This window comes from Epinephelus fuscoguttatus, linkage group LG8 (assembly GCF_011397635.1).
Source record: "Epinephelus fuscoguttatus linkage group LG8, E.fuscoguttatus.final_Chr_v1".
Classification (NCBI taxonomy): Eukaryota; Metazoa; Chordata; class Actinopteri; order Perciformes; family Serranidae; genus Epinephelus; species Epinephelus fuscoguttatus.
The window spans coordinates 8262077-8383972 of NC_064759.1; the positions used below are offsets into that span (position 1 = coordinate 8262077).

The 121896-nt window shown below is 40.3% G+C and overlaps 1 long non-coding RNA gene across 1 annotated transcript; it reads left to right on the top strand.

Moving 5' to 3' along the window:
* Window positions 1-21094: 21094 nt before the first annotated feature.
* On the top strand, window positions 21095-120061 carry LOC125893268 (uncharacterized). The gene is made up of 4 exons (XR_007449851.1): window positions 21095-21223; window positions 45058-45146; window positions 45827-45973; window positions 119267-120061. It is a non-coding gene; the product is annotated as an uncharacterized LOC125893268 (long non-coding RNA).
* Window positions 120062-121896: the final 1835 nt, after the last annotated feature.

Below are 121896 nucleotides of genomic sequence, written 5' to 3' on the forward strand. Positions count from 1 at the left end.
TTCCCTGGCAACACTGACGTTTAGTAGTAACTGTAAGATCACAGGAACATTAAAGGCCAGCAGCAAACATTGTGACAGCGACGTTTGAAAGACAGAAGGGCAGGCTGCTCTGCTGTCGATGTGCTTAATGAATACTGGCAAAGTGAAAGTTTCTAGGGTGTTTATTATGGTCTGCTGGAACAATCTTGAAAACAGGGCTAAGATGTCTTTGTGATTAATTCCAAATATCAAGCAAACTTTTTAACCCTGTCTCCAAGAAATTCCATTTGTATATAATTTAATTGCATCATAATTACGTTGTGGTGGCAACGTAATCTGCCTGGATTAAACAATGTTATTAGACAATGTTTCTATGAGCTAATGAATCATTGTGTTCAGTTTACAGACACACAAAGTGCACCTCTGTATGTATGCATGTATCATATGTTTATATGAATATTTCATCTCATTACTTTTGCAATAATTATAACTTTTAACAGTTAACATTATAATTTTACTTTCCTAAACTTTATGCTGTTACTTGTTTTTGCCCACTCACCCACTGCTGTACATATACTGCGTATGTGTATGCTTGTGAGTCTGTGTGTGTGTCAGCATGTGTTTATGTATTACATCATTTGTGGAGATATATGTGGGTGTGTGTATGTGTTGTATATGTGTGTATGTTATGGCACTTGGGCGTGAAAACAATGGCAATGCAAAGTGTTTTACAAATGTTAGCAGCATGCCTTTCTTTTTAGGAAAAGAAAGAAATACACTTGATAAGGTTTAGAGCAGTGGTTCCCAACTGGTGGGTCAAGGTCCAAAAATGGGTCATGGCTGTATTCTGAATGTACCGCAAGTGATTCAAAACCTGTCAAAAAAAAAAAAAAAAAAAACCCACGCACACTCTTTATTTTTAAGTAAAGTAAATTTCCAGCACACAGCTTTTATGAAGAGGTGTTTTTTACTGTAGAGCAGGCGACTAACAGACAGCTACTTGACAGAGACAGCACACTAGTACAACGACATGGCCCAACGCAAGTATGATGCTGAATAAACTGTGTGGACCTCAAACTAATGACTAAGGAGAAATCTGGACCCCATGGCTGGACCAGTTGGGAACCACTGATCTAGAGAACAAAAATATTCTTGATTAAGTTTAGGGGAAAAAATCCTGGTTTTGGTTGAAATAACTACGCATGGGATGTAAGCGATGTAAACTTGTGTACTTGGTGAAGTTACGTAAAGTACCTATGTAAAGTCCCGTGTGAACCAAAAACTTGCGTTGAATTTTGGTTCACACGGGACACAAACAGTGGCCTCCTGGTTGAAAGTCCACGTCGATATAGAAAAGAAAGGTCTGGCTGGGCTGACTCTCACTTTGAGATTGGAGAAAAAAACGCCCCGGCTGCTTGTATTTCTTTAAACCAATCACAATCGTTCTGGGCGGTGCCACAGCAACGGTGCGCTTGCAAAAATATTTCCGGGGGGAAACAGGTTTTGGTGTAACACGCCCACAAAAATATCACCTACAGGACGCGAACCATGGCAGAAAAATGGCTACATCCCCACAAGATCAAACACCACAAAAGTTAGTAAAGGATGTGTTGAAAACGGTTGAAAACTGCCACACAACCGGAGGTGGTAGGGCGGGACTTCAGCGGGTGGCTCGTTCCGCCCAATGAGAGGCTGATCTATGCAGCGAACTTCCGCCCATTCAGACTAACGTCAATGTAACCCATCCACTGCCCCTCCCACAAACCCTACAGAGACTTTCTTACTCTTTAAAATCAATTTTTGTCCACCCCGACACAAGATCTTCATTGACATAGTTTTCATGTTGCAATGACATCATTTTACCACATTTAATGCCCTCCACCACCACCACGAGCTGTTAAGACTTAGTGTAGTGCAGGACTACGACACCAGAACATCCAGTTTGCTCTTGTTTTAGGTTCAGGAAACAAACTGGTTAAATGATAATAAAAGGCAATAATAACAAAAAATGTTGATGTAGTCACTACGAGTGGATATGTGTATTGCAAGACTGCCTATTTTGGCATAAAACAAATGTAATGCCTTGTTAGTTCAGTTAAATATCAACATTTTTGCAATTTGCCAGGTAATTTTACTAGAAATATTTCCCCATTATTTCAATAGAAATGGTAATTTTCTTTACATTTCTTCAAAATCACATTTGCTGTTTGACATTAGTTGCATGTAAACATAATTTCTAGGACAAAGGGCTGAAACGTTTGTATAAAAGTGTACCATGTCCCTGTTTGTGCTGGATGTTGTGACAATTAGAACATCAGTGGTTATTTTATATGACTGAAATTATTTTTACTTTTTGAGCAACTATTGGCTGCAATGTCAAATCCTTTTTTACTTTGACACTGGAAAACAATTAACATACATATCTTGTGATTTCTGCAGGTTGATGCTTATAAATGTTGATAAATTCAGAGGGTTTTTTTCCACACTCAATAAAATTAATTGCAGAAGTTTAACATCCTCACAAATGGACTCTGGAGTTAATCTGTGGAAGTCAGATTTCCCTGAACACCATGCGTGTCCCTGCTGAATCCTCCACCTCGTCCTCCAGCCCGTCTCAGATTCATCCAAAGCTCTGAGCCCCTTCATAACTTTCTGCATACTTTGAAGTTATCTTTGTGCCACTTTGGAGCCAAGAGCCTCGTGGTCACGGATCTCCCCATACAATCCATCTCAAGAACTGATCGGTCCCTGGCACCCTGCTGGCCTCTTCTCACCCAGAAATCTTCGTCCCCAATTCCCCAAGCTTAGGTTTGACGTCCCTTAGCGCCGCTCCAACCAGACCGCTGGATATCAAATATCTCTCTGCCTTTATTTTCTCAACTTGGGGGCATATTTTCCGACTTTAGATTGACCTCTTTGATCCCCCTTTTGTGTTGGAACCAAGATTATAGGAGCGGGGCGATGAAGGGGGAGAGCGGCTGCCAAGTGGCTGACTGACGAGCTGCCTTTCCTGGGCTGCTCAAGCCTGAAACCTTGCCGTGCCATCCCCACTTCGGCCCGAGCCAGTCTATATGACTTATGGAGTTTGGGCCCCTCCACTGCCAATCCCACTTAGAGTGCAGTTTTCTGATAAACAAAAGCACATTCAAGCTTTAGCTTCTCATTTCACACTATGTGCTTTGGCTGGAGGCAATGCTTTCCTGGAGCCCCTGGCCTAGAGTCCAAAGAACGGCTCCAGTTGGCTTTCCTTTTTTAAAAAAAAAAAAAAAAAAAAAAAGGGGGGGGGAAAGACGCCACATGTGGAGGATTAGGCCCCATCTTTCATCCTCCACGCTCTCTGCTCGCCCTCTACTACCAGAGCCATCACTGCTCCCGGTGAGCTGGTGAACCAGCCCCGTGGACACGTGCATGCACGTAAGCTATTCTTTTTCCACCTCCAACACACAACACAAGCTCACCTGACTCTCTCTGTCTCTCCAGCTCTGTCCCACCCTTATCCCCCCCTGCGGCTCTTTTAACCGTGCACAGGGATTGCAAACATGAACACACAATCTCCCTCTTTCCGTCCGCTCTCTCTTTCAGAGCTCGAGTTGGATTTAAACTTTTAGTTTGGTGCGGGGGCGCGCATATCCCTGGCTATTGTAGGAGGGAGTACTCCTGACTTTGACAAAAGCTGTACAGTTGTGATTCTGAATATTCTTACAGTAAAGTTCGCGGGGTAAGCTGAGACAGTGATACAGTTTTAATTCCATAAATTGTCCTCATTGTGTCTTTGTATATTCTCACAAACGCCCGTGCCTCTAAAACCTGGCAACTATAGCATGCAGCAGCACTGTACATATGGTGCTTCAATCGAGAACCTGTGCCATGACTGCAAATTTATTCCATTTTAGACGTGTATAACTTGAATACACTTAACCTGTTAAGTGTGAGCGGCGCGCCAGATGTATCGAAGGATGAGAATAAGGTAAACATGATACTTAATGCACTTTCTATTAGAATAGTCGGGGCTCAGATCTGAAGGCGAGTGGCACCCGTCAAGGCCCTTTGTCTCCAGCTAAGCAGAGATACCAGAGTGGTTATTAGTGATGCGTGTGAAACGCTAGCCGAGGCGCGTGATGACCCCAGGGGCCTTGCCTGTCTCAGGGAACAGATGTGCCACCCACTCGCAACAGTTGTACCCTACCCACAATGGCCTTGTGGGAGACGGTGGGCTCGCTGCGGACTGAAGATGATACCTCACTTAACTAGCTCCCATGTTGGCTGCAGGGAGGGTGCGTCTCTCCGAGAGGAGGGAGAGGGAGAGGAAGGGAGAAACAGGGAGGGGGTGAACAGCACACATATTTACAGGATCAATATTTACCCAAAATTCTTCTCGGGAGCCAACACCTGCTGCATCTTTGTATAAAGTCGAGAAGTTGCTGAAATGAAATCGGCTGATCTCTCTTGAAGATTTCATTAACTTCCCCCCCAATATGAACTTGGAAACTTGATCAAGTTATCACGCCATTAAAGTCATCGGCACTTTTCGCTCCGCTTATTTTTTTTATTTTTTTTTTTATTTTTTTTTTTTACTCAGACAGCTCATTAAAGCAAATACAGCTAATAATGAACATTTTAAAGGCTCATAGTACAGACTAATTTCCTTTATTATTTCTTAATCCTTAATGAAGAGTTCATTTACACCATGCTTATAGAGAAATCATGCATTTCAGTGTGCTGAAAGTTAATTCATTCCCTTGTAATGCAATAGTTAGTTTTAATTGCTTTTTAATGTAGTCGGTTGACTATAATATTGCAGAAAACAAACTTTGTGTTGCATTCATTTCATTTCCATTTTGAATTCACAGACATTATTTCAGAATCTTTAATGGCTCACTGTGATATGCTTCATATTTGCAGGCTCCTCTTCGCAGTTAACCGCCCTCTCTTAACGAGCAGAGCTATGGAAACGCGCTGTATTATGATAATTATGTAAAATTCGGATATATTATACTTTAATAAAAGGATGTTTTAACTCACAGCTTGCTGTCAGATCAAGGCAGAGATATGTGTTGTGAGTGTTGGCACTAACAGGAATGAACTGTGACACCTAAATCAACAACTCGCAGAAGGACTTTGCCCCCAAATTCATTTGTCAATAGATTGAGTCAATATGGGTTGATCTGTGTGCAGCTCCTCAGCCTTCTGTCTACCCGTCAACACACAGAGGACAGTGTCTGGCTAGACGTCTGGCCATTAACTGCATTATCTGTGCGTCTGTTGTGTAAATGCATCAAAAATCGGGTGCGATTTTTTATATTATTTTCCTCTGCCTGTCATGATGAAACCAACGTCCCACTTGTTTGAGTGAATGAAACCCAATACGACGCAAATGGCGTCCAAATTCAGTCTTTATAAGTGAGGTCTCGACTGATTTAATTACTCTAAGTGGTAGGAAGCCCACACGCGCTATCAAATATTAAAGTGGTAATCTGTGAGAGTCTTGTTTTTATTTTCACTCCGTCTCTGGTGTAACATTCGCTGCTGCACTTTAAAAACTTTACCTGTCAGTCAGACACAGTGGGCGGGGCTTTGGTGTCTTTTACCTGTGGATTCTATATTAGGAAGTTTGAGTTTCCTGCAGGTTGTGCTTCATTTATATCAGCTCCATCACAGCCAGTTCCTCCACTTCTGATTACACAATACAAACTGAAGGTGTATCTCTTCTAATGCACCTTAGAGAGTGTGTTTCCTGGTGAACGGCCTGCTGCACACAGGGTTGAGAGACAGACTTCTAGCACCACAGAGACAAAATGTTGATTGCCTAGTGAAGGTACCTTGGTTGTGTGTCACAGTGAACACAGTTAACCATGTTTCCAGACAAGCTAGCGAGGCTTCTTGTCTTTGTCGCAACAGAGGCCACAGTGTGTGAGGAATAGGGCTTGAAATAAAATACTGATAGCAATAGAGTACTTCATTCACTACCTAGAATGTGAATAGAGTGTATTATAGCCATACTTTTTAATGTGTTGGTGGCATCTCAGCACACTGACCTGCCAACTCCGTAAAATGCAGTGCACTCAACAGGCTAACTGTTAGCATCACACGGCTATAATCACCTACCACTCACTAACAGGTTTGACGGCAGAGTTGAGCTGGTTTGGTGTTGACATGAGTTTGTTGGGACAGTTTATCGGCTTGGTGTTGGATGTTAGCTGCTGCTGTTGTGTTAGCGCATGCTAACCATCACACATTGAACTGACTATTCGTCCCATGGAGAGCTCCAGAGACGGCAGCAACAGAAAGTTTGCTGATCTGGCAGGAAGTCAGTCAGTCCGAGATCAGACTCCTGGTGCAAAATGGATCAAATGCAAGTACTGGAGACATTTCTTAACTAGCTCCCGTGTTGGGAGTCTTGTACCTTGAAGGTTTTAAGTATCTGTACCCAGCCCTAGTGGGAAATCAGGTAAAACTTCAGCTCCACTATGGTGTTAATTTTGCTAACAAAAGTATGACAAAAAATGTTCGTCAACGACCATTTTTCCATGACCAAGATGAAGCACTCATGAGGTAAAAATAGCGCTTTGAAAGGCAAACACAATGCACTGTAGCAAGAGAAGATGGAGAGACACCCTGTGGCTAAAGATTAGGTGAAGAAGGTGAAGAGAGTACGACCAACCTGAAGAGAGACTTGGAGGCATGGTAAGTTAGCTAAGTGTAATGGTAAATGATTAGTCCGAATGTTACTGAGCATATAAATTTGCTAACTGTGCAGGTGGCGGTCACCTTGATTCTAATTTCCTGTATTAGCCCCATTTTTAAAATGTCACGACTTTTCCTGGACTAGAACCGGGCTAAAACGCTTTAAGTTGTCATTGACTAAAACTAGTATAAAACTATGGAGATAAAAATGACTAAATGTGATTTAAACAAAAAAGCATTTTTGTCTGAAGACCAGTAGAAGTAGCTGCCAATCCTAACACTGCTAGTTACACTACTCACATCCCCACCCTTCAACATATGCCTTCACCTACAGTCCCTGAGCACCCTTTGGACTCAAAACCATGTCAAGATTGGGTATTATTTCAGCCCAATATCCTTAGGGGTTACATCCATATGGGACACTTCCACTCCTCGTGATTTAGAACCAATACAGGTCAGCGTCAATGAAGGAAGCAGGGTCCCTTTCATGTAGCCAGAGAATGGAGGTCGAGTTGGTAAATGGGCTCCTCACATGGTCCTATTCCCGGAGTTTGGAAGACATTATTAAGACTTGGTGTGTTCACAAGCTTTAATGTGGAAACAGCATGGATGCTACGAAGAAGATGTGTTGTATTTTGCTACTCAGAGCATTTTAACATCATATTGATCAGTTTGAAGCGCCTTTTTGTCCCAGACTTGTTGCTGCACCAGTAGCGTCACATCCCTTAAAACTAAAACACTGCTTTACCTGACTAATGCAATTAAAAATTAACTTTTCTAACCCTCTACTTGGATAGCAAGCAACTAACAGTTACAGCAGAGAACCACATTTCAAATTGCAAAAACTAACACAATTGACATGCAATATGTGAATTTAAAAAGGTTTGTTACCATCAACTGAACATTTACATTTTTTCTCCTTTGAGCGTTAAGGGTTAGATTTGCTCAGAAGCTGTGACGTATACGCACTTGTACAAACAAACTGGACTTAAAAGATTTCACAAACTTAATAATTCCTTGCAATTTGGCAATGCATTTGTTTAAATGTGTCACAGGTTAATACTTAAAGCTGTTTGTGGAATACATGAATCTAATATGAAGCTATTACATGCAGTCCTACTTTCTTCAGATACCTATAATTGCAGTTTTGTTTTTTGTTTTTAGAATTGTCATGTTTAGAGCTAAAACAGGCAATTAAGTACTGTGATCGACTGACAGAAAATTAATGGGCAGCTATTTTGATCATAACCATAATGCCAAAACATTCTCAAGTTCCAGCTTCTAATTTGTGAAGATTTGCTGTTTTTCTTTGTCCAAAATGAACATAAACTGAACATCTTTGACTTTCAGTACGTTGGTCGGACAAAGCAAGTGACCCGAAGACGTCACGTTGCATGTTATGAAATTGTGACACTGAAAAATTATAATTTTTTGACTATTTACCGACCTTTAATAGACATTGTAGACTTCTGCTAAATGAGAGAATATTCAGCAGATTAGTCAGTAATGAAAATCACCATTAGTTGCAGCCCCAGTCTCCCAGTTTATTCATGTTTTCAGTTTAATTCAGGTATTAAAACCTGTTTCAAAGTTTTTGTCTTTGCTCATTTTTCTCAGACACGGTGAAAGAAATGTCCCAGTTGTCTGCGTCCTACCTGCCTGATAATAAAATGTATCTGTGAGGCTCACAGAACTGAAGCCAAAACCAGCTGAAAAGACGATTTACTGAACGTTTTGAACGACAAGCACCCACCAAAACACCGTTCACATTTCAGACAATAAATCATTAGTAACAACCATGGCATCTCTTTCCCTCTCATCCTTTCCGCTCCCCCCCTACCCTCTTAATGCCAATCAGAGCAAGATGGGAAGATTCCCTCCAACTCTTGAGATCCAGCATGTGTTTCTCCCAGAGGGGAAAAATTAATTCCTCCTCCTCCTCGGCATCCTCCTCCTCCCTTTTCTCCGCCAAGGTGCAGCGTGCTCCCTCTCTTTTTCTCTCCCCATCTGAAAGAATACAAGAGAATGAGAACCTCTCCTGAGGGGATCCAGCTTATATACTATTTCATCCGCATTTAAATCCTCTGATAAATGCGAATGTGAATGCCTTAGTGGGGAACTTGCGAAATAAAGAGAGATTATTTTCTGGAGATACTAATATTAGTCTTTTGGCATGGGGTAGAGTGAATACGACACCCGAGCGTGGGGAAGTCTATTGATGGTGATTTAATCTAGTGTAAGCATTGCTCGTTGTCAAAAGAGAGGAATAAAGCGGAGAGGAATATGGGTTGTTTTTTTATTTACATACCTGTGAGAATGATGATCCATTCAAATAGATGACTTATCAGGCCAGAACAGAACCTCCCTCTCCCCACAGGCGATGAAGAGGAAGAAAAATAAGTTAAGTCGTGTATTATTCTGACTGAGAGCTGTTGTTGGCAAGATTTCTATACATCTCTATATACTGCCGAGTGCAACTTTTTAACTACCTTTAGTTGGTGTTTTGTAACATGTATTGTTTGACCCTGTTCTGAGTTTTAAGTTGTTCAGGAACTCCAGTTTTTTGTCTCCTGCTTCTTGATCATCCAGGTATGGAGTGGCACTTTTCCTTCCCACTTTGATGTAAGAAAAAAAACAACAAACGAATCCTTAAGACACCCATAATAATCTACGATTTTATTATGTGCTCATTGTTCCCCAGGACTGACATTTCCAGCAGCCTCTGTGCGCGGAGACGCGAAGGTTTCCGTCACAAATATTCCTTTCAGGATCTGTTAGGCCTTGCTTGTCATCTGGATGAAAAGGAATCGTGGGGATTTTTGTGCTTGCCCTTAATCTCCCTAACTGATGCTGGGAGTGCAAATCAAATCCAATTATAGGCAATGTGGGCCTTCAGCCTCTTTGAGGAAAGATATTGGAGACACTGATGGTTATCTAATGTTTTTTCTCCCCTTCTTCTCTTTCTGCTTTGAAACAAGCAGCACTGAGTGAGGTCATGGGAGCAGATCTGAGAGTGCCTAAGACCCCACTTGAGATGTGTGTTTTTTTAATTTTCCACATCAGGCCATTTCTCTCTGTTTTTATTTAAAGATTATTAGACAACTAGAGGTTCCCACGTAAGAAAAGATGACTAAATATGTTGAATAAAGGGTTCAAGTGCTCTTCTTCTTCTTCACCGGTGAATGAGACGTTATGATTTATAAAATGATAAGTGCAGGTGAAAAAGGCTGATTTCACATTTTATGGTTTGCATGTATTTATTAGTTGACTTTACAACTCCTTGCTTTTGTTCGAGGAAGGGCTTTTGTACAATTTGTAAAAGCAGGTGGCAGAAGCTGACAGAGGTGGAAGATGTATTCAACTGGTGAAATAAAAGTAGCAATACAACACAATAATAAAAATACTCGAAGTGCTGCATTCAAAGCTATACTTAAGAAACAGAATACGCAACAAAATGTGCTCAGAGCATCAGAAGTAAAAGCACTCATTATTTTAAATGGCTCCCGTCAGCAGTGCCGGACAAAGCACATTCAGCGCCCTGGGCAAGCTTCCCCTGGCACCTCCACCCCCTAAAAATTCCAGAATAAGCCAAGAGGCTATTTTTCATCTGTAGTGCCTCGGTCGAGATGTTAACAAGGCTTCCTAAAATATAACAAAGCAAAAAACAAGGAAACAGGTTGAATAGTTTAAAAGTTTTCTTCAATTTTCAAAGGAAAAATGTGTGGATTATTGTTTTCGATGTGTTAATATGTAGGCAGTACTTAAGTGTTGCAGTTTGTCGAGATACTGTCGGGTAGTTTAATTTATAATGATGCATCGTCTTTAATAAGCAGAGCATATGTTTGTATTTAATCTGAAAAGCACCTGTAGCTGTTGATTAAATGTTGTGGACTAAAAACTATAATATTTCCCTCTGACATGCAGTGGAGGACTTTAAAACTGTAAATGTACTCTCCGCCACTGGTTGCAGAGAAGTTGAATAATCTCATTGGATCAGATCGTAGCTGGTTTGAGTCCTTTCATCACAAATCCTTGTTCATGTTCATCAGCCACTTTTTCTGACAGCAGGCCAGTAAGCAAGGCATTTACCCCCACAACTAAGAGACTGTGTTGTGTTACACTGGGCAGCCTCCTGCAGGTGTGAGCATGTGAGGCCGTAAAGCAGGGTGCCATTAAATATCGAACCACCATCCCTTGAAGAATTACGGCCAAAAATAAAAATACAAACTCAGCCAAACTGCAGAAATCTTCGGGGTGCAAAAGGACTGATAGGGCCTGAAATACTGATTTTGGATTCTCTGACACAAACTCCTATCTGTCTTAATCCTAGCTTTGGAGAGCACGGTTAAGAATGTCCCTGTTAAAACTAATCTACGATTACAAAATATCTCAAACTCAATAAACTAAGATTATTCAAATCCCTCGCGGTGTAATCGCACCCAAGTGCCACCATGTAATCTCAACTGAACGTGTTTTGCATTCATCTGCCTCTTTCTCTCCGTCTCTCCCAGACAGCATGTAAATAAACCTTCCCGTGGTGTGGGACGCTGTAAACTTCAGAATTTGCTGCTTATTTTGTTCATTAAAATATTAATCGCAGATTAAGCCCCTTAATACCCTATGGATTGCCATTTTAGAAAACAAATACAATAGTTCCCCCACTCTTTTCTTTGCAGAAACCTCCTGGCATCTCAGGAATCAGCCGCATGTTTCGGTGCTGAAAGAAAGACAGGAAAGGATAGAACTGTAATCCCTATCAATGCACTTTAGAAACCACCTTCTTGCTAAAATGTGTGACTAATGGGCACAAATCTGCGGCTTTAGAAGCTGTCAGCGAGGACTGCCTAGGCCGTTGTTCCACTATTCACCGCATAAACGTAATAAACCCGTCCCGTTTGTTTTTGCCATTGCTTGAGTCTTTTTGTCTCTGCTCAGAGCAAATGTACCTTGAGGTCTTGTGTAGGGTTTCTCTTTTCAAGCTGCAGCTCTTTTTTTTTTCTTTTTTTGCTTTCCTCCTCCCGCCCGGTCTGTGTGCTGCTTCGTGGTGCCGTAATGACATTAAAACACGAACACTTAAAGGGCTTTTGGTGAGAGCCGCATTGTCTGCTGTGAAGGCTTCCAAAAAGAGGCTTTTATTTTGTGGTGGGATTTAATGCCAGTGTGTGTTACCTGATAACATTAAGGCAGAGCAGGGAAGCAGGAATATTCCCTGACTGGCAAAGCTTCAAGAATATTGACCACCAACAGGATTGCAGCTGATGCCGGCCATGTATATTCATGTGCTCAGAACGGCCTGATTATAGCTATTACAGAATTATATCCGGGGAAGCGCAATTCATTAGCCCTGATTTCTCTTTATCTAGCGTCAGAGTGCAAGGCTAGCTTAGCGGAGCAGGGCTGGATGATGTTGCTATATTTTCACAGCCAGATGCAAACGCAAAGTGTAAGAATCCTTCTCAACTTCTGGGTTTCTGGGAGCTTCTTGTCTTCTTCTTGTGCGACACCAGAGCAGATAATGTCTCTGTAGTGGGAGCTTTAGTGTACAAGTTATCAAAGGTGAGGCCTTGCACATCAATACTTGATGAATAAATCCCAAAAAGTTCCTTCCAAGTACATTCAGAGTGATTTTTTTTTTCCGGCAGGTGAGATTTTGTGGATCCAAATCAATTTATGTTGTTGTTTTTGCAATGGCAGTTAAATACACTTTGGGAAATGAGGTGAATGAAACCTATAAAATGAAGTTTGCTTCCAGCTGAATAGTTAATTCAGTGCATCCAGAAAAAAAAGCCAGTCTTTTTTTTTTTCCTCTCTCCTCCCCTTGCTGCCGTATGTGAGGGAGAAATAATGACAGTGTTTCGGCGTTGTTTGATCATCCTTAGCAAATTTGAATGCCAAATTTGTTTTGCAGGTGTTGCTCATGGAATAATTGAGCTGCATAATGTGGATAAGGTGTTGCTACCATACTACACTTAATACGCATTTTAAGCACCAAAACAGCTCCAGCCGGTACGGGAGCCTGAAATCATTACAAGTTTAGTTTTGGAGGGAAAAAAAAAATTGATTTTGCAACGGACACAGTTTGTCTTTACAAGAGACAACATGTCTTTAATGTGCAAAGACGGAGTAAAGTATAAGATATCAGTCATGTCTAAAATTAACTTTACACTGAAGACAACAAACAATGACCTCTCTACATGTTCATAGTAATGTCACATGTTCTTTCATGCACAATAAGACTTATGCAAGGGTGTAGGTTCGGGGGGGCACGTACATTTTAAGCAATAAACACTTAATTTCCTGCATTCTGCTTAACTTTAATGCATATTTTTTTGCCTTTTCAGCATCAATTTATGTTGCAAATGTCTTTAATTTTGCAAATTCTGCTACTGTCATTGGGGGAGACAAATGCATATTTTCTAAACTTTGAGAGGGACATATCCCAACCATCCCACCCAAATCTGCACCTATGTTTTCAACACCTAAAAGCTACCGTTAAACCCCTTTTACATCAAAATAGGCATGTGTATACAGGATTATTTTTTGTGTGAACATCTGTTAACAAGTAGGCAAAGGGGACACCAAGTAGGTCACCTGGTAGAGTGGATACCCCATGTACTGATGCTGTGTGCTTACCGCAGTGGTCAGGGTTTGATTCCAGCTTGTGGTCATTTGCTGCATGTCATCCCTTCTCTCTCTGTATCAAATACAGGCAAAAAGCCCAAAAATATTCTTTAAAAAACAAAAGCATATACTTAAATAAATAGAAGACAGACGGTAGGCAAGTATGCCTTTCTGTTTTTTTATTTGGTGTGTCACATTCAACGTCACAGACAGGCCGTAAAACAGGTTAGTAAACAGTAGAGAGCAGCATGGAGGCCATTTTCTTTTTCAAACTTAGCACTTACTAAATTTTGAACAGCATTCGAGCGCTGCTAAGGCAGAGACGGACAGTATTTTGTAGGGTGCGTCATGAAATCTTGCTGTTAAAGGGACTAAAATTAATGTTTCCACCAGGGTGTTGTATTTCCATAACTGACTATCGGAGCTGGAGCTGATTAACACCTGTGACTACTGCAGAGACATTTGTCCCAGGTGTGAATGCCTATTGGAACTTTCCACATTAAATACCAGAAGCCAGATGCTCCGGGTATTAGGGTTTCTTTGTGCAGTGGGAAAGGGGGTTTAAAGTGGTGAAACATTTCTCAGAGAAACAAAACTTCCTTCATAAAACATCACGTTGCAAAAAGAACACTGTCTGCCATGTAGGGCTCTACAAATACAAGCTGCCACAGGAAAAGGTTCCTGTCTTTAAACTCATCAGAAATGAATGTCGTTACTTTGCCTCATGTCGGTAAATGAAGACAAAATACCTCCCTCATCCACAACAGGAAGCCAGAACACTCAGCTTGGACATATTTGGAGTTCACTTCCTCCTCTGTGACTGGCAGTGTACCTGAACCTATCAGAGCTGGCCTCACGTGACAAACCCCACCCATCTGTGCACACCAGGGAAATAAAACAAACGCTTGGAGGAAAAAATTCCAGCCACTTCCTGAATCAGATCTGGCTTGCAGAGTGAACATAGTTAATATAGACTGCTGAGTGACTTTGCCACAGGTTTATAACGGAGATATGTGTGCTGTATGTACACACCAGAATCAGTCTGCTATGGTGCTTTGGGTGCATTGTGCTCCTCCTCTTGTCTTCCCAGGCAGAAGCTCTGTAAACACACTGAGCCACATGTAAATACACAACGCGCGCACATACACACACACACTCAAGACAATGGCTATTACCAGGCACACCTGGGTTCCCGCCTGCGCCATCCTCCTAATATCTTTTAAATCTTCACATAAGGTATGCCTTCCATAGGGCTTACAATACCATTTGCTCTAATAAATTCTTTTGGCAGCGCTGAGTGCAAGCTGCTTCTCCAAGGCCCCAGGAGAAACATGGAGGGGAGTGGGAAGGGAGAGGCAGCCCAAAATATGAGGATAAATAGTGGGGAATCCTCCAGGACCCCAGCCCTGGTAATCAACATTCTTCCAACTGGAAACATTTTCCAATTCTTCATCTTCATTTAGCTTCCTTACCTAGTAATTCTTAGCAGCGGGCAGCAATAATTTGCACTGACGCCTGAATCGAAAAAGCAGGAAGGGTCCAAATTGAGGGTTTTTTGGAGGGATGAAGGGAACGGAGGAGGAAAAGACACCAGAGGAGGGGAGTGATTGTGATAAGCGAATGAAATTAATGACGGCGAGTGTTTGTGTAGCGAAGACAGGAAGGAAGGAGCACGGTGTCGGGTGCCATGTTAAACACTCCTCACATGGTAAAGTAGCTAATCCAGGCTCCCTCCATCTCAAGCCTCTGTGTGATTACAGCGAACAGTCTCCTCATCGTGAACGCCGCGGAGCAGAGCGGCGGCCCTAGTTACCTCTCCAACAAGAGGCTCATTAAGAGCGTGAGAGAGTCAGAAAGAGAGAAGAAGGGAGGGAGGAAAAAAAGATTTTTAAGTGTTGACTAATAGAGGAGCTCCAAGGTATTTATTTCTTATTGTTTCCCTGCAAAGTCATTATGCCACACTGGAGGTTCTTCTTTCCGCTCCCCGGCAGAAAGCAAGAGAGCGAAGTACTGAGGATACGTGTGTGTGTGTGTGTGTGTGTTGGTGTTTTCTTTCCCTATTTCACCCTCCCTCACTCCTACTCTACTCTAAGAGAGGAGGCGATGGCTTGAGGCGAGCCTGGATCTCCAACACTGAGATGCACTTCTATTGTGGCTCTTTGCTGCTGCAGCATATGAACTGTCACTTGCTACGTTAAATTATAGATCGCCTCTCCTAATTCCCAGCCTGATATTTCTGGCAGAGGGGAGGAACATGCGGACAGGCAGCATCTGTTCGAACCACCAATGAAGGCCAAAAAAAAAAAAAAGGCTTTTTCTCTGCACCCATTCGTCACCCACTCTGACAACGGCCGGTTCACCTGATGTCCTGCAGCCTGCAGAGCAAATTAACTTTATCAAACAGAAAGATAAATTCCTGAAGGGAGAAAATATGATTCATCTTCATTAAAAAAAAAACAATTTAAAGAAACACGTTTTATCTGTTTTTCACCAACTTTGACATCTGATAATTTCTCAACTTTATACCAGCTGCCTGCTCGAGCTCCGGCTCCCCTGCTGAAGATATTTCAAGGTTAAATGGTTTAATAGTAATTATAGTAAAGCAACGTTGGAATATTACACCATCTAAATACAGTTTTATCAGTTCTCAATTGTCTTAACAATAGTTTAATTGTTAGCTCTGCCGCCCACGCAATGCTTGGGCAAAGACAAAACCCACTAATGGCTCAGCAAAGAAGAAGATGAATAAAATTAAAAGACACCTGCACACCTCTTCCCTTCTATTTGAATAGATTTCTTTGTTAATTTTGGAAGCAAGTTCAGCCATTACAAAGAACACCTACTGTCCCCTCAGCTGCGGTTTAAAGCATTTAAGCATTTATCAGCACAATAGCCTATTCAATTACACTGATAACAAATGCAAAGTAGTGCATCTGTTGCTTCTAACTTTTGGAATATCTTATTTCTTGCTTAGAAAAAAAAAAAGAAATAAATAAAACTTGACATTATGAAAGGAATGCTGAAACTTAATCTGAATTCATTTCCTTCAGTATAAGCCTGCTGTCATTAATCAGTCTGTTAATAGTCTGTGTGCAGTTAATTTTTGAGAGGCTCCCACGACTGAAATAATCACTTTGACTTTTAGAGCATCGGAGCCAAAGGTCAAAGGTGTTTCAGGAGGATAAACACTTCGAGGAGCTCAAAGGAGACGTGATGAGTCAGAGAAAACAGCAGAGTAGCAAAGCATGATGGGAAATGGCTGCCCATAGAGCCCATAATACTTTTGACTGGAATTGCTTTGGAAAATATCAACAAAAAAATGTTAATTTGAACATATTCAAAGTGGATTCTGCTAAAAAAAAAAAAAAGTGCAGATGACTGACTTATGTGCCACTGCTTCAATACTTTTGTACCTTTAATGTTAACAGATGCAAGTTGTGTTAAATTCCAGCCACATTTCACCGAAATTTCACACTTAAAAACATGCAATAACTTTGTCAAAATATCAGCTGTTTCCTCACTGTCAGCCCTGAGACAAAGAAAACACTTCCTCATTTTACTTTCATTTGCTTTACGGACCTGATGGGTGGAGTTAACCAAGTGGTCGAGATGAAACTTTAATGATCTTTGTTGTGTAGCTGCAGCAGAGAAACAAGAATGCAGGAGGGGTACAAAAAGAAAAAAATAAATAAATATATGAACATAAAACAGGAGTCAGACAAACGCGTGCAGCCGACAAATTCGAGGCGTGTTGGGTAGAATGGCTATGTGGGAAGACTGGGTGACAGCATGAATAACTTACATGCATGGATTGACTTACAGTTGCTGTTACAGATGGTACAATATTCATTGCTCACTAAAATATACATTATTAAATGTAAAGAGGTGTACTACATTTTTAATGCACAATAAGGGTTAGAAATATCCTTATATATATATATATATATATATATACCTTAAAGACAATGTATTTATTTATGGTGCTGACACAGAGCAGTGCCGATTAAAATGTATTTAAAAGACAGTTTTGCATAAAGAAATTAATTGTGCACTTGTCTTTCTCGTACATTTTGGCACTTAGAATATGCTCTAAGATGTTATCTGTTGTTCTGAAGTGCTGAAAATGTTTTGCACACACTCTCTGACCAGGTCAGGTGTGTGTGGATCGCTGAATTTTAGTGCCATTAGTTTGCAGAGGGCGTCATGTTCGTCTCCCTCCTCTCTGCAAGACAATCTCTGCATCCTCTGGTTTGTTATACGACACCTCCTGGTAGAGACCGAGGCTGCAGCTCGGAGGCATCACGCTCACACTGCACGGTCTGTGTGTGGTGTGTGTGTCGGGTGTGTATTTGTGCATGTGTGAGGGTCCATGTGTGTACATATTTTGGCAGTGTCTGTTTGTATCTTTAAGAGGGAGACACAAGGCGGTGTGTGTTTGAAGAAGCGTGTGTGTGAGTGTGTGTGTGCATACATACATACCCCCACTTAGGAAAGCCAACCACCCTCAGTGTCTCCAATGGCTTAGGGCCCTTTTCTCTCTCCCATGGGGGCCCTTGATTGAAGCCAGAATTCCTCCACGTGTGTGTGTGTGTGTGTGTGTGTGTGTGTGTGAGAGTGTCGGCCTCGCTGGGATTGCATTAGACAAAAGAGATGCACTTGCCAGCAGCTGTGGTGAAGACAGCAGCATCCCCACCCCACCTAAAGCACCCCATTGGTTCCTCCTTCCACTCCCAGCCTCCCTCGGTCCAGTTAGGCAACCGGAGCGGCGATGGCGCCCGCTCAGGAGAAGAAAAGGCCCCTCGGGAGGCTGGAAAGTGAATAAAGGAACGCGCAGAAAGAGAGAATAAGCATTTTTTCATGCTTTTTTGTGTTTAATGCCATTTCCAAAAATAATGTGGGCCTCAGAAAACAGAAGGTAAAGATTTATAAGAAAACACACGCATACACATACATGTCCACACGCAGATACACACAGCACATACACAAAATGCCAGTTTGGGGAGGGTTGTTGTGAATACCTGATTCTTCCCCCTCTTTTTTTTTTTTTCTCCTCATCTCCCTTTAAAAATCTGCAAATCCATTTGCTAAACAGCTGCACCTCTGTAGTGCACAGATAACAACCTGGGCCAGACTGGCTTTGCGGCAGCGAGTGGAGGCAGATAGGCCCAAATCTCTGGCCCTTTTTTCAAAAATGCTAATGACGAAGGAACCACTTCCCTGGCCAAAAAAAAAAAAAAAAAAAAAAGAAGAGAGATGGAGGGAGAGGGAGTGAGGGAGAGAGAAGGCTCTTGTAGATCTGTCAATTGCTATTTTGACAGATATTTGCTTGTAAGTACACACAACACTTGTTCCCCGTGTCTTATCTGGCGCTGTGCAGAACACTGACCTACATTACATCAAGCACAATATGATGCACAAACATGCTCTGTTCAATAGCCTGCTTTTTTTTCTGTTGTTGTTGTTTGTTTTATTTTTTCTCACTCCCCCTCTTCTCTCTTTTTCACCTTAAAAACAGATGGATTCAAATGAAATGGCTGCAAATCCTATGAACAGAAGGTATTCTTTCTCAAATAAAACCTTGTGGCTTAAAGGGAGAATCTTCCGACCATCTCCGGATGTTTGATTGCTCCTCAAAGGCCCGAGCAACTGCACTCAGTGGAGGAGAGTAAATATTGGAAATATTGCCACAGCTGCTCATTCACTCCGTCTCTATCTCTCCCTCTCTGCCTCCCAACACATTCTCGTTGACATACACTCACACGACGCAGGAAAACAATGGCACACAATGCATACTGGATAATTATAATGTGACGCTGCATTGATCCGCATCAGAGGTATTTTATGTTTTTCAGCTCAGCTCCTTCCAGAGAGGTCAGAGGTCGGTCGGAGAGCAGCAGCCCCGGAGCTGGAAGAGCTTTAGTGTCTCACGCAAACGCACTTCAGTAAAATGGATGATTTCCAACATGGAGTTTTAAATTGAGGTGCATTAGTTGACAGATTGGCAATCTAATCACCAGGGGCTGCATTACAGAAACTTCCTAACTATGAAATCCTCTCTTTATTTGTTCGGTAACCATGGAAATGTGAGTTATTACCTGATTTAGAACTTTATAATTAGTATTAGACGAGAATTTAGACTTTGACAAAAACAAAACAACACAAGGTCCAACTTATGTGTTGTTTATGAAGCTCTCAGCCACACCTCCTGGCCTTCCTCGGCAGATGGGGTTGCTTGATTGTCACGGAGAAAGTGGTGATCACACGATGTAGGTGTGGAAATTCTGTCTTTGTGTTGAGACTTTTGAAAGGTTTTAAGTCCTCCACCAGACACGATTTTCTTGAGTATACTAATACCAATATGCCGATGGTTTTCCCCATATAATAGTTAACTATTATTAAGTCTGAGAAGTGGCTGGAAGCAGATCTATTATTTCTCCCTCATTGAGAAATCTGAACCTGGCATCATGCCCCACACAAGTTGATAACTCAGAGCTCTCCAAAAATTTCCACTTACAAAGTCATAAATACAACAGAGGCGCGTTCACACACACTCTTCTTGTTAACATGTAAACCATGACCCCATTTGAACACAGCACCAGACTCAGATAAGAGTGTTGTCCAACAAAATTGGTGACTAGCAGACGTACCAGAATTGTAAGTGTAGTTAGCATTTTTTTTATGTGTTTATGTTGTTTGTTAGCTTGTAGGCTAACTGGCAGTGGCTGACACAATGTTAATGGTTGTGAAATGTACAGTAATAGTTGCTACAATGGGGTTTTTGGTAAACAGTGAAGGATGTTGACGATATGACAAATTAGTATAAAAAATGTATTATTTATTTAAGGAAATAGAATTGCAACCAAATAAGTGATATAGATTCAGTTTGCCTTCAAATATTCAGTAAAAATTAAAATGATCTCTCATTTCTTTAGTTTGTAAACAACAGTAACTCAGAGTGAGATTCAGCACTGTATCAGAGGCATCACTGACCTTACAAGCACACTTCACCTAGAAAGAATAAAATACACTCTTATGGACAAACTTCCATATTTTGGTAAGGTTTGGTCACCTCTCGCGAATTATCTTACTTCTGTGACCTAAAGTCGGCATTGTGAGGGAAGGGTAGGGGTGATGGTTGTTCCTTTTTTTATTTATTTCTTCATTATCATTATTATTATTATTATTATAATGTTATATTTACTTTCATCTTATTGTATGTGTATATGTACACATGTATATTCTGTGCTGATGTATGCATATGTTTTTTGTCTTCTCAGTCATTACTGTTCAGTATATGCTCAGACAAAAAGGGAAAGGAGCATGTTACGATCAAATATGTTTGTGTATTTAGATACAGTACTTGTTCATTTATGTGGTAATATGTTGACATGCTGCTCAACTAAACACATTTAACAGGCGGCTTTTATCTTGTGTTTCTACATTTATGTGCTTTTGCCACGTGCAAGAAATTATTAATATTAGGGGTGAAATGATCCATCGATCTGGATCGATATGTTGATTCAGTGATCAACGATCCAGTATTATCGCTGCAAAGTGTAAACATCGATTTATATGGTATCTTTAGGATGGGTTTTTATTTTGAAAGTCTGTGTCACCATCGGCAGTCAGATGGCAAACAGACAAGAAACAGACCATGATAACATTATTTACTCGAGAATAAATCAGCTGTGTGGAAATATTTTGGATGTGGAGTAAAAAGGGGTCAACAGACAGAGCACGTGCCGTACGTGAACATGACGTCATGAGATACAACAAGACGTAACGTCACCTGCCTGGACCGAGTCTCACTCGGCTAGCTTCTTAACGGCAACATTAGCTGCTCTGTTTCAACAATGTTCGGCTGAAAAAAAAAAACTACATTCAAGCTGAAATTCAACCTTAATGTTCTGTCAGGAGCTGCAGTGACTTTAAACCAACGGTGAGTAAGAAAAAGTATAAATATATATATTTGTTATGTTATAAGTAGAGGAAAATGGCCGCTAGCCGCTAGGCTAATTAATGCAATGTCAGCATGCTAGCTAATCAAGCTAATAACGGGTGACTAGCAATAAACAGTTGACATGTCTGTGAACGTTGACAGTTATTTTTGAGCTGAATTTGGTACTTATGTTAAATGATGTTGTTATTAATCTTTGTTTTAATGCTGCTAAAATGAGTTTGACACCCCTGCTCCTCTGCATTTAGGCAGTTACAGTTACTTGCGTTATTTATGTAACGTTATTGTTTTTATCTGTTATGGCCAAAAGCAAAAAAGAAAGGGATGGCAGCTTCTTCTGTAATCAATTGTGTTGAATGGGCAGATGGTATCATCTCTTACAGATCGCAGGTCCCTAAATCACATTGCATTGAAGACATATGTGACAGACTTTGTAATATATATATATTGGCCATTACCGAATGCCAATCCAATACCATTGTGAAAAAAAAAATACTGCTAACCCAGTATGGATATAAAATGATTGTTTTATTGTTGTATGGCGTGGCTCAGCTTAAACCCTTTGTAAAACATAAGCAAATACACCCAGAGACTGAATTGCATGGAACTTTCTTTTATTACTTAATTTAATAGTCAGTCATAAAAATAAAAAAATTATTAGGAATAAATAACAATTCCTTTTAAAAAAAAAACCTTAAAGTGCTGCCACAATTTAAGAGCAAGCAACACGTGCCACCTTTCAAAACTTGCTTGCCTTGAATACTCGCACATTGCCTTTTTTACTGATAGGACTTCATTATAAAATATTGCAAAATTACTGACATTTTGCTAACAGCCAATGTAACACTTTACCGGAAATCAAGTCATCTTTGCTGCTGTAATGGGCTGTACACATGCTGTGTCTTTAACCACCTGGAAAACGTGATGTCGGGCGCTGGGCGCGACTCTTGTGCCTCTGTGTGCCAACTTTCAAGGGTGCGGACGCAGGTTGCATCTGAGGATGCTAAGTGACCATAACCAAAACCATATCTTAACCCTCTTACCAGAAATCCTGCATGCGGAGCTAATCTTCCACCAGGCACTGTTTCTGAAGTGTGTATTAGGCCAAAAATATTGTCCATGGGTTGGATATAAAGCTCTGGGTAGACATGCACTAAAATTATCAACTTCTTCTTCATTTTTACCACAGACTGATATTTACAGAAGGAGGGAAAGATATCTGTTGGCTGTGATTGGTTGTTCCTTGTCACATGATGTGGTGCACGTTGCTGTGTTCCAAAAGTTTATCTTTATTTATCTCAGGGTGCAGCCGTCGTGCCCTGAAAAACAGATGCTTGGGAATGCATGCATGCATGCTGCGATGGCATCACTCTAGTATTAAAGTGTCCCAGCTGTGCGTCTACATTTAAAACAATGAATTTTAGGGCATAAAAATCACGGCATGTGTATGGCCCCTAAAGCAGTAGTTGACAGTTGTAACTGATTTCTGGGAAAACCAGCATTTTATCCTGGTGTAAAACCTGTGTTAAAGTTTGTAATAAATTACATAGTATTGGATCAGTGCATAGACTCATGTACTCACCAATACCCAATCCAGCATTTAAGGCAGAGGCATTTCTGATACTGGTATCGATCGGAGCACCTTTAGTTACATTTGTACGTTTCATATCTATCAGTGTTTCTAAAGTGACGTAGTTCTAGTTAAATGTACAGGAGCTGACTTTGTCATTGGGAGGTGGAGGGGATGGTAGGTGCTGAGACATGTAGGTGAGATGGTTGCAAAACTGCAGACCAACAAAAGCTGTTTCTAGCTGTGATTGTGGCATCTAAACCAGGTATTTTAAATCAAAGCATGATCTTTTCCTGACCGTAACCCAGGGGTTCTAAAAGTCAACATGACCACACATTAACCACAGCATAGGTTTACTTCTAATAAAACACAATTACAGAAATTAAAGGGAACTCGCAGCATAAATACTCTTGTTGTATTCAAAATAAACAGTTTGCATCTCTGGCTCACCTTTTTTTTATTCCCTTAATGAATGTGACTATTGTCCCTCGTGAGCCGCCATGTTTGACCCATAGAAACCTCAACCTCAGACATTTTTTTCAGTAGATTCTGTTAAAGAGAAATGAAGCATGTGTCGATTAGAAAACAACCAAGTTAACCAAGTAAAGCAACTGAACCAAACCCACTAATTTACTATTTATAAGTTGCACTTATGAGTTGATCAAACTCACTTGGCAGATAAATAACAATGTGACCACACTATCATCCATAACCAGCTATTATTTCCCATCAGTTGAAGTTCTAATTCTCAAAGAGATAATTACAGGTTTCCTTTTCTCTGTAATTGTCAGTTCACTTAATTGTGTTTTGATATATTGTAGAATGTATAGCTTATTCCCACCCCGCCAAACCATCTTGCATACATTAGACTGTTTGTCTGTAGGTTGCTTTCTAGTCGATGTCCGTTGGGATATGACCCTACTTTATGTTGACTGGCAGGTGTGTTTCGAGGCAGCATGGGTGGGAGGTTTGCCCCTGCAAGGCTCAAGAAAGGTGTGTGTGTTTGTGTTTATATGTGTGAGTGTGCATGCAAGTCTGCCAACTTTCTCTATGTTCTATATTAAGTGTGTGTCGATGCTTATAGGGGAAAACAATAAGCATTTTTCACGTGTCAACACTGAAAACTTTAAACATTTTTGAATATGTAAGATGCATAAATAGATTTGCTGATTTTTCTTTTACTGAATATCGAGCCAAACTTTATATGCTTCACTCTTCTTATTGAGTTTTGCTAAGTGATAATGCAGTTGGTTATGCTGGGTTTAGAAGCACAGGCTATATTATCTGGTACTGAATTATCTACCGCAGTAACAAAAAATGGTGTGATAATGTATTTATTGTAAGTATTTTTAAACAGATTGTTCTCGGTTTTTGCACAGTTCTATTTAGTTTTTACCCGTTGGAAGTTTCGCGGAGCTGCGTGTTGAAAATAAAATAGACCCTGTTAGATGACCACAGCTTCAGTGCTCCCTATCATACATTCTCCAAGTGTCTAAAACTCTACTGCTGGAGTGAGCACCATTCTCTCTGATGATGGTGGTGAAGATCATTTACAGCAGTGGTTTCCAACTGGTCCAGCCACAGTATCCAGATTTCTCCTCAGTCATTACTTCAAGGTCCACGCAGTTACATTACATTCAGCATCATAGTTGTGTTCGGCCATGCCGTTGAGCAAGTTTGCTGTCTCTGTCAAGTAGCTGTCTGTTAGTCCCTCACTCTACAGCAGGAAATGCCACTTCAAGATAAAAGCCCTGTGCCGAATATTCACTGTACCTCAAAATAAAGTGTGTTTTTTTTTTTTTACAAACGTCACACATTTGGGAGTCACTTGTGGTCCATTCAGAATGGATCCATGGCCCACCAGTTGGGAAACACTGATTTACAGTGTTTCTCTCTAAAAAAAAATCTCCCAGAGATGTGACTGTGAAGGCCGTAGCATATATGAAACATCTGCCTTTTATATAGTTTATTTATTCAGGGTTTTTTTTGCTTTAATTTGTCCCATGCCTGTAAATATATGCAGCCACTTTTCTCCTCTACTATTATCAATGATAAGATATAGCAGTAGCATAGCAGGTTTTTGGCCACTTGGGTGTAGAACAATACAGTAAGCTAATGTTCACTCTCTTTTAGCTCTGTTTTGGTCTCTACCAACTCCTGGGGGAAGTTTATGGCTCTTGAGCTGCTAAATACTCCACTATCTTTACTAGCTACTCGCTCTCTGTGTCTGTCTGCCATCTGATGTTGGGCAGGTGAGTCTATCAGAGTGTTTCCAATGAAAACCCCTGCTGCTGCAGCTGGGTATTGATCTAAGCTGTGAGACTTCACTAAAACCATAAAGTTGTGAGCTGCATACACCAAAACAATGAGCTGATGCCAAACAGTCAGTAGAGGTGAGGGAAACTGCAAAGTCAGGTGATGACTAAGCTTGCCACTACAAGAGATCCCTTTTTATATATGTTTAAATATTATGCCATTTAACCCATTCTACATTTAGTAATGTTGATTAGAGCAGCTTTAACAAAAACTCGAGCACTAACCTGAGAAAGTATAACGCTCATTCTTTGCTCACAAGGTTTTATGTTCAGTCCAGTCCCCTAAAGAAAATGTTGGCATTGTATATTTATGCAAACCACAGATATGTAACATTTTTACATTTCGTATGTATGATTTCAACATTTCTGAAGTGACATAGTTCAGATTACATGAGCTGCGTTTCTTATTAGGAGGATAAGAGGATGGTGGATGGCTGCAAAGAAGCAGACCACTGTTCGAGTCCAACAAATGACACATGATATTTTTAATTGAGATATGAGGCATGTCCAGCCATGGTTTGTGGTGACAAGCAGGTATTTTAAGCCAAAGTATGATATTTTCCTAACCTTAACCAACTAGTTTTTGTGCCTAAACCCAACAACAAGTTAACCACAGCATTGTCAAAACATAAAATTGTAAATAGAAACGTAAAGAATCATGATGTTTCCACTTATCCGCTTCATATGAAATGTACAAATATGCATGGTTTGCAGAAATGTACAATGCCAACATTTATTCTGGCAATTTAGAATTTTCATTCTTTGCATGAGGCCCTCTCGCCAGACAAAAAGGATTCCGAATATCATTTGTTAAGCATGGAAATTCAGTAAACCTCATCGGTGACTCAACCAAGTTTACTGTCAACCACCTCCAGTAAATGTAGCTTTCAGTAAATGCACCTTCTCACCTGAAACTTCTGCACTGGATGTGAAAAATAACATGCAGAATATACCGTATGATTCACAGTGACACCTCCTATTCTGCCGTGTATGTATATAGGAATCAGCCCTATCACATAGTTCACAAAAGAACATGTAAAAAGCGTGATGCTGGCCTCATTCAGTACAATAGGCCTTAATGCTGCATTTGAGAGAGGCCGTCGCTGCATGCAGCCCAGAGAAAGCAGGCAAGACAGAGTAAACAGTTTGTTCCTGTGAACAGCTCGATGCCAATCAGCGATTAATGAGGCGATGCTGGAACCACCGGCTGAGAGAAGTTAAACTGAGCTGAATTAAGGAGCAATATCATCCCTCATGCAGGTGCTCGCCGAACGAATAACTGCTTTAATTACTGTTATTCAATCATTTGCTTTTTTTCCCGCCGCATCCAAATACCACTCTGGTATTATCCCTTTTTCTTGTCAATTTACAAATGCCTATCACAGACATCCTACCTACATGTTTTGCTCATGGCGCTAAAGCATATGTGACCCCTCAGAGAAGACAAAAAAAAAGAAAAAAACCTCGCCGTCTTGAAGTGCGTATTGTAAAAGAAAGAAAAGCTCAATAGCAAGGTGCAGTTTACAGAGTCCCTCTGTTTGAATGGGTCCTTATCTTGGTTTACATACTCAGGGTGGAGAGGTTTGTGGGTGCCTTTGATGGGAAACATCTGCGTGTGATATGGGGGCTCGTCAGAGATGGGGGAGGAAGAAGTAGGCGTCTTTGCACCTGCTTCGGTACACTGCTCCACAATGCTTATTATTTCTGCTGGAGGTGCCTCACGTTGTTTGTGCCGCCACATACTGTCAACAGGAGGGGTACATACTGTATGCTCAAAATACAACGCTTGTCAACTTTAATGGTATGTGTGAATAGTATGTCAGTGTCAAAGTCAGATCTCAAGGGTTTAATCAGGTTTGAAGTAGTCAGCTCATGCAATCGGCTTTGGACATTAACTTCCAGGTGTTTCATTGAAAAAAGGACGTAATTAATTATATGATATTTTGAAGAAGTTTGTGTGTTTCAGTACATGGTGAAGTTGGCCAACCAGCCGCAGTGATTCTATCTGCCACTAACTATTTTTATGAGCTATTAAATGAAGAATACCAAGAAAACATTTCCTTTTCTGCAGCAGCTGCTGAGTCCAGCTGATCATCACCAAGGTGTGAAGAGTCTACAAGACTGACAGTATACTAACTCATACAGCAGGCTACAGCCAATATCGGCTACTGAACGTCAGTGTGGACACATTTTACTGAAGCTGGTAATTGTCCAAACGTTTACTGAAATACTTTGTCCTTGCATCTTTTTATTTTCCCATCAGAGCTGACACATAGTCATTGTTTTCCTGGATACTACAGCTCCTTACTGAATCCTACAATGATTAATTTTTTTCTGGGCTTAGCTAGTGACATCACATTGCAGATGCAAGTCAGTCTGGAACCTCTGTCATTTCTTTAATTCCAGGGGGCGTTCTCAATAGGGCTGAGTTTCGAGCAAGTCGACCAGTAGCTGTCATTTAGGGCCATTATTTGACTAGTCGTTCGCATGTTTATGATCTTTATTTAATTATAATATTATATATTTTGGGCGGGGCAACACAAAGGTTTGAGTTGAAGGTGTGAGAAAGAATAGTATCAGTAACATTGTTAACACTGTGCTACATTACAGAGAAATACAAAACCGTACTAATGACCCTTCATTAATATAGGCCTGTATTTTATCTACAAGTGCACGTCACACACTGAGCGAGCCGCCTGTTAATGACACTGTGGGCTAATGGGCATGTAGCTACTTCCATGTTTCTGATGATATGTCGTGTTTGTAGTCGACCAATAGAGTGCCGAAGTCACGCCCCTTCCGGTAGAGCTCATGGGACCTTAGATCGGGAAAAAATATGAATGGCAGTGAATGGGGAGAGCAATATAATCTTTTGTTCCCGTTTGAGTTGCGACATGAAATCTAAATATGTTGTTAATGAATTTAAAACATACATTTTAAGGTCAAGAAAGTCATACTTTGTGGTAAAACTGTTGAGATATAAGCTTTTTAATTAGAAAGACTCAAGAGTACACAGGAGGAGGTCGCATACGTGACGTCATAGCTTTCGCTCGCTTCCTGCAGCTTGGCCTCCCCGCTGAAATTCCACTGTTTTATGATTAATCGATTTATGATTGAAGATGTCTGTGTGTTTTGTGCCAGGCTGCAGTCACTCCAAGCTGCTGGAAGCGAGCAAAAGCTATGACGTCACATACGCGACCGCCTCCTGTGTAGTTTTTCTAATTACGTTTTTTCAAAAGCTTATATCTCAACAGTTTTACCACAAAGTATGACTTTCTTGACCTTAAAATTTATGTTTTAAATTCATTAACGACATATTTGGATTTCATGTCGAAACTCAAACGGGAACAAAAGATAATATTTCTCTCCCCATTCACTGCCATTCATATTTTTTCCGATCTAAGGTCCCATGAGCTTCACCGGAAGGGGCGTGACTTCGGCACTCTATGAAGATGAGTTTACATATCACCTTGGGTTCGTCCTTCACCTTCTCAAAATGATCCTGCACTTTGGATTTCCTGCCCGACATGTTATTATCTAGCCTGTGGAATAACCGCAGGTACCAGCCCTGGAAATTAGGGGCTGTAAAAGAAAAGAGCCACAGAAAAATGTGAAAGTACAGCGTGAAGCAATCAGCTGGTATATTAAGAGCTGGTGTATTAAGCTCATGCCAAGTTCTGTCAGAACACACATCCTTCTTCTTAAGAAAAGTTTTAGGTGCAGTTGATTGTTCTTTTAGCGAAAATATACCATCCAGTTCATTGATACTGACACAATAGCTGCTTCAATAGAGGGTTCTACATCAGCTGCAGTCGTTTTGGTTGTTTTCAGAAATACCTCTATAGCAAACCTCTTTACTGTCTTGGTCTCAAATGTTCCCCATATTAGATAAATGTTTGTGATTGGCATGGCATGTCTCAGGCAGCTGGAAACCTGTCCAAAGCAGAGGGGGAACCAGACGCATCTGCCAGAGCAAATAAAACATGAGCGTGCAGATTCATCTGGTTCTCAGAGAAAGGCTAAGCAGCTCTGTAAAGCAGAAGAAACCACCAAATCTGTTTAGCGGTAAATAGATATACGGGGACAGATCCACATCCAGTGAGCAAGGAAAATGTAGGAAAATAATTTAGTCAAGGATCAGCAAATGACCTCTTACATATAGTCAGCTGACCACATGGCTGGTTAAAATACATTATTTAATTAAAGTTAAATATTGAGCAGAAATGTGATTCGTAGTGCACAATAAGTAAGCAGTCTTGATCTGTTAAAACTGATGTTAAACTGCACTAATCAATACTTTGATATTAACTATGTCTACTGTTTGGACAACTTTGGGCAGCTGTTTTCTGTCAGTTTTCTGTCAGCTGACAGTTACGTGGCTGCTGCCACTGGCTGACAGATTGCATTCCTGGCTCTCACCATTACATGCTAAGCCGTGCACTGGCGCCCTGAAATGGAGCGGACTCAGGTGCATAGTCATGCCAATGTACCTGTTTTGCCAGGGTTTTAAAGAGCAGAGCGGAGAAAGGTAAAACAAACTACGATGTTCAGTGATATTGAGAAGACTATTGAGAATAGCCTCAATTGCAGTGTCTATCTATCTTAGCTCATTTTCCATTGTTGTTATTATTCCTTGTTGGTTCTCAGTGCACCGCTCGACAATGCTCAACAACAACTTGACAACTGTGTTAGTGCCGCCCATAGCGCTGCTTGGTTGTTTTTTATTCAACCACGAAACTGCTGTTTCCTGTCATGATGCAAGCCCAACTTGTTCTCATTCTGAAGTCATCAAACACTGCTGCTTTGTCAGCAATTTCAATGTCAGACACAAGAGCGATCTTTTGGGGTAGTATGATGTCATCAGGTGGTGTCACTTTGTAACATGTCCAGACGGAACATTTCACGGTGTTATGATATGCTGCTGGATGGCGTCATATTTGAAACACTGCTAGTAAAGACGTAATATAAGGAGCTGGAAAGTCCTTATAGGGCAGGCAGGAGGGGTGGTGTATGGGTCCACCAAACCCTGGACTTTCACCTACGAGGTTAGTGTTTGCTTCCCGTATGAATGTAGAGCCAAAACATGACGTTTTCTTCTAAACCTAACATCCTCAAACATTAACAGCAGTTGCAGGAGGATACCTAGCAGATAATATGTTAATGTCCTCTGACAAAGAAGCAATATGTGACAATTTAGAGTGGGAACGTGTTGGCAAGAAGAATCAGTCAACTCAAACTCAATGGAGTGGGCGGATTCAAAGGTATGCACCTAGTCAATGTGGATGCACCACTAACTGGTTAAATTTAACAGGCTGGCTTTATAATTCTTCATTGCAAATGCATGACAAATAAAGAAACTGTCAGAGGAGTGATTCATATTTCATATATAGTATGCTCGCTATAACTGAGAATAAACTAGTGTAATTCACAGTGCCACTCAAAGGCTACTGGCAGCTTTTAAGGTGGAATGTTTCTGGCATGAGCTGACGTTGTGAATCAATCAACACTTTAAATGTCAGTGTGACAACACTGACCAAACCATTTTTATTGGCTCTCTTATATCACGTATGCTGCATCGATGACTGGATCTTCAAGCACTTAAAAAAATGTAGGCTATATGAATTTCACTGGATTATGCAAATTGCAAATATTCTTTTTCCTCACTTGGAGAAAAAAAGTGGTGGAGCGTCATTGCAGTGCACTCTGGCAGCACTACACCTATGCTTATCCATCCACCAGGTGGCCAAAAACACGACCAAGAATGAATGCTAATCTTCTTCTGTGTCTGCTGGATGTGTATAAATGCAACTGTTTGCTTACATGTTTGCTATAAAGACTTATTCTTAAGGACAGAGGGATGTCGTATGCTGTAAAGCCCTGTGAGGCAAATTGTGATTTGTGATTATTGGGCTTTATAAATAAAATTGATTGATTGATTGATTGATTATTACTTAATATGTTAATGTATTTACACCTTGTTGTGCTGCCCCCAAGTGGCCAAACATCAACTAATACTGCTTTAAATATGAAGAACAAGGCTTTAACTACAGCCACCAACCAAGTAAATCAAAACACAACAACAAAAAGCTTAATTTTTTCTAAAACTTCTTTTGACTAACGTGGTCAGTAGTTTGAGCTATAAATGCTTTTTGCTCCATAAATGTAAATTTACTAACAGGCTTAGTGTGTCTGTGGTTTCTCACAGCCTATAGCACTGATTTATTAGAGGGATTTGACCTTCCTTAACTGTTGGGTCCATGTTTTAGGTGTGATATACAGCTTTAATGGGTTTCTGTCAGCCAATCAGAAACACGTATTATGGATGGCAATGGTACACATTTACATCTGCAGTAGTTACTACTTAGCATTATAAAAAGAAGGTGAGCAAACTCTATTTTTCTGTATTGTTAAGTTGACCTTTCTCACGTGAATGCTAGTATGCGGCCTGTACTCTCTGGGGAGAGCAGGGGAGGGCCGAGGCAGCCAGAGCACAATGGTGTTGTAGGATTTGAGGGGATTGACACAAAACAAACGAGGTGATTTCCCTCAGAGTCAGAGGAGGGATCTATCTCTGTAGAGCTGCACACTGACAAGTGCCGGTCCCTGGGGACGACAAATAGAGATGTTACCGCTCCACAGGGAAACAGGCGGCTTCCCTCCTTTCATGTTACTAAACATTCGACATAGCGAGCAAAGGAAGGAGGAATCTGAGGAGACGGAAAGGCTTGTTTTATTTTGCGTTTGAACATGTTGTCTGGAAATGAAATTAATAATATAATGTGAGCGTCTTGTAAGAGATAGCAGAGTCATGTTTTGAAGGCGTATTCCACATATGTTGGGGGGAAAAGGTGATTATATATTTTTATTTTTGTTGGATAATAGTTGTGTATTAAATACCATATGATCACTACTAATGTTTACCTTCATTTTTTTAACAGATTTTTTCAGATTTTTAGGGGTGCCCAAAAAAAAAGAAGGACCTCCTTTATTTATGTCCGTGATTTTTTCAGGAAAATCTGCACATTTGTGTTTATTGCTGTGAAAATGTCACGGATTATTACTTTATTAAAGATCCATATTAAAGTTTGTAGGATTTGGAGGGATATTGACAGAAATGGAATATAATATGATAAACATGTTTTCTTTAGTGTATAATCACCTGAAAATAAGAATCATTGTGTTTTTGTTACCTTAGAATGAGACGTTTATATCTACATAGGGAGCAGGTCCTTGTCCATTAAGATTGCCATGTTTTATGGCCATGTTTCTACAGTAGCCCAGAATAGACACTGGCTCTAGATAGCGCCATTCACGTTTTTGTGTTTTCAGGTACCCCGGCTCTTGGTAAAACTTTATTGAATGCCTGGATCTTAAGTTATCAGAAAAAAAGGGCAAGCAGACTGTATGTGATGCACCGAACAGCATAGGGGAAGCAAAAATCAATTTATTGTGTTAGTCAGACTAAAACCGGACTGTTAAAATACATGTAAACATATTAGTTTGACTGAAATTGTATTAAATTGAATCTCTCAAAGTCGGACTAACACAAACAGATAATGTGATTGTGAGTCCAGTAACTCCTGCATGTATACAGTCAGTCGGACCCAAACTGGCCCAGGCGATCTGCGCATGCTCCACAGTTTCCCATCCGGGCTTTGACCCGGAAGTCAAATAGCATTAAATGTGTAACAGAAGAAGAAGCCGGTAACAACATGGTGAAATCTACATCCATGCATTTTTGGACAGACGAGGAGACACAGTTCTTGTAGTTGTCTACTATGGTACCAGTTTGCTGCTAACTAACCGTAGCTAACTTGTTTGTTGATTGTTTGGTCTGTGACTTAATAGGTCAACCAGAAAAAAGTCCAATACTAACAAGCTGAAAGGAGGCATATTCATCTTTGACATACTTTGGTCAATAAACCAATTCCCCTCCTGTGCTTGAAGACTGGGACAAGGACAGTAGTCCAATTATATGGCTTGGTTGAGCTATAACTGTAGCTCCACTTAACAGTGCATGTAAAACTGATTTGTAAAGTGAATTTGCTTTATTCAGTGTTTTTACGGGTTTTAATCACCTTGTTGGGGAGGAAGAAACCTCAGCGGATAATTCACTCCCAGTAAAAACTTCCTGAACAATGAACACCAAAAGAAAACTTACCAGGAGAGGTTTCAGCTGGTTGCAATCTGCAATCCTCACCACTAGAGGCCGCTAAATTTCCCTAAATCTTACACACTGGACCTTTAAAGACTTTAATCCCAAGAAATCACATACTCCAACATCAGCACATGGCAGAAAACATGCTCATGTTTGTCACCTCTGTCACTCTGTGTTGCTTTATAAGAAAGGAAACCAAATATTCAGGTTTGTTTGAACAGAATGCTCAGTCACCTCTTTAGAAGTTTGTTCAGTCACTTCCTGATGGTAGAAAAAAGTAAAACATTTTCAACACTAAAATGTAATTTGGGTAAATAAGAGAAATCATTAGTGTCTCAGCTGGTTGGAGATGTGATGTTTTTTCTTTGCTGCAGCTCCTCTTTGTGCTTCAGGCTGATAAGAGAGGTGTATTCTCAGGTAAAATCTTTGCCAAGATGTAGCTTTAGGCATCTATCAATTGAACACTTGATTGACAGAGTCTGGATCGATTTTTCCTCCTGAGCTGGCACCAGAATCGGCCATGTTGCTCTCTATGATGTGGCCTGTCTTTTGGAGACCCTGAGGGTTTTCTCTTTGGCCTCCAGCCTGACAACACAACCTCCCAGGTGGGCCAGTGGACACGCCCAGCTCCCTCACCGGGGCATCCCACCAGCTCTGTGCAAACAAAGCCCTCTGACTCCTTCATCCCTCGGGAGAATACCTCTGTGTTTCTCTCTCTCCTGTTTCCTATGAAACAAATGATTTTCTGTAGCTGATGACTGAGGAACACACGCCCGCTGTATGCGTTCTTGTGTGATCCGCAGACAATCAGACAATGGCCTCCTCCTGTTGTTGTCACTGCATCTTGTTCTGTCTTGGCAACATTCATCTTCCAACAATTTTTGCATTGTTGTTTTTTTTCCTATTGTTTATGGTCAATTTTGCAAATGAACATTTATTCTTTTTACTGAAAATTGAAAAACAATTTATTTGCTTTGTTTTGTAACTTTTTTCTGATGATGGGTTGTTTGGTGAAAATAATTTTAAACGCACAATAAAGAATTACAGTCTTTTCCTCAAATCATAAATGCTCTTTAGAAAATGTCTTCTTTTGTTTAATGCTTGGTTTGATGGCTTGATGGCTGGTACATGAATTTCGAAGGTTTTCTTGCCAACATCTCCAAATTTTGACAACTTTCATTAAACACAGAGATGTTTTTAGTAAAATCTAAAGTTTGTCAAGACCAAAACATCTCTCATATTCTAGGAAACAAACATATTTGATGTTTGAACAACTGGAATCTGCCAGATTTGAGCATGACATTGTAGTGAACTTTTTAAAAAAGTTCACTACAATTTTTAATTTCCCCTTCAACTCGAAAAATATGCTTTCTTGTTATTTCACTGGATGTTTGACCTTCATTGTGCACATTGCTGCATGCGCTGAGTTTGACACTAAACTATATTTTCACATTCATCTGCTGACAGAGGAAAGTTTCTCTGTGCTCACCATAAAGCTCAATTTAAGGTTTGTACCTGTTCATGAGAAGAGGCATGAATAGTCCCCATGTGGTTTTCATAACATAGTAAGTGGAAACTTTCTGAAAGCTTTGAGTTGTGACATGTTTGCTGACATTATCAGAAATGGTGGCAGTCACGGAAGTTAATTTTTTGTTGGATGGTATGTTAAGACACTGTAATTTCACTCACATGGAGGTTTTATTCCTAACTTTATAATATATCTGAGGAAAATGTTGATATTCCCAATGGCCTCATCTTTTTCTCCTGTCATTGTGCCTTTGTATTTCCTGCATTACGCTAGCTTGCTAAATCGTTAGCCTTGGTGGCCTCTAGATGCCAACAATAGCTTCCATGTTGTCGTTGCCTGGCAGCAGTGTTCTTATGACTTAGGACCTGTGCTGCGTTTTTTGTGGCCTTAAGTCCATTTTTCACGTCAGCATGATTTGCACCTGGTCGCCGTTGTGTAACAGTTCCCCACAGCATAAGCGGGAAAACGTGGCTGGACAACAATGTAAATAAAGAGGGAAGAGAGAGAGTCTGAATAGGGTGGATGGTCCAACAACCACTGACTTTCCTGGGAGGCTGGTGTTTGCTTCTCATATGATTATAAAGCCAAACCCTTTACTAAACCCAACCATGTTTGTGTGTCAGCTAAACAGAACCATATGTGTACCAATGTCACTGGCGATGTTGTACTGACGTAGTGCATTTATTTTGAAAGAGATTGTATGTAAATGTTAAATTTCCTGTTAAAATAGAAGTGTATTTTGAAAACAGACAATGCATGTAACAAGCTGAAGTTGACATGCCGTCCCAGAACATCAACAACCAACGCACCCCGGGTACCTTGCGCGTCATACCTCAACGTGGGAAGTACATGAGCAAACGTTGATATGTGACGAGGTCGTAGTAAGAATATGTTGGCCTCTGCGTTTTTTAGCGTCTATGTTGACATTGCCTTTATTTGTATTTTCACGACTTAAACACTTGAAGTATGCCAAGCATGTTTTGTACATGATTGTCCATGTTGTAACCACAAGCTCAGAAGTTCCATTTGAAGACATCATTTTTATAATTTCTTAACAAGGCACTTCCTTTTTGTGTAAAAACCATATCAGACCAAATGATAAAGTACTTTTAAAAACAAAGTATTTTATGTTGTCAAATATGTTTGGTGGAATCTTCAAAGATTTCTTTTTCTTTTTTTTTCGCCATCTTGAAATTAAGAACATTAGTTAACAAAAAATTATAAAGTAACAGATTTATCAGTCCTTGAAAAAAGGCCTTTATTAAAACCCTGAAACAAAGAAGCCAAAATTTTAAATATTTCAAGAGAGATAAATTCAGAAGCTGCCCCGCTGACAGGGAGTGAGAGAACCACTGTCAGTAAGTCTGGTTGATTTTACTGGGATGTAAACGTGTTACAGTTCAACTCCACAAAAACAGTTTCAGGATTATTTGCCAGGGAAGCAGCTGTGGGTTTTGTCTATTGGTGAAAGTCCAGATTAAAGCTTTTGTTTTGTGGTTTTGTAGCTCAGTGGCTCAGGGAGAGGATTATTCATTTTCATCAATACTGAGTAAACCATCTCAGATCACAAACATTATTGTAGATTTTTTGTCAGGGTTCTTTTTTGCCAGAGGCTACCCCAGTTTTGTGCACTTTACAAGCGATCCATCCAGCCCCTTAAAAGATCAGAAATTAAGGTTTTGTTTTTTTCATGTTTTTACAGTAATGTCACCAGAGGGAGAGAGGTTAAGACTGAAAACACTAGATATTTCCTCCTCCATAAGATAGAACAGAATAAAATAGAAACTACACGTTGTATAGAATGTGCACTGCATCACTGTTTTTAGTGGCGTGACTCTGAGGATTGCGCTGTCAGTGGGTCAGTTGGTCCAGTACTTTTGACAGGACTGAAATATCTCAACCACCATCACCGACAGGTCACAGTTTGTACTTTAACAGTGATTATGCCACAAAATTGAGTACAGACGTTCACAGTTCCCAGAAGATTTGTCGTACTGACTTTGGAGATCCTCTGACTTCTCCTGTAGCACCAACATGAGGTTGACATTTGTATTTTTGCGTGAAATATCTCAATAATTATTATATGGATTTCTATTAAAGGTGCTGTATGCAGCATTCTGAGTATTAATACAGCACCAAACTATTTTCTGTGTGAAGACAGAGTGGCGTAATGGCGTCCTGAGCAGAGTGACATCATGCTACTGCTAAGTGTGTTGCAGTCTAAGCTTCTCTGTTCTTTGTTTTGGTAGACAGTCCGGCCATGTGTGCATGTTAATGCATGTGAGTCCCTGTGTGTGTATCCCATTGGCTAGCCACCGGTCTGCACTGCCCTCATACTGCGATTACCCTACCGTTTGTTATGCTGTCCCAACCCACAGTGTTGGAATGGCGTCATTGCAGAAGCATAACTCCCACCCTCTCCCCAACCCCCACGTTAACACTGTTAGCTCCGTCAGCACTGTTGCCGTTGTTGGCGCCGTTTGCGCTATTAACATGTTTAGCTGATAGTCGCCAGCTCAGCCACCTCCATGTTGAGAGCCATGTGCAGCCAATCTGGGCTCAGGCTGCTGCAGTTACACGGAATCAGGCAGATGGCAGACAGAAAACACCTTCTGGATGGCATGGGAAAAACAATTCAGTTTTTGATTTTATGTATAAAGCTCAGTATTGTACATCACAAGCATACAACATCCATCTGTCTTTGGACCCTCCCAGCAGATAAGGAAACCACCCCTCACCCCCTCAAAACAGCCTGACGAATTGGCAGGATGGTAAAACGGAATACATTTGAAATGGTAGTTCAGTATTGTTTAGAAAGGATGGAATGAAATACATTTCTTTGTGTTTATCATTTTATGTAATTTTTCTAATAATGTCCGATAATCGTCCAGATTGCCCATGTTTACTCCGTGTGTGAGGAAACTATGTAACGTCCGGTTGTAAATTTCATCTTGGAGGACAGCAGTATTTTGGTTTATGACCAAATAATTGCAATGAACTAATGAACTTTGCATCAGTTGTAGTGTGTGTGTAGTCATGTTCACTGTAGGCATGTTAGCATTAGGGCTGTCAAAATTGCTCAAAAATGATGTTCGAATATTCCTTCTAAAAATAACTCATAGGTTCGAACCATTCAAAAAAATTTTTTTTTTTCGCATTATGTCCACAAGAGGGCAAACTAATACAAGGAAACATAACTACTTGTAGGTATTTTTATTTCAACATAAATGTCTTTGAAAACATTTACATACCTACACATTAAAACACATAAAACAATTATCTATAACATTACGTTATAAACGACCATGGACCTCTTGCTCGCCCCCCCCTCTCTGACCCGTGGCCACTCTCGCGGAAGCACTGCGAAGAGCATTGAAGCGGCGGACCGTGACTGGCTCGCGCCCTGCAGCGATCGTTTCGGTGTCTGGTCTATTTTCTGCACGAGCCGTGAGGGAATGTGTCAAGCCGGGTGACGGAGACAACAGCTGGGAGCAGAACCGCTTGTCGACCAGCGTGGAGAAATGTGCGTCTGATGCCAGCACCCACTCGCAAAGAGGACAGCTGCGGTGGTGTTTTTTTCCCCTCCACAATCGAATATCAATTTTCACATTCAAAGGTCCATTTTTTTTTTTTTCAAATTCGAATTTAAATTCGAATTTAGAATATTCGTTGACAGCCCTAGTTAGCATGCCGATGCTTAGCTACACATTCAACTACAACTACAGCTTGCACAGAGCTACCAGCAAGACTGTAGACTCTTCTTAGGCTTAAGATAAAGTGCGCTTTTAAGCACATAAAATCTACACAAGACAATATCAGATATTGTAATTTGTGGAAGCCTCTATGTGTGCAAACAAGATGCTTCACTGGTAAACTCTGGGCCACTGAATTCATCAGGGAGATGATATTTGGAGTAAAGGACCTCTTAAATATTTAATCTTAGTTGGTCCTGGGCATCCTGCAGCACGTCTCAGTGGGGAACCCTTCAAATTTAAAAAGAGGATGTGAGAGGAAAAAACATCTAGAATTAGATTTTCTCATCAGGAGAACCACAAAAATATCAGTAAGTGCCCGTGAGTTTACTGACCATGTTCGCAGGCTGTTTACTTGCTGAAGCAAAGTGAAGTGATAAGTGTCAAAACATTCACAGTTAGATTGCTATAAACAATCTATTTACTGCACTTGTAGCCATCTTATTCAAATCCACCCTTTTTGTCCCTTTTATTTTTTTATATATTTGTTTACCCGGCATTTACAGCAGTACAGCATCTGAATAATTACATGCAAAATAACTGCTGCTCTTAACAAACAGGAAAGGAACCATCTTGCCGCATCTGGAATCCACATTTTTTACCGTCCGTATGCAGCAGACTAATGGTTCCATAGGACGAGGCATCACTGCTGCTCGAGCATCAGCGTTGAGCAGAGTAATGGGTCCATAGGAGGACAGGAATGGGTCGGGGCCACGGCATGCTGGAGGCCCAGCAGTCTTCCTCATTCTCTAGTGCAGCGTTGCACAAGCCTGCTGAGAGTACAGTGCCATTACAGCTCCCACAAACATGTGGAGTCAGGGGCTCCTCATTTAGCCAAACGATCACTTAGCTCCAAAGCTGCGATGAGACGCCGAAGCCCGCGGAGAGCAGGAAGTGTTTGAGGAGTTATTCAAACATTTGCAAAGCCAATAACTCCACTAAATCTACCAGGATGCCTCATATTTACATTTGATTCTGTGAACCCTCCCCCACAAAAACAATAACATGGCATCTAAAAAAAATTAGCCCTAAATAACGTAATGGCATCCTCTTTGAATCTCAGTTGGTGTCAGCTTTAGACAGTAAGCATAGTGGGTTATAGATGGAGCTTTATTAAATGTAATTGTGCTGATGATGGAGAAAGTGTTCGGCAGGCATTACGGAGAAAATTGCAGAGATTATAAAATGAAAAATGTCCATTAAAGGTGTGAACACATGGAGCAGTCGATCACACACTGGAGATCATCTGTGGATGCTCAAGCGCCTGTTTTGATTTGCTCTAAACAGACATCACTGGTTCTGTCATCTTTCATTAAACATCAGTGTGTCAGACAAACATGTAGGAGCTTTGACATCAGCTCACTGAAGAAACATTCAAACACAAAGTCTTGTGACTTGTTATGTGATTGTTTCATTTATTCAGCACCCAAACTTTTGAGATATTCCATCTCAACTCTTCTTCTTTAAACTCTAAAGCATAAAGACAAAATTATTTCTTAACATCACAGTTGGTTGTCTTTGACTTAATCAGTATAGGCTTCTGGGGCAAAATAGAAATTGCAGCAGCAGTCCTCACCCTTTCTTCTCTACTGTGTTACCTGCCATGACTGCCATAAACAAAACACTTTCATTTGTTATCGTAGACACACATCAAAGATAGCTGATTAGGGTAGAAATTAAACAGAGCTGTGGGTATTCAAATTCAACAGCATTATTAGACACTGAAATGTTCAGGCATAGATGATTTAAAATGCCATTTGTCAGGAAGTTTTTCTCTTTTAATGGAATTTACAATGTAAGAGAAAAAAGAAAAGCATCAGCATATAAAGAAATCACTGATGTTGATCAGTAACTTTAACAGCCTGCAGATACAGTGCAGCACAGTTTTGTGGTCATTTTGATATAGTGGGACCCTTAAACCCTTAAAATATAAGTCACAGTGACATCATAGGAGTCTAAAAATGTTGTCTTGTTGTGTTATTGGGAGCCAGAATAGAAGAAATCATGGCTCAAAATATTTTATCACATACCAGCTGCCACTGTCCGTCAACAAAAACAAAGACATATATGGTTAAATGTGATAAGACAAAAGGACTGGACGGAGGCCATCATCAAAATGCTAACCCTAACTTCATATCAGGTTAGGGAAAAAGTATTTCCTGGTGTAGGGATGAAAAACGTTAGGTGTGTTAAGGGTCATCATGTCCACCTCATCAGAAACTGGGGAGGTGTTAAGAGGAATATTGTATTTCTCTGTGACACTAACTTTAGGGCATTAGCTAACATTAGCTTTGATAGGAAAACAAACTGGAGGAACGCATTTAAGTGTTGTCCTCCTTTGTAAGATTGGCGTAGTAATCAGCCACAAAGCTTCCTGTGACATCATCCATCCACTGAGTGAGAGCATACTGGTCAACGTCTGGTCGCATTGGTTAGTGTTTACTTATTCAAGTAATACTCGCGGTCCTGGAGAGTGAGTGACCTGACATGGTGCGTTCATAAATTGAGTCTGACGCTCTACACTATAATGAGAGCCCTGTTGGTCCAAGAAATGGAGCGTTATATTTCTACATGAATTAACAAACAGTTAAATTAACCACACATTCACTCTACTCTGCTGCTTCGTCTCTTCAGACAGAGTATTCCGAGTGTGCTCTGCCACTCTGAGAGTGCTTTACTCTGGATAACAGAACGGTACATTCAGACAGTGCTCCAAATTTATGAATAGTCCGATTTGTGCCAGAGTGCACTCCGGCACTCGGAATGAGTATTTCTGAATGCGCCACTTCCGTCATCTTCCTCCATTGTCTAAAACAAGCCAACAGAACTTGTTAGCTAGTGCTTGCTAGTGACTATGGAGAATTGTTTTGCCTCCAGCTAAGCCCCGCCCACCAACAAAACGTCTTGAGTTAAAGGGTATATACCATAGCTTAATGTACTGTGGATATACCTATTTGCCTTACACACATATCTAAATGCTTATTCAAAGAACCTCTTAACAGTAGAAGTAAAGAAACGAAAGCAAAAACATAAATATGATTTAACATGCAACTTAACTAAATATTCAGGACATTTAAAAAATAATTAAGAAATAGTTTGTTAATAGTGTAATAATAGTCAAACTGCAGCCATGAGCTTCACATTCATGACTGGCGTCATTTAATATGGCTGATTTGAATTTTTTCTATTACAAATCCTCAGTAACAGAAACCTTGTAAAGTAACAGACATCGAGATAAACATGTTTGTCTTTAAACTTGTCGCAGAAGATGCAGCGTGACAAAAAACAACTTAATTTCCATGTCAAAAGAACAGTTGATATTGAGCTTCCGTTGTTTACTATTAAAACCTCACAGGAATGACTATGCTATAAATAAAGTCATACATTTCAGATATTTTCCCACTAGATGACAGCGCAAAAGTGAATTTTTAGATACATAGTGCAATATTATGATAATGCTGCACAATTGAAAGAGGAAGCTGCCAAAGATGAAAATGATATGTGAAGAAAGCATTGGATTCCTCTGCCACATAACAACAACACTTACAGTAAGAGTGTAGACACACACACACACACACACACACACAAATATATGTATATATATACTGTGCCGTGACCTGGTAATTATACTCTTTCCTATGCTGAAGACCAGTAATTTAGAAATTAAGCTGAGTCATGTGTTAATTTAATAAGTGGCTTTTGCCACCATACTGATTTTTTGTATCTTAGATGCAGCTTGGTGTTATATCGATGTATTAATGCTAATTTTCATCAGATGTATATTATCCATTATGGAACGTTTTTAATAATGGAAGGGGTTGCTCATTCTGTTGAGCCCAATGAGAATCAACACTCTATTCTACAGCTAGCCCATTGTTTGTCTTGTAAGACCTGCACGTCAGGGCTAGGTATAAAACGTACAATACCAGTACCAATACCAGTACCCTGAAAGTGACGCTGATATCAATAGAGTGCTTCATTTGATACCTTTTTTCTAGGTCTTTCAACACCAATCATTTGAATTGAAGCATTCAGTTGTGTAAAATGCCACCAGATGCCACGCGGCTGTAGCATAGCCATACTTTGAATGTTGTGGTGTCACCTTGGCACACTGAACTGTCAACTCCGTCAATAGTACTTGACGTCACCACATCACAGACTGTATGGGTTGTAGCTGCTGAGTTAGTGGGCCATTCACATGTCACATTAAATCAAAGAACCGTTGCAGTGACTGGCTGCAAGCAAAACCATACAAGTAGTTTTTCTAGATCTGGGTACAACAGCCTATGTGCCCTACTGCACAGTTTGTGACACTTTAAGGCTTTTTAAAGCAAGTTGTTTTTAACCACATAAAATTCAGGATTTATCAAAAGGCTCCTAGATTCCTGGAAAAGTTCTTGTGGTAAAGGGCTATGGGACTGTAGTGGCTGTGAAGTACATGATCATATTGAGTTAAATGGCATGTTCACCAAAATCAACTAACCTTCAGCTCTCTGCTTAGTGGCTTGACTATAGCTGATTATTCTGGGACTGATTCCTGTTAGAAAGCGATTTTAAAGTTTACCCTCTTCCAGTCGATAGCACCTGTTACAAGTCGAAATTGCTCAAAGGTTACACATTGTGACCCATGTTCTATTTAGCTGGTATATTACCAAATACGACTGTTATAAGGGAGGTTGTTAGACCTGTGCTGACTGGCCAGATCAGTAAATGCAAAGTAAGAAAGGTTGTAGAGTTTGTTACAGAGCTGTGTCTGTTCAGACAGGACTTAGGTCAAAATTGAGAGATCTTTCTTAAACCTTGTCCCAAAGTGTAACATCCATGAATATTTTAGTTGTTTGGCATTCTGTGCTCACAAGTTATTTCTGTCTTACTTCATTTCCACTCTTTGTGTTCTTTTTCTTTTCTTACCGTGACACCTCAAATGTAGTATTCTGTGCCCCAGATTTCCCAATGGGGACATTTACAGTGCAGTAAGTTACTATTAATACTACACCATGTTTCTAAAATTAATCTCTGTCAGAATGACAAGGACGCATATTTGTTCCTAAAAAGATCAGCTTTTGTAGATTTACATCCAGCAGCACTGTTAATATATGTATGGATTGGAAAGTGAAATATAATACAAAAGATAGTGATTTCATGTTTGCCAATGTAGCTCTGTCAGTGGGTGACGGGCTGGTTTGTGAAGCTGAAAATATTGTTTTTACATAAATGACATGCTTTCTTGTAATACTGGTGATCTACAGTAAGAATTAAGTATGTTATGCCATGATGATGGCATTTTGGAAAATATGCTTAATTGCTTGATTGATGCCACTCTAGTGTCTGTACACTATAGTAAGCAAATTTGCAAATCCTAAGATGGTGAAGGAACGACCTGTCATACTCTCCCTTTGATTGGCTAGTACTCGTTGCCTTTGTCGGTTGGTTTGGTTTAGGCAGGAGGAGAGGGATTGATTGAGGTTAGAGTAAGAATGTCAAGGTCAGCCATTCCCTCACCATCCTTGGATTTGCAAATTTGCTTACTGTAGAGTACAGACACAAATATATCTACATTAAGTATGAAGCTACCACCAGCAGCTGGCTAACGTAGCCTAGCATAGCCAGATCTATCTCCACACTGTAATTGGAGAAAGGAGGAGGGTCTAGCTGAACCAGTTATAATTGTGCACTGCAGAAGGAAAATGTTCTGGGTTGCTTGTAAATCTTTTAACCAATCACAATCATCTTGGGTGGCACTAAGCCCAGTATAGTGCCTAGGAGGGAGGTTGTTTTGGTGGAACATTTGCACATGGGGAGGCCAGCCGTGGTATTAAAATGCCCTAAATCCCTGCAAAAGAAATTGCCACATAAAACATTAAAAGATATTTTAGCATGTAGGTTGCTAGCTCGGATGTTGTTGTTTCATGCACAGCGCTAAAACAAATTGGGATAGAAAAAAGGGGAGGGGAATGCCTTCTGAAATCGTTGGCCAGTGGCAGGCTTATGCATGTCTACATCCTGTGAGTCAGAATAGTCCAAGGATAACAAAATCGACCTACCAGCATCTCCACAGCTCACTAAGAAACACAATGTGCCTTGTGTGTTCAATGCATAAAACCCAGTGTGTAAAAATTACAGTTTGGCGTTTTGTAGAGAGGACTGTTTTTTGGCTAGGAACAGTAACTTCCTACTGTCTCTGCTTTTTGACTTGCAACTCGTCCCAGCCAAGAGATGTGTGCCTGCTTCTCTAACTCCTCTGTTAAAACCAAGCAGCAACCTGCGGGGCTGAAAAATGAAGCCAACACAGAAGTGCCAAAAACTGCAGTTCATGGAATGGCCACTAAAAGCTGACTCCAATAGCAAATCAAACCCTGTGGTTCCCCATGTTGAAATGTCCAACTTTACAGCACAAATAAGTAATTAAGAGTGTGGTCGTTTAGAGAGACGGGTTGTCTACGGATAGTGTCCTCGGCTTCTCAGTTAACTCCACCCTTTTTCTCTTCCACAGCTCCACCCACTTGTCCAAATATGGTCACTTCTGGCTCCAAAATAACAAGATGGTGATGGCCAAAATGTGAAACTTGAGGCTTAAAAACGGTAAGTCCACATACCAGTGTGTGACGTCATGGTAGTTACATCCATTATTTTATACAGTCTGTGGTTAAATATGTAAAGGCCTTTGCCATTGTCGCATCTCTAATAATAAATACGACCTCACGTTGTGTCAATCATGTTTACACACTGAGTCCAAAATTTTTGTATGTTTTTAAAATTTTCGTAATAGGTTTGATTTTTTTTTGCATCCGTCAGAGCCTTTAGAGACATTTGACCAAGAATCAGTGAAGAAAATGTGGCGGAGGGACACAGCTGTGACAAGACAGAGGAACTGTGTGCACAGAATCATTTCATAACTCAGATAGCTCATGTTCAACAAGTCAGATAGTAATATTGAGGTGGATGATGATGATGAAGAGGAGGAGGATGTGGACTGCACACAGAATTGTAATCAGTGTGCAAGGTTTCTGTGCATAACTTTTTTTTTTTTTTCAGGTGACGGATTAAAAAACGCATCCGAAAATAACAGACTCAGTGTTCAAAGAGTTAATTCATGATGGTACATAACATCATTTGAACAGTTGTCTTGTTGAGATTGGTGTAGTAGCCTTATCATAGCATTTACAACTGACATAATGGATGCAGATAAAACAGTAGTAGCAGCCCATATGTATCACACCACAAAAATTCACCCTCCATATTTAATGTGTGTGTTCAAACAGCATGGAGGGGTGTGGACGCAGCTGCAGAGGAGGTATGGTTGAGTCTCCAGCAGCATGTTGGACCGCTGCACCAAGAAACGGCTAAAGACTGCTGTGTAGTTTCAACAACTGGATAAGATCACTGCAGTGGAAGAGGAAAACCAGCCAGTGAGTTTTGCATCCTCTCCACCATTATAATGATGCTCTGCCTCCCAACATGGCGGCTGTGAGGCGGAATAAAAAAACATCTATTAGGCTAGTAATTGCGGCACGATTAGCAGACGTGCTGTTTGGCATGGTTTGGGGTTTTTCTGCAGAGTTTGGAAGAAATACACCTACTGGTGCCTCCTGATACAATAGAGCTGCCTGGGCGGCCATACATCCTGCATGTCTTACTCCCTTTTCCCCTCTCTTTCTCTCTCTCTCCACCCACCCCCGTGGGTCTCTCCCTCTATCAATCCTTCCCCCTCCTCTGCCTGTCTGGACTGGGACCAGCTGGCTTCATTAGGGGCCTCCTCCATTCCACATTGCCTGGTTTTGTCTGTTGCACATTTTTCGACTGTTTTATCTTAAGCGCTGTCCATCCCTGGACCCTCATACATATTTTCTTGGCATTTCTGCAGCCACACAACTGGCTTCTAATGAAACAATCCATGTGTCCATTGTACAGCTTTTCTTTTTTTTAATTAATCTTTGTGTCTGCCACCTCTTTTTTCGCTTTTGGATCCTCATTGTTTGCAATCACCGGGAGTGAATGAATTTTAATGGCTTGAGAGAGCTGCTGTTGGATTTTCAGGCACTAGTTTGAAAGAATATCCAAAGTCAAACACTACCTGTGCAGTTTTTAACTTGCATGTCCCTCGTCATCAAAGGGAGGGGTTAAAATTCATCTCATTGTTATAATTATTCCAAAAATAATATAAACTGTTTATAATGGCCCTCTTTATCTGCTAAGTTTTTAAAATTCTCTCCAAATCCACAAAAGTCTCATAAAAGCTTCGATTCGAACTGAGAAGCCAAACAGTACTTTCTGTCACTGTGTCTCTGTTTGATTGAGCTCTCTGGTTGGATGACATCCTTCCTTGATAGATACACCAGTGACTTACTCACCCTGCTTTTTCCCGTTTGTCATTATTTGGTTTGGAGGGATAACAGGACTGGTGACTAGACCGCAGATGGTTCTGTTGATTGTTTCATGATAGGGTAAGGTTGATAGGCAGATGGCACGGGGGAAACCGATGTCTTCAATGGGCAGAAAGCAAGATAGGCTAAGAAGTTTTCACCGTATAAGCCTAAAGTATAATTTCGCAGAATTTCTTGTAAAACTGTGGCTGACAGAGTAAACATCAACAGAACTCAAGAGCACTTGGATGCACTCCTGCCCTCGGGCACAAACACCCTAAACGCAGACTTCTTCTCATACATAATTACTGATATGCTGATGCTCTTTTGACATCATTAAATCTGGACATTTATTTGCACTTAAATGCTGCAAGTGAAGCAAAAACATGGATCCCACCAGGGTTATGGGTAGAAGTGCTGTGATTGGCCCACCATGACAGAGGGGTGGTTTTAGCTTGCCTTTAAGATTAAAATGATTATAATGATCACTGTGCTACTTGTATTTGAAAGGTGGTGCTTATAGTGACAAACCACAGAGAATTATCACACAACTCTGCAGGTCCTCTTAGGTCGACAGAGGTTATTAGGGCATTTTTATAATAACGTTATTTATATAGCACCTTTCATACAAGAAATGAACACAAAGTGCTTAACAATGAGGGCATTATATTATATGTAATATTTTTATATTAAATATTATAATATATTATGATTCACATGAAAAAAGACATGATGAACATAAAACAGAACTGATTCATATATTCATAGAGTCGTAAAACTATAAATCATAAAATCATTTAAGATTTTAAAAGAGCTGCAGCAGCATGAAACGTGAATAGAAAGTACAAGCGTAAAAAGAAAGAGTTTCAGACCCGTATCAGGGAGTCAGAGCTAGTTAAAGGCTAAAGTGAACAGATATGTTTTTAGCTTTCTTTTTAAGATATTTATTGAGCTAGCTTCCCTGATATCTACAGGCAGTGTGCTCCATAGTTTTGGGGTGTAATTGACAAAGGCTCCATCCCTGATCTTCTTCAAGCTGTTGCTGGGAACCTCCAATAAACCAGCAGCAGGTGATCGCAGTGCTCTTGGAAGCAAGAAATTAACAAGGGAGTTAGCAATGTAGCTCGGTCCCAGTCCATTTGGGCCTTTAGCAGTTCAGCAGCAGATTTTGAAGTCGCTAGACATTTAAAATAGTCAATACAATTTATATTTTAACCAAAATTTTGTGCCTGTCTGCAGGCTGTTCTCGTACTGGTTATATATTTTCCTACAAAAAATAATGCACCAAATTTACACATTTGCCATGTAATCATGAGTCTGTAATTTGTGCATTTTGCAAGGCTGGAATCATGTGACCAATGCACTGAGGGGAGTAACAAAGGAAGCGGTCCCTGTAAGGAGGCAAGTTGGGGTATTGGATGGGTCACAAAACACAGGACTTTTCCCAGGAGCCCGGTGTTCAGAACTGTGTCATTTTAAGATATGCTGTCAAATCTAAGCACAGTAACTTCACTTGCGTAAACCTAAAGACGCCCAACCATTTTTCTTTTTCTAAATGTAACCTCATTAACTTTACGTTGATCTTGTGACATAACAGGACGTATTTAACGTCATTTATGTAGGGTATCCTATGACCGTTGTATGAGGATACGTTGTTGTCCAATGTAAGAGTCCAACACCTTTCTGATGTTATATTGACATCCACTGCCAGATGGGTTGGAAAACCCAACAAGTCCTCCAAATTTAACGACACATCAGTGTGGGTCGTTAAAGTCCAACATTTTGTTGACTCGTCCAACCATCGTAATGTCGTTCCACTGCAGACTTTCTAACAAATACGAATTATTATTCCTGCAGTCACTCGAGGCCTTTGTCATTTGAACGTAAACGTGAAGTTATTGAAAATTTGCTGAAATAACTGTGATTGTTTTTCTCAGAACGACTGTTTCAAATCCATTAAAAAAATAATTTGGTTGTGATTTGAGGTGGTCAGAGTTAGATAAATGTTAATGTTAGAAGGTGAATGACTTATAGCTGGTAATGTCTTACAGATGAGGGGAAACAGGACATATGCATATGCAAATGAAAATGTATGGATGTAATGTAAACTAATCATACAACTAGGCTGTGTTTTGCAATCTTGAATCAAATCAAAACACCTGAAAAGATGTACTTATTTGTGTTTAATTCTGAATGCAGTGGTTTTAACAGCACTTTGCAAAAGCTAATGTGGGCACTGTTTGTGTGGTGATTACATGAACAAACATCTCGGTATCTACCCGTTCTGTCAGGTCAAACAACATAAATATCACATTTAAAATAAGATTTATCTTCTAATACCTTCTAAAACAATGGGCATAGCTCTCTCTCTGGAGCTATTTTTTGTTTGCGTAGCTTCTTGCATGAGGCTGCCTGGTGGAAAGATTTAATCTGATGCTTTATTTATGGTGTGTCATTATTTATTTATTTGATTATTTTGTAAATTATTTATCTATTGAATTATTAATTCTTCTTCATGACTTTTCCTTACATTATTCATGACTTAATTTGAGATTATTGCATCAAGATGCGGCATTGTTGCAGTGTTGGGTCGCCTTTTCACATCAAGTCAGACAAGGATATTAAATCTACCTCTCAGGCTGTTTTTCGTCGAAGTGAAGGAAGTAGAAAAATGATCCTGAAAGCTCGCTATTAACATACAAACTGTCGTCACGCCAGAAAGAGGAGGAATGATTAGTCTCATGACAAACACTGAATCACCCTGTGATTGATCATCTTGAGACGAGAGCTGTAGAGGAAATAGCTGTCTGTTGTACAGTGGATACAGGGATGGGAAACCTTTGTGGAAGATGCAGGTTTGAGCGTGTGTTTGCTGCAGTGGAGCTGTAGCATTCCTCCTAACATGGAGGTCAATTGTTCAGAAAATCCAAACTATGTTTTCCAAATGCCATAAGGCAGAGGTTGCAGTGCGATAAAGGTTTTTAGTTCATTTGTACATTGTTTTGTGTGATGAGATGGATATCTTTGGTCATTGATACCAGAGCACCTGAGTTTGGAGTTTGATGTCAGCAACACATCAAGAAGTGACATCCTTTCTCCAGTGTTTCTTACACAACTTATTCTTGTCTAAGATTCAGAGGTTGTCTGCACACAGCTCTTAACATAGGGGTGGCTGAGCCGGCAGTTAGCAGCTAACAGTGGTAACAACGGCAACAGTGCTGACAGAGCTAATAGTGTTTAGCTGAACGGAGAAGCTCAGATTGCACATGTTCTCATCCCAAGTCATAACACTTTGTTAGTGGCCTTTCACCTCTACATATTATGCGCTAGGTACTTTCCTGCATCTGTTGTTGGCGTTCCAGGACGCCATTACCAATGCTACGACATCAACAAAAGCACATGGTTAGGTGTAGAAAAAGCATCATGGTTTGGCCCTACATTCATACAGGAAGTGCACATAGGGCTCCAGGCTGACTGCAGTGTAAGTGTTTGGTTTGTAAGTTATTTGATTATATTGAAAGGATTTGACATCATGATTGACAGCCGTATGTGCCAGTCAGTGTGTGCTTGTGATCAGTAGAGCTGCTTGCAGTTGTTTGGACAGGTATAGGGGTGAGAACTAGACACCACAGAGATTGCTAGTGTGCAAACACTGGCTCCAAATGATGACACCAGCAATATTTTGGCTTAATTATTGTACATCAAGAGGAAGTGGAGACATGTTGTCATCTTTATGTACAGTCATCGATTAGAACTAAACTATTATCATTAAGTTGTTATGAAGGTGTGCTATGCAGGATTGTTGGTTACTGTTTGTACACATGCTTGCCAGCAAAGTTGAAAGTAAAAGTCAACCTCAGATTCATTCTCATTAGGTGTTTCATCTCGCTGTATTTACGTTTTTGCAGCCCAGTGTCCCTTAGATGCCTGCTGTTTATGGTCTGGCATCTGCTAATAGGAGTGGGGGGGGTTATCAGTACTAGGGATGGGTCACGATTTTTGAATTTTCGAATAGTCATTTTAATTTGAAAAATCGATTTTTTTAATGTGACTACTACTATTCGCCGTGTTATTTCCCCCCCTTTATTTGACATGCAATTCAGCTCCTAACCGCACAAGGGCAGTATAGGATTGCTATGGCGGTGTGAGATGGGCTACCAGCTAGTTTGATGCTCTTCTACAAACAGGAGAAACATGCAGAGACTACTACAGTCATCAAAAAGTTCCGTGTGGAACAACTTTGACAAAATAAACGAAAATGAGGTGCAGTACAAACTCTGTGAGGCAAAGCTTGCATATCACAAGTCTCCAACAAGTATGCACAGTCATTTGAGAGCGAGGCACGCAGGAGGCTCAGCGGCACGATACGTCTGCAGCACAAGTCCCGTAGCAGCTCGCCCCCCTGTTAATCAATTACAGCTCCACCGGCAACGGGAGCGGCGCGACAACTCTCTATTTTACGCGGCTCTTCTATTTGTTGTGCTACGCTCCCCTACGATTTCGATTTTTCGAAAATTCGTCGAATAGTTGCCATGATTTTCGAATAGTGTTTTTGCTTGTGCTGCCCATCCCTAATCAATACAGCATAGTATCGTGATATTTTTGTGTGGCAATATCGTCACACAGTGCCAAATATTGATCTTTTTAAAAGTTATATCGATTATCAGTATCACAAATACAAATTAAAGGAGCTATATGTAAGAAATCTAAAGCAAATAGTCGTAAAATCATCCTAATATGTCACAGAGACTATGGAATAATGTTCATATAACATACTGATCTCACCGACAACAATAGTATGGCCAGAATATTCACATTTAAAAAACATTTTTATGGCCTACAAATCATGTTTATGTTTTGAATTTGTGTTTTGGCCTGTTATGCCACCCACCGCCGTCTACCAGTCACACAGTCAGTAGAGTCTCAGCATCAGTTACAGTTACCACTGAGCTACAGCAGCACGGCAAGCAGCATTAGCAGTGTCCCGGTACATAGCATTAGCAGCCGGCTCCTCCTCAGCTGTATCCCGGCAGCAGCATTAGCATACAGAGAAGCCGGACTTGCTCGAACGGTCTGCTGGAAAACCGAAGATCAAGGACGTGGCGACGCGGCCCTGCCACGGCAGCCGCCCGTGGGCAAACAAGTCAGTCTCCAGCGTGCTGCTGTCCAGCAACCTCGAATCTGTAGGAGAGGGGGGGCGGACACGACTCGCGGCAGTATTTTGAATTTGAGTGCAGTAACCGTTTTGGCCACATTCTTACATACAGCACCTTTAAACTTCAGGTAGCCTATTAGTCTGCGAGATACATTTTGCTGCAGTTAAAATGATAAAAGTGAGATGAACAGACTGAAAACTTATCTAGTTATTTTGTTTTGTTTTTAGAATTCTTTTGTATTTGTTTTTTTGTTATCGTTTTTGGAATTATGAAACTAAGAGTGAGGCTGTTGACTTTGTTCATTTGTATTTGGGGTTGTTTTGCTTTGTTTTTTTTGTTTTGAATATGGAATTATAAAACTAAAAGGGAGTCTGTTGACTTTGTTTGTATTTGGTTTTTTTTTGTTTTGTTTTGAATATGTAATGATGGTGCGGTGAATAAGGGGTGGGAACTGAAAAGCTTGGCTTCCTCCTGCTCCATTTCGAGCATACGTTGTTTATTGATTTGAACATTGTTTTTGTTTTTGAGAAACCATAACACATGTGATTTATTTTATATGTCTTTTCTTTTACTTTCTTTTTTTAAAATATGTTCAAAATAAAGAATCAATCAATAATACAGATGCTGACAAAATTTTCCTATGGGGACATTATTTACAATTGAAAAAAGGTAAAAATTCAGCGTAATGCAACACGTTTTAAATGGCAGTAAGTATCGTGATAATATCATATTGTGGAGCCTCTGGTGATTCCCACCCCTAGTTGCTACCTTTTTATAAAGCCCTGACCTCACTTGAGTGCTGTGAAGGTACACACCCATAAATGTCCTGAGCACAGAAAATAATAAGAAAATACAGACGGGGGGCAGAGAAAGAGAAAAATACACCGCTACACACTGAGAGCAGGTCATAAGTGATGCTTTTAAGGGATTACTTCTGTATTAGTCTATACATTGCTTTTTTGGGAAAGTCCTGCAGAGTATATCTTCAAGGTTGGAAAAATCATCTTATTCCATATGAACTTATTCCAGCACTTTATCCCAACTATTTAATATTCACACTGAGTAAAACACCAGACTGTTTTTAGGGGTGTTCTGTTCCTTCAAATGAAAATATTTCAGATGATGATTTCATGAAACACTTAATAATTTCCCAAAAATTAAGCTTGACACATTTAGTATCTTTGGGAAACTTTGGATTTCAATCAGAATTTGTAATAAAATTCTGTAAGTTTGGACAATGATTGCCTTCACAGCATGAGTCTGTAATAACTGGCTCACTGGGGGTCAGCAAGGTTTAAGATGTCTCTACGTGATTTTCTTTGTCATCACAGCTAAATTTTTGGTACAAGAACATAATTGTCATATTGTCTTTCTTCACAAAATTGAAACTGATTTCTTAAGTTTGAGCTCATTTAATGAAACTTTATTAAACTCCTTTGATAAACGATGCAGGCCTTAGTTAAGCTTTAAACTGCTTTTGAATAAACCAACCTGGATTGAGATCAGAGATATCACAAATATGATGATCTTATCAGTAATTCACTGCATTTATTCACTCTGTATATCCATTAACTGTTTGCTTCTGTTCTATTTTTATGTAAATCTCTAATCTGCATCCACCACAACATAATGCATGCAGTATATATATAGGCTTTATACAGCACATTTTTAATCCACAGCTGCAACGGAGAGAAGAATGAAGTCATCTGTATACATTATGTACGGCATTGTAGGAGCATTATTATAATAGGAACGCAGAAACTTTTCACACTCACTATCATCTCTATTAGTTGCTTTTAATCTTAACAATATGAGTGCATATTCCAGTGTTGCAGCCATCGCAAGTCAATGTTGAGAAGAGCATCAGCTGAAGGCCTTTAAAATGTAAATATAAGAGTGCGTGCTGTTTAGAAAGGAAATCAATTTCCTTGCTTCTTATGTAAATGTAAATAATCAAAATGTTGGAGGCTCTGTTGCATTATCAATCAGTTCTTGAATAGCGCTCTGCATAGACACCCTGAACACTGATAACATAATCTCTGTATCAAAGAATACACATATTCTTTGGGACCTTGTACATCTTAAAAGCCCAGTGTTTTGCTGCGCGCGTTATTGACAGTTCAATTCATATCAGCCGACATCTCCTAAGCGCTTCATGCCGGATCAAGACTGCCGTGTTATCTGAATTGGAAGTGGGAAACTAAAGGAACCTGTCATGTTGCATTCAGAGGGAAGAGGTGTGTGCATCAGTGTCTGATGTATGTGCTGCAGAGATAACAGTCCCATGGCGGCACGCTGGGGCAACAGGAATATTCCTCTTCATCACTCCAGCGCTGCCACTAGTACTGTGACACAGATAATAACTGTTTATACGCAGCCCATCTCAAAGCAGCATCATCCTCTTTAAAGCTCTCAGGAGCAGATCTGTTCTCCTGCAGTACAGTGTGTCGGGTGTTAACATGTCAGATGTTGGCAAATAAAATCTTTATCTGTTCTTATCAGAAAGATCCAAGAACAAGCACAGAATACTTATTCACATTTTCCTGCATTACATCCAGTTTCATGGATGAAGTAGTCGTCTAAAGCCTCTGTAGAGCTGTCCAGCAGTGAAGAGATTAATCCCAGAATAACATCACCACTTCGAAAATACACCAAATCATTCAGTGTGATGAGTCCTATTGCATCTCTGCAAAAGAACAAGAAGTACAAATGTGCTCTTGCTGTGATGAAAATTATTTTTAAATCTTGAACAATAAGTGTTGTTTTATAAAAGTTGAATTTTAGTAACATTATTTTGTGAACAGCTTGTGCATTTTTTAAAGTGCAACGTAGGGCTGGGCAATGTGGAGAAAATCAAGAAGGTTTTACCTATTACTTTTAAAACACTACATGGTCTAGCACCAGCATACATCTGTGAACTACTATACCCCTATGTACCTGATCACGATCTTAGATTGTTAAAAAAAATCTACCAACATTCCTGTGCTTGTGCTTGCCAGCAAAGGGCAAAGTCAACGCCAGATTCATTCTCATTTGGCATTTCACCTCCCTGTATTTGAGTTTTTGTGACACAGTGTCTCATAGATGTCTGCTGCTTATGGTCTAGCACCTGGTCCCTCCCTTTTTTCGCTACCTAAAGGAGACTGTGCTGTTGCTATCAGGGCCACAAATCTTTGAAACAGCTGTATAAATAAGGTTATTATTAAAAATAAAGTAAATATTATCTAATATGTCGATATTGCAACAGATTACCTATTAGTGCTTTTACAAAATACTTACACCACATGATTTCTGACAAATAATCATCAGTAATGTGGATATAATGACTAAGTGGATAAAGGCAAACAATAGAGCAGCTAGAACAGTCTGATAGGTTCAGAAAACAACATCACTGTAATGCAGCCTTTAAAACCAGGAAAAGACAGTACTTACGATATGCAAAGTCTATATCTACTCAGATAACTGTATTGATATAATATTGATATAGTGGGCAGCTCTACTGCAGTGTTTATCTGAAGTTAGACTAAAGCTTCAGCAGTCTGAATGTTGTTTTGAGACAGACTTGTAAAATTATAAACCTATCCTTAAATTAACATACTTGTCTTTGGGGATAAATAAGGTTCTATTGAATTCAATTGAATTGAATTAATTCAACTAAAACTAAAAACTAAAATCTCCAGTGTCCTAATTGCGGAGTCCTGACACTATGGCTAAAAAAAACTTGAATGGACTAGTGATGGTAACACTGCATCATTTGTCCCTGTGTTACTTGTCTCTTAACTTTACATAAACTAGCTTTGTTAGTTTTCGTGAAAAAACAATGGTCTAAATGTACGCAAACAACAAATCACAAAATCATGTTTTACTGTTTCTGATCTCAGCATAGAAGAAGCTAAAATAAAGATCACTGGTTGACAGTTTTGATAGAAGTTATATTCACCCAGTAAATACAGATACAATAAGGCTTCTTGGCAAGTATACCAAGACAGGTCCAACATGGACGACTGGACTTTCTTCAGATTCTTGAGATTGTTTTTTGTTCTGGGTGTCCCACACACTGGCATACTGGTTTGGCAAGTACAGTAGTGGTCACTGAGACAAAGGACGCCCTTTAGGGGAATAACATTATACATTAAATGCACTTTATAATTAATCTAACATGACTGTGTAGCAGGCTAAAATATTTCTAGCTTCATCACATTTGTAAATTAGACAGAAAGTATCAGAGTCTGAGTTAATATGAAAGTTTTCACATAAAGTCACCATGTGTAAAACTAAATTAACCCTTAAAAATACCCCCAGGTCTTTAGATACTTTGGGCCATATTAAACTCAGTCTGATTCATCAATTTAATCTAATTAAGCAATGTTTAATCTACTTAAGTCCTTTCTGTTCCTTATACTAGGCCTAACTGAGTGTGACAAGTCAAATTGTTTGACTTCATTCTTTTTCTTAAGTTTATCTTTTAAATGTCGTGTAAAATAAGAGTTTGTTTTTAATCAATTTTACTTATTTATTTTTCAAAGTAAGAAGATAGCGAGTAATATTGTGATGTTCCTGTTTGGCCTAATTTTGTGTCACCGATATTATAAATTAATGCTGACATAAGGATGAGGACGTTTGTTTATGTTAGCTCATTGTCACAGTAACATAGTATTGAATTCAACATAAGTCTAAACACAACTGTATTATGAATCAAGCTTATTCATTTCCAAGGAGATGTCCAGCAGGTAAATCACATAAATACTTAATATCAGAGTTTTTATATAAGGTCAATATGTGGACAGATATATTCAAAATAATTATGGCTTTCAAAATTGCAAGCAGAAAAAAGGTGTTGTGAAACCATGAAAAGGTAGATGGGCATTGTTAGTATTGGAAAAAGAGGTGTGATTATTATGAATGAGTATTTTGAGTCAGTGAATTATGCACTTAATGTTCAAGATGGTTTGTAACATGGAAATTATTGTCTCGCAGTTATTGTAGAAGTTCAAACCACGCTAAAGAAAATGTTCCCATGTAAATTGAACTAAAGGTGTTGACTTATGGCCTTTAAAAAAACAATTAAAAATGTGAAATTCAATAGTAGCGCCCCCACGTGGCTAATTAACACCACATTTAATGAGGAGTTTATTTCACACATGTATGACAAACAATGTTTCACATCTCGATCTCTTATCATCTTCAAGGAAGTGTGCATGAAATGAAAAACGAACTCCCCCCCCTTAATAAATGCAGCACAGGTAGACTGATGAACGCTTCCTCGCAGGGCTCTTTATGAGTGACAGGGGACTCGGGCTCTGGGGTCCAAACACCCCTCACACCCACTTCACGTACGAGCCTGATGTGCTTTGTATGAACGCATGTGATTTCACAAACATCTGCCTTAATGAGTCTTCCCCCACACTTCTCCCCTCAAACTTGTGATTGACTTGACTATAAAAAGTCGCTGAAACTGTAAATCATGAGACGTATTGTAAAATGTACTTCTGTCTTCCCGTGCTCTGTAATGAAGCAGTCATTATGATTATTTTATAGGACTGAAGTTTTTAAAAACTACAAGAATGCATTACTCTGCATAATGAACAGATGTTGTGGCAACAAGCACATACATTATGCATAAAAAATTATTTCAATTTTGATTGTAGACGCTGATTTATTGAGACAAGTCTAGCTTACAACAGTAATGGATTTAGGATGTGCTTTTGTTGTGTTATTTCCATAATTAATAATAGGGAGGCAGCACATTATATATGCTTTGTATTCATAAAGATGAGAGGGCTTGAGTTATAACAGATAAAATACTGCTTGGTGAACTTTAAAACCACACCAGATTAATTATACATAAAACTTAAACCCTTTTCAGTGAAAAATAAGGAAAAAATTCCCCCAATGCCGCACTGCTTGTTGTCTGCATTTTGATATGTTGACGAAAAAGAGCATAACTGATGACAGATGAAATAAAATGAAGGAAAAGGGAAGATAATTGTTACCGGCGTGATGTACTGTATGATGACAGGAAATCACCCTTAAAAAGGAAGCCAGGCTGGTTTATACATTATATTTTTATACTAGTGTAGACACATAAAGAAATATATTAAGACTGAATCGATAGAGTTAAAGAGCAGATGTAGCCCACTCTGTGTTAGTCAATCTCATGTCTTGTTGGAGCCGTTAAAGCTTTTCAGATGATCAGCAGTAAAGATTTAGTGCAGGTTTCTATGTTGCTGCTAGTTGTCATCATATTCCTGCATCAGATGTCACCCAGACAAGTCTGTCTGTATTTGCTGTACATGGCAATATACGACTAAAATTAATTTATGTACCAAGAAGCACATCAGTGAGCCACACTGTTACTTATCCTTTAAAACCTTGAGTATAGGCATTGATGTATACACCCTGTTCTGCTAAAGTAAGCACTCACAAGTGCACTAAATTCAGTTATGGCCCAATTCCATTTCTTATTTTTACCCCCACCCCCTATTTTCGAGTGCCCCTTTGTTCCTTGAACCAGAGTTCCAAGAGGTAGTGGTTGAAATATTTCTCTATGAAATGGAGCAACCCTTCAAGACCAGACCCCCAGAAAGTGAGCCAGGCTTCGGAGGCAATTTCCATAATGACCAAACAGTGGTACTGCAATTTTGGGGGGCTGTCATGTGGTGCCATTGGGCCCAAAAAGAGTTTTTCCCATTGACTTACAATGTGAGATAGCCATCTTTAAATCAGTGGATACATTTTTTTTGAGTGTCACACCCCCACAAAATGTCTAGTTTCGCCATCGGGATTTAATCTATTAGGTCCAATAACATTTGGAAAGTCTAGAAGAGCAACAAGATCAAGTAATTTTATCCCCGCTCAAGTTAGCAGAGCACTAACTGGAGGTAGCCAACTTGGCCAGCAGAAGTCTCTAGTGTGCTTGTTGTATGGGCCCAATGATGGGGAAGCAGCGCTGATCATTTGGGTAATTTCTTACCGTGGACATAGAGCTTTTTGGCTTCATGCGTCAATGAGCAACTTTCATAGGGATGAACTGGACCCTGCCGCCAATGCTGTTTCCAAGTCTCTTAATATATTCATGTTTAAGACTTTGATTCATCATCAGTATTATCATTGTCATCAACATTGGCAGTGGTATTATCACAATGACACTGCCATTCATCAACGGAAAAATGTGGATACTTATCATTCGTCCACAACTTAGGTTTTGCAAAAATTATAAATTAAAAATTGTTTTGATCAATTTATCATACAAGTCATCAAATATAAAAGACAACACTGCTTTATTACCGGGCCACAAGCGATGCTCTGTAGGCTAACGTTAGCAACCCATGCGGGTGTCATGCACAGTTCAGCAATAACAATGTAACGTTAGCTAGCTAGCCAGTTGGCTACCGAGACATTAGCATGCTAGTGATTTTTTTTGTTTGTTTGTTTGTTTTTTCTTGTTGTTATGTTACAAAATTCCATAATACATATGTGCAAGGTATCCTGTGTGTATTTTTTGCTGACACTTTGGGCGCTTGTCAAGTTCTGCCTGTACATGTGTTGCCTGTTTTCAAAATGCGCTTCTGTTTCCGAAGGGAATGTAAAGTTTACACACAGTCTCTTTCAAAATAAATGCACTACATTCATACAACACCACAAATTGATGTTTTTTTTTCCTTCAACAAAGGCATGTGGTTGGATTTAGAAAAAAATAACAGGGTTACAATCTTAGGGGGAGCGAACACCAGCTTCCCAGGTGAAAGTCAGTGGTTGTTGGACCCATCCACCACCCCTACTCCCCACTCGGACTTTCACTAACTTTAACTTGTTGTCCCGCCGCGTTTCCTCCTGAAGCCACCAGACAACAATATTGGCCACCAGCAGCATATCAGGGTGACGTGAAAGGATGGCTGGGTTGAATCAGGACACCCTAAACATGGATGTTCAAGGGGGTAAGGGTTAAGTGTAGCGGCAAGGGGTTTGTTGGCACTGAGCCAATGTATTATTGCACTGTTTAAAATAGTTCCCAATAAATATGCCCTTCACCCCTGTCTCTTTAAAGATTTACATCCTTAGTAAGAAACAAATGCTGCAAGTACCATTAGAGAAGTCAGAGAGCATTGAGAGACGAAAACAATTTGACACACAAGACAGAGCAGATAATTAAATAGTTAAGTATTTTCAATATAATAGGTAGATTGTGAGTTTTTAATTAGATTTCCAAATGAATGATGTGACAGATAGCAACAAATGGTGACAGATTATGAAACATATTTTAACTTTTCATTGTTTTATCACACAAAAGCATTTAAAAATTGTTTTGTATGAGATTGTGCAAATGAACTGAAACTTGACAATATGTATTAATGTCAAATTTTTGATGACTGTTTTGTTAGATAGTTTGAGGTTGCGTTCTACCCAAATACGCTTCATTCAGACTCAGAATCAATATTTCATTTGACCTCAGACTTCATTCAACGTCTCACAAAACGACAGTTGCCATGCCAAAACTCTGCTGTTCTGTAAGAGTTTCTCAGAGATTTTCTTTTTCATTAGCAGGTTGGAAAAGCCTCAGAAACAATACTTTTGACCAATTGATGTTAAAACACTAAATGCTAAAAGTATTAAATCCATGATTACCCATTTACAATCATAATTAAAACCACAAAGCTAACCATTGTATCCATCATATGGGAGGGGACAACACTGACTGGCTGATATCCAATTTTTAATGAAAGTTATATCAGGCTGATAAATTAATACTTGGCTGTATATGGTGATATCTGATGTTTCTGAGCTTTTAATTTGTGCTGCACAAGTGATGAATTCCAGTCACTTGAATATTAAATCTCTAATGGGGAAATGAATTGGCCCGACTGCGCTGGTTGTTTGAAACATTTCTGAATATCTTCATGTGGCTCGCCGTCCTCAGGGTGCTTCACATGACCTGATGTGACCCAATTCTGACTGTATCTCTGCTGGACGCTCAGATGCAGATGTCTTCCAGACGGACCACAACCTGGTGGAACAAGTCCAAGGTCTGGTACACGATGAGGTACATGAAGTGGGACGGCGTTTGGCTCCACACAGTAGAATTAATGATTTGAAGACACATAGTTGGTGAATAATTGATTCCAGCCCCGAGGATGGTTAGGAGCTGAGTAAAAGACTAATAAATCATTTGTGGTGCTGCCAGTTGTCACTTTCAATTATTTCTGGGTTTGTGATAAACTGCTGCACCTGCCAGCTGCTGGTCCCACGATTCCTTGGAGCAGAAAGTGACGACTTTACCCAAACTTTGCTCCCTGCCATGTCTGATACAAACAGCTACCCTTTAGCAAGAGCGATGTGAGAAATGGGCGAAATAGAGACACAGAATTACTTATCAAAACCATTTTCACAACAGTACAGTGGGGCATGATATGAAGTATTGCTGTTATTGATTTCCATATTATCAGCTTAGCTCTGATTTATTATTATGGGAGACCAATGGCCTCACACTGACCTTCAGCAAAATCAATAGAGTGGTCCAGGAAAGAGTTCTAAAACCCAAAAATGAATTGGCATTTCACTACTTCTGGTTCCCTCATCTCAAAGTCAGTAGGTTTTTTGAATGGATTTCTGGTGTCTGAAATACGGTCTGTGGTTAACACAAGATTAAGAGACTTTTACGTTTTATTCTACGACATAAAATACGCCAGTAAATACCCCACTCGTTAAATTTTGAAAGCTTCTATGTGTCTTAAAAAGTAGTTTCTAACAAGTGACAAAATGAGACGACAGAACGTCATCATGCTAAACAGGGCTTTACATCCTCATTGTGGTGGGAATATTAGGTCGTGCAATCACGGTGTATTTTGTTTATACCCAAACGTGAGCTTTTTACTTTTGGCAAATGCATTTAGGCTTAAAAAATCATTAAATCAGAAATGGAGGAGGACCTTATTGTCACCAACTGTAGACACCCAGAGCTCTGTGACTTAACATCAGTACGGTACAGAAACCGAACAAAAACGGAGAGAGCTTAGGGAAAAGAGAGCAAAGCCACACTGCAGGACTACAAGGTAATTTTGAACAGTATGTGGCTTGTTCATTACTTGTGTAAGCTATTTGTTGAGAGTTGCCCGTTAGCAAAATGCTTTGAGTAATTTAAGTTAGGCTTTTTATTGTGAAAGTTAAAAACGTAAGGTGTAAAGTGGTAATGCATTGCCGAGGACAATGAGCATTGCCGTCTTAGTTTGTGGTTGCTAAGAGGCAGCTCACCAAAATAGCATCGGTCGTATTTTACTACAAACCATATTAGCACTAACGCTAATGTTAGTGTTAGCTGCCTTCCCCAGTTAGTTAGCACAAGCTAGCACAGTTATGAATGGTGAATAGCCGCTAATTACAATCCAATCCAAAAAGATTTCTGAAGCTGGCTGCTCCCATTCAGACACGAGCATTCGTGAGCTGCATCCCAGATGTTGGGTGATAAGGCTGCAGCCAGCCTAATGATTCATCCTGAGGATGTTGGATGGGGTCGAGGTCAGGTCTGTGCAGGCAGGTTAGTTTTTGCACACCCAGCTGGGAAGATTGTTTCTCTATGGATTTGTTTTAATGCAGGTGGTCATGTTAGAACAGGAAAGGGTCTTCCCCAAACTGTACCCATCAAAAAACTTTATTTTCTAAAATATCTTTGCATGCTATATAGAGGTGTAAAGACTAATCAGTGCATAATGTATACCAGTATACTTAAAATAGAAATAAGGTGCCAAAGTGGATAAAAAAGTATGAAAATAGAGCCTTTTTTTTTTAAATGTACAAGGGGAAAATCCTCTGCCCAGCCAACGTTTGTATTTGGGGCTTATGTGGGTAGTAAATAAGCTGAAAAATGGGCCCTATATGGGATTGTTAGGGTTCCATAATGGCCCCATGCCAATTGATCACATTGGTGGTGTTCCCCAAGTGGGCCCAAGTTACGATACCCATTTGGGCTCATACCCACTTGGGTAAACCCATCCATGTAGGCAATTGTCATGGGGCCATCATGGAACCCTTGGACAATCCAATACAGGGCCTAATTTTCAGCTCATTTGCTAACTAAATGGGACCCGCATACAAATGTTGACAGGGTGGACCCTCCAACAGCAATCCTGGCTTATTATTTATTTATTAATTATTACTGTTTATTCGTTAACTGGCCCCTGGTCTCCTGTCATTTTGCAATAGTGACATTTGGTCAGAGCAAGTTGAGTGTCCCTGATGTCTAGGAAGAATAAGACAAGAATCATAGATTTGGCTATACTGATTTTATTTTTATTTATTTAACCAGGATGCCCCTATAGAGCACGCCATTACAAAGTTACAAAAAATCTAAAATACAGCATGTCAAAAACAGACAGATACATAATAGATACACAATACAAAATGTGTGGACTGTGTGGTTACACAGTCAGGGTGTTCACATACTTTTGACTATATAGTGTAGCTGATGAACCCTGTAACGCTGAGCAATCCTCTGGTAGCAGCTGCAATGAAGCACCAGTCAGAAAGTATCTGTAATAAAGATGTGTAGAGGATTTTATTAGCCACTGACAGAGTGGGAGGAAATCAAGTTTATGGAAAAATAGATGCTTGAAATAAGAAGATACAACACAGTAGTTTTACAATCCTCATCTTATGATGTTTTCTCTCCTTTTCTCTGTCTGTCTCTTGATTGATTGACTGACTGACAGATGGATGGAAGCAGATTGATTGATTGAGCTGTTTTAAGAGCCTGCTGTAATGAAAACGTGATAATCCACTAAATAAATAAATAAAATCAGGGCTGTCACCCCCTCCCACATCTGACAAGTATAAATCTGACTGATTAACACTGTTGTACATTCACATTTTTACTCGCTGTTTATTTGAATATAACAGATTGCATATTGTAACATTATGAGAACGTGTCTCTAGGTGTAAAGATGTCTTTTTAATTCGGCGCCGCTGCAACACATTGCAATTGTTAACATATGTGAGACTTGTCAAAAATGCTCGTGTTTTGTCACATGTTTAAATGAGCCTAATGCACAATGTACTACAAGGAAGACCTTGTCAAGTGAATAATTACAGAGTTACGGATCACAAGCTCCTGCAGGCCTTCTCCTGGGAGCGAGGCTTGTTGAGGTAAACTAGGTGTACTGCACAGTTCATGGTGCTTCAATGAGGAATTTTAAAACCCCTAAATTTATACAGCAAATATGTTTTATTCTGAGAGTAATTTGATCAATGCTGGTCTCTATGAGTCATTCCACATGGGGCCAGTGCAAGCTGGGAACAATCAGTGATTTGTAATTTTAATCAGTGGTGTTTTTTTTTTTTTTGTTTTTTTTTTTCCAGTTCCTTTGGAACAAACTTTTCTTCAAAATCATTATTCCTCAAAACACTGAATGAAATACTCTCCAACTACTATTTCTCACAATGATAAGTGCATTTCTCTTTGCTTGCACATTGAAATATATGTATTTTAATAATGAAATTCATATAAATTTAGTGGTCTCCTATTATAGTAGATACACATGCACAATCTGATGCAATCCAATTACTGCTCTGCTGTAAAATCTGCTTATTAATGTCTACAATATTCAGTTTTTCACTGCCATAGAGGTGTTCATTTAATCATATATTTTAGTATTGAGGTCATAGGTGGCGAGACTAGAATAATCTCTCAATATACTGATGTCCAGCGTGTAATTGTGTAGAGACAAAGGATTACATAAAACTGTTTATTTGACTTTATTTAACTTCTTTAAATTTGAGGTTTGTAAGAGACACATGAGACTTTCAGCAAGGCAAATCTGAGGACACCTTTCTCACTGAAGCCACTTGTTACACCTGCAGGTAATGAGCTGACTGGCACTTCGTTGTGGGTGACATCTTAAAAAGGCTGATCCCTGAAGCTACATGAGTCATAGATGAAGAAGTGGTGGTGCATTCTTACTCACCTGTGCTGCACATATGAGCTGAATTTAATATGATTCGAAAAGTCTTTGTCTTCTTACTGAACTTATCTACTCACCCATATGCCGACGGAGGCCCTGGTGAAGTTTTAGAGTCCTCACATCCCTTGCGGAGATCGGCGGGGGAGCGGCTAGCACACCTAATGGCAGATGGCGCCCCAGACTAACGTCCAAGAACACAAAACTGAATCCCCAAAATATCTCCAGGATGCTCATCCATAGTGATCCAAGTGTCCTGAAGCCCCGACATAAAAAGCTGTTTAGAAAAACATCATTTGAACTCTGTTTTAGCCTCATTGTAGCCTGTAGCTCTGACTGCTTCTCTGAGCTCCGCGCTCACGTGTGTGCGCTCAGGGTGATCGGTGATGCACGGTCTCTGAAAAGCAGTAGTCTTGTCAGTACTGATGTCCAGATTCTCAAGTGCAGGCATCGCCAATTCCCAGTCTGTGCAGCAAAGACTTTCCTCATCCGTTGGCATTGCTTTGCATTTGAAACAACTACACCACCAGGTTTCCAGTGCTCGACTCCGGTATTCTGCGGCTGGCTGAGGGTTAGGCTCATGAGCTGCGGCGGCTGCTTCGTCCAGTAGCCTGAGTTCCGTCCGTATACTCGGGCTTTGTCATACCTCATATGAACTCTGTTTTTAGCCTCACTGTAGCCTGTAGCTCTGACTGCTTCTCTGTGCTCCGCGCTCATGTGCACGCGCTTGCGCAAGACCAGCGAAAGCATGAGCTTTACTTACCCGTGTTCCATCACATGATAAGTGCACCACAGGGGGAGACAACGGTAACCACAGTAGCTAAAAGATAATTTGCACTACGGTCTTTTAGCAAAGGACAGCCCAACATGTCTGAAGACTTTGAAATTGAGGAGGAACAGCATTTCTTTGTTGAGCCACATTTGTTTGAGCCCGAGTATACGGACGGAACTCAGGCTACTGGACGAAGCAGCTGCCGCAGCTCATGAGCCTAACCCTCAGCCAGCCGCAGAATACCGGAGTCGAGCACTGGAAACCTGGTGGTGTAGTTGTTTCAAATGCAAAGCAATGCCAACGGATGAGGAAAGTCTGCTCAGACTGGGAATTGGCGATGCCTGCACTTGAGAGTCTGGACATAAGTACTGACAAGACTGCTGCTCTTCAGAGACCGTGCATCACCGATCACCCTGAGCGCGCACACGTGAGCGCGGAGCACAGAGAAGCAGTCAGAACTACAGGCTACAGTGAGGCTAAAAACAAAGTTCAAATGACGTTTTTTGAAACAACTTTTTATGTCGCGGCTTCAGGACGCTTGGATCACTATGGATGAGCATCTTGGAGATATTTTGTGGATTCAATTTTGTGTTCTTGGACGTTAGTCTGGGGCGTCGTCTGCCATTAGGTGTGCTAGCCGCTCCCCCCGCCGATCTCCGCAAGGGATGTGAGGACTCTAAAACTTCACCAGGGCCTCCGTCGGCATATGGGTGAGTAGATAATGGCTGAATTTTCATTTTTGGGTGCACTGTCCCTTTAAGGTCTTCTGTCACCTTGTCTTGCAATAGTTTTTTTCTCTTTTCCCCTCATAGTTTTGTCAATAAGTCCCATGTAAAAACCATAACCAACACTGAATTGTAACCAACAAGTATCACCTTTGTGTCCCACCCTTGATGTAGTTTCATCCTCGGCGCCATGGTGCTCCAAAAAATATTAAAGATACACCAATGAGTCTTACTGAGTGACACGTTCCTCCATTATAATGAACTGTATTTTACTTTTTAACATACACATCTACACTATCCTGCTTTGCTTAATACTCACTTGCCAACCTTGAGACCTCCAAAATAAGGAGGATTTTAAAACCAAAGCAGGACGGGTCTGAGGGTCATAAATCAGAAGAAAATATGAGAGAATTGTGACCTTGGATAAAAAAGTAAGAGGGCCATGAAAAACGGGAGTATCCCTGGAAAATTGGGAGGTTGGCAAGTGTGACTGGAGCACCAAATGTGTATTAATCCACATGTGAAAATAGTGCCCAGCAAATGCACAATTTCCTCCCATCTCTGTGACGTTTGAAGTGAATGAATTTAAACTGTCATCATAGGTATACTATACTAATAAGTTTGAGACTGAGTGCAACACATAAGAGTAGGTAAGTCAGAAAATATTGAGACGTGGACTACAGCATTTTTAGTTTTGCTATTTTCAGGGAATGTGTTGACAAAGGAAAACTACAGAAAATATGTATTAAAAATCAGACTTGTTAAGTTTGGTTCCAATCAACAGAACACACCCTGTTTCGTCAGCATATGGCAACAATGTGAGTAAAAACTAATCAAAACAAGATCTTGTACTGTGGCACATTCACACTGTTGCAAAAGAAGAAACGCTCCTTTCAGCATTTGTGGTGAAGTTCCTGTTGAGTAATTGCTATTTTGCTTGTATAGCGGAGTGATAACATTGCATTTGACAGCTGATAGAGAGCAGGGAAGCGTTAAGTAGACAGTGGTGGAGTGTGGTCCATCTGTGAGGGGGAACAGAGAGACGGAGCTAGAGTGTGAGGCAGCCCCTCAGGGCCTCCAGGCAGCTCAAATAGCATTAGCAAGAGGTGTCCCTGCCTTTACCGCAGCTTTCACGCCTCACTCCTCTTCCAACGCAAATCAGAGGCAACACAAGTTATCCATTTGGGATATTGAGTCGATATGGAGATAAAGCCTGCACTTATGAGCCGTGGTCATGAAAAAGATCGGCAAGGGACCAACTGCCTGTTTATCTGTCTCTCACATTAGTGCGAGCAGACGCTTGCTGCAGGTGGCATGAAATATTAAAAGGATAACCTCGTTTTGCTAACTGACCAGAGCAAAGTTGTCACATGTGTCCTCAGGTTGTGTGAGGTCTGTGACTTATTGATTGTCTCTCCTCTGTTGTTTTCTGTTGGGATCTATGATTCAAATCCTCCCTCTGAGGCTCCGATCTCTGGTCGTATTTACTTTGACCTCTCTATGGTTTACCTTGTAGATGGACTGTTTTATTTTTAGCAACTGAATGAGGTTTTCTTTCTGCTGAAAATGTGTTCAAGCATTAGATGACGGTCCTGTGATTCACTTGTGCAAGTAACCAGGGATCAGCCAGATAGACACTTTAAGGTTCTTAAGCACTTTAAAGAGCTACTAAAAGCCAGGCTGAAAAGCAGTGTTTCACTTCAAAGCTTCAAGTCCACCTTTGACCACACCCAACAGTGATATCATGGTGTACTGACCCCACCCTGAGGTACACCTCTACATCACTGCAGCAAGGTGAGGAGTTAAAGGACTGAAAGACAGAAAAAAACAAGATTTTCAGCTGGTGTCAAGTTGCTTTTTGAAACAGGAGGAACCACAACATCTATTTGCTTGTGTGCAGAATATGGGAATAAAATTGCTGATCAATAAAAAAAAGGAAAATATTTGATACAATGAGCAAAGAAAAATTAACAATCTAATGAATTAAGAATTGTTTGACATTTTGGGAAATAAGCCTATGTGCATTCTCTGCAAGTGATAGGGCTAATTTGTGCTCAACATTAAGGCCCTGATGCTAAACTGACTTCAGGGAATTAGCGGCAATAAAGGCCCCCTGCTGCATTGCCTGACGTTGGCGTGTCTCAGCCAAAGAATTGCACATGAACACATTGCAAAGACTACAGCCCACGGTCAACTAGCACATACGTTCTACATGAGAGGAAATAACTTTCCACACCAGCAGACGGCGACAGTCTGTTAACTGGAAGACAGTCTTGACCCTAGTTAGCCAGTTTGCACATTAACAACATAATTCAAAGTTGAAAGAACAAAGCGTATTTACCGTGCACCAGTGATTGGTAACACAAACCATAACAAAATGTTTGTACTAAAGAGCTCAGTGGCTAAAGAAAAATAATCTCACCTTATGTAGCAAGTTTGTTTTGGTCTTACTTCCTGTTGACTTTAGCTCTTTGTTTACTTTCCTCACTTCTGTTTCTCTCCTTCTCCCCTGAACTGAATTGCCAATCAGAGTTATTTCATTCACCGAAGGGCTCCTATGCCAATTCAACATGTTGAACTGGCCAAAAAAGCCAATGGGGGCCAATGACGGCAGACAGTGCAGGAAAGGCCCAACTTTGACCAATGGCCAAAGGCGGATGAAACGGAGTACTGCCACTGTAGATTGTGTGGGCAGTGTAGCAAAGTTCAAGCAAGATATGACGTAGACGATGACGACAAAGACATATAAAAAGTGGTGAAACAGAATGAATCTGTAATATAGTGAAGAGAACTTGCCATCAAAATGTTGTGATGTATATGCTTCACAAACTACCTTTCTGCAAGGCTGCCTCTGTTAAAAGGTTACATATTACATCCTCCTCCACTGTCGCCTGGTTTGTTGTATATAATTTTTGACTCTGCCCTCTGGTGCCACCTACTGGCTGTATCTATGCCAACACAGAGGATGCTTGGAAGTATTAGGGCAGTGACGTTTACAACGTATGAAACAGACATCTATTTTCGTACATAAAGGGAGTATAAATGAGCCCTTACATGAAAAGATCATTCCCACTCTCTTGTCTGAACCCAAATTATGGCGCCAGAGCTAGCGGCTGTTAGCTTAGCATAAGATTGAAAGCATGGAAAAAACAGCTAACCTGGCTAACATGTTCAAAGGTTAAAAAAAAAAAACTGCCCACCAGGACCTCTGAAGTTTATTGATTAACATGGTATATGTTGTTCCTTTAATCTGAAATCCAAAGTCTAAAATGTTGAACTGTTTCTTTAAATGTCAGTGAGGAACCTGTACTATAGTGGAACACCCATCTGGCTGATATACAGTTTTTGACAAAACAGTTTTCAGTAGTGTTAATGCAACATCACATGATTCGGTCTATAGCAGTGGTTCCCAGTTGGTCCGGCCAGGGGGTCCAGATTTCTCCTTAGTCATTAGTTCAAGGTCCAAACAGTTTAATATATTCAGCGTCATAATTGCATTGGACAATATCATCGAGTTAGTTGCTGCCCCTGTCAAATAGCTATCCATTAGTCACTTGCTCCACAGCAGGAAACAGCACTTTAAAACAATAACTCTGCCAGAATTTCACTGTACTTCAAAATAAAGTGTGTTTTTTACAATCTTGACATGTTTGTGAGTCATTTGCGGCCCATCCTGAATGGGCCCGCGACCCACTAGTTGGGAACCATTGGTTTATAGGGTACAAATAAATGATGATTTTACAAAAATTAATCTATTCAAATGAGAGTTGACATACAGTACAGTACCTCGTCACATCAAACAGTGTAAGGACAAACACAATGTGTATCCTTGGTGATGAGATTCGAAGTGAGAATGTGTTGTAGTGACAAAAGTAAAGAATAACACCATGACATCAGTAACTGAAGGTGATGGGGGTTCATATTTAAGGACACTTTTTATTCCCTAATATCAGAGTTAACCTAAACCTCTGAGGGGTTCAGAAGATAATGAGGTTGTGCTCTTTAATCTTGTCTGAATGTGAATGTAGCTTAGCAGGCTGATGGTATGTGCCGTAGTCATATAGGTTTACATACAGTTATTTCAGATATTTGTTAACAGAAGCCTTTTGAAGGGCACTTTTTACTCTCCACAGAAGTTGGAGGCACGTGATGTGATTCACAGCGTTCACTGCTGGCAGAAGATCAGCAGCGCTGCGAGCTGCCAGAGCAGCCTGGCCACGTGACTGGCTGGGAAGTGTTGACGGGGCTGATGGTTTTGGAGTGAGTGGCAGCTGAGGCGGGAGCGGTAGAGGGGGGGTGGTTGGGGGCTGCGAGTAGAGGAAGTAAAATGGGGGGGGCTGTGTTTTGGGGGGAGGAGTTGGTGGGCAGTGGTTTGGGATCTGTGAGGAACAACAGCGTTGCTCCTGTGCGTCTGCTCCCTGACACTTCCCTAATCTGATAACGGATGAGGACAGGTTGCCTTCGCTGTACCTGGCAAGTACCTTCCCCAACCTGCACAGGCGGATTTCGGCGGATAAGGCCAGGCTTGGCAAATGCCGGCATACTCTGGAGAATAGTTAAAGGGTGATTAATCATTGTTTAGGCGCGGAATGCGCGGGGAAGAATGGGAAAGCGGCGTTTCACACCTCTGAAGCAATTAATCCCTGTGATCTCCACCAGGTTTGTCTTGTAGATAAGTCAGGGTACAAAACTGTTCCTAATTTATCAACCCACTCATGCCATCCAGCATAAAACACACAATTTATTTCCAATCATTTATAGTCAAATTTTAAAAAGAGTGACTTTGCCACATCCAAGTGTGCCTTATATTAGCTTCATATAAACTAAGTACCCCAGATTACAATGGGAATCTTGTTTTATTGTGCACATCTGGTGGAGTCACAATGCATTTTCACATTCGCTGTCTGAATTTTTGAGTGATTGTGGCATAAATCATTTTGCTAATCAGAAACATAAGTGACATGAAGGCATCTCCCCTCTTGGAACAAAGGAACAACATATGGCTCTAAAAGCACTCAGGTCTTTTATTTCCAAGGTATATAACCTGTGCATAAACCAATATTATTGGACTGATTTGCATTTTTCTTTCATTCTGGGCTCTTTTTCAGATCTCATATCTTTGCAGATGACTTCAATAATGGATAAGAAAAGCATTTCTTCCTCGTTATATATTTGATTCTCAACTTGAGTGCAGTTAAGCAAAACATAAGACTCGGCTCAATGGTTTGTTGCAAGGTGAATTATGGCACCGTACTTTGTGATTTGAGGAGAACATAGACCATGCATGATAGATTTATGTAAATATGCGAGCCACCACAAAAAGTAGAGTTCCTCCCTCTAATAAACTGCATTAACAGATGAACCAAAAACGACACTGATATGACAAGATGAATTCCTTTATTACGAGTGGGTTCTCTCCGGATCTCTCTGCATTGCTTCCAAATCATATTTGCCTCCTAAAACGAGAAGGGGGGGGTGGGGAGATACACATTCCTGCCAATAATAGTAAAATGGCTCCTGTTTTAATTGCATCATTACGTACCCAATATCAGCAGCCTGCCTGCCAATATCAATATTGCCATAACATGGGTGGAATATAGATGACCCAGGGTATGCGTGGGTCTTCCATGAGTGCCTCCATGCCAGACTCATCCCATTGCCCGCTGTGCAGGGAATGGGAATGTAGGCCGGATAGCAGCTCGTCTTTCTAATGTCCCCCCGTATTCCCTTAATTGCTGACGGATCTTGTTTGGATTTTGATGGCGGCTTGGAATCTGTGGTTGCTACACATAGGAATTGATAGGCCTTGAGGGAAACATCATGTTACCCACTATGTGTGTGTGTATCTGCATGTCTGTGTGTGCGCCCGTACAGTATCTGTGTGTCTACATCTGTCGGTCTGTACGTGCAAAGATCAAGTCTATTGTAAAAATCAAGAGGCGGAGGGCTTTGCATAATGCATTCATACATTAGGATGATGTAACTAATATAAATGGAGGTCAGTGGGGTCAAGTAGGCTGCACAAGGATACACAGAGCAGCTGGTTAACTGATGGTGAGCACACACAGGTTCTTCTTAACGTGGCCATTCTGGCTCTGACTCCTACCATAGACCTGAGATAGGTAAAAAAAAAAAAAAAAAAAAAATTAAAAAAAAATAAAGGCTGTTTTGCATTTCTCATCCAGCAACGCTGCACATATGGCACAGCAGCAAACTTAACAATTAGTAACGGCTTTGATGAAGGAAAATTACATCTTGTAGGTCCCACTTCGAATGCACTTCACATATCCATATTAATGCATTCAGGGCTGGAGAGTGAAAGATAATTTTTCCTGTTTAAATATTTCATTCTAGCTTAAAACTTAGCCTGTAATTAGAGCTCCCTAATGGCAAGAGCATCCAGTTTGTCCGTTTTAATTAGATTGTTGTTTAACTATTAATTATGTATCTTTGTGTCATATAGTTTTGATGCTAACAGATGGTGCAATGGTTAGTGGCTGGATAGGATTGGGTGATGATTTATTTACCTGCACTCTGTTAGTAAGATCCATACACTTACATCACTGTTCCTCTGCAGCATGTGTAGTGACCTGCTGTAATAAGACAATGCAGGGTAGGGCAACATATACATATAGACATGAGGTCTGCTGTAGGCCTACAACTACCAATTATTTACAATATTGGTTAATCTGTTGATGATTTTATTAATCAGTTTTTTGTTTGGTCTAAAATTAGCATGTTTTGTCTAAGGAATCATCAGCAACTCAAATATATTTAATTTAAAATCATATAAAACAGAAAAAAGCAGCATTTTGAAAACCTGGGATTAGGGGAGATCTTTTGAAATATTACCTTAACTATTAACCGGGTAACAAAATAGTTGCATATTATTTAGTTGTCATTGTTTCAGCTTTAGATATGTATCTTAGACATCTTGCAGCTCCTGTGTGCTTAAAGGCAGCATGGTGTTCAACATGGTTGCAACTGACAGAAGTCTTTAATTCCAGCACTGCGATGTACTGCTGCACAGTGAGGTGCAGTATGTATTTTTTAAAATAATGAAGGTTGTTAACATCGTTCTGAGACTGGAAAGCAAAGTTAAACATGCCCATCAATATAAAATACAAAAAACAGTTTGCATTTGTTGTAAGACTTAGATCAAATTTGTCCAAGATCAATAAAATTTCAGTCTTATTCCATTCAAATTCACTAATATTGGAAAAACTGTATATTAGAATAAACTGAAATCTATTTGCTGTGTATCTGTTTGCCTACATTAAATAATCAGTATAGATCATTGCTGCCCTGTGGAGGAACATCACAGGAAACTGTAGAAATATACAGCACATTAAAATGATGTATAATAAGGACAATAGGATAGTGTACAATATAAAATGGACAGTAACTTAAATGTAAAAAATTGCAGGGCCCAGGTGCCTTATGTACAGGAAAGGTTTAAGCAGACCTGCAGTAACCCCGTCACCTTGTCTCTATTTTTATTACATTTATTTATTTTTATTCTATTTTTTGTGTATTGCTAAATTGCATTCATAATTACGTTATGGTGATAACGTAATCGCAGCCTGGATCATGTTCAACGATGTTTCCTTGAGTTAATGAAACACTACACTTTTGTGCCACGCTGGATTCAAAGGAAGGAGGTTGGGGTGGATGGCAGACAGGACTGTGACACCAGAATGACGCAGTCACGCCCAGTCTTCTGTCTGTGGTTGGGTTTAGGCAACAAAAGCACTTTGGCTAAGGCAGGGGTCGGCAACCTGTACTATCAAAAGAGCCACAGGGAGCCACTGGAGAGGGGCTACCCTTGGGCTGAGGTTAGGGAAAAATTGTGGTTTGTGGTATATTTCAAATAAAAATGGTAATAATTTAAAAAAAACAGTGCTGTGGCCACTCCAAGTGGATAGTACAGACGCAATACGCGGCAAGCGTAAAAAAATGTTCTAGTGGAAAAATGATCACCAGAAAAAAAAAATTTCACGTCTCTCTGGGCTTCCGTAGGATAGTGTATTGCAAAATTCCCTTTTTTGGTAGAAAACAAATAAAATGCGTGATCAGTGAATATTTTGCTGATAAACCCACTATCAGCATTTTTACAACTTGCCAAGTACGTCAATTTTCAGCATTTCCCCATTTCCATAATTCGCTCAGCATCATGTTTTCCTCAATACTCTATCTGCGATTTCAAATTAGTTAGTATATAAACGTAATTTACAGGAGACACTGCTGCCTGTAACCAAACCAACACATTCCCACTCCAACTTCGTCACATAGCAACGTTTGGTCATGGACTTTCCCGTCCAGATACGACATGCGAGGCACCACAGGTGTGTGGTTGTTGACGTTCTGGGACGCCGTGTCAAGTTCTGCCTGTTACATGCATTGTCTTCTTTCAAAATACACTTCCGTTGTCACAGGAAGTTTACCGTTTACATACACTCTCTTTCAAAATAAACGCACTACGTCAGTACAACAATGCGAATTGATTTTTTTTTTCCTTCAAAAACTAACGCCCATGGTTGGGTTTAGGAGAAAAGAACAGGGTTTGGCTTTACGATCTTACGGGACACAAACATCGTTCTCCCGTGTGAAGGTCGGTGTTTGTTGTTGTGGTTAACATGTGGTTACATTTGGGCACAACCCACCTGATTATGGTTGAGAAAAGATCATGTTTTGGCTGATGTATCTGGTTTTGGTGGCACAATTGCCGCTGCCGGTTTTGTTGTTTGGTGGTCTCGAATAGTGGTCGCGCCATCCATCATCCCCTCTACCTCCCAGTGACAAAACCAGCTCCTATACATGTCATCAGAACTATATGACTAACGCTGATATAATGAGTATGACACAAGCCAACATTTTCTTCTTGCCACCAGCTGATGTATTCTAAATTCTGCAGTGTTAACATCCATGTTAGGTAGCTTGCAGTCTTCTTTGGTGCTTTGCTGCAGTACATGGAGCACAAGGAGTCGTCAACATGTTCTGCACAATATAAACAAAACAAGGACTCGCTCATACAAACATTGCATCAACTCGTGGTACTACTGGTAAAAAGTCTCAACAGTGTACCTTTAATTAAATGGTGTAGTTTATTAAAACACACTGTCATGACATGATGTAGTTAATAAATGTCTGATCAGAGCTGTTGTATTTCTTTATTGCTGCCAGAGTCCTGTTTTAAAATAACTGTTTTTAGAAAGGTTATTGAGTTTATATGACAGTTGTACCTTCGCAAGGTATCACAATGAAGAGAACTACATTTTGCAGCTTTTGTTTCTGTTTTTGTTGCAGCAGTAACAAACATTAGAAGCTTTACAGAGCAGTGAGTTAATTTATTTCTTTCAGCATGGGTGACCTGCGTGAGCGAGAGTCAGACTCACAACCTGGCAGCGTTGTTGTGATGCTCTACCAGGACCAGCACACAAACTTCACGCACTGCTGAACTTTTGACCTTTTTAACAGTCTGTCAACAACTACATGAGATCCCTGTTTTTATTCTAAAGTTGAGTCATGTTTGCATTTGTGTCTGGGTGTTTTGTTGCACCCAGCTTGACTCTGGGCTGTACATTTGGCTGACTGTTATTTGTTTTGTCTCCTGATGATGGGGGCCTGTGATTGATGGACGGGGTCCAGGACATCTCCGATCGACAGCTGTTGATAGCTCTGAAATCGAGAGCAGCAGTCGGAGCGTAACAATGAGCTCATTGCGCTCTTGGCTTGGTCGCCAGCCCAGCAAACCCCAGCACTGGGGGGACTTCATGAATTTCAACTGGGGCCACAAATGTGAGTGCACATGAAAATTGTGCTGGGGTGAAGGGAAAGGGACTAAACTAGGAATATAGCCCTGATAATTACAATAATCATAGTAGAAGTAAAAGGAAGAATGGAAACTGAATACATCATGTGAGCAGCACAATTGCTTCTTTTTTCAGTTCAACATTAGTCCCTCCTGCATGTTATTGAGTTATGACGCCGATTTCATATGAAAGACTTGCATTGAGGTGGTACTTAAAGGCAGTGGTGTTTTGTAGGTTATACGCGGGTATAGGGAGTACATCCACCAATTTTTCTAGATGTTTACAGTGTACCCAGCTATCAGCCAAAAAGCCATTGCAATATATTGGAGATTATACATGCTTCCTCCTTGGTAACCTAACCATCTACCTAGTAGTACACCTACCTCATCGACTACAAATACTATATGCAACGTTCAGATTCACCTCCGCTCTCTGCTCTCACCCCTGAAATTACATGCAACCATGAAGGTGGCTGAGCTGAAATAGCAGCAGCTAGCAGTTCTAATGGCGCTAACAGTGCTAACAGCACCAGCAGTGCTAATGGCGCTAACAGTGCTAACAGCACTAGCAGTGCTAATGGCGCTAACAGTGCTAACAGCACTAGCAGTGCTAAGGGCTGTGCATATGCTGCGTCTTTAAATGAAGGAAAATGTGAGGTCAGGCGATGGGTGCTTTTTTTGAGCCAGCTTTCAGGGGTGTGGCGGTAGGTCGTGTCTCCTAAGCAACCTCAACAAGCACCGCGTCGTAGCCTATTTAACTGAAACCCTGAGTGCACAGCTGATCTTCTTCCAGGCGCTGTTTGTGTGTCGGCCTGTTGTCTAAGAGACAGATGTAAAGCTCTGGCAGCCCTGTACTGAAACTACCAATTTCTTCTCCACATATATAACAGACTGATATTTACGGAAGTTGGGAAAGATATCGGTCAGCTGTAATTGTTTGGTCCTCGTCACATGATATGCTGCGTTCCAAAAGTTGCAGCCGTGAAGCCCGGAAAAAACAGGTGCTCGGGAACATGTGCGCACCGCGACGGCATCACTTTGGTGTAAGTATGTATGTGTAACAATGGGTTTGAGGGTGCAGAAAACACAGCAAGAAGGCCAACAGGGCTGATAGAGTGTCTAACCAGAGCGGAACTGGAGGATGGGCATTATACTTGTGTGACGGGTAGGGACAGCGTCATTAGTGGTAACTGTTGTTAGAGCACAGTGCAGAGTGGTGATGATTCACCAGTAGGACATAAAGGGAAAAACTTACTTGCATCTCAACGCAGTGTATCCTCATTCAACGGTTCGTATGATATTCCACGAATTAGCACCCATCTAATGACGTTAAGTACATAATGTAAAGTTATGTGCTTAACATAAAGTTATGCCATTGACGTGAAGTTACAGAGGTCCGGTTTAGGGAAAGAAACATGTTGACGACGTACCTGAAAAAGACTCAAGGTCTCCTGGAGAGAGTCCTGGGAGAAAGTCCTGTGTTTTGTGACCTATCCACCACCAAACCTCCAACCATATAGGATTGCTTCCTCCTTTACCCCCATCAGCACATAGGTCATGCAATCGCGGCCTTCCCAAATACATGCGTGCTACACAAATGAATGGCTCAACATTATGCAGGATATGTACATATTTTGGTGCATTACTATATGTAGAAAACATAGCATCAGTGCATGAGGACATCCTACGCCACGATATCTTGGCACATTATTTGCTGCTGTATTAATGTTCAAAATCTTGTACATACAGAACTTAGAAGCAGGAAACTACAACCGAAAAGATGTGTTTACACTTAGTTGTTGCTACATCTAAGCTCCCATATGTTTCAGTGATAATTTGCCTGTGGGTACACTCCATCTACATGTGTGCAGCCTCCAGTATATCATGGGGTTTGAACTGGTTTGTGGTGAAACAGGTGACTGTTGTGGCTGCCGTGGGAGGGCCTGTAACATGAAGCAGTTTTATTAAAGACATCCTTCACGTTGTCGGAATGTCACATTTTATTGACATCGGCTCCTTGTTAGTCACTTTCTTGAAGAAAAACCTGCCATGATAACGTGCATACAAGCTACAGCAATTTGGATTTATTAATACAGTGGCTATTTTTATTATAATTCTTCCTGTTTGCAGCTGATGAAAGTGAAAGGAAAGAAGAAATAATGACCCAGAGCTCTGCTGCTAATGACAGATTCATTGTACAGCTAACACTCACAGCAGAGCGTCTGTCATCCTCTATATGTGCTGCAGGTTAATGATAGAGGTTCAGGAGTCAATGTGAGAATTAAGCATCGCTCCATCTTGTGTTTGTCTTAAAGCCACCCATACTTTAGCTTTAATTGGACAGCATCATGCTGCAATAAGCTCTGGTTGCATGGGTTTGATGCCCGAGCCCTCTGAGGTTACCAAAGCACCGGCACCGCATCTGAGCTCAAATTAGCATTCTGGGCAAGCAGAACTCCCCAAGCTTAATTAAGGTAAATTCAACATTCTAGTTCATCATTGGGTTTTATATAATCTTAAAACCAGTTGCGCTTGTTTGGCAGCTGTTTATTTCTTATATTAAAAAAGAAAACATTACACTGTAGATGATTTGGCATCCCTGGATTTTGAATTTGAGCCCTCTATTATGGGAAATCTGGGTTTGCGCAATGATTAAATGCTTAATAAAAAATTCATTGTTGTTGCCAACATCTGTATTGTACAGGCTAACGGCTCACTGGAGTGTGCGAGACTTGTAAAGTTTCCAAACGCGCCGTTGAGAACCCTGGAAAGTTCACCTAAGAGTTTGCCTTCCTCATTACCAAGCTACTTCTGTGTCTGCGATTAGACTGAGAACATCTTTAATTGCTTTAAAATCTGAATGCATGATAAGAATGGATTAATTTGATTTTTCTGTTCCTACAAGTAGCAGATGGTTTATGTCTTCAGAATGCTCATGTTGTAAAATGAGATCCCCAGCTTGTCTCTGATTGGTCACTGTTAATGAAGCATGCTGGGCTGATTATTGATTTAGAAAATGAGGACGACACAAGTATTGTGTGTGTTGCTGTGATAAATTAAAGACAAGCTTTGTTTTATAGTTGACAGACACCTACCTTAAATAACACAAAATATTTGATTTTCCATTCAGGTGGTCTCTGGCCCGTCAAAGTAATTTTATTGTTTATTTTAAAACAGGCACTTTTATAGTTGCCACTAACAAGCAGATGGTCGACTTGACTTATTTGTGTTTTGTGTTTCTGAATGACCGATCAGATGCATGATGGGAAATGCAATGAGCTGCTTGTCAGGGAAGAGACAATTCACGGGAGAGGGCCCGCGAAAGCTGTATACATTCCCAATTTACTCCCATCTCCGCGGTTTTTAAGGTTAGTAATTTTTTTTGCATTATTATTGGCTGTTGCGAGAGCAGCTGTTCCCCAGCCTCCTCCCGAATTACCATCCTCATACTGACAGACAGGCAGCTGATGGGGAAACTCGCTGCGTGCATGAGGAGATCCAATTCAGCAATGAAACTAATGTGCTGCATCAAGGGGGATATGTGGCGGCCCTGGAGGAAGAGGAGGAGGTCCAGGTTAAAACACAGTCTGGGACCAGCCAGAACCGGGTGTGGAGGAGCGTGGATGTCGTTTCGTCGAGTCAGAGTCTTCCTGTGTTTATTTTTTTCAATCTATTTATTTACTCAATTATTCATTCATTTATTTATTCAGTTCCCTAGACACCGCCTTCTGGTTTTGGCTGCAGTTTCCAAACTGGCAGCCTTCCACTCCCTGAAAAAAAAAAAAAAACCCTGAACAACAAGAGATACATTTTTGATAGTTAAAGGAAAGCACTGGGGGTGGACACAATAATAGAAACATCTTAATACTACAATACAGTATGTTGTCACAGCACATATCTACAACTAAAGCCAAAAAATGTCCCAGAATTAAATCAGTGATTAAATCAATGTCTCTCTGAAGCTGCAAGCCTGACAAAGGTAGTATTTATTATTATTTTACACTATTGTCTTTGATTGTATCTTAATTACGAGGTGTTACTTCGGCTGTGTCTGTACGATTTTAACATCAGTGTGTGGAGCATAAAGGTACATTTTTATTTTATATATATATATATAAGTTAGTGAGCTCAAAAAGATCTCAATATGTTTCCATGAGAGACGCTGAATGTAAACATCACTGTTTGTTCACACCAAAACTTTACAGGCAGCCCTGTCCCCTAGAAATGAATTTGAAACGGCAAATATGATTGAGGGAAACGTAATGCAGAGAAGATTATGTTTTTTATTAACATAATGAGAAAATGTTGCTACATTTTTTCCAATCTCTGAACCCACTGGCTATCAGTCTGACAGCGATGTAGCCTCTGAGGGCAGCAGCTAACATTTCAGAGGTTTCAGCGAAGTCAGGAGATGTACCTGCTCCAAGACTTTATCTTCCTGTCATTGTTTACAGTCCGATTAGCAACTTGGGACCGAGAATGTGAAGGTGTTTTAGGTCCACACAACATTACAGCTTATCTCTATAAACAGATATCTGCATATGATGGCAGATAAACAATGTATTGCCATCCCAGGTCATCAAATACCGATGCTTTCTCACGCCTCCACGTGTGATACCGATTCTAAAGGTACCCTTTGATGTCTGTATGTGACGCACAGCTGTCTTCTGGGAGCTGGAAATAGGTGGTTAACATTCTCAAATGGTTGTGGTTAGGTTTAGGCAACAAACTACTTAGTTAGGTGTAGAAAAAAACATGTTTTGGGTTACAAAAATACGTAATGTAAGTATGTCACATTAGTGATGTCAGAGCGTGACAGATGAACATATGTTTCGTAACTGTGTTTGTTTAATCCATCCACCTCGACTCCTGCCGAACATACAGACGTTCTCGCTCTTTATACTATAGTAGTTGCTCTGAGTGTCAAATGGGTTTACATAGGTGTAAGCTGAATGCCCTGTGATTCTCACTGAGACACCAAAGGGTGCCTTTACTGTCGGGGGGGATGGGAGTTGTCTCCAATTGTCTTCTTTTGTTTTTTTTTTTATATCTGAAATTGCAAAACAAAGACACCAAAAAATTCTGTAGTTTAAAATTATACATCAAGATGTTATCTACGTCATTATATAGCAGAGTTTGTGGAAACTCAATGAGAAAATGTGCCCAGCTGGCACTGAACTCTTACGCCACACAGACATTAAATTTTGGTTTGAATGAATATTGGTTTGACAGTATTTTAAATTTTTAATGACATTAGAATTTCATGTTGTGTGGCCGTTATAACGTTTTGCAGACATTGGGTTTCAGTCCCCCAACCTTGTGACAAAATGTTGTTATTCTACTAGTAACATCGCTACATAGAATAACATACTGTACACATTTGTCTGTGATTGACACCCAAAGGGATACATATCTGTGAATGCATAGCCCATATAACATATAAAACAAAGTATTTATTTATTTGTTGTATTAAGAATGCTTTATATTTATTTTTACATTTGGTCACCCTGAAATGTGCAAAAGTCTCAATTTGTGCCAAAGGCTGGGGCAATACTTTTCTACATAGTAGGCTTTTAAAAGGTCGGAGGGAAAGAAAAACACATATTTAAATGGAAGAAGTGGGTTTATTTAGGCAGTATAATTATTAATATTATTACACATGCAGCCTTGGCATTTGTGAGACCCCAAACAGGGAAGGAGTAAAGCCAAAATCAACAAAACACAATTATTAAACACCCGACAAATGAAGGTTCTCCAACACACTGATACAAAAATATCATGTAAAATTCTAACATTGTCCTGTTTTGTCATTATTTATTTAATATAAAGCAGCGCTACAGTCAGAAAGGACTGTTAATGTATAAATGAGTGTTATCTCAAAGTGTCACAACTAAAACATCTTGATCACAAATCTGTTAATATTCATGCACTGACATACAGTGTATTCATGATGCCGATCAGCTGCTGGTTGCAGAGCCAGAGAGGTCATTTAATAGCAGAGTGGAACTGAGGACTGAGGATGATTTGAGTACTTGCATTATTCACAAAGTAGCAGCAGTGGATCCCATTCAAAATCCCCCACTGTGCTCCATTTCTAGACATGCAGGCCTGTAGTTTGTCCAGCGCAGTGAGCTCCTTTGAGCATAACAACAAAGTGCTCATCGCTTATTTGCTGCTGAGGTCTTGTGTTCATGTCTACTTCTATTGACATGCAGTGCAAACATTTATAATTACCTTTAGCTCTGTGATATCAGCCTGCCTTGAATAACCTGCTGTGGCGTTTTACCACCTGTTACTAATCGCTCTGTGAATTTGTCACGGCACCGGCAATGATTCAAACCAACACTGGGCGCCCCACAAGACCCTCCAGGAAACGTAGCAACCGGCAGCAGCGCAGTGTTCAGAGAGCCGGGGGAGCGACTTCATGGATTTTTTGCATCATTAACTATTTATGAGTTGCCACTTCATGTTATTTACACTGGACTGATGGTAATGCTGTTCAGAGCTCAAACGCCATGCAAGGTCCCCGCTGGGACGGTGGGGTGGAGGGTGCAGGGGGAGGCGAAGGCATGTGTGAATCTGTTAAATATTGTACAGAAACGCCACCTGCAGCTGCGAACGTGGTGCGGGGTAAAAAAGGGTGAGTTGGGAGCAACTCTGGGGGGACAAAGAAACGCAGCAGACTGCAGTGCATGCAGACAGGGCACATTGTGACTATATAATGTATAAGTCAAAGCCTCACCACAAGCCACAAGGAATATTCAGTTGACCTGGTTTATCTTTGGCTTTAAACCACAAGAGCTGATTGCGTCACCATTTGCAGTAAATGTGTCATAGCTGAAGACAGATTATGCATATCCGCTTCTGCAGTTAATGGGGAAACTTTGATATTTTTCAACCTGGACCCTATTTTCCCATCTTTTTGTGTGTAACTGGGGAAATACACGGGGCACTGTAGTCACGTGTCATATAGACGGGGTGACGCGGGGGTTTTTACCTGCTTTACAGCCTCCGTCTTGTAGTGTGTGGTTGCTGCCAGTTTCACTATGAGTACAAATTGAGTTTTGTCATGTTATAATGTCGTTGGTTGTGCAGGGTTTAGAAGTGTGGGCTATATTAACTGGTACTGAATTGATTAACTGGATCATTTTAAATACGAGATGTGTTAATATGAAATGTAAAAGCATCCATAGATTTGCTCTCCTCTTGTTCAATGGCATATTTATTTTTAGCAGTTTTAAATAGATTGTATTTGTTTTTTTACACAGTTCTCTGTAGCTTTTACCTGTCAGACCTCCACATAGTTGCACATAGAGAAAAAAATAGCCATGTAAAAGTAGCAGCTTTACTTGATTATACCTCACCATGTTAAACCATTAACCAGTGCTTGTTTTCTACAAGTCAGGGTGCTTTCAGACCTAGAGTTGTCTTGTTTTGGTCCGAATCAGGAACTAATTTTGTTGCATAATTGCCTAGAGTTGGTTCGTGTTCTCATGGCAGCATTTACAAGTGGACCAGATCAAATGTCTTGTGCGAGAAAGCTGTTCTTGATTGGTCAGAATTTCCATGTGGGAAAAAGCATTGAAGAAGAGTACACTTGCAAGATAAATGTGACACTTTCTAATGTCACAATGGAGGGACAACTACGCAGGTTGATTTTAGCGCTGCTCATCGTGGACTATATTGCTGTCATTGTTCATTTTAGTCAAACCATACAGTTTGAAAACGAGGCGCGGCTCCAACTAGAAAACAATGTTTTGATGCATTGGATGTGCTGAATGTGCATATTAAGGCAGTACAGGAGGAGGTGCACATTAATAATCCTCCAGGACTGTAACATGCTCATGTTTAACCCAAACAATGTGTCATGTGACTGCAGTTGGTTCACATCCAGGTCGGAACACCTTCTCACCACAAACAAACTGCACCAGAGTTTGTTTGTAACCAGACCGAGACCACCTCTTCAAGAAGGTCTCAGTCCGGTTGTTGACTGTGTTTCTAAAAATGCACTGCTTGGCAACCAGACCTGACGTCTAATTGAGATAGGCGTTTAATTGTAAAATGTGTAGCCACATCAGGCACCTTTCGTTGATGTACATTGACAGTTCACTATGGCCCTACAGGATTACACTGCATTACATTACATCTATCTATCTATCTATCTATCTATCTATCTATCTATCTATCTATCTATCTATCTACAGTCACAAAGAAATGTTTCATCATTAGCGTGTGTGCATCACTGTACCTGCCTGAATATTCATGTCTCTCATTTACTGTCTCTTTCTCTCAACATCTCTCTCAAATTGAAAGGCAAATAAACAATATGTGCAGTTAAGTAGAAATGTATCAACATGGAAACGTGTCAGAATCAGTTTCGCAACATGGCATGCAAACTGTAAATGAAACACTTGGAATGTCCAATCAGACAAACAGCTGTCACACACTCTCTCAGTGCAGATGCTCAAAGAGAAACGACTGGACCTGTCAAAACTAAATGTCGGTACTGAAGTTGAGTTATTCTTGAACCACTTAAAGGAAGAGTCAAGCAGCAGTGATAAACAAAAACGCTGCATTTTGGTTGATATGATGAGCAACGGCGTCCTTGGAGTTGCCTCCAGACTATTGCCTCGAATGCTGAGAGACTTCCTGTTGCCAGGAAACATTTGATATGATTTTTCAATTTTGTTGATAACTGCTGGGAGTCTTGCCCATCTACACTGTTTTAGTTTATCAGCACTCTGGGGCTTTTCTATATGTTTGCCAGGAGGGATATCATCTTTGTTACTGTAGGATTTTCATTAGGTCTCTGTTTGTTGTCTGGTGTGTCTGTGGTTGGAGCTTTTATGGACCAGTTTCTGCTTTTGCTCTGCCCATTTTGTTATCACAGTTTTCTTAGACGATCGCTTTAACTTTTCACAGATGACATTAACATGAGATGTGTTTGGTTGTTTAATAGAAGATTGGGTCGCGTCGGGTTGGATTAACTTTTACATATTCACATTCAAACTCAGTCTTCATACAAGCAAGCTGACTCTCACTGTCTCTCAAAAATGATTCAGTACTCAATTTTAAAAATAGTCATCACTAAAAATCATGCACAGTAGCCTAGTTAGCTACATTAAGCTAATTGTAGTTAAAGACCGAATTCGGCATCAGTAATTCACTTTAATTCATTGGTGTGGGAAAAAATCTTGGCCTTGAATCCATCTGTAAGAATTACGATTATATTGGACCCTATAATTTCCATCCGATACATAAGTGGCAATGCCGCAGGTAATGTACCTTTTCATCTGGCTAGCTTCTAAATGCCCCACTGTGTTCACCAGCTAGTTTCTAACTGTGTCTGTCTGCAGGTTGGTGCTGAACAGGTAGTGTATGGTGGGTTTTTAGAGCTTTTTTGCTGAAAACAACTGTCTGATGCTGTCAATAACAACTCCATTAATGCTGTAAGAGTGAACCAAAACAGTAAAGTGCAGCCAGACAGCTAGACAATGAGCTTATTATAAAGCTTAGTGAAGCCAAGGGGAACGGGCCCCTTTCACTTTGTCACTGGATACACTATATAGTCGCTTTAATTCCCATAGAATTTATATTACAGGGCGCCCTATTTAAACTGCTCTGGTCTGCCAACTGCAATCTGCTTTGCAACCTGCCTCCACCCCAGCTCTTCCTTTTAATGTTGTGTCTGACTTATCAATGTCATTTCTTTTCGTCACTGATGCTGCTCTGTACTGTTCTCGGGGGTTTTTGCTGCTGCTCTGCCTGCCTTAGGCTTTCCATGTAGGCACATGGAAGGGCAGGGAGGCTTGCTGTCACTGCCTCAGGCTTTCCTCGTATGAGCATGGAAGGGCAGAGAGGTGTGCTCTCTTCGCTTTAGGCTTTCTGAGTAGGCCCAAGAAAAAGCAGAGGTCCCAGAACAGAGCCATACCACCAAATATACTGCAAATGGAAATAAAGTTTTCTTTGACTGAACTGTAGTTTATCATCAGACAACAAAACAAAACAAAACAAAAAAAACAGTCATTGCAGTGTTTGTGTCTTTTTAGCTACCAAACGCGGGTATTTTTTAGTGACCCATTGCTGTGTTTCCACCGTGAATAGTGCCATGAAAAGTGGCTGTTTTTAATTGAGACATCACTGCTTTTTCAGTGGGGATTGTGCCACCAAAACTGGGTGTTTTAAGGCACAACATAATCTTTTCCTAACCATTACCAAGTGTTTCTTTTGGGCATAAACCTAACCACACGTTAACTACAGGGTCGTTGAAACATGAAAAGTTTTCCCTACATAATGTGTCCCCCCCAACATACAAACATGTTCACAATGCCAACATTATTCCAGTTATTGGCTTTTTTTTTTTTTTTTTTTTTAACATTTGGGGGCAGGGCATACAAAGCAGGGGGTTCCAGTGGTCCTCATCCGAGACATTTTAAGCGTCAAACACTATCAAACACCACTTTCTGCTTTTTTTTGCATCCATTCATGGTGGAAATGTCGTCGTATTTCCTTCTTCAACTGAACATAGTTGCTTCATCTTTCAGGTTTCTGGCAGATTGCATCGCTGCTTTTGAGTTTGCATACTGCCACTTCACCGGAGACATAGCTGTGTCTGTGAGTCACGTTCTAACAGTTCGTTCAGATTGAAGTCCTCTGCTAACTTTATGTTTTTATCGTGTGTGTATCGGGGGAACAAAAGCATGTGTTCTTAATATTGAGTGGGATGTGACCCAGGATCCCCACTCTGCACCTCCGGAATCTACACCTATGGTCATAAGAACAGTGCCAGGTACTTTGAATTAGGATCATTAGGCTCTGTGGGTTCACACCTGTGTAGCCTGAGTCTTTTCAAATGTGTTTCTGTTTGAAGAGGAATTATTTTTCGCTTTAAAAAGGCACATTGTGATTTCACCAGTCCAGGTTTTGCTTGTTCTGCTTGAGGGTGAATTTGCTCCACGTATAAATGTATTGCTCATAAAAAAGACCCAAGATACACAGCATCCTCAAGGATCAGCAGCGTCATGCTAGGTCTGAGTCATTTCCCATCAAATTTGTTGAGATAAATGCAGTACACGGTGTCTTCTATCCAACATCCCATGCTTGTATCCACTTGTACTCACCTGCATCCTCTTGATAATGTTGCCTTCACTGCCTATGAGGGCCTTGATGTTGGCTCATTAAATACCCTTCTCTGCCAGTTATTTAGGCTCCTTTAGCTCACAGTTTGGAGCCATGAATACCGCCTGGGTCTCACCCGTGGAGCTAAAGCAGCATAGATTTGTTCATGATCCCCTTATTTCCCCATTGCTATCATATGAATAACATAAAGCAGGCTGTAATTTGACCAGTGTGATTTGGGCTGGTGCTCCTTTGCAACAACAATCCACAGCCATTGTAGTGTAATGTCGACTGCCTAATCCACCGCCACACACAACTCCCTTTGAACTCGCATGATTGCGAGGCTAATTTTTATTAAGTAAGTGCACGCATTATTTGTGGCAGTCACTGAAGCTTCAAGGAGTCGTTGTGACAAGCGGAGCCCAAGAGCTTAAATTACCAACTCTCTCCACTAGCACAGCTATAATTAGCCAGGAATTAACAAGAAATGTTTGCTTTAGTTAAATTATTCAAAACATTTATTTCACTTAGATCAAATTGTTGTTTTAAACGTCCTTCTTAATTTTTTTTTCTGTCAACTGGAAAAGCTTTTGTCTGTGTGTTTCCCTCATGGCTGCAGGCTGGGGTTGATCCGCTTGTCTTCTTCCAGACTTCTGTAGATTGTGACCAACTAATTTAACAATGAAATGAAAACTGCTGCATCAAGAAACACACCTTCATTTATCACAGATCTTAACACCTTTAGAGTGTGGTCTAGTGCTTTTGTTGACCAACTCCAAGCTGAAATATACAGATTTTTTAAACAAATTTATTTGGGGTTTTAGAAAATAGGCTGTTTGTTCATTGACATAATTTCTAGGACCTCAAGCTCTATATTTTTCTTTCTTCCAGTCCTCATTTGTCTGTGTATGTTCATGATGTGAAGTCATGAGTTATGGCCTCAACATGAGCCCCAATCTTTTGTTTTGCCCAGCTTCAAACTTTCAACTTGCCCTGATGTGCCATAACCGCAATGTTCAAAGAGCACATCTGAGATCACTCAAGTTTTTTACTCACTTCCTGTGCCATTACATTGCCCCTAAAGTTGCCCTTTTGTTCAGTCTGACATAATCTTCACATACATTCAGGCGGCGCTATGTCCATGATTTTCATAGCTTCCTCTTGGATGCCTGCCCCAAAATTGAACTTTGAAGCATAATTTCGAACTCTGGTGCGGTTTGTTTGTGGTGAGGTGCTGCGACCTGGATCTGAAGCAACTGCAGCCACATGACACATTGTTTGGGTTAAACATGAGCATGTTACAGTCCTGGAGGATTATTAATGTGCACCTCCTCCTGTACTGCCTTAATATGCACATTCAGCACATGCAATGCATCAAAACATTGTTTTCTAGTTGGAGCTGTGTCTCGTTTTCAAACTGTATGGTTTGACTAAAATGAACAATGACAGCAATATAGTCCACGATGAGCAGCGCTAAAATCAATCTGCGTAGTTGTCCCTCCATTGTGACATTAGAAAGTGTCACATTTATCTTGCAAGCTTAGGTAGGTGGTACAATACGGAGCTGAATGATGAGGAACAGGTGGTGAATTGTAGAAAAGATGTGGCGGAAGGATTGGATAGAATAGATAAATCAGAACTTCCAGGAAAGTTGAAGTTGTGGTGTTTGCAATTTGGGCTATATCCTAGGTTAATGTGGCCATTGTCAATTTATGAAATCCCAATATCTGTTGTGGAGAGAATTGAAAGGTCAGTTTGCTCCTATATTAGGAAGTGGTTGGGGGCTCCTAGGTGCCTAAGTAGTGTTGCATTGTATGGAAAAGGGATACTTCAGCTGCCAGTATCTAGTTTATCAGAGGAATTTAAATGTACCAAGGTCAGGACAGAGCTCTTGTTATCTGGGAATAAGGATGTGATAGTTAGGAGTGTGGTTCCAAATCCAACCAAGGGGAGGAAGTGGAACCCAAGGTTGGCAGTTCAGGAGGCAGAGGCAGGTCTAAGGCATGCAGAGATTGTAGGTAATGTTCAGTTTGGCCGGGGAGGCCTGGGGCTTGGCTCAGGCAAACCGGTATGGAATAAAGCAGGTCTCAAAGATAAAAGAAAGCTGGTCGTGGAACAGATACGTAGACAGGAGGAGATATTAAGGGGTGCAAAGGTAGTGGCCCAGGCGAAACAGAGACAGTGGATGAATTGGGAAAGTGTAGAGAAGAGGAAACTTAGTTGGAGGGACCTGTGGAGTATGGAGGAGAATCGTATTAGATTCCTGGTAGGGGCTACATACGATGTGTTACCAACCCCCCAGAACCTAAAACTGTGGGTAAATGGGGACCCATCATGCCCATTGTGTTCAGGTACCTTAAGGCATATTTTGTCAGGCTGTAAAGTTAGCTTGTCACAAGGCCGATATACATGGCGACATAACCGGGTGTTGAAATGTTTAGCTGCAGGCATCGAAGGGAAATGAAGACAGGTGAATTCAGAAGGCGTTAAGAATAGGAGTTTAGCAATTAAGTTTGGTCTGTGAGGGAGAGAAATACAGAAGGGTTAAGTTAGTGAGGAGGCAAGGGTGTGGCCGCCTAGAAGGTGCTTGTGATTGGGAAATGCAAGTAGATTTAGGGGGGAAAGCTTGTTGTCCCCCAGGAAATGGTTTGTACCAAGCAGAGGCCTGACATAGTGTTGTGGTCAGTGAGTCAACGGATAGTTTATTTCATTGAGCTGACAATTCCTTGGGAAGACTCAGTGGAAGAAGCCTATGAAAGAAAAAAGCTTAGATATGCAGACTTAGGAGCAGAAGCTGAGCAGCGAGGATGGAAAACTAGGATTTGTCCAGTGGAAGTGGGGTGTAGGGGATTCATAGCAAGATCAGCTGTCTCGCTCCTGGGGGAACTCGGAGTGCGGGGACAGAGTTTGAGGAAGACAGTGAAGGAAATGTCAGATGAAGCAGGTAGAGCAAGCCAATGGATCTGGGTGAGAAGAAATAATGTCAGTTGGGGGCCAGAGGGGGGAACTACTAAGCAGAGTACATAACTCCGTGAGATCAGGTGGAGAGATCCACTTCCTCTCAGGAGGAAATCCAGGAAGAGGAAGGTTATTTAAGTGTGGGAGTGGCCTATTTGAATCCCCTTTTGTTTGAGACCGTGCTGCAAGGGGAGTGTGTTTGCTGATCCTGTGAGTTTATTTAGCTCCTTTAACTTTAGCTTATATTGTAGTTATGTAGCGTGTGTGATAGAGTATGGTGAATGTGCTAGGAAAGGTAGTATCAGCACTGTTTCTACCTGGAGCTCGCATGTACGGAGCCTGGGTTTGGTTGAAGGTGGCAGTGCTGTTTGGGCTGAGAAAACCATGTGTAAGTAAGGTAAAGGAGGTTGTTGGGTTGGTGCGGGGAGCAGTGAGACCTGGCATTAGGGGAGTGTCTCTGGGATGCCAGAGATCACTGTCTAGCCTCCTGGAGGTGTCGTGGGACCAACTAGACGAAACACTGTTGAAAGGAGGTTCCCACCCGATGACCCCAAAGACATGTTAGTCATCACTGCTCACTGGTCTGTGTAGTTCAGCCTTGCCATAATAGCTTATCATAGGGCTTAGGAGGTTATTCACTGAGTGCTGATCCTTTCTCTAGAGCACAAACTTCTTGTGTGTACTCTTCTTCAATGTTTGGTTTACTTCCTGGATTTTTCCCACATGGAAATTCTGACCAATCAAGAGCAGCTTTCACACAAAAGGCATTTGATCTGGTCCGCTTGTAAATGCTGCCGTGAGAACATGAACCGACGCTAGGCAATTATACAACTTTATAACAAAATTAGTCCCTGATTCAGACCAAAGCAAGACAACTCTAGGTTTGAAAGCACCCTAGATTTGGTGCTATGCTGTGTGAATTCAGTTGCATAAGGAGACAGTTACATTTAGAGCAGTCCCCTCACCATGTTTCATTAATACATATACATACTTAATAATTTGTACAAAATGGCCTTTGCTGTACTGTGTCGTAGAGGAGCAAAGTGTTTCACCTCCAGTCGAAGGAATAATATACAGAAAGAAAACACTTGTCATCTACTGTTGAAAATGAGCCTTCTCACCAAAGTTAGGTTCAGTGAGTGAGTTCAGTGTCATCACAGCTGTAGCAAGAATCAAACTTAGAACATACAGTATACTATCCACTGTGTATAACTACCAGGCCACTGTGCTGTGCCAGAACACACAGAGATATCCAAAGTGACTCTATGAGCTGAGAAACAAACACTAATTCCCTGTTAGAATAGTTGTGGTTGTTTACTGGGTTTTTGCGGTTGTTAGTGAATAAAATGATTCATGGTGACTAATGTGCCAAAGTGTCAAATCCAACGTATTGATTGCAGTCGGATTAATTGAACATGACATTGTGTCTTTGGGGAGGGCACATTTATGGAAGTTCACCATTTATTAACACAACGTGAGCGACCTGAGGCGACGAGGTAATCTGTTTTTTTTTTTTTGCACTCTAAATGCAGACTGTGTGTTAAATCCATTTTTAAATAAAAACAAGGCGGGGGAGAAAACAGCGCCCAGATTCTAATGCGGCTAGATTGACAGACAGATAAAAGGGATACAGTAATACAATGACGGCATGACAATCTTGCCACGCATTTTATGGTGACGAATAATCAAAAATCCTTTTATCGATGACACATCAAGGAGCATTTAGTTTATGCTTCGGTTAATCCTATTGACTATTTTGTGATTTCTCTCTCTCTTACTTGTTCCAATGTGCTATATTTGTCTCATAAATACTGGATATTTTGGCTTGACAAATTGCTATACAGGCACAATCCTATTAAGGGATGCGGTGTTGTGTTCCCTGCCAGTGACATTCTGTTTGGGTGTTGCATTAGACACTATGACTACTGTACTGTCTTGTCATTAATGAATAATAAGAGCATTTTGTATTTTTAGAGATTTCTTTCAGCATACCACTATTTTTCATTATCCCCAAACAATCCCCTCCGCAGACTTTTGTTGTTCTAATGTGCCACAAGATCCTTTTCATCAATCAATCAATTAATTAATCTTTATTTATCTGGCACTCTGCAGAAACGAGGCGTCTAAGACGAGGCAAAGTCCTTTACAAGAGACAAATGAGCAGTGAAAACTGTACTCAAAGACGACAGTGTATCAGAGAGGAAGTCAGAGAGAATTAATGACCAGGTGCTGTGAGGATGATTTTAATAGTCAGGATGAAAACAGCTTGTTTCAAATGATCAATAATCAAAATACCAGTTATTTTGGGAGCTGTTACCAGTTAGTGCTATTTGGTCAAAAAGGGATTTCTGACGTGTTATTATATGGAGGATTAGGAAACTATCTCTGTAAACTACTGCAACATGACAGAGTCTGAAATCTAATTTGAATATTAAAGGTACACATACAGGAATTGTCAGCTGCTGTTTGTGAAAAGTGTTGCCAGCAAAAGTGAAAGCCAGTCCACAGCTGTGTCCTTTTGGCGTTTGGCTTCTCTAAATTTATTTAAAAAAAAAAAAAAAATAAAAAAAATGTTTAGGCAATTTTCGTAGCTTCCTCTTGGATGCCTGCCCCAAAATGTAACTTTGGAGCATTATTTCAGCCCGTTCTCACCCCCAGTTTGTCAAATACTGCCCCTTTGTCAGTGATTACCAACACACAGAGGCACCTTTGCAGCGGTATGATTTGACTTTTCAAATACCACCACTTTGTTAGTACACTGTCTCACAGAGATACCCTTTGTGATGGCATGATACGCACCAGGTGGCTGCCGTCTCTGACGCTGCCAGCAGCTATGATCGTATAAAGAGAGAAAAAGTGCGTATAGGGTGGGTGGGAGCAGAGTTGGGTCAAACAAACAACAGCTGTCACCCAGGAGCCTGCTGTTTGTGTCCTGTGAGTTATTTTACTAACAATGTAATGTGCTAGTTTGTGTAGCATGCTACGCTAATGATGTATGTCACATGACATATGCCACATGGCTTGACATTACATTAGTGAGAACCATACTAAATAAACCCTAAAAATGTTTTTTTTTTAACCTACGTTGTAAGTTTATTTTGAAAAAGACTGACAGTTTCTGCTCATTAAATGCACTCAATTTCCTGTGAAAACATACATTTATTTTGAAAAGACACAAGGCAGTTGACAAGTATCAGTTAACAAGTATTATCTGACCTAGTGCATCAGATGTTGATGTCAAGGTCCTCGGATAAAGCGGCGGCATTGGATGAGCTGGGAGGAGAATGGGTTGGTTATTCCCAACAAGCTATGCTGATATGGTCGGTACTAATGAATTCCTTAGGTTGTCTAGCCCACCACAGCCTCTAAAAGACAGTAATATCGGTTTTCAATTATTTTTGCCAGGGGGGCATCAATTGTATCAGCCCTCTTTTAGGTGGCGCCACTGTTTAGAAGAAGCCTGCATAGTATACCTTTGAACAAATGGTGTAAAAGTGTGAAGCTAAATGCACTTTCAAAATGTGATGTTACTTGTCTTAAAACTATTTTTGCAATGGCAGAGACTTCATAACTGATGAATGATGATTAGTTAAATAAACTGCCTCAAGTGATGTCATTTAAGTCAGCGTCAGTTGTGGCTGAGCATTTAAACAATTGGGGTATGGTGTAAAAAGAAGTGAGCTCACCAGACCTTTGGAGCAACCTCTTCTTCTCTGCTTGACACTAGCATCTCAAACAGGGCTTGACGCTAACTTTTTTCCCAAGGAGCATATATGTTCCTAAGTTGAAAAAGTAAGGAACGTACAAAGAACTTTAGGGGCAGAATGTAAATTGATCAAATAATGTGTTTTCTGTAATAAACGTGATGCAAATAGACATTTACAAGCAAAATTATTTAATGAATTTGTATACAAAATGTACAGAAAGGTAAAATCATCAAGTTTTGAGGTCCGCTGCTTAACCCGGTCCATCTGCTCCACACTTTGATTTATTTCCACCCTGCCGACAGTGGGACTTAAATTCATTGTGCTGACAGTGGCTTGGAAAACCACCCATAACCGTGTTACACGGGGAAGAGGGAAGGCGGTTGGAGTTCCTCCAACATTTGCGGTTAGATTATCATATTTTTTTATTGACAAAAATATAGGCTGCTTCGGTTGATTTTTTTATGCACACATGTGCCCCTAAATATTTTTTACAGTTCGCACATACCTATTTTTAGTCGCAAATGCGAGTGAAACGTTCGCACTGCCGAGCCCTGATCTCAAAGCTACATTACCAAATTGCCGACTAATCTGTAACTGGTCATGTTTCATTGTGGGTAACGTAGTTGCCAGGTTTTGACAAGAAAAACAGTAAAACTGAAAATATCTCTAATTCAGCTGCACCGATTTTGGTACATTTTAGGGTCAGTTACAAATCTGGCAATGTAGAAGTTATAGACATGCAATGCTGAATTGGTGGAGCACTCTTTAAAAAAAATTGTGTGCTTGTAACATGGAATTTTCATACAAGTTAAAGATTATACAGCAGTACAGCTATCACAACGTATTTTCACCATCCAGTCAAACCTGTTTTTATAACCAGGCGTTTTAATGCTAAACATGGCATAATATAAATACAAGTCACATCTCTGTCTGTTTATCTGAGTGTAACCAAGATATTTGTGTCACCAGCACGTAATTTGGGCTTCAGACTTTGTGCACATATCCTGAATTCTGCACTGAATTATTGACATTGTTTCCTACAGACCACATGACCCAGAGCTGTGTTAAATAGAAAAGGGGGTAAAAAAAAAAATGCACATTACAAACTCTGAAAGCCACATCAGACCAGCGTGCCACCTGCATTTCACTTCAAACTCTCCACCTCACATTATATCCGTCACAGAAAGTGGAGGGATGCAGCTGCAGGTGGTTTCGAAGCTGTTGCGGGTAGAAATAAACATCTTGACAGCTTGAAAACCACCCTTGTTGTCTTTGTTATGGCGAATCTGGTCTTTAAGAACACTTTGTGATGTTTTGGACTCGTGTCTCGCTACTGTTTTGACTTGGACTTGTCTGGATAATGTGTTTTGTGAGGAGTACAAAAAATGGTAGTTTTAATGATGTGTGGTTTATTTTGTCTTTGGAATATCCAGTTTGAGGAATTCCTTCTGTTAAACACCATATTTATATGCCTTCAAAGCCAAATACTGGGTAAAGCAAAAACAAATGTGTGTAGTGAGTTTGTCACACCACAGAAAAATGTGTTGTTAACCACACAGCCACATTTGAATGATTAAAAAATCTTAAATTTAGGTGATGAAATGAGCAGTACTGACAAACTCTCATTAGCAGCTATTAAACCAGTAGCACACAAAGTCTATAGTAGCACAGCACACACACCCCAAGCCCAAAAATGAGTGCAGGTCCATGGTGACAGCCTCGCGTTCAGCAGCTAAGTGCGGCTAACTGTGTGTTCTGTGCTAGCTAACGTTAACAAACAGCAAACACAGAAATAATTCACTTTATCCATTTACTGTATTCATTACACATTAAGACGTGATTTACCTTATAAGTAAGTAGATGTAACTGTTACCTTAATCCTAGCCTTAATTGTAACCTTAACTACACTCTTGTAGCCTAACGCTTCATAGCTAGCCAAATGGTAACTGAACATTTTCTTCAGGGCTTATTGTGGACTGATGTGGACGAGTCCTGTAGCTGGTTGGCGGGTCACGTAGCTGCTCCAGTTGCAGCTAGACGAATTCGTGCTGAAAGACTGAAAGGTGACGGCTATTTTGCTTGTGTTTTTATGATTGTGGCATTTAACAAATGTGTTTATTCATGTCTTTATTAGACTGAAAGAGCTAAAACAGCTTGTAGAACATAGCAAAGTCATCGGAGGCCGAACTAAATGATACTGATGCTATGTGCTTTAAGTTAGTGTTATATTCCTTTTCTACAAACATTAACCAGTGTACTTGGGTTTTTGTAAAAATGGGAAAACCTGCTAAAATAAGCAATAGACTTCTTGACCATTGCCACTAGACTCGAGGCTCTGCAGAAGATGAATGTGCCTTTCTGTGTGTGTTTTTGATGTGTGTTCCACATCCCAGGCAGGCCAGAAAACAGGTTAGTAAACAGTAGAGAGCAGCATGGAGACCAGTGAAAATGCTGTGGTGGTTACTCCTTTTTTAAATCTCAACTTTATTCAGCCTCTCTTTCGAACTTGGTGCAGACTAATTTGGATGGATGTTTGAGAGCAGCTTGGGAGGACAGACAGTATTTTGTGCTGGCACGTCATTGAATCTTGCTGCTTAAGGGGCTAAAAGTAGCGTGTTTACCCAGCCCAGTATCACTCCGAAGTTGTCGAAAACCAGCACTTGGTCAGTGACTTCTGGCATTTACACCGAGGAAAAAAAACATCCTTTCACAGTTGCCAATATTGTTTAACACGTCATCAGGGGGGTAACACAGCAGGATAACAACGGTAGGCAGGAAGGGTGGTGGATGGGTCCAGCAACCACTGACCTTCACCCGGGAGGCCGGTGCTCGCTTCCTGTGTGATTATAAAGCCAAATTTTATTCTTTTTTTCCTCAACCCAACCATGTTTGTTGGCAAAACATAACCATATGTGTTTGTTGTTGAAGGGGGAAAAAAGTCAATTTGCAGTGTTTTACCAACATAGTGCTTTTATTTTGAAAGAGACTGTATGCAAACTGTACATTTACTGTGAAAACAGAAGTGAATTTCCCAGGGTACCTTGCACGTTGTATCTCGACATGAAAAGTCCACGACCAAACGTCCACATGTGACAAGGTCGGAGTGAGAATGTGTTGCAATACCCTGGAATACCACAGAAATAGAAAAGGTCCAACTCCACAATGCAGTACGACACAGTTCCCCGTCTGTTCGAATGTTTTCGATAAGTATTTTTTAACATAAACAAAGCGAGAAAGAAATTACTAATGAGGTTTTGCGCCTTAATGTTCTTATACTTCTTAGTCAAATAATTTTTTTGATATTGACAGTTAGCCGGTTTTTGAACCTTTAATTCAGATTTGATCAACCCCGGTTTAGATGCTGACTGTTGCCTTGATATACAGTAAATATGATTTCACTGAGCCATGTTGTTTTCATGGGAGCATCGACCTTCTTGCCACCTTGACAGGCCACAGTCTCAGCCTGGGTCACAGGCAGGAGGAGGCTCTGAGGTCCTGGAGAGCATTATTGAGTTTTCAGTGACAGGAATTATGATAAATTATCGGTCAATAATTCAACACGTGTGTCAGATAAAGTATATTTACAGGACCACCTGGCGTTGCCTGAATAGAGGTTACACTATAGGGAGTAAATAAATAATACAGCTTTTTTTTTTTTTACTCTGCGATTTAATACCATTAAATATTCAGCTATTTGGATGATCAAATTTGCTGCTAAATTACAGCTTCCCTGTTGATAGGACTGGGAGGAGAGGTGGCCAACGGGTGCTGCAGTGGGAACCCAGCCAGAGAGGGAAACAACACAGTCACACACACACACACACACACACACACACACACTATCAGACACCCATATGCATGTCTGTGTGAGCTAGGATGACACACACATACAATCTGTATGTGCACACACTCGCACAAGCGGAGACACACAAAAATACATAAACACACACAGCCCCAGGTGGCACATGCTGGCATACACTGCCTTACCTGATGATGCTGTATGCATCAATGAGCGCATCCAAAATAATGCAATGTTTACCCGAAGAGGGATGGTTGGAGTTCAGATTCTGTCTGAGTATTTCACATAGAAAGAGAGGATTATTCGATAAATAATATATGTATATAAATGCATTCCCATCCATCGTTGTGTCTCTCTATTATAGGACACAATGCAGTGCTGTGACAAGCTTCATTTTCCCAGGATCTGCCCTTTGACAGACTGGTGCAGTTATTAGTATTAACCACTGTCAGAAAAAAAATTGGCATCCCTAAGCATGATATGAGAATTGGTAAGCAAAATGAGAAATGAAGCAATTAGAGAGGTTCACATACATTATTTAGCGCTCATTAGCTTCCTGTGACACTGTAGGCTCCACACCAATGAAAAGTGTTGGCCGGGCTCAGGCAATTAGTAAAATTAGTGGCACAGGATTTGGCGTTGATTCAGGCCACATGGCCCAGAAGATACCAGACTGGTGTCAGTCGTGTAATTTATAACTTTGCACATGAAATAATAGGTTTGAAAAATCACTGGGGCTACCAGCGTGTCAACCTGTATTATCCAGGCGACAAGGGTTGTCCCTTGGACAGAGGGAACAGCAGCAGCCTCCTCTGATTTTTTTTTTTTTTTTTTTTTTTTTTTAGGGGAGTGCACGGTGCAGTCGGCCATTTTGTGTCTCTCTGAGAAAAATAGGGGACAGAGGTCCAAGCGGATGGTAATTAGCAGTCTGGGTTGTGTTTGTTTTCATTTTGCGCATGTTTGTGCTGATAAAGTTTGACTTGCCAAAAATCCCAGTCCCGTGCTGGATTCCGCTCAAGCTGTTCCCCAGCATCCTTCAGGAACGATGGGAAATCTTGTACACTGCCACTGGTCACAGCACAAACAGACGGTGGTAATCAGTGATTAGTGGACATGTTACAGTATACAGAGATAAGCCCACACCCCAACCCTTCAATCTGAATCAATAGCAGCACATGAAATACATAAAATGTACATGTTTGGCGGCAGATATTTTGCGATTAACCAGCAAAATAAGCACTGAGGGTTTGTGGAAATCTATTCATGCAACTTAAATTATACAGGAACATTTGTATTAACTTCAAAAGGGAATAAAAATAAATAAATTGTTTTTTCTGGTCAAACCAGACTGCTGAAGAAAACACAAAGCCATTTTGTTAAAACAGCCAATTTAACAACACAGTTTTGATCCCTTTAGGTTTTGAGCTTAAGGTCTGCGGCCAGCTTCAAATGACTGTAGGTCCACATCCAACACGGCGGCGTAGCTAAATAACATTTCGCAGCCTCTTTATCATTACAGGGGGAAAAAAGGAAGGCAGAGAACAAGCAAACCAAATAAACAGGTGTTGTGTGCTTTAGAAAAAGCTAATGCTAACGTGTTCTGGAATAGAGAGGCATAATTATACTGTGCTGGATTATGGAAAACATTGTGCATGTTAATTACACCAGGTATGCTCATTGATTTTCTGTTATAATACTTAAATGTGTCATTAATAATTCATTTTCCTGCCAGCCCATTCCATTTTTCATGCACCTGTGTTGTTGATGTGAATGACGCTGTGTCATTGCTGATGATGGCTGTGCAGTTCATCATGGAAAGTAATTTCTGCAGTGACACCTACTTATTTGTCTTTTATGAGCCACTGACAATGTCCATATTGTAAGGAACGACTCTCCGCTCACAGACTGACCGAGAACCATCCCTTTTTTTGTTCTCCGGGAATCTGCAAACTGTCTGAAAAGGCTCTTTTTTGTCTCTTTGCTGTGCAGCTGAAGCTCAGTTGTTGCAGATGAGGGCAGAGACTTCACCAGGAAGTTTAGAGTCAGGGTTAGCTGGTCAAACTTCCAGTCAGTGTCAATAAAACTGATGAATTAAGTTTTGTTGGTCCTCGCAGCTCTCTCAGGCCAAAGGGCATTAATGAAACGCTTCATTCTCCTGCGCGTGGTGCTTCAAAAGCTCGGCCTGTGGACCCGACTTCTCTTACTTGCAGATTCTTTCCTCTAAGCTCAACATCTTATGAAGACTAATTCCCTTGTTCTTGTCTTTTAAGAGTACCCATCCCTCTCCTGTCATTTTAAAGGAGCGCATCCCTCAAGGAGGGAATCTGTCAAACAATAGTAGAGAGACAAGCACGACAAGCAAACAAACCCAGAAACAACAACAGCGGCCACGGGCGCAATCAAGTTTGTCCTTGAATTTCCACACCTGTGAGCGCTGAACGTGGCAGGGCCATTTGTGAATTGGAGGGAACGCGACATGTTTGTCCAGCATCAACTCGGCGCCGTGTTTATCCCCTCGTTTTTCCAGCATTGTTTGTCTTTTCTTTGTGGCGCCGAAATGCTCAAATTGCATTTCTCAGATGTTGGTTCCCTGGAGGTGTGCGCTTGTCGGCAGGTGTCTGCGGGAAAAACGAAAAAAGGGAAGGGGAGAGGAAGAGGGACTGGAGGAAAGATAAAGGGGGGGAGAAAAAAAGAAGACAGAAAAGAGAAGAGAGAGCGCGAGCAAGAGAGATCTCCCACTCACTCTCCGACGAGAAGCTGAATTTATGCCGAAATGCTTCATCTGCCATATATGCTCTTTAGCAATGTAAATGCATGCTGATGAACTTGGATCTCGCAACAATATGGCACATGTGTCTTATACCGGGGAAACTTTTTCACAATTAGTTGTTTGGCAGAAGATGATAAACTATTCAGAACTCCTGTGAGCAACATCCAAGTTACGGAAGTTTAGAACAAACACGCATTTTATTTATTTATTTCTCCCTGAGGTACCACAGTCTGACAAGCTAAATCCTGCTAAAAAGCATGAAGCATGGTGCTGTTTCCCTGCAATAATAATTCAGTTTTCCTTATTTTATTTTCAAATCAATTAACTAACCTTGAGATGAGCTTTGCTGCTGATAAGTGCTATACAGTACAGCTCAAATCCCCCCTCTGCTTTGAAAGAGGCTTCCTCTCGAGGCACTGAATAGCATATAATAGATATTGAACTGTAAATTTGAATTGAAAGCTCGGGTCACTGTGCCTCATTGACTTTCGACCACAAAAACCAAATGATGTCTTAGTTGAGAGAAATATATCAAAGGATATCAACAATTACGAGTCATAAACACGCCTGGAGACGTGCCTGGCGGGCGTATAGCAGCGGGAATTAGCATGTTGAGCTGATAAATATGCATGTAAAGACGCTCCCAGGGGAATAACATGCGTGTGATTGATAGCTTTGGAATTGAAGGATGTGTAAATTCCTTTTATTCTGGGGGTTGTGCTGTTGTACCACCGAAATACATAGCACTTGTTAAAAGTTTTACCAACTTTATAATCCTTAATGCCACATCTGTTTGCTGTCTTTATAGCGCCTGTAAAACGTCATTAAATTATTACCACCAGCTGGCCTCATTGCACAATAACCTCACTTATCTGTTATTCTCTGGGAATACTTTTGATTTATAGACCCTCTTAGAATAAATGATATTTTATACATATGTATATATAAATAAACAAGGGGAAATGTGTTCTCTTAAATAATTCATGAGTTGTAGCTACTTTGAATAAGTTACTTAGTAGAAGTTTTTTTTCCCCAGCAAGTACAAAAGAGTTGTTTGTGGCAGATACAGATTGAGAGACGTTTGATTCCAGTTTGGACAGTGAGAGCAGGTTTGTCTGCTGAGGGGAATTTAAATCTACAATATTTTACTTGATCAAATGTAAAGAATTTGATTTAAAAAAACAAAACAAAAAACAAACCCCTTTGAGATTGTTTTTTGAGAAATGCAAACATTGTCACCGTTACTGGATCTCTTTCTACATCTTTTTTTTTTTTTTTTTTTTTTTTTTTTTTAAAAATGATGAACATGGTTTGCACATTTTAAAATTCTGTATCCAATCAATCCTCATCACCTGACATTAATTTAGTGTGAAAAAAAGTTAACGGCTTTTGCTGAAGGATCTATATTTAAATTAAAACTCTCATAGATGTTTTTTTTTTTAATTTTTTTTTTTAAAATAATATCACACACTGTAGTCAGTTTTCTACACTGCTCCAAATCCAACACCTCATCACTCAACTCTGAAGAATTCCAGCACCCCCTAATGTCAACATGAAGCTACTGAAATTAAATGTCAAAAATGGACAAACTGACAGGCATCATTTCAGCACGCGAGAGCTCTGAAGAGAAGCAGAAAAATCAAAGATAAAATCCACACAAACAAACGCAGCTCAGGTATAGATAGAGGAGTGATCTCTGTGGCGATGCTTATAAATAGCACTCGCCCTGGAGTAGCAATAAAGGCTGTTTGCGTAGCTGCTATATGTTTAGTATGTAATGATATATTATTGCTCTAGGTAGTGGGAGCATGTCCTATGTGCTCGGTCCTCTTGGGTATAATTGCTTCAGAAGAGATAAACTGGAGAGAGGAGGAGAGGGGGAGAAAGAGGGAGAGGTGGAGGAGAAGAGGGAGCAAGACAAGATATTAAAGATTAATAAGGTGTGTGTGTAAAGCTGTAACTCTCAAGAGTGATTCTTTTCATTTAGCTATAGTCTTTTATTTTCCCATTGTACTTATTTTCGCTCACTTTGAAATTCTGACTATTTGGAGAGACCCTCAAAGGCCTCGTTGGTGCTACTGTGTAATGCAGAGCGCTGCGTTTTCAAGCTGTTTTAAGACAGTTTCAAGCTGCACCTGTCAATCAGTGCGGTAACAATGCTGGACGCTGTGGCAAAAATTAAATTTGTATTGTGTGCGTCCGTGTTTTTGAAATGAGACTATTAATTAATAAGCTGTCGTGACAAGAAGAATTAGATATTTTTACTTTTTTAAAAATATATTTTGAAGAAACAAAGCATTCATTTTATTTTTATTATCTAAACAGTGTGCCTTCTTGTCGTTTCCTATTAGCACAGAGCTGAAAAAAGACACCAAATGCTATCAAGGGACAAACCTGTAGCTGCTCCACTGATGATGAATAGTTGACGTTGTGGCTGCTGCGTCTAACAAAAGTGGTTTCCTTGATTTAGGAGCACATTTAATGATCAAAAACTGCAATAAAACAAATTATTTAGTGACGTAAAACTCTAAATGTCCACATGGTTCCTCTCTCAGATGTAGTAAATGAGCTACAGTGTTAGTTATTTGATAACAGATTTACCATATTTTTTTAAATTCAGCACTGTGCATATTTACAAATATGACTATTTTCAATGTAAGAAAATGCTGTGTGGATGTGCATTATGGTAGCTTATTGCTTTAAATTCCAATTAAAAAAAGTAAAGCATGTGCACACACACACACACACACACACACACACACAGTATGTTCGTGTACGCACACACACACAGAGACACACAAACAGCGAGAGTATCAGTGTGAAGCTCAGAATAAAGGAGCCTGTGAATTTGGCCAGGTTTCCGTGTCAGAAGCAGCCTGTATGTACGTTTGCGTTTGCAGGCTTTAGAAGGCTCTTTTTTTCACACCCTGCTGTTTTCCCCTGATAATTTAATGTCCATATTCTTCTCTTCAGGCATTAAAACCCTCTGAAGTTCATTCTCTGCCTTTGTACTCTATGAGGCTGCACAGTGGGGCTGGGAAACACACACCACACTCCGTAGGTCCTCTGTTGTATTGCCTACCGAGTAACCAACCAATTACCAAGTTCAAACACGCAGCTATCACTCTGTTTTTGCTGCTATCCTCTGATTTGGCCGGTGTTTGTACCAGACTTTTTTTCTCCTCTCTTTTCAAACTGAGCTTCTAATAGAGATGGATGTTGATCACGGCGTGTTGTTATTTGCACAGATGACGTGGCAAATCTTCCAACTTAAAACTCCTACTTGTAGAATATTGTCTACAGTCTGTCATTCATGTTGACAGTGTAGTGTCATGCTGATGGAACTGACCAGTTTGGTGGAAAATAGAGTAACAAGTGTGTTGGTTTCTGTGTGTTCACTCTAATTGTAAGTCACAAATGCTGTACATGTGCAGGGTTGATTGACTTAAACCTGGAGACGTCCTGCCTCATTGTTACACAATGCCAAGGCAATACTTATGGGGGTGACGCATCCACCTCAGTATTCAAAAATGCTCAAATTTTCTCAATATATTGATTAAAAATATATATGTAAAGAAAAAAATATCACTATGCTACGACAGGAAACCACGCATCACTGTCTGAAATATCATCAGCAAATGTAATCATAATCATAAAAACACTAAACATGATTACTGCTACCTGTTCTGATATTACGTTGCACTACAGTTCTGCATGTCGTTTGTCCAAGTGGTGCTACCATCAATGTCAAACACTGTACTGTCTCCCTCTTTCATTATTTTCAAATGTTTAAAAAAGAAACTGTAAAACTATAATGTACCATTTTTACGTTGCACTGCATGTATAATTTATGTAGACAGTAGTGGCTTTCATTTATTGCATTTGTATACTGTATAGTCGTACTTGCTTACAATTAATGATATAGTATGATATAATTTAATATAATACGTGCCACAAAAACACTGAAAAAAATGTACACTGATGAAAGAGGCTGATTGAAATGATATACATGATATAATGGTAATAGTTAAAGGTAAATTATTGACTTATAGTCTTTTATTTATTTGAATTTAAGACATGTTAGAATTTTTGAGAGCATGTAGACGATAATTCATAACGTACATGACTCATAACTGTAACATGAAGCACATAACATTAATATCAGTCGTAAAATATATTTCAAGGAAAAAGTAATAAATGTCGCTAATAACATGATGTCAGTGTTGATGGTGTGAGTGTTGTATTGTTGTTGTTTCATAGCTCAAAGTAGTTAGAACATGGATGTATTGAAAATCTGGGTAAGGCCCAACAAGTTAGCATTGCTGTCTCCTGGGCTATTGTTGTAAGGCAGCAACACTTAAGCAGCTCCTGAGTCCATGAGGAGTTTCCCTATGGGGACAATAAAAGGTGTCGTATCGCATCGCATCGTATCGCATCACATTATATCGCATCGCATCGTATCGTATCGTATTGCATCACATTATATCGTATCATATCGTATCGTCTCATCCTTGTGGTCAGCCACAGTACTGCAACAAAATTAACGAGTCCAAACCACACTGGTACACTGTGGAAAGGTCTGTAAAGCTGTTTAGAAGACACATGAAAAGGATTTAGTATTTGTAAAATATTCCCAGAGCCAAGACGAATATTGTTATGTGCATGATGTCATCCCAGTGTTTAAAAAAAATATCATTTGGACTGGGAAAAGGACAGAGAGAGAGAGAGAGAGGTGTGTTGTGGTGAAACACAGGAAATAGCCTGGGCAGGGTTGTCGGCATAAACTGCAGGACCAAGCACGACTAGCAAACTAACAATATCATTCTATAAGTCGTATGTTACTGCCTCTTATTAGGCGCTTACAATATCATTCTATAAGTCGTATGTTACTGCCTCTTATTAGGCGCTTATTATTGGCTCGATTGCGACTGCGACCTGAAACAAATATGCCTCACCCACTTCCTTACAAAATTGACAGACAGCTAAATCTGACTGTGTTTATATGTGTACACTATGTTTTTGCAGTGGGCTTTGTGATACAGAAGCGAACCAGGAAGAGAGAAAACATATTTTAAAGTATCCACTACCACTGGCACCATCTTGAAGTCCCTGATCCAGTTCTCATAATTCACCCATGAGGAACAGTTTCACCACAAATTTACTGGTCTGCGCACACACTCTAGAAGAGGTGAGGTTGTTGCAGAGTCTTGGTAAAGTTTGTTAATTGAAGTTGATTTATGTGAAATCGTTGGGGGTGATCGGCCCAAGCTAGAATGAATGTTGGCGTTGTACGTTTCTGCAAACCACAGATTCGTTACATTTGTGCGTCAATATGTAGCAGAAACATTGAAAATAGATGTTTCTTTCCTTTCAACAACACTGTGATTAACATGTGGTTGGGTTTAGGCTCACAAAACACTTGGTTATGGTTAAAAAGAGGTCATGTTTTAGCGAATTTTGGTGACACAATCCTGACTAGAAGCCAGTCGAAGTAAAAACAGACATTTTTTGTGGCTATATCCCAACAGGAAATGCAGCAGTGTCTCACCATAAAGGGTTGCTTTTTGCGGCACTATCTGCGGTGGAAACACAGCGACATGTTGCTAAAAATCACCCTTTTGGCTGCTAAAAAGTAGCTGGAAACACACTTATATATACATTACATTATATCTACACTCCACCCACACTGAAAAACAAAATCACTGTAGAAACATGTACGTATAAAACATACAATTTTAACATCTATAGCTTGCAGAAATGTACAATGCCAGCATTTTGTTCTGTCAACTGGCTTTTCTCTCCAAAAATTAACCACTGCTAATCGTTAATTTAAGGTAATTTTAGGGAGAACCTTCTACTTGATGCGTGTAGTTACCTTTGTCAAAGCCTTTCAGCTGAGGAGACTCCACAGTGACTTTACAGACATTATCGGTGTCAAACACGAGTGATAAGGAATTTAAATAAAGGTCACGTCAGCTCAGTACACAGAGCTTAAGTTGTTTAACAAGAATGAGGGACCCCAGACAGTCCACCCCATTGTCCCCCACGAGTCGTTTTTTATTCTCCTTCTTCTGTGTGGTAAAAACGTGCATTTTGTGAGCGGAGGGCGGCTCATGATTTCCCCAGCGAGCCCCATATGGCCTATAGAGATCTACCTGTCAGCACACCTGAGCTCCTCAGCACAACCCCGAGCCTTTCTTGCTGACTCCGCCGCCTCTGTTTACAGAGACGAGACATGAAAAATGCAACAGAGGTCGCCGTCATCCGGTGTCTTGGGGTCCAGGGGAAATCACCTGAGCCAAAACGGTGTAGTGCCAGCATCTTTGCTGGGACGATATCAGTAAAAAATGGCTTCCCCGTGCAGTGAATCATGTCTCAGGAACTAAATTTTAGTATTTTCTCCCTGCAGAAAGCACAAAAGATGGATTACAGGAGAATCAGGCAGCACTGAATAGACCATTGATTTGATAAAGCTGAGTTTGAATGCTTATAAAACTATGTTGACAGCCCCAGGGAGTGTGACAGCTTCTTCAATTAACAATTGATGCTTATATAAGAACATCCGTCTGTAAGTTATTCATGATTCCTTATGCCAGTTGTTGTCATAAATCCATATGTATGCAAGTTAATAGATTTCCGCCGCTGTATGACAAGATTTTCCTTCTCCATCTGACCCTGCCATATGCCATAAGACGTCTCTTTTGTCCATATTCACTGTCTAATTATATCCAGCCTGTTTTGTTTGGAGAATACACCTGTGAAGAAAAATGACCCTGAATGCAGACCATATTGATTATGCTCAAGTTTTTTACTTGAAGGCTTACATCGTCTTTTGCACATTGAAAAAGTTTACATATTTTTTTAAGTAGCTGATATTGTGTTAAATGTATACCGTCCATTAAATGTATACGTCCACCGTGTTTAATGACCTTGTGAAATCTTTAAAATATGTGTTGTATTTTGAAAAGTTTACATATTTTTTTCAGTAGCTGATATTGTGTTAAATGTATTCCATCCATTCATTTACAGCAAACAATATCATGTTTCTTGGTATAATACAATCAACACAATGGAGCCATACATTGTAAACGGTGACACAGAGTGCACAGCTGCTGTCTTGGAAAAATAACAATGAAATTTCAGTCACTGACTGGAAATATTTAATTTTAAGGACCACATAAATCTGGTATACATTGAGACATATCCTTAAAATGTTTTACTCAGACATGGACAGTAAGCAGTTTATGTGTCTCCTGAAAGCATCTTATCTGCTTATTCACTTACTAACCTATAGAAATTTTGACCTACACGTTTCCAGGCAGCTCAGTAATTCAGAGGTCAGACTGCGCAATATCAAACAAGCTAGCAAACAATGTTATTTCTTCATAATGGAGGATGTAAATGGGTAGAATTAACAAATAGTGGCAGGGTTTTTACTTAGCACAACTGCAGAGTCTACCAGCTTCATTTGAAACAGACTACATTAGAAACAGGCCTTTATTCATTACTCACCCTGTATTTTTATATTTTAACTTTTAATCCACTCCTGTTTGTCCTGTTAAACTTAATGCATTGCAACCGTCATTTCAAACTCAACACTTCCTGTAGCTGTTTAAAATTAAAAGCTCCTTATAACTTCGGTTGAGAGAATCCTTGCATTTTCTAAACAGGCTTTTATTGTGAAACATTTGCAGGAACTTGTTGTGGAGGATTCAGTGACTTGCGTAGTCTGCATGTGGTACTTCAAATGTAGCTCCTGCCATCTGGTGGCACTTAAACGTTACTACAATAACATTTCAGCTGGCACACAAACAGCCACAGTAACTGGAATAATAGTAGTAATAATAAAAACAGGACAGAATAACCCGATGACATTCGCACATCGTGAAAGATGACTAGGGATGATAGGTGTGGACCAACAAGCAGTCTGTTATGTCTGTCGGCCAAGTCATGGCAAGATTTTATGACTCCACAATCGCCTAATCTGATGTTTCTTAGAGCGAACCTGGTAAAAGGCGTGACAGAAGATGAAAATGGCAATGGAACAGGAAATGGATTAAGAAACGTCTTCATCCCTAGAATATCACTTTATTCACACCTGAACTGAATGCAATATTAACTCACTAAATTCACCATAATCAAAAACGCACTATGTCAGTACAAAACTGCAAAGCGATGTTTTTTTTCTTCAACAACAAACACACAAGGTTGGGTCTAGGCAACAAAAACGTGTGGTTAGGTTTAGCAAAAAAGAACAGGGTTTGGCATTAGAATCTTACAGGACATGAACACAGCTTTCTCGGGTGAAAGTCAGTGATTATTGTTGTTGTTTCATCCTTGTCTCGCCGTGTTTCCCCCTGATGCTGTTGGGCGCCGTTAAACTTAAACGGTAACCAGCTGTGTATCATGCCAACATCAAAGGATGGCTTTTTTTTGTTGGTTTCTGACACTGCAGGTCACTGCCCAAGCGTTGTATTTTGACGACTTCGGAGTGAGACCGTGCTCGGTTTTATACATCCAAGAACGTCTATGAAAATGAACTACTTGGCAATAGAGCTTAGATTCTCTGCCCGAGCCCGAACCCAGCGTGTGTGTCGGCTTCGTTGAGTGTACCAAGTTTAGCACAATGCTGGTATATGACAGCAAAAAGACGGGGACGTTGACACTTAAGAGAAACATGACGAAGGCTTGCCGTAGACAGAAAGACGTGAGTCAGCCTTCAGTGTCCACGTTCGTATCCTTAAATGTTGGGTTTAAACCGGGCTCGGGCTCGTAATTACAGTTTAAGGGACAGGCTTGGCCGGGCTCAGACAGAACATGCACGGGCTTGGGTGGGGTCGGGCTGGATTTTTTGGGCCCAGTCTAAGCTCTACTTGGCAATAAAACCAGGCCTTTATTTGCTAAAATGTGTAGCCACACAAGGCTAGTAAAAGGGGCTGGGCATTTGATTGAAGTTTTACGGTATTCCACAAAATTGGACAACGAAAAACATTCGAAATTGAATTTTTATGCCATTTTTGCAGCAGTTTTTTTAGCCCATTTTCTGTCTGGATAGGTTTTTGTTGTGGAGTGGACACAGGCACTTTATTAGGAGGAAACTAACTGTCATATTTTTTATTTTTTCAAATGGAACATGGCAGCACAGGTACTAGTTGTCATGCAGAAAATTTGCATGTGTATTTTCTGTATTCACGCACCACATTTTTGCATCACACTTGCGAGAAACAACTTTAGTGTTTCGATTAAATTACTAGTTAGCCCATTAATTTGAGAGCAACAGTAGTGGCTGCATGACCCTACATGGGCCTCAACACAAATCATAACAGGAATTTCATCATTCTTTCTACTCAAAATTCTGGAAATTTAACCATTCGGAGATGCAGTTTTCCCACCACCATGACACTAAGAAGATCATATTTATCTGTCAGTGGAACCTGAAGAGACAAACAAGCTTTGCCAAGTGAAACACAGACATTAACATGCTGTCGTGTTTGCAAGTTCATACGATGACAGAAGGGTGGACGCATTTGATGCCCCCCATCCTTCACTACACCCACCCAGCCGCATATTAACTACATCTCCTGCCAGTGCCAGCGTATTGATTTCTCACTCCCCCCACCTCTTTTCTCTATTCTTAGAGACATAATGTCACAACATGAGCATTTTACTATTTAGTTAGAACGAACAAGGAATAAGATGCAGTCACCTCACACGTTATTAAGTTCACTAATTGCGGTTTACACTTTGCACTTTATTAACTTGAGACGTGATATGTGGTGGACAGGTGTGAATATTAAAACAAAGGGGAAGAGAGACAATTAGTCAGATGTGTTGCTTTGTTGCTATATATTACGGAGCTGTAATATAAACCAGCAGAGAACAAACAACATGCTCTTTTAAAAAGTCGTGTTCAGAACTTATTTTAAAAAGTATCTCATGTTGTGGATATTTCATGTTTCCTTTTCAATAACCTGTAAAGCAACGGTAAAGTGAGAACAAAATGTGCTACGAAGTTTCAGATAACAACAGTTAAGAGTTCCCTAAAAGACATCTAAGGGAAATAACATTGTTTGTTTGTTTGTTCTTCCGAGCATAGAGAGTTAGAGGGCAAACACCACAAAGACAGACTGTCACATCTTCCATGTACAAGTGCTCAATTACAACAATGAAGGAGACATCTGTTAATATTCTGTATTTATATTAGTGTATGTTTCCTCTCATGAACCCACATTGACTGGCGAGGGGGGTATTTACTGTTGTGTGTTTTATGTCGTAGAACAAAAAGTGGACATCTTAACCAAAAACCTATTCAAAAAACCCACTGACCTCGAGAAGAGGATACCGAGAGTGCAGAAATGCTAACTCATTTCCAGGTTTCAGGACTGATTCTTGGGGCAATCTATTCAGACAGAGGGCAGGATCAATACATTTGTGTACTGCTTGAGTTATTATTGAGTAATTTTGGGAAAATGACTACATAAAGGGGTTGGATGCATTTACAGGCAACAGCTATCGTCAGAAAATTGACACTCATTTGGATGTGATCCACACAGAACAAAGAATAGTCATTTTTCTTGATCAATTTGCCCAGTGTGCACTTGATCATTACAAATAACTTCCAGACCTCCTAACTAGGGATGTTCCTGGTGACTAATCTTCCTGTCGACTAAACGAAAATTTTAATTAAGACTAGTTGACTAGTCTAAAAAAGGGAAAATACTCAGAAAACAATCAAAATTTAGAAGTAGTAGTGGAAGTAGTTTAAAAGTATTTAAAACATTGTCCCAAAAAATATTGTGTGCATGAAGAGCCCCTTAAAGTCTTTAATCACGATTTTCAACAACCATGTCGGATTTTAAATGTTGCTGAAGTACGAGACACTTTCCGCCATGTAGTATGACTGTGAACATGAACATTCAGGCTCAACATATTCCATTTACTTCCTTAAGTCTTTACCATCAACAAAGTTAAGTGTAAGCATATTTTGCAGGGTCATTGTCTGATGAGCTGCGTTATCTTCTCAGACCCGGCGGGATTGTGGCTTCTCTGGGTGAATGATGTCAATTTGGGCTAGCACCGCTAGCAGCAGCAGCCGTCTTTCCATGCAGGTTAACGTCCAAATGCTTGAGTTGAACGTGGTTGCGCATTGCTTCAGTCGAGTGATTATATTCCAGTTTTTTTTCTGACATAGCCGACACTGTTTTCATTCTCTAGATCAAATTACTGCCAGACCGCGCTGGTTTTGCCAGAGGACATCTCTCCAATTTCCCACTGTGCTGTTTTAAAACTCCAGTCTACTTGAGCATTACTGTGGGGAGGGGGGCTGCTGTCTGACAACTCTGTAGCACCCACTAGTGGCGGGTGGCTGCATGACAGTTAAGCAGCCTTGTGCATAAATAAAACACTAATAGGTTTAACCGACTAATATTTCTGTTGCAGACTAGCGAAGGGGCGGACCTTTAATCATTTAGACAGCTAATTGTGCACATCCCTACTCCTAACGTTACAGATGTTACACGGCGAGCTGATAAAAGTGTACAAGAGTCTAGTGGACTATAACTATTAATGTGTGGCTGGGTCCAGGACTGAAGCGACTGCCGTCCTGATTTTGGCGAGTAAACGTGCTTGAGTAACTGTGTTGTATTTCAACTCTGTACATGGATGCACCGCTGATGTCAAGGAACATTATGGGGTAAGGTTAGCTAACTATTTTCTACCTGGTCAGCCATTTGGTCTTGCGACACGCTGTTAGAAATCTGGGTTGTGGCTAAAAACATGGAGAAGTTGTCATGGTACATTGTAATTGCATCCAACTTCCACTGTTTCTCAGTTAGTTGTTTTTTCCTGTACTCCTCCCCTTTATATCCTACTATTTTTTAGTTTTATAGAGGCCTATGTTTTTTCCCAATCTGATCGGCGAGAACAGCTACAAATAGCGCATATCAGAGACATTTGTACAGTGTTGGTAGTCTTTGTCTCCAACTTCCTGCGCTCTCTCTGGGTGGCGTACAGATGTATGATGTCATACACAAAGAAGCTATTTGAAAGAGACAGTAATTATATTTAAAACCTGTGCATAGTGGCTTTACAACTTGTACAGTAATTGATGTGTCATTGTGTAAAGAATAGAAATAAATACATACATTTTGACATTTTGACATGATATATTTCACTTTGCGTTTGCTGTGAAACGGTCTCATTGATCCAAACAGCAGAATCTGATGTATTTAGTGTTATATGACAGGTCACATACTGCAGATTACCCTCATCAGATCATTTGAGATAGACCTTCCCACCGTATCGTCAGCTCGTTAGCCATGTCTGCTATGATATTATCCCATGTCAGCTCCAGTTATCCTCAACAAACAGTCACATCAGCGCTCGTACGAGGACTCTAGCTGTGACAGGCTGAGGTCATGGGGGGGTCAGATGTTTAGAATGAAGTTTTGAAATCACTCCTTAATGTGACTTTAATAAAACGGAAAGGTATTTACATAAGTGTCCATACGAGGAAGTTTTATGCTCTGCAAATTTTCAACTGACTGAAACATATTTCATAATTACATCCCTCTTCAAATTATTTAGTTTGGAAGTTGCCTGGCAGTGAACCAACAAACAGGTTTTATTGCACCACAAACAGAAGCTTTTTTCTCTCCCTCTGAAAGAAGCAGCATTACCAACTTTCCAAACCGGGTGTAAAAACTAGAGCGTGACAGCTGCATTTAAATATGAAATAGCTGCAGATTTGGTTTCAGACACCTTGTACTGTGTGCAAACAAAGCCACCGTTTCCACCAGAGAAAAGAGAATGCATTTAAAGCACCTCTTTGTCGTTGTTCAGAACTGTGTTCCCTTTGTTTCCATTTGTCTCTTTTTTTAGGGGAAAGAATGGGATGAAATATTTTTAAACAGTAATTACCTGGCTGGGATCCGACATGCAGGGATTAATGGGTGACTGCGGAGCACCAGGTTCGGCGCTGTGTTGGAAGGTAAGGGGGTGTGTGGGTGTGTGTGATGGAGTGGCAGTGGCGGTGGCAGTGGCGAGGGGGGGATGCCGAACACGGAGAACCAAAGACTGGCAGAATTCTGCTGCAAGTGTCTTTTCTTTATCCAAGCTCAAGTCACTGCTTCACGCCAAGTCCGTCACAAATGAACAAGACAGATTTAGCCCTCCCGCCTCATCCCACTTCCTCCAAATCCATTTGCTAAACGTCTGTTTTCATGCCTCCTGAAACAATATTGTTACATGTTTGGGGTTATTTTTACCTTCTTCGCTCTGGCCCACTCTGTTGCACAAGTCGAATTTCTACCGAGGAGTTAAGCAAATCTGTAATCGTGCTTTGTTCAGAGCCCTGTTTTGCATGTAATTGACAATCACAAGCAATTTCCGATCAATTCATATCACCACAAAGCACTCGAAACTGCCTGCTTGGCCAAGCTCACATCACTGAAGTCGAAGAATGCTGCAGTGCACTTTGCGCTCAGAACTCAATTAAGCATGTCCTTGGAGTACAATATCTCTGGATTCTTTAAGTCGTTTGGATAGTGCAGAGAGGCGATGAGGTGCTCTTACAGATGGCGTGCGACTCAGACTGTAATTAAACAGATCAGTGTCTAATACACAGTCTGATATCCAGCAGCAGTGCAGCCAAATCTCTGTGGGAAGAACTTCCTGAGGTTCTCATGAGGTTCTCAAGGTCGCTGCAGTCACTGCAGATTCTACAGCAGTGTTTCGCTCTGTGGAGCCATTGCAAGGTAACTTTAAGGGGATTTCTTTCTCTGTTTTCTTGACTTCTGTTGTTACAGTAGTGAGTTGGGCGGTGTTTGTTCATGTTTCACTTTGCCAGCAGACAAGCTATACAGTGCCAGAGTATTTTGGATACACTGAATAATAAACTCAAATTCAGTTTGGGGCAAACAAAATGATTTTGCCTCACAGTGTCAACTCTCTGTTGTCCTCCTGATTCCAGTCAGCGCATCTTGACATTACCATCAGTGCAAAACCGGTCTTTCAGACGATAAACTTGTGAATATTTATTTTGCTGAATGCCAGTTTCTCACAAATATCTCCCAACTTTTAAGGCAGCACAGGTTTGAAATGATGCCTTCATTTTAGAGACTGGTTTGATAATGGTGGTGAGATTTTTGGGAGCACTTGTGTGGGTCTGTTTTGGCATTTTTCCCACACTGATATTTTTGTGTGGTAGGCCTTCTTGCAGACATCTTACTTGCAAAGCCATAATGATTTCCTTTAAAAGCCAACAGCCTTGTCCTTTCAGAGAGAATGGCTCTCGTGGCCTCGATGAGATGAGAAACAAAGTGCGTGCCATCTCGTCAGTAACTGGAGTCAGAAATTTGGGCAACAGGAAGAGGTCTGGGTGGAGATGAGATGGCGGTGAATTACAGGGTGAAATATCAGTCAGGTAAGCCTTCAAACACTCCTCTTTCAACACTGAATATCATCTTTAGCAGGGGCAGTGACATCAGTCCTATGTGCTATCCCATTTTTAACGAGCCTACTTTAGTCACTCGTTGTTGCAAAGAAATAACATAAAGAAAGTTGCACTGTGTCTTCAGCTGGCACTATAAAGGAGACTTTATAGTGCCAGCAGAGCAAGTGTTACAAAGGGTGAAGAGCCCCTCCTGAAATGCAGTAGATAAAGTTACTGTCTAGCTGCTTCCTAAGCTTGAGGTTCTGCATTTTTCCCCTTCTGTTTGACACTGACATGCTTCAGGCAAGTTACAGCTAAATTTTTCAGTTAGAGCAGCACCCCGATATACATTAAAGCGAGTCACATACTGAAATCCATAGCTGCCGGGACCAAAACACTGAAAATTTATAAGTTCAGGAACAGGATGGTGATGCTCCGGCTATTAGTAAATCCATTACCAAGTTTCTGCATTAATGTCTAAGTTCGTATTAGCTTCTAGCTTGTTTCAAACTAGCGATTTACTCAAACAAGTTGCACTATTTAAACTTATGTAATGTCTAAATCTGTTGCAAGGAAACATCTGAGGCGCAGTCCGATTGAAAACAGCCAACTCTGTAATCAACATGGTCTCGCTCCCAACTTGTCATATAAGGACTCTTGGTCAGTGGCTTTTGACATCAGATACTGAGGCAAGGAGGCACCTTTTAGCAGCAGTGTAAGATGCACTAGGCAGCATAATTTTTTGGTGCTAGGAGCTCTCGCTGTAATATAACTGCAAGAAAGTCCGTGTAGGAAGTGCAGGAAACTCTAAACCTGGGAGGGCTGAGCCCAGCCGGACTCCGTGGCCCAAGGCCCAGCCACCAGATGCTCATTGATGAGCCCCCCGCCCCCAGGTCTGGCTCCGGGGGGGCCCTGTGTCCCCATACTGGGTGAGGTGCTCAAAGTCCATCAAGGTCTTCTTGAATCGCTCTTAGTAGAAGGGTCCTGGGGCAGACCCAGAACTCACTGGAGGGATTACATATTTCATCTGGCATGGGAACACCTGAGGGTCCCCCGGGAGGAGCTGGAAAGCGTTGCTGGGGAGAGGGACGTCTAGAGTGCTTTGCTTGGCCTGCTGACCCCCAACCCGGCCCTGAACAAGCGGATGAAAATGGATGGATGAATGGATGGATGACTACTTTCAGGCGGCCATTAACTGCCCACTGCTGCAACAAATGCAGTCACATTTAGGTTTACATGTGTTTCAGCCAGAAAGGTTTTGCACTGGTCACTGGTCAGGGGTGTACATGGCTGAAAAACTATTTCAAAAAAACAGTTTGAGAACTTATGCTGTAGTGTATCAGTGTTTCATGAAGTAGTTGCCGCAGTGATCATTTGAAAGGATTTATGAATACACACAGTATTTTAGAGTTGAAAAGTGGAATGGTGCCAATTAATGAATTAGTCTGGAGTGCAGTTTTACTACATCAAAAACAAAGGTGTGTTAAACTTTTAAATGTAAATCAGTATTCAGCAAGTTATTAATATTCGGGGTGAAAGTCCAAGTTTATAGCACAGCTCCTCGACAAAGAGCTCAGCTTTAAAATTAATCGTGATACAAAGACTGACATTGTATAACACCTTAAAGTGCTTTTAAAAAACTAATCATGCAACTTAAAAAGCTTTATTTGTCTTGTTTGTTGAAAGTGAAATAGACCAAAGGGCTCGATTCAGGGCGAGGCAAAAACTGATAAAAGCTTTCTTCAAAATAAATGCATATAGAGTGAATGATGCACTTAAAAAAAATCAAGGTTGGAGTTTAATGTCTTTTTCATCTGTAATTCAAAGCTAATGAATCAGAGTCATTAATAATTTTATGAGATGTCACGTTTGTTTGTTTGTTTTGTAAGTTTCAATCTTTGTGTCTTTTCAAACTCTGCCAAGAAAATAAACAAAGCTGCCGAACAGAGGGAAATCAAAGCACATACGGTTGGACTGTTAAGACTTGTGAAACTGTCTAGTCTGTCATTTGAACGGAGTCCAGGAGAAGTTTCAAGGTTGCAGAATGCTTTGTGAAATCTCCTAAATATAACGGTTCAGCAGAAGTGGCTTTTTGTGTCAGTTGCTCAAATTCTGAGAAATCACTTGATGAAAGAAATGTCATATGACATTTAGATGTCTTTAGCTTTGGAGTTCAGGTGTCTTTCCTCTTACAAAAGACACTTCTCAGTGTTTTATAACCATTAGTGGCAAAGAGCAGGTTTTAGAAATAGAAAAAGTACTTTAGCTCAAAGTTTATTTTTATTTTCTTTGTCAATAAAAACTACTGTTGTTCATCACAGAAGCAGGATAAATATTCTGGATTTATATCAGGTGATAAAGCAGCAAGTCTCATAACATGCTCCAATAACCTACCTGCTCTAATTACAACAGCAATCATAAAATGTCAGAATGAAAAGCAATATAAACAAAGCATAACATTCAAGACGACAATATCGCGCTGATTAATATAGCAGGGATGATGTTTGAAGTCATTTCTGTATTAAATGATGATGTCCCAGTGTGAAAAAAAAACTTGTACACTGAATTTTAAAAGTGATTTTACTTCCTGTGTCAATCTACACAATTTGAAATAAGACACTTTGTTAATGACACAAACAAAAAGTGACAAAGTGCTTTATTAAGACAATGGAAAAGATAGTGATCACAAAAAGGGGAGACAGATATTTTTGTGAGGCTGTTATCTGACAGTCGGGATGATAAGATCAGATGAAGCCTTAAGAAATAATACGTGTTAGGCAGGGTGAATCAAGATCAGCATTAATGTGATCGGTGCCATATGCCAGTATGAATCTAATAGACTGATAATCTCGCGTCTCCCTGCTGGCGGAACCAATCTGTGCGCGATAAGGAGCTCGCATTTGGGGCTGATCAGCTGCATCGTCACATCGGACCCAAACGTGAAAGTATCTCCCATTAAGATCTGGAAACAACACGGAGAAGCCAGAAAACCGACGCGAACACACAGGAGATGTGCAGATAAACCGTGGGGAGGGGATAACATCTACGTCTGCTCTGAGCTGTGAAGTCACCTTACTCATGTCTAACTGTCAACACGGTGTTTTTTCAACCTGGATTTAAAGAATCACTCATAAAAGTCTCATGTTTTTGATAAAACACAATGCTGTGGTTTGATTTAACACCATTAACAAGGCATAAATTAAACGTATGGATCATGTTTTCTCCTCCTGTTCACATATGTTTACATTGCTGACCCTTATTTGACATTTTCTTTGATATGATCAAACAGAGCAGCTTCCTCCTTCCCTCTCTCCTTCTCCATTATGGAAAAATTATTAACATCTGCTGCACAGACATCAGGAGAAGTCATGCATGCCTTAATGGCCCCTTGTTTAGTCATTTATGGGTAAGCATGTCATTATTTCAGGATTTATGATCAGCCAGATAGAGAATGCATTCTCCCGGAGTTTCACCTAGCAATTATTTATTTTGATTTTTATGGCAACAAAGTTTCCTATCCTCCCTCACTATCCAATTAATGCTGATGATCAAGCATGTCTTACTGCTTTAGCTGCTTCAGCTTTTGTTTTTATCGGCGTTTATGTCCTTTGATGGAATGTAAAACATTTTGTGATGAGCCTGTTTTGGGAAAAAAAGCGGTGTTATTAATAAGTTTGGAGTGAAATGTACATTATATCCAAGGACAGCCACAGGAATTTAAAGTACATTCGTGAACAGAATATCAAAACAGGTTTTTGATGTATTTGTATTATTGTTGTTACATGTATTTATTTGTCAAGATCTTTGATGAAATGCTTTATGAGAAGTGTCTGCAGCTTGTTTTGGTTTCATGTCCTCAGACTTGACAATATTTGACTCCCAAGCTTTATTTATTTCCAATTAAAACTATTACCATACCACAATATGAAAAATATATGTATTTTTTCAAGGCTTTGACAAGCACAAAAGAAAACCCATCCACTTCCATTAAAATGACATTAAGGCGGAAATCTGGGCACACAAAAAACATATGTTTTTTAGTGATTTGGAAGAACTTACCTTTTAGATTTTTATCTATAAACAATTAAGGCTCCACTAGAGAGGAATGTCTTCATTTATCTTCATATTTCTGTCCTCATTTTCAGGCTGGAGCCTATCCCATCTGACATTGGTCGAGAGGCGGGGCACCCTGGACAGGTCGCCATACTATCACAGAGCTGACACGTAGACGCAGACAACCATTTACATTAACATTCACACCCACGGGCAATTAAGAGTCCCCAGTTAGCCTAACCTAAATATCTTTGGACTGTGGGAGGAAGCCAGAGAAGCTGGAGAAAACCCACAATGGAATATCTTCTCTCACCTAAATCTTACCCTGTGGATTTAAACTATCAGTCTAAATAAACTTCTGATGGTCAACACAGTTGTTTGAACCACAGCAACAATGAAAAACAGCAGTGACTCAGAGCTCTGTCCTGAGGAAGGAGGATAAGTATTAGATAGTTTCCTCTTCTCCTTTGGTAACCTGCAATAACTAGTGTCCTAGTTTGATGCTACATGCTAATTTTAAGCTGGTAATAGTGACCAAATTTGGTACACTGAGAAAAATCTGTAGGAAATTAACATTAAAAATTGTTATTTATGTAGTAACAATATTGTTCCTCGGTGCAACGCAAATGGAGTAATGCCGAGTCTTCAGCCTCCAAAAATTGCAGTACCTCAAATGGCCACTTGAGGCTGGCTCCAAAAGTGAGTCAGTCACCACAGATCCCCATGTAACCATGTTTACAGCCTGCTACAAAAAAAAACAGTTTTGGTCTCTATAGCTAATTTTCTTCATGACAGCTATATGGGAGGGGTTCATTTTTATATAACCCAGTGTTTCCCACCTGGTCCAGCCACAGGGTCCAGATTTCTCCGTAGTCATTCGTTTGAGGTCCCACAGTTTCAACCATTCAGCGTCATACTTGCATTTTGCCATGTCGAGCTAGTTTGCTGTCTCTGTCAAGTAGTTGGCAGTTAGTCAGTCACTCTACAGCAGGAAACAGCACTTCAAAATAAAATCTCAGTGCTGGAAATTCACTGTACTTTAAAATAAAGTGTGTTTTTTTTAACAAACTTGACACGTTTGCCCACGACCCACTTTTGGACCAAGACCAGTTGGGAACCACTGATATAACCCATCCGTTTACCTTTTCTTAAGGCTTAAAGTTATGCATAATCAGGGGCATGGCTGCTTTGAGTGGCTGTCTGTGAGGTGTAAGCTAAATCAATGTAACTCAGCCAGCCTTGCTCCTTCTAAGCGTCACCCTCTTGACCAAATATGGTCACTTCTGGCTCCAAAAATCCAAGATGGGGACAACCAAAATGGCAAACTCAAGGCTTCAAAAGCAGGTCCTGGGAACACTGCTGAGCCTTGCTTCCAATTTTTCCCAGTGGCCACTTGTGGTATTGAAGTGTAAAAATCCCCTGGGCCCCAAAAAGCATTTTCTCCATAGACCACCACTGTAAAAGAAATGTCTCTTAAACTGTTGACAAGACACCTCAAACTGCAACAAGACCAAATATGACTCTGTCTATTCTAACTTTTTGATCCATAGAGGATTATTAATTAATTGTGAAATAAAACTGAACTTAAATGGTGTTGAAATTGTAAGAGTATATGAAACAACATTTTTGGGAGTGATTATAGATCATAAACTCAACATATTATCCTATTGTGCTGAAATTTGGGGAAATGCATACAAAACAAATATAGATCTTATAATTAAACTTCAGAGCCCTTAGAATAATACATAAAGCAGGTAATCGAGAATCTACTAATCAATTGTTTATAGCATCCTACACCTTAAAATGTCCAGATATCGGTATTTAAAAACATTGGAAACACTTTTTCGAGTTTTCAACAGAACCCTTCTTGTCTGTATTAAATTTGCTTTTAGATTAAGAGAAGGAAATTATAATTTAAGAGGGTTGATTATTTATGAAACATGTAAAGTGAGAACTAATGTAAAATACAGATGTGTTTCAGTTTGGGAGTCAAACAATGGGATAGACTCAGTGCGGATTTGAAACTGTGTAGCTCTCTATTGAGTTTTTAAAAAGCCTTAAAATGCAAAATGATTGTGGTTTATAATGTAAAAATGATTGAAATGAAAAGAATTGTGGATTTTGATTTAGAGTATAATCTGTTTAATTGTTAATTAATTTATTTCCTTTCTTTGGTATAGTTGGTATTCTGGGTTATCCTTTGGCTAATATAGGATAGGCAATAATTTCAGTTACTGACTGGGAGAAAATTTGTGTGAAATAATCTTTGTTTTTCCAGATGTAGAGAACCAAAAAAATATATAGTCAATCATTCATTCAGAAGCAAAAAATCTGTGATATCAGTACAGTATAAAGTCGATGAGTAGAGTTTGAATCAGTGGGAGAAGGCACATTCAGTGGGCCTCATACTGTGAAGTAAACCGGGAAGCTAGAAGCTTTTTTGACGTATGCGCCAGGTGAGCAATTCTTATTGGACTGAATAGGCGCCATGTTGGTGTCAGGTACCCAGATCTAATAATACATCCATGTTCAAAATGGGAGGCAACAAACCAATGGATTAAATCATGGTGGCTATGTACATTATTTTTACACAATATTGTAACTGTTGACGGCTGCAAATTTAAAGAAGTTGGGAATGGTGGTATTGACAAATGACGGTGGACGTGAAGTGTATTTATGTGCAAAATCAATATGCCATAAATATCAGTATATGCTGTGTACA